The sequence below is a fragment of the Panthera uncia genome, chromosome X, assembly GCF_023721935.1.
Source record: "Panthera uncia isolate 11264 chromosome X, Puncia_PCG_1.0, whole genome shotgun sequence".
NCBI lineage: Eukaryota > Metazoa > Chordata > Mammalia > Carnivora > Felidae > Panthera > Panthera uncia.
The window spans coordinates 85,426,128-85,548,023 of NC_064817.1; the positions used below are offsets into that span (position 1 = coordinate 85,426,128).

At 40.4% G+C, this 121,896-nt stretch overlaps 1 protein-coding gene and 1 pseudogene across 1 annotated transcript; one reads left to right on the forward strand and one right to left on the reverse strand.

Annotated features, from left to right (window-relative positions):
- Positions 1-18,271: 18,271 nt before the first annotated feature.
- On the reverse strand, positions 18,272-111,540 carry GUCY2F (guanylate cyclase 2F, retinal). The gene is made up of 18 exons (XM_049644168.1): positions 110,811-111,540; positions 100,245-100,546; positions 82,670-83,024; positions 81,198-81,282; positions 77,192-77,288; positions 72,141-72,272; positions 65,313-65,402; positions 49,736-49,912; positions 47,357-47,513; positions 41,576-41,725; positions 38,452-38,600; positions 35,778-35,941; positions 34,806-34,998; positions 31,372-31,546; positions 27,123-27,221; positions 24,161-24,255; positions 18,512-18,600; positions 18,272-18,423 (listed from the first exon to the last, which is right to left on the reverse strand). Exons 1-18 carry the CDS (start codon positions 111,538-111,540, stop codon positions 18,336-18,338), a joined length of 3,327 nt encoding a protein of 1,108 aa, XP_049500125.1. The 3' UTR covers positions 18,272-18,335.
- LOC125932492 (uncharacterized) lies at positions 75,631-75,740 on the forward strand (annotated as a pseudogene).
- Positions 111,541-121,896: the final 10,356 nt, after the last annotated feature.

The following is a 121,896-nucleotide window of genomic DNA, read 5'->3' on the forward strand; positions in this document are numbered from 1 at the left end:
AGCTTGCGATCCCTAAAGGCATGCCCAAGTGATGGATGGAAAATGAATAAGAATCTTTGTATATACAGACTATAGCACCTTTCACATAAATTTAATTCAGGGACCTCATCAACAGCTTGTTGTTTAGCTGTATTGGATTTGGGTTTGGGTGGGTAGACACCCACCTGGAGGACACTGAGATGTGACTTCTAGTGACTTCTGATGACTTGTTCAGTGTATGTCCATGGCAAGCCACAGGAGGGTGGAACAAGATGCCAGGAAAGAGGTGAACTGCTTACTTCCTTGAGTCTAGTCATTATAGGCCATCTAAAAGACTGATGACTGACCAAATTCTGAAGGATTAAGGGGCGTCTAGCCTGGTTCATGAGATGGCTGAACTGAATATGTCCTTGCTTTCAGTACCTATTTCAAATATGCAACTCAAAGGGCCAGTGAAAGTTTTGGCAAAGAGAATCAATTTGGATTCTGACTTCAATTAGACTAGTCTTTTGGCCTTTGGGCATGCTCTTCTAAGGATTAAGGCCAACTAGCCCCATTAACTAGTAGCTTATTTGCCCCAGGGGCTTATCTTCGTTTAGAAATATGAGAAGACAACATGATGTTTGCATGAGATTGAACCAGTGAAAATGGCTTCTCCTGCAGAACACCTGACCTTGATAGTCTAGAAAGAAACATGCACATATCTCATAGCTTCTATTTTTCCAAGGACTTCCATATATATTATTTCTTTTGAATCTCATAACATCTCCATTAATGAGATAAAGAAGAAACAAATAATCTCATTTGCCTAGTGAGTAAACTAAAGTCCAGAAAGGTAACATGATTTGTCCCAGACTGCAACAAGCTAATAACAGAGTTTAGACTAAATCTGAAGTTTTCTAAGTCTAGAGTTATATTCTTTGGACTGTGCCATATTATCTTATGTCATGTTTCCTTTTTTCCCAAATATTTATTAAACACCTACCACATGCCAGGCACTATTTTAAGAACTAGGGATAAGGCAGTGAACAAAACAGTCTTTGCTCTCATGGAACTGACATTCCAGTGGGGGAAAACAATCAGTAAACAATTAAACAAAGGTATAACTTGTCAAATGGTGTTGGACGTTATAAAAAATTTAAAAGATGTTTAAAGTGTTATGCGTGATGTTTTTGATAAGATAGTCATAGAAAACATTCTCCATTAAGGTGATATTTGAGCAGACACCTGAAAAAGGGAAGAGCAAATTATGTGAAGTCAAAGTATTCCAGGCAGAGGGAATGGCATGTGTCATAGCTAAAACTGAGGCAAGAATATACATGGTGTGTTTGAGGAACAGTAAGAAGGTCAGTGCATATTTTATAATGACATCCACAGACATTCTATTGTATATGAAAGCAGACAACACTCTTCCACCTTAGTCTATTGCTTATGCTCTCAGAATTTGGGTGGGTTTATGGGTAATATGACCCAGGAAGCAACGCAGGAGTTACTCAGTTAAGACAGAGCTGAGCTCTCCAAACAGAGCAGGGCTCTAACTCTGGAAGCTCAGTGGCTTCATCAATCAAGAACTGAAGTTGACTGGACTACAAATATATCAATTCAATTCAAATTTAATATTAAGATTATTTTGAAGTTCTGTGTTATTTTGGGTTAAATCACTTTAGAAAATGCCCAACATTGGGTCTGGTTTGAATCAATTCATCATATGTTAGGAAAACAACAATAGCACAGTTTGTTTTTTTAAGTTTTAATTTTTACTCCAGTTAGTTAACATACCATGCTATATTAGTTTCAGGTACCATATAGTAATTTAACACTTCTATTCATCACCTTGTACTCATTGCAACAATTGCACTCCTTAATCCCTGTCACCTATTTAACCTGTCCCCCCACCCACTTCCCTTCTGGTAACCATAAGTTTGTTCTCTATAGTTGAGTCTGTTTCTTGGTTTGACTCTTTTTTTTCCATCTATGTTCATTTGTTTAGTTTCTTAAATTCCACATATAAGTGAAATGATATGGTATTTGTCTTTTGCTGACTTATTTCGCTTAGCATAATACTCTCTAGTTCCATCTATGTCATTGCAAATGGCAAGATTTCATTCTTTATGATGGCTGAGTAATATTCCACTGTATACCTCTATATACCACATCTTCCTTATCCATTCATCAGTCAATGGACACTTGGGTTGTTTCCATAGTTGGGCTATTGTAGATAATGTTACTATAAAGATCAGGGTGGATGTATCCTTTTGAATTCGTATTTTTGTATTCTTTGGGTAGATACCTAGCAGTGCAATTGCTGGATCATAGGGTATTTCTATTTTTAACTTTTTGAGGAACCTCCATACTGTTTTCTAGAGTGGCTGCACCACATCCTTGCCAACACCTGTTGTTTCTTGTGCTGTTGATTTTAGCCATTGTGACTGGTGTGAGGTGATATCTCGTTGTAGTTTTGATTTGTATTTCCCTACTGATCAGTGAGGTTGAGAATTTTTTCATGTGTTTATTGGCCACCTGTATGTCTTCTTTGGAAAAACGTCTATTGATGTCTTCTTCTCATTTTTTAATTGGATCATTCATTTTTTGGGTGTTGAGTTTTATAAGTTCTTTATAGATTTTGGATACTAACCCTTTATCAGATATGTCATTTGCAAATATCTTCTCCCGTTCAGTAGGTTGCCTTTTACTTTTGTTGATTGTTTCCTTCTCTGTGCAGAAGGTTTTTATTTTGATGAAGTCTAGTAGTTTATTTTTGCTTTTGTTTCCCTTGTCTAAAGAGACATATATAGATAGAAGTTGCTATAGCCTATGTCAAAGAGATTACTGCCTATGCTCTTCTCTAGGGTTTTGGTGGTTTTAGGTCTCACATTTAGGTCTTTAATCCATTTTGAATTTATTTTTGTGTTTGGTGTAAGAAAGTGGTCCAGTTTCATTCTTTTGGATAAACAACACACCTCAGTTCAGATTACAGTTCAGTGAGAATATTTGGCTTCAATTGGTAAAGTGCAGCTTAGCAAATGGGTAGGGCTAGTCCTAGCATTTCGTTTTTGGTTTGGTTCCATCCAAATTCCAGTATTCAATATCCATCAGAGACCCCTTCTATAAGCAGAGGTAGAGCTTCTTGAAGCTTCTTGAAGCTTCTACACCCAACATGGGGCTCACAACCCCAAGATCAAAGAGTCACATGCTTTACTGTCTGAGCTAGCCAGGCACCTCTATATGACAGGGTTTTTTTTAATGGTTCAGTAAACAGTTTTTCCTAGGTTAAATGTTTTGAAACAATACATCTAAGAGGCTGGAACTTCAGTTAACAACAATGTGATTTAATGGTTTGTATTTGCTTTTTCATTTCACACTTTGGGGAAACTTATTTCCACTTACCTGGCCAGACAAAACCCAGGGAGCACACATTCTGACTCTGGTTTGCCTAATATACTTGCCCCCCCCCACCATGTTCTCCAGTATCTGCCTCATCCATCAAGTGTCTGTTGAATTAAGCCTCAAAGCTAGGAAACTGTTCCCTCAAGTGGGGGAAAAAATTCCCAGAATTTAGAATTCCAAGTAGTTCAGTGCCTTGCAAAGTCTGCAGTGAAAATGTTATTTTGGTCTCCTTGGATAATTTCACATCATGTGAGTACAATAGAATGTGAATGGGCTTTGGAATCAAGATGAACTGGTTTTGATTTTGCTTGCCACTTATCATGTTTGTGGCCTTGGGTAATATGCTTAACACTTCTGAGCTTCAGTTTCTTCATTTGTAAATAATAGTTAATTTGTTAATAATAGTACCTGCCTCCCAGGACCATTGTAAGGACCAGAAAAGATCATGTGTATACAGTTTCTAGCACACAATAGCTACATAGTGATAGTGCTAATGACAATGATAAGATTTTCTGCTAAAAGGAATAGATTAGCAATTTCTGGATTTGAAAATGGTATGTTGTTAACTGGCTCTTCAGTAAACTAATGATGCCTGGAATTAATAGCCACAGTTGATGTTTACTCCAAGGATGATGAGCTTGAAAATTCCATAGTGACTCGATTTCTCATAAATAGACAGCCCAGATCATTTCAGCATCCCTACCACAAACAAAAATCCATTTTGGAGACCATTTATCTGGTTTGGCTGCTTCTGTGGTTCTGATTAAAAGGTTATTTGCCAGATTTATTTGCCATATTTGTCAAGCTTACCTTGATTCTTTGGCTCAGAAATGGATTGGAAGAGAAGCAGAAAAGACACTCCAACTATTACCCATTTGGCACTACCTCTTTGACACTGTAATAAAAAATTACTGGAGGAACTTCCAAGCACATGCCCAGGATTGCCAGGCTGTATGAATACCCAGCTGATGTCACAAGATGGAGATTAACCAATGAGTTACTTTAATGAAGAAGACCTTAGACAGACTCTAGAAGACAGCTTATTCCAAATTGTTCCATGGTAATCAAGTATATGGATAGTATATGAGACTTCTCAGTAATAGTCTGTTTCACTAGTTAACATTCAACATATTAAATTGTCCTTTGGAAACTAAGTTTATCTCTGTCACTGACCAGAGAGAGGGACAGGGAGGACAAGCCAGAATTGCAGTTCCACTGAACTTAATGTTACCACTGCCTACAACTGACTTTGAATAAATTCAATTCTCTTTTTCCCAAGATAGAGAATATCACTCTAGTGAGTGTCATAAATAGGTGAATTAGCATTCACTGGCATACGTACAAGACAGAATTTTAAAATCAGTTAACTTACCATCACGAAAAGCATTAAGAAGTTAGTCTGAAAAACTGTTACCTAGATCTGGCAGATCTTAGCAGATTCTTATTCTAGTTGTATCTTTTCACAGTCAGAAGATTTGGGTGAGAAGATTTGGAAACTAACCAGTTGACATGTGATCCTAAACTGATCCATAGATTGGCAATTTCAAATCTTTCTCCCATGGTGGGGAAAAATGCTGAATAAATATATTATTTAAATAAGCATGATTTACTTCCTTGTAAAGTCTAAAGACTAAGTCCATTTAGAAAGTATAAGTCAGGAAATTCTTATGAGTGTAGACTAAATAATCAAAAGTTGAGGCTTTTCCTTTCTACTGATGTGATATAACTAACCAACTGAGCTCGTCCAAAAAATAGTTTGTGTAGCTTTTTCAGTCAGTGCCAAAGAGGAAGACAGAAAATGCAAGACCATGGAGCATACTAGAAATCATATTGCCACACAAAGACCTAAGTAATTGCTAATGATTCATTGGCTTCATAATGAAAGGGATCAGAATTAATTTATTTTTTAAATATAATTTATTGTCAAATTGGTTTCCATACAACACCCAGGACTCATCCCAACAAGTGCCCTCCTCAATGCCCATCACCCACTTTCCCCTCTCCCCCACCCCCCATCTACCCTTAGTTTACTGTCAGTCCTTAAGAGTCTCTTATGGCTTGCCTCCCTCCCTCTGTGTAACCATTTTTCCCCCTTCCCCTCTCCCATGGTCTTCTGTTAAGTTTCTCAAGATCCACGTGTGAATGAAAACATATGATCTTTGTCTTTCTCTGACTGACTTATTTCACTTAGCATAATACTCTCCAGTTCCATCCACGTTGCTGCAAATGGCATGATTTCATTCTTTCTCGTTGCCAAGTAGTATTCCATTGTATATATAAACCACATCTTCTTTATCCATTCATCAGTTGATGGACATTTAGGCTCTTTCCATAATTTGGCTATTGTTGAAAATGCTGCTATAAACATTGGGGTACATGTGCCCCTATGCATCAGCACTCCTGTATCCCTTGGGTAAATCCCTAGCAGTGCTATTGCTGGGTTGTAGGGTAGTTCTATTTTTAATTTTTTGAGGAATCTCCACTCTGTTTTTCAGAGTGGCTGTACCAGTTTGCATTCCCACCAGCAGTGCAAGAGGGTTCACGTTTCTCCACATCCTCCCCAGCCTCTATAGTCTCCTGATTTGTTCATTTTAGCCACTCTGACCAGCATGAGGTGGTATCTCATTGTGGTTTTGATTTGTATTTCCCTGATGATGAGTGATGCTGAGCATCTTTTCATGTGTCTGTTGGCCATCTGGATGTCTTCTTTGGAAAAGTGTCTATTCATGTCTTCTGCCCATTTCTTCACTGGATTATTTGCTTTTCTGGTGTGGAGTTTGGTGAGTTCTTTATAGATTTTGGATACTAGCCCTTTATCTTATATGTCATTTGCAAATATCTTTTCCCATTCCGTCAGTTGCCTTTCAGTTTTGTTGCTGTTTCCTTTGCAGTGCAGAAGCTCAGAATTTATTGAACTGAAGCACAGAAGTTATTATGGACACTTAGTGCCTTTCAATAGCATATACTCTGCAGATAGCCAATGTTTGAATTTAATAGTAACTATGCACCTGAAGCAGAAAGGAAGTTCTAGTCCCAGCTTTGCCACTAACCAGCTGTGCAAATTTGGAGAAGAAAATTTCTTCTCTGGGATTAGTTTTCCAGTCTGTGAAATAAGAAAGTTGAACTAAATGATATTTGAGGTCCCTTTCCAGCTTTAAAATTCTATAAATCTATTTATTGGGAACACAAAAAGGAATAAGAAGATGCAAAAACTGTCTATTTGGGGTCCTGTAGGTGGTATATTTAGGTAGATGATAAAGAATGTATATCATTGTCATCAACCATCAAGCTCAACCTGCATTTTTATTAATGCATGTGAAAGCCTTTGCTACATTCTTGAGACATTGTGTCAACACTGCTATGAATCATTGAGTTATTCTCATTGCTATGTTTATGCCAACTACTACTCTTCATATGTATAATCAGACTGCAAATCCTATCTGGTATCAAAATCCCATGACTTACATGACATAGTAAGGTTAGAAAGACCACTGAAATGATTTACCTTGTTAATCTGTGAGTAATCTTGGTGAGATCTAGAAATTTAGACACACTAAATTTAGCCTTTACCTTTTCTATAATATATAGAAGCTGGCATTTCTTTTTTTAACTTTATTTATTTATTTTGAGAGAGACAGATAGGGCGAGTGGGGAAGGGGCAGAGAGAGAGGGAGAAAAAGAATTCAATGCAAGCTCCATGCTGCCAGCACAGAGCCTGATGTGGGGCTTGAACTCACAAACTGTGAGATCATGACCTGAGCTGAAACCAAGAGTCAGACACTCAACCAACTGAGCCACCCAAGCACCCCAGAAGCTGACATTTCTTTACTTCTACAGCTAGTGTTAGGGCCATAAATGAGAGGATAAAGATGTTTTCTTCATGCCTTTAAAGTGTTTTCATTTCAATTTTCTATCTCTTAGCCAAAATTTGTGTCAATAGAAAAGAATGGTAAGATTGGTTACTGAAATATTTACATTTGGCTTTAGAATTTGGGGTTGGATTTTGTTTTAAGAGGTATTCCTCATTCTTAGGGACTTCACACCACAAGCCAAATATTGAAGCTGCATTGTAAAGGGCAGATGTAGAAAGCACTGGGAAGTTTAGCCAGCCCCTCTTTGCTCCTATGTATGCTGAAGATGGCATCTCTCAGAATGATGTATAGAACTAATCCAAGAAAGGCTTCAGCCTTTCCGCCAGCCTTACTGTCTTTCCTGACCACATCTACCAGCAGGTTTTGCTATAACTATTGTTTCCAAATGTTTTTTTTTTCCAACTCTTGTGGGAAAGTCTATTCTATAAGTTGGAGTAGAAAGGAGAGAGATTGGCTTAATAACAAAAGGGAGTGAAATTGAGTGATTCTGGTAATCTATTTGTCCATAATGGAGAATTGACTAAACTTCCATATCATGGTGTAATGGGATGAAAATATTAACTTAAAAAATTAAGGAAAATTAATTAATTAATTAATAATTATATATGTTAACAGCTTTCTCCATGTCTCAGTGCATCAAGGAGAGGTTGGTTTTTGTTTTCTGAGATTTTTACCACTCCAAACGCTTCTTCCTGTGCTTGGAAAATTGATTTTTGGCCTTTTTTGATGAAGAATCAAGAAGAGAGAGAGCAGGAATACAAGAGAGCCAGGAGGAAAAGATTTAGGCTGACTTCTAAGTCAATGTACGTAATAAAGTGCTTGGAGGAAGGGGAATATTGAGAAAAGATAATTGTTCTGCCTGAAGGTCCAGAAAAAGTTGGAGGGGGTGATGAATTAAAGAGAAGACCCTAGATACCTGTGGAATATGATGGAAAAAAAACACAGGAGAGAAAGTGGGATTTCAATGAGTTTCTCTGAATCCCCTTTGTGGTTTTTGATTAGTGTGAGAATATGAATTATTCTGAAATTACTGTTGTTTGCTAGACTCTGTCTTTGACCAAGACACTACTCTGACACTGGTCAACAAGGGTCTTTACTCCATAAAAGTTTCATTAATTTCATAAAATCATCTTTCTCTGACGTTGAATGCCTTGTCCCTGTAGATATGCAATGACACTTCATAGCAGATCTGACAAATTGGCTTTTCCCAGTAGCTAACCATCAAGGCCCTCCCTGAGGCCTAGGCCCTCGTGAGATGCAGTCTGATAGCAATAGCATTATCCCTCATCCCTGACATTTGGTTAGAAATTGTAACTTTCCACAGTGCTTTGACATCAATTTTCTCTTCTTCCATCTTCACGGCATCCCTATGAGGTAGGTAGGACCAGGATGCATATCTCTACTGTCCTTTGCCAGCAAGTAACTGGAAGAGACCACAAATCCTTAGGCTCCTAATCTCTATTTTTTTATATCATCCTCAGGGAATTTAACAATAAATTGTCTGCAATCTAAAGGATAGCTTGATACAGGAGATACTGGAGAGCAAATAAGGATCATGTTAACTGTCCATTCTTTTAGGTTCTCTGTGCCAGGTCTCTATATTAAGCCAAATCAACAGAAAGCAATTTATCTTAACTATAACATCTTAGCCTTCTGAGGGAAAAAGACTCCTACTGGCTTAAGAAGTGACATTTTACGGTCTTTTCTTTCCTTTTTTTTTTTTTTTTTTTTTTTTTTTTTTTTTTTTTTTTTTTTTTTTGAAGGGGAAGGAAAGACATTTTCATTAGAAGATTATACCTATATCTTTTGTAAAACCACATTGCCCATTATAATAAACACTACCTATTATACAAGGAATTACATGATAAATTCCTTCTAGAATTCAGTGGCAGGAAAAAATCTGTCTAGGCAGATGAACTCATAGGCGGTTTTCTTTTATACTTAATAGACAACCATGTGACTCAATTTTGTTGTTTTCCTCCCTTTTTACCTTAACTGCCAAGAAACTCAGGAGTAAAATTTCATGGTCAAATACAGTGATTTATCATGGGGCTATCTCAAGCTTCTAATTCTGTTTCTTTTTTAAAGTTTATTTATTTATTTTGAGAGAGAGACAGTGTGCATGCACGAGCGGGTGAGGGGCAGAGAGAGAGAGGAAGGAGAGAATCCCAAGGAGGCTCCACACTGTAGCCCAACGCCGAGCTCAATCCCACAACCATGAAATCATGACCTAAGCTGATATCAAGAGTCAGATATTTAACTGACTGAGTCACCCAGGCACCCCTCTAATTCTGTTTATTATAACTCTTTGCTTATAACTTGAATTAATCTGATCTGTTTTTATGTGTTCTTAACATTTGAAAACTGCTTAAGTCTATCTTAAGGAGGCATGTTAGGAAATCATAGAACCAAAGACTTGAGTGGGAAGGAATCTCAAAAGATCATTTATCCCAATCCTCCATACAATGGTAGAAATATCAGCTACTCTTCCCCAGAACATGACCATTCAGCCTCTGTTTGAATACCCCCAATAACAGAGAACTCACTATCTTTGAGATCCAAACATTCATTTTTGGACATTTCTGATTACTAGAGAGTTGTTCCTTATGTTGACCTTATGCATCCATCTTCCATCACTTGATCCAGATTCTATCTCCAGAGGCCACATAAAACAAAGTGAAACCCTGCTCCCCATGGTATCTTTTCACAGATATCAAGAAAACGATCATGGCCCCTCTTAGTCCCTTAGTCTTAGTATGCAGAGAGGCATAGAAACATTCATTTATTTATTCAACAAATATTTATTGAGTGCCTTCTATATGTGTCAAGCATTGTTCAGAGTACAAAGATGACTCAAACATGATTCCTGCTCTCAAGAGGCTTGTAACATGTATTATTTTCTCTAGACCAAAGTATAACAGAGACAAGTACACAAACGGCTATAAAACAAGTTAATATTATATAAACATTAAAGAAGTATAGGTAAAATTATTATAGAAATTCAGAAATATGGACATATCACTAGAGAGAACAAGGAAATCTTTATGGAAGAAGCAGTATTTGACTAGACTTTCAAGGATGGGTTGAATTTGGGCCTCTGGTGGTGGGAAGCAGGGGAGCAATTTCAGGTAGAGGGAAAAGTACAAAAAAGGCATGGCATTAGGAAAGGTCAGGGGAAAGAACAAATAATAGGCTTGGGCTAGAGCATAAACTGTAAGAAGGATAGAGAAAGTTAGATTGGAACCTAACTAAGGAATTTATAAAAGTGTAGAAACATTGAAACTTTTAGAACAGGAAAATTATAAGTCCTGAACTTTAATCACAGAAAAGTGCGCTACAATACAGAGATACAAACAGGGGAAAAAATTACTTCCCAGAAGTAACAAAACCATCTTATAACACTCTTTTGGAATACTATCACTATAAACCAATACTATCACTATAAACCATTCAAATAATATTGTATGTTCAAATTATAGGCATAAATGAGGATATTCCATATTAATGTTTGTCCTGTGAGGTCAGTACCTAAGCCAACCTAAATCTGACCAATGGGGCAGGTTCTACAGACTCACAATCATCTCAAGAAATTGACTCTAGATTGCTCCTGGACAAAGGAATACCCAAAAGAACAAGTATGTCTTGCTTAACCACACTAACAATGTCCCAATGAAGTTAATATACCACCATTTATAAAAAACTTAACTCCATCAGCTAGCCCCCTAAACGGCTCCCAGCAATTGCTTGGAGCAACTGCTTTTCCTTTGATTTCTCATTTCCGGAAGGCCTGGTCATGGGAAGTTTACCTTGGACTATTCCACATGATGGGCTCAGTCACCCCTGAAACAGCTGAAGTCAGTGAACACATGAGCAAAGTCCCTCTTTAGCTATCCTATACTCACTGGGTATACAACTGTCCCCACAACTCATATTTCATGGCTCTGGAGGATAAAGGTGGTGTCAACAATAGTAATCTGAATTAGTTTTAAATTCTAATCTTGCTTTGAAGTTTGTGAGCTTAGTTCTCCTCTGACTTCTCTCACTATATACTGGAGCTCTTATTTGGATGATGGGCAACAGTGAGAATATTCTTAAGATATCCTCTGAAGTTAGGCCTCTTCTCAGGTATTTCTGAGACTAAATTGATAAATGGAACTAAGACCATGTGTTATAAACTATAAGTGAATCCATAAGCCTGGGAATAATTGGAGGTTTGTTTTCCATACATTTGGGCTAAATCAACTTGGGAATATTTATAGCTATGGATAAGATCCTGTTTGGTAGAGGTGATCTAGTGACCAAGGAATCTGCAATCTTTTCTCTCTCTCTCTGGACTGTGATGTCACAGAGTCACCTAGCTCAAAACACTGTAAACCAAAATATGCCTGCCAAGCTTGTGCCCACATGCATGGTTAGAGGTCTTATCCCAGGATCTCTAAGAAGTGTTCCTAAGTGTCAAGGGTTGTCCTTGATAACTCAGATCTCTTTTTGACTTTGGTAAGAACAGTTCTTCTTCTACTAACTAGATGGTAATCATAAGAAGATGACTTCTCTTCTCTGGACCCCAATACCCTTCTTCACCTTTCAACAGGGTTGATGATCTCCAAGCCCTTCCAGCTCTATGATTCTATGTGCATATTTATTTGCTTGGAATTTGATCACCTTTGAAAAATTTTTAATGGCATCTGGAGCCACTGTAATTTGCAGTGAGGCAAAGTGAGAATATAAATTAACGGTCACCTCTATTCTCAGTGCCTCTTTGAAAAAGGTCCACTACTGCTTGCTTGAAGTAAATCTGAACTGGAAAAGAGGTGACATAGCAGGGTTTTTTACAAACCACTCCAGAGAAACCCAAGCAATACACAAACAACAGATATATGATGTATTATTTAAGGTAACTTATGTCTGTGTCTGTGGTCTACTTATCAATTATCTTGACCTGAAAAGATGGCACAGACCAGAGAAGGGGTAAGAGAGAATTCTATTACAGAGTTTCCACTATTTTAATGGGCCAGAAGCAACCAACCAGATGGGAAATGTGCTTGATTAGGTCAACCAGCTTTAACTGGAAAATAAAATGGTCAATCCATTGTGGCCTTTCGTCTAATTAATGCTTACTTGATTCAACTAGGTTTTTAAGTTACATCCAATTGTTTGATGTCACATAGATGTGACCTCCCAGTGCATGAAGTATTACCATTTGGCTGTTTGCCACATCCCACTCCTTGCAAGTTGATTCCACTTGGATTAGAGACAGGAATGTGGTGAGATGAGTAGCTTGGTAATAAAGTTGTTTATACTAAGACTAAGACAAGGTAGACAGAATGGGAGTCCTTGGAACAACACTTTTTGGTAGAGTAGCTTTATGTAGTAAACCCAGTTATGGCTCTCTGATGAGGTATAACCATCTGCTATCTCCTCCTACTTACCTATGCCAAGTGAAATAAGGAACAAGTGGATCACTGAAAGCTGCCCAAATTTGAAACTGATTAAGCCTCTACACCAAAAGTATGGATTAACAAGGCCAGCAATAAAAGTATAATGGACTAATTTGAGAATCAGCTGACTTAAGGTATCATTTGGCTGAGTGGATGTTATAACATGCAGTAATGTATGAAGTTGAGCCCAAACAAGGAAAAATTAGAATAAAAGATCTAAAGAGAATTTGAGCAATTTAAATTTCCTATAAACCTTTCTGTCTTTTCTAAATTTTCTGCAATGAACCTGTATTGCCATTGAGATCAGTAAGAAAAAAATCTAAGGGGACTTAAACAATGCCTCATGGGATGATCAAATTGTTAAATTACATGGTAAAGTACAGAAAAACCTCAAATAAGCACAACCCAATTTGCAATTCATTAGAATTTGTCTTTCTTTTTCCAATAATCTATTTTGAAAAGCGGAAAATCACAAGAAAACAAGGAGATATAAGAGAGGTAATGAAACAAATTCAAATCTGTTTGAAAAAATACATTGTTTAAATTGTTTTCTAAATATTTTGTTTTGTACAAGGAATATAAGCTAGAAAAGAGCTGTGAGGGAAAAAATCATTTAGGTCCCTCTTAACCACCAACTCAAGCCATTGTGCTAGTAGCAACAGGTGAAGAGAGAAATAATCAGTAGTATATAAGAAGTAGGCTTGACTCCACTATGTAAGTCAAATGGATCATGGGAGTAAAGAGTGTTTATCTTCTCCACAGATAATTAAAATGCTAAGGCAGATTAAAGGAAGCTTAGTTTTGGTCAATGCAGAAGGCTCTAATGAAACAGAATCTGGGAAAGGATGGAGTGGGTTTAGATAAGGGTTCATGACAGAATCAAACAAAGGAAGACGTGATTGTGCATGAGACAGGATTAGTAGGCTATAAAAGGTAGGTTTGGTTGACACACCAGACTTGAGAAATACCAAAGAGGGAAATAGGGGACAGGATCAGAGAGCTAATGGATCACCCTCAGTGGGTCTTGTTGCTCAATATTTTGCAGGCCTAGGCCTGGGACTATAGTTCCTGGGCTAAAGGATTGGACTGTGTTTGGGAGAATCCTGATCCTTGGAGCCTATAGGTGCAGCCCCATTCCCCTCCCTCATCTTCAATGATCCTTCTATTCATACTAGAGGGCAGTGCCACCTCCTCTAAGAGAAGTGAAGTCCTGTTTTTAGTTGGTATCTTTCTTGGAAACTTCCCTTAGGCCTTGTCTCTCTAAAATCCTTAAACGCTCAGCTTTTGACTGAGACCTTTGCCACAGGTAGAGGATGATATTTCATGTCTCCCTCTGCCATGTCTAGAAAAAGGAATTAGAAACTCTGATCAAGGAAGCTGAAAGTCACCTTCAGCCTTTTCTGCATCCTTTTGAACAGCTTTAGCATAGTAAATAGACTACCTTAGGGTGAGAGAGGTTAAGCTCCTGTGAACAGTCCAAGGGTGCTTTGACTGAAAGTGGAGGGGAAACTGCTGGGAAGAACTTTTGACTTTAAGCCTAGATTCAGGGTGAGTTGATAATGGAAAAAATTAAATATGAGTGAGAAAGGTATCAAATTATACCTCAGGCATTTCTTTAAAAAAGGCTTGTTCTAAAAGAATTAACTGTTTTACTGGCTGATATGTTTGAGTTCAGCTGTTTTAATAGATTATTTTTTACAATAAAAGGGAGGAAAAGTTTGCTTAACTATTTTAAACATGCCTGTGACTTAAGTCTTATTGCTTTGGTCCATGTGATTGTGGCAAGCCATTGCCAATAACCCCTTGAAAGTAGAATTTGGAAAACTAAAAGCACAAAGTAAAAACAAATGTTCAAAGGGATTTATTTTAGGGGCCAGGGTAGGGGCTTGAAAGGCAGGGTGGACAGGAGAAGGGAGAAAAAGAACAAAACAAAGGGAATTGCTCAATTCAATCCACTACTTCTATATCTTTCATCCTGACGATATCTCCTACATCTCTTCCATTCACGTTCAGAATATAACCCTGAGGCCCAGTAAGATGGTCACCTATCTAGCAAGGACAATTCAATTATGTTCCTTAAACTCCTCTTACTTAGACAGGAAAAGAGACCATGACAATTGCGGAAAGAGTTTGAATAATAAGCAATAAGAAAACAAAAGAACTTCTTCTTAGCCCTGAATTATTCAAACAACACAATTAACCAGACTCTTCTCCTCCCCCCTATTCCCTAAGCATTCCAGTCAACTGAGGTCACAGTAGACTGTGGATTCAGATGTATGTTTGCTGGAAGAGTTTTTTTCCTGGCACTAATCTCATAGTATCTGAGTTATAAATTGTGCTCATTAAATACCTTCTAGAGATTCAAATGAAATGAAAAAGAAAACAAAGTACCTCCTACTTTTTTTCTGTGAAAATAGAGACCTTCTTATCTTAGTCCAAGTTGGGCCTGCTATTTTGGAATGACTAAACTTGGAGGTGGTTCTCTCCCCTTCCTTAAGGTTCACATCCATTGCAGTGTACATTCAAGTGGCCTTTTTGGTGATAGCTGTGTAATGAACAAAACTTATTAAATTTACTTCCCAGGAGCCTCCCTCACACTGGAATTAGGCTTAAATAACCCTGTAGACTGGTCATCCTCAGAGATATAGTCATTCACTAATTTCTTGCCCAGGCAGAACAATTTGTTGAACTGGAGTGAGCTTTTCCATTGCCTCACCAAGAGAAGATTCCAATCTTGCAGCCCTTCACTTCTGGGTGGGAGAAAGAGAAAACAGTAAGTATACCTTCTCCATCCTAGGCCTTTCACAGAATTTCAATATGAATGATTCTAAGTCACACAATGCCACTCTACAAGAAGAGCTTACAAATTGCTAAACTTTCCTGGATCACTGAAAAATAAACATTGTTATATTTGTCAGGGTTGCCTAACTAGATGTTGCTATTTATAAGGGTTTTTTTTTTTTACAAATTTAACAAAAAAGGGGGCATGTTAATATATAAGTAATCTTCAACTTACTAATGAGATGTGTCCTGAACATTTATAAGTCAATGATTTGGAACTTGGAATGCCTTGCTCCATAGAAATTGTGTTATATATATGGTGGTCAAGTTTCTAGGTCAGTCCACAAAGGCTGATTTAACCCACATGGAGCAGTTATATTAGAGCTCTGGCAGAGGTCCTAGGTCCTGAGAGCAGAAGGAAAAGCATGCTTTCTTCCCGTTATTTGGGTCCAAAGAAAACCCATAGCAAAGGTTTAAAAGTGGGGTAATCTAAACTGACTTTTCCACTCTCATACTTGTCTTCACTCTTCTCCCATCTCCCAGGGATCCATCACTCTTGTGTTGTCCCAAAGCCTCCACTATGACCTTCCTTCTTTTCTTCATAACTGCCAAACTTCCTCATTTCTCCTGGTCCCAACTAAAATGAAAGTTCCAAGTTCTCCTGAACATCCAGCTCAGTTCACTTCCACTCTGAGTGATTAGTCCTCCCTTGCCTTCCAAAAGGTACATCTATGATTGAAAGGCACATTAACCCCAAATGAAGCCCAGTTGGTGAAATTTTAGGGAAAGTAACCAGATGAAGTGATAACCTTTAGGAAGGTTTGGAAAGTGGTGGATATTTGGGGACATGAGGAAGGAAATACTGGGTAGACATCAGGGCCCTGCCTGAGAGGCAGCCACTGCAGTCAGTTCACCAAAGCTGTGTCCCTGTCACAGCATCTCTTTTTCCTTCCTGTATGACCCCAGAGGGCTCTCTAAAGGTTTCATATTTTCCCCTAACAGCTCCCATGACAGCAACAGCATGTGAGAGATAGTCATTGGTGTTGTGGGTCTTTTGCAAGTTGGATCTGTCTCATTAGGAGTCAGCCTAAAAATTCATAGAACATTAGCAATATTGTGGAATAGGTGATGTTACTGGATGACATCAACATAGGACATTTAATGAGAGATGTGAGATGTCTGAGAGCTCTTGGAATTAGGGCAAGCCTTCTGATATTTGTCAAGGGTACTCTTCTTGAGGATTTTTGTGATTTGCAAAGCCTGCCAAGGTCACTGTGGTCAATTAACATGTTGATTAAAGTATAAGTGCTAATGAGGCTAAGACCAGAGGTCAAATCCACTTTGGGGCCAATTGGCTTCAATCTGTTCCATATACTCACAGTCCACAGAAACTTGCCCTCTGTCAAGGGGGTCCAGATGAGTGTGTATAAATGGCCTAAGTCACATCCATCTGCAGTGCTGGGGAAGCATTAGAAAGCACACAGCCAATGATGGTGAGTCAGCTGCAGTGTCTTCTGCAAACTCCAACACATTCTTAGGAATGGATAGGTTCTTGCACAGTACTTGTAATGCCTATGCCACCCTACCAAAGGGGAAACCCTTCAAGAGCTTCCAAAAACTTGCCTGCTGTGAGAGAAAGATAGAGAGACAAAGAGACTGTGTGTCTATGTGCATTTGTGTGTTTCCTTCCCTACAGAAAAGAATGTTCCTGGAAATTAGGTGAATGTGTGTCCCAGCTGCCTATCTACTTGTATTTACCAATAGGAAAAAACAGAGCCAAGCTCCAGGATTGCAGGATTGCAAGGGGTGATACAGGGGGCTTCAGGGGAGCCACATGCTCAAGACAGAAGACTTTCTGGAGCATTATGACTTATAGAGGGTACCTGTGGTAGTTGCAGAAATGAAGATGCACTGGGTTTCCTTGGGAGAGAAAGAGTTATAGAGATCTGACAAAGTCAATAGAGCTGACAAAGTCAATAGAGGCTAATGGGAAAATAGGAGGTATGTGGATGCATTTGGTAGTTGCTGCTACAATTGTAATTATTCTGAAACATGCTAAGAAACAAGGGAGCAGGAATGTGTGGAGATGCCCTAATGTTTACTTTAGAAGCTTGTGATTTCCAAAAACATGTGGAGGGAGAAATGAGTATTAGGGTCAAAGTCTTCATAAAAGAGAAAATAAGAAAGAATGATAGAGAAGAGATGCTGACAGGAGCCCCAGAAGGCAACAGATTCCTCAAAGATAAATATATGGGGAGAATTCTTGACAATTAGTCTGTTGTTGCTACTTTGGAATCATACCGTTCTAGTAGGGGAGGAGGGATGGGGGAAATGGTTCTGAATTCAAGCCAGGCAGTCAAGGAGTAACCAGTCTTATTTTGGTTGGCAATTCCAACCTCAGAAGCGCTCAAGCATGCCACCAGAGGAAATGACATAACCTCCCCTCAAAGATGGTCTCGCCAATGGATCCTGGGGAAATAAGATCATCATAATATTGTTGTGTTGCTTAGATGTGAATCCACAAAGACCTGAAGTGGCCCATCATGTGGTCCAGGTACTCAACAATGAAACAGACAGGTGCACCTGCCTGATTAATTGGATAACGAGGCCAGCCTTGTTTAACATTCAAATGTGTTATCAGTATGGGAGGCAAAGGTCTCTCTCAGGAACAAGGCAGCTGACCTCCCTCAGATGCAGCTTGCTCTGCAACAGGCCTCCTGACTAGGTTTTTGCTCAACTCAGTGGAGCTTGGAAATTCACCAACTCCATCACACTCTGCCAACCGAGTGTAGGCTGAGACTGGCACCCATGCCAAAGGGAGCCCCAGCGTTGAAAATCTGGCAAGCTCCCGTGCTCTGTTTTCCTGCTGGCCATTACCTTATGGCTTGTTTCTCACCAGCTGCCTTTCTGCTTTTCTTCTTTGGAAGGCTGCAATCTCCACTGGTTGCAGGCCATGGCCTACTTGCCTGTGGGGCAGGAGAGACACAAAAATAGTGAAGAGAGTGAAGCAGAGACAGCTTGGGAAGACTCTAATTAAGCCAAAACTCTACTTACCCATCTTTGCCCACTGGTGGGGGCACAGGAAGAGGTTTTGTGAAGCCTTTTTTTCCAACCAGCCAGAAGGTCTCTTCTGTGCCTTTGCCCTTATTATAGAAAATACACAAAATCTTAAACACACTATAACTGATTTTCCTAAAGATGTCCTTATGGTCATTGGGGTAGAAGCACTTAGTTTGGCTCAGAAATTGCCTCTGCTTTCCCCTGTCACCACTCCCTGGAATCTTCCTTCCTACACAGCTTCCTTGCTATTTATACCTGAGGCTCAGGCATGCTCCATAAGCTGACAGAGCATGCAGGTGAAAAGTGAACACCACTACAAGCTGTCATCCAGATGTTTTGTCTACCTACTGCCACATAGCTCCATCTTTGGGATGTGTGGCTCTTTGGCTTCATAGTAACCAAACTTCTGAATGCTGAATTCACGATTTTGTTTCTCACTTCTGCCATTATGTTTTGGCATTAGGCATCCTGTTGTCTTTCATATCTAGAGTACGTATATTCAGAGTCTACCTCCCCAAAGTACTCGCCATCCAAAGGCTCTCACAAAACCCCAAAAATGGAATAGAAATGGAAAGCAGGATGTGCAACTTTAAGGGCCAGGGCATCCTGGCTGCTTTGAGAAGTCTACATTTCTGTAGTGTTCTTTTCTTCTTGCCAAGGCATTCTTACAGGTAGAGAGAGACCCCAGGGAGGCTTCCATCTACAGCCCAATTCCTTGGTTGTCAAGAACCATGGGTCTGAGAAGAGAAAGGGAGTGTAAACTCCAGCTGATCACCCGAGAGCCTATGTGACGACCTCAGAGGAGCCAAATTTTCTGCCTCTGCTTTGCCCTCTCCTCTTTCCAATAAACCCTCCTCTCTGTGTTTCACTCTCTTCCTTTCAATTCTCTTTTGTCTGTTTTCTCATTGCCTCCAATCCATAAGAAAAAAAATGTGTTTACTAAGACTGAGAAAAGTAATGGGATGTGTTTCCAACTCATTAATCTGAAATATGGTCTCACTCTTGGCTGATCTCATTTGGCACAGTTCTAAATTGTTTAACTTAGAAATTCCAATTAAGTTTCTCCCCCCCTTTAAATATCAAATCCATTGTTCTCTATTTTACATCACATATATTCATTCCTTAACAATAATGACAACAACCATACTAATAATAAGCATATTTAATGGGAGAATCTCAAAGCATTTTGAAGATATTTGGTTCAAGGCTCTGAACAAGATCAGTATAGGAAAGTAGGAAGAGAATACCACAACAGTCCAATCTTCACTAGTTGGCAACCAACTCACCCTAAACCTCAAACAATTGGACTGTTTGGAGCCACTCTGTTTTCAGAAGAAGTGAACAACTTTAAAATATACTCATATCACTCATTCTTACATTTATTCCACCCTTACTGTACCAGGTCTGGAAATACAGAGATGGGTCTGTCCTTCAGGAGCTCACAGTGTAGTTAAAAACACTGTCGGGTCATGCTGTGGGCTCTAAATACAAGCCCAACTCTTCTGCCTCCTAAGCTGTCTTCCTCACAGTACCTAGTACAGTGTCTCATACAGAATAGTTGCTCAGTAAATAGACTGTTCAATTAACTAAAAAACTCAACCCTTGAGCACTTGGAATACTCAAGGTGTCATTTGACCTCTTTGAGCTAAAGCATGCTCTTAAAGCTCAAACTTGAAGATACCAACCCCCAGGCATATTTGGCTGTTTTTCTTGAGATCTAGAGGCTATCAGGACAGCATGCCAATCCCCAAGGGAGCTTTGTAGATGCCAGAATTTTCCAGATATTTGGGTGAGTCCTACGACACACTGGGATGCCAAAACTAATGCTTGCAAAAGAGAATGGACTCAGGCAAGCTTCCAAATGAAAGAGTATGCAGTGGAGCCCCAGGGGCTCTCTGAGGTTTTGGAGCCCATCCAGGAAAATTCTTAGAATCCTAGCTCTGTTTACCCACCCTACTTCCAAAATTCTGCTGAAGAGAGAGAAAGGTGGGGGACGGGGGACAAGTATGCAACAACCAAAACCTAAAGAAAACCCTTTGACTTGGTATCAATCCCTAGGCAGTCACAGAGACCCTCTCTCCTAAATAATAGCATCTTATTTTTGGCCTGACACCTTTAAGACACTGTGGCATCTCCTGTGTTTTTTTAATTCTCACAAAAACTCTGGAAGGTGGGTTTATTATTAACCTCATTCTGCAAATAAGGACACTAAGTTTTGTGGAAATTGAATGACTTGTCAATAAGTAAACATAGGTAGAACTTGAAACCAATTTTACTAGACTCCAAGTTTTATTTATTTTCTTTTTACTGTTACTTAGCTATTTTTTATTGAGGTATAAATGACACATAACATTATATTAGTTTCAGGTGCACAATATGATTCAATATTATAAAATGATCATCACAGTAAGTCTAGTTAACGTCTTAGACTCCAAATTCTAAATGCTCTTCCTTCTATACCATAGAGCTTTTCCAACACACTGGAGTCAAGGGACAGGTCTAGAGGCCAAAAAGCATCTATTAGGAATTTTAAACCTTGTGATTAATGAGCTTCCTCATAATCACACGCAAAAAAAAGGCCTCTATGTGAAGAAATGAAAGCACAGAGAAGATAAAGTCCAATGTCACACATTGAGTCATTGATGGGACAAGAATTACAGCCCAGACCTTCTGACCTTTGTGACTATGTCAATACAATCTCATTACTTCTTAGCTCGATGGCTGGTGTGTGTGTGTGTGTACGTATATGTGTGCATGTGCTTACACATGTGTATACTTGTGTATGTGTGTGTAAGGGGTTGAGGGTAAGGGTGAAAGAGGTTGGGGGAAAAAAAAGAAATCACAAATAAAACAAGACTACCGCTTAGGGGTCTGTGAATCAAATACTATTTAGCCCCAGAATTCAGAGACAAGGTCATAGGTGTCCACCTCCAGCAAGGACAAACTTGCTGAGAACAACCATTTGGGAAAGTCTTTTTAGAATGTAAATCTACTTAAGAAGCCATAGTAAACACATCTGATAAGTCTAGATATATACAAAGTCTCAGCAAGAAGCTTCCAACTTGTCAGAAAAATGGTAACTGAAACAGGACTCATGTAAGAAAAGAGGTAATAAGATGACATATCACCAGGCCATTAGGAGAGAAATATTGCAGAATTGGCTAGTTAAGCACTCATGATTTATTGCCAGTACAGGACAAGAGGGAGTTGGAGTGGGCAGTGGGACAACTCCCCAGAGAGGCTGAGCTTGTCACCTCTAAATGAGTCCTCCCCCAATCTACCTCAGTTTCCTCATTCTGACGGCTTTCTTTGTAACCCCCACCCACCAAATTGCTCAACTATACTATGTTTTCTTCTCTCACCCAATCCAATCTACACCTTTGATTCTACTAAGGGAAACAACTTAAAGTGTCATCACTCCAATGAAGGAGATGGAATGGGAAAAGAGTGTTGTTGATCCAATCCTTGAGCCCAAGAGAAAAGGCTCTGATGTAAGAATTTCAAACTTCAACCAGCTGGAAGGAGAGGATGCTTTCAGCCATCATCTTTGCCATCACACCCGGTGGTCTATCAAATGTGGTCCTTCTGACCCATGTACTAAAGCAATCCTTGCTTTCCAGCAACACAGACTGAATGAGGGATGGAAATATTGGCTCAGAATTTGTGAAGTGTGCTGGTGATATGGTCTTATTGGGGATATATTGCATGCCCCCAAGGGACAAGGAATCTCCTGTCCCCCAGTCCCTACTATGTAATGTCCAATACCTGCCTCTGGTGGGGGACTGGGGTACAGAAGCAGAAAGGAGCTCCCATTTTCTCCCTTCCTTCTTTGGGTCTTACTTCCTATTCTCTTCTTTCTTCTCATTGTTCCTTCCTTTCCCCTGGGGCCCTCTCTCTTCTCTCTTAGTATCTCCCTGTCAATCAGGAAGCCTCTACTACCTTAATAAGCAAGACCTGACACGGCCTTAGGGGAAGTCTCTCCCTGCCTCTTCTTCCAACTTGCTGTGGTACATTCCCAAATTCCCTGGGCTAAGGGAAAATGTGAAGCTAGAAAGGGCCTTTTTGATGTAGTCTTGCTTTTGTACTCAAAACACCCAGTGGTGCAATTACTTCTGATTGGAATTTGGGGTACAATAAAAACCATAAAGGTGGGGGCATATTTTTTCTTTTCCATTTCACAAGTGTTACCTCTTCAGCTCTTCAGCTTTTAAATGAGGGAATCTGTGCCCAGCAATACAGAGAGGAAAGTGCCACAGGAAATAAAGCTGCCTTTGTCCTCCTCTACTGAGAAATGACAATATATAGAGGGATCACAAAAGCCTTGGGTGATTTGATTCACTGTTCAAGTAATGTTGCCACTCCTATCCTCTCACTGAGTTCTCTGCAGAAGTGGGAAAGGAACCTCTGTCCCCTCATAAATGACCCATCCCACCTGCTAGAAGATATTAGGATCTATTGGAGGAGACAAACTAGAACTAGCCAGAAAAGGAATTGATCAACTAGAATCAAGTCTTCCAACCTTTAACTTCTGAAATCCTTTCACATGTAAATCACTGCCATTTGAGGAAGGCATGCCAATGACAGAAACAAATTGTGCATCACTCAATACCCGGGTGTGGCTTTGCCCAAATATAATCATTGAGAAAATAATTTTCCTGTGCAATGGTATCATAGAAAGGGTACTGAGTGGGAATTCAGGCTTCCTGGGTTTTGGCCTGATTCTGCCATCAAATGACTGTGTGACCCTGATCAAATTACTTCACCTCTCTGGGCCTTGGTTCTTTGGCTCAAAATGAAGAAGTTAGATGATCAGATATATAGAGTCTCTGATAAATGGGGCAGCCAGGGGCTCTGGGGTTATCCAGAGGAAGATGAAAACAATCCAGTGGAGATGGGATGGAAAAGAAAGAAGGAAAGAAAGAAAGAAAGAAAGAAAGAAAGAAAGAGGAAGGAAGGAAGGAAAATGGAGGGAGGGAGGGAAGGAAAATGGGAGGGAGGGAGGGAAGGAAAATGGGAGGGAAGGTGGATGGAAGAAAGGGAGGAAGGAGGGGGGAAATTATTCTAATCCTGAATCCCAGATCAATTGATAGTGCTAACTGAGAGAAAATGTGCTACAAAATGTTTGTCTTTCATAGGAACTGACTTTATTCCTCCTGGTCCTTGGGGAAAGACATAAAGCCTCTCTGTAAATGGAAGGTTAATGGTGTGAATGAAAAATTAGAAAGGGTGGCCACTGAGAAGGCAAATAGAAAGCCCAAACTCACTAATAACTTTAGCTTATTGAACAATGTCTAGAACTGCCAAAGAATAAACAAAATGGAAGTTAGAAAATGTAAATAATAGTGCAGATCATTGAAAAACCAAATTCAGGGCAATTCTTTAAGAGAGAAAGATACAGCTCATAGTCTGAAAAATTCAGGAGTCTTAATCCCCATTATTGTAGCCATACTTAAAGAGAAGAAAACCGAGGAAAAAAGGGACAATCTCTTGGGAACTGCAAATAGGGCTGGATATTCTACCCAAATTATAGCTCTAAGTCTCAGACATCCAGGTAAACTCTTTCAGCAGACCATGACCTCTCCAGAAGCAGGTGTGTCCAAGTGGTTTGATTTAAAAAAAAAAAACAACAAAAGGACATTATACCCTGAGCTCTGTCCTTCCTCGAAGCTCCACTTCATAGCCCTCACTTAGAGCTTGAAGAATTGTCACGGTGCTGTGACTGACATGAATGCGATAAGCTGTAAAAAGAAAGACAGAAATGACTCTGGATCCTTTCAGGTAAAATCAATGAGAAAAATATTAATGTAATAAATACCCCTGCTTCTAAATGAATGAGACCCTAAGAAAAGTGCCTGAGAGAGAGCTTCAGTTAGGGTTTCACGGGAGGAGGAACAAGGAATGATGGCCTTCCTCACCAGACCCAAATAAGGTGTTAGCTGTAGCACCTATCAGCCTCCTGGACACTATCTGAGATGAAAGGTCATGCAATAGAAAGGTGTTAATTTAACTCGAGGGTTATGATTGAGAAACCAGCTGCCACTACTGTGCTCCCAGATGAAACGTGACCTCCTCAGAGGGAAGTTCGGCTTCCGCAGCTTCTATCACAGGCTGCTGCTAAAGCAGAGCTCCCAAGGACTACATATCCTACTTAAGAGACAAAAAGGTGTCTTTCTTCATACACACCTATACAACTATCTTTCAGTATTGCTGCACTTAAAATAAAACATCACTTAAAAATGTCCCAAGACCTCTGTCAACATTCTGTGGCAATTGTGCATTTATAGCTTTCCTTTGGATGGATACATCTAGCTGTGTATACACACGAATGTATTATTTTCCAATTAATGAGTCCAACCTGGGATAAGAGTGTTCTACATGGAGAATTACAACTAAAAATTTTATGTAGAAACCAAGTATAATTATTTGGTGACGAACAATCATTTATAAACTGAGGTAGAATCCTTGACTTTCCTGAAAACTATTATCCTATGAAGTAAAACCTTGTTCAAGTTGGGTCTTAAATAAAAGTTCAAGACATTCACACACACACTTGAGAAAATAATTCATTCAGAAGCTGAGAGCAATCAAAGCCGGAAGGCATGGCTAGAAAGAACTGCAAGAAATTTCTGCTTTGTGTACTCAAAATAACTTTCCTTCTTTTGACAGTTCAGTACTGTTTGTGTCTTCCTCACTAACTCATGGTCACCCAAAACCTCTGCTCAAAAAGGGTCCCTAAAAGCCACATGTTCATCTGGGTGTCCCTAGCCAGCACTATGTGTGCCATTCAACTAGCATCTGGTCGTCAGTCATAATCCTACTAGTGGGGAATACCCAGGTCAAAAGAGAGAGATAGCTCATTCCAACAAGCATCCAGTTGTGTGGCAAGGAGAATCATGCCACGACTGGGTCACTAGTTACTTCCATTCCAGAACCAGTTAATTCAACTGGGCATAAAGGAGACATTGACGAAATTAATTTTTCAATAGACCTATGACATGTCCTGATCTCATATCCAACATGAGGCTACCTCTTTATAAATCTTCAATCAGGTGTGGAGCTTACTGCCATATTTCACAACTCCTTTAATGCTGTGACTACATGTGTATGTTTCTTTGTATCCCTCACAATGTCTTCCTTGCATAGTCAGTGCTTAATAAACACCTGCTGTGCATGATTCACTCCATTTTCTTCTTTCTAGCTGATCACTGGACAAGGGGCTGCTTAAATCTGAAAATTCAATTTCTTCTCTCAGCTCTGTATTTCCAATGTGTAATGAGTGGAGTTTCCCTGGTGCAGACCAGAATATGACTTCAGTCTTCTACAAGCTTACATCAGTCCAGAATACCATGCCAAATCTGCATTGCGGTTCCATGATCAATTTCACTTCATCTTGGGTTGCACTTCAGGAACAAAGTCATATGCATGCAGTGTTTCCTGGATGACTACTTCCGTGGCTTCTGCCATGTCTGTGGAGTTCGAAGACTTTCCCAGATGCCAGAAAATTTATTCTGACAACAGCTTCTAAGTTCCGTGCTGCCTCCTTAATCATGGCCGCACAGGCTAGATTGACTAAGACTGGACCCATTGTGCAAGCCTGTTTCTGAACATGAGTGATGAGGAGTGGGGTCAGACAGGGCACCACCCACTGTGATATAGGCCACCATATCATCGGGGACTAGTTTGTGTATACTGCTGGAGTTTGAGAAGAGCTTGTCTTGCCCAGTAGCAGCCAGAGCCAGGGTTGCTAAGAGCTTAAGTGTTTTTAAAACATAAAATCTATGTAAACTGTATATAGAACCTATTATTGTTTTCTACACTTTTCCTATATTAGCATAAACAAATTGCTTTGCTCAACCATGATAAAGTTAAAAGCACATTGTGATTCTGACATTGCCTTAGTAGTGGCAGTAAATAACCAATAAAGAGGCACCAGCAACAGACAGATGGCATAATGGTTTGTACAGTTTTATTCCCAAAGAAGGGGGGAAGAAATGGTATCTTTGATACCATGCCTGTTTTAATAGAAACTAAAGGTTTCATATATAGGCAAATTGGAATTAATTATTTCAGATTTCCAAGCTCCTTAGGTTGAGGGATTATTGCTAGCTCAATTCAAGGGGGGGTGCTATTTGATAAAATCAGAACTCCTGGGATCCTGACTAGTTCAGAAAGAGGACTAAAGCAGCAAATAACGGCAGTGTAGGAGACAGCTTACTCTGGGTATGTCTCCACAAACCAGTTGAAAAACTAAAAATCCCAGTCCCTTCCTTATTTCTCTTTTCAACATGACTTCCCCAAACCCACCCGGCTGGCCAATTTTTTTTCTTTACCCAAAGGACACTTTTAGTTGCTTTGAGCAAATTGACTATTTCAGTGTCACTTAGCTACAGCTTCATTTCTAGAACAAGAAAGGTACATGTTTAATCCAACATCACCCCCTACTGGCTTGCAATTAGAGACCAGGAAATATGTGTATAGAATCTCCTTAATCTTCTCAAATTATGTTTTATTTAAAAAAAAATTAAAATCCCAAGTACCCTGTTTTCCTTCCCCCTCTCAAAGAATAATCACTTTTCCAATCTGATCCCATCACTTAGGTACTCACGTAACCCTGTTGATTCCATCCGAGAAGCTGTGTTCACAGTGTCTCCAAACAGGCAGTATCTGGGCATGGTGAGACCCACCACTCCTGCAACAACGGGCCCTGTAGAGTAGCAGTTGGTTGGGGTTACAGTCAACAGGTATACATCCAGTGTTAACAGAGGAACACCGCCAAGGGAAGGAATGTTGCTGCATAAAAGAACAAAGTTGCTGCCAAATAGCTCTGGGAATCTGAAGGAAGTGCTATAATGAGTACTAAACCCTTTGCCTTACAAGAAAGAACATTTATAATGATGCAAACATGACTACCTTTCTGATTTACACTCTTGTTCCAAATAACAGTTACACCCAAGGTGCTTGTATCTGTCAACAGGGACAAAAAAAGCATAAAACCCAAGCCAGAAAGGCCTGGGCAGGGACTCAGGATCCAAGCATGTTTGTTACAATGAAAAAATGTAACCCTTTCATATGTCTTAGGATTAGAAGGAGGGATCTCATGGGGCTTATTTCCCAAGAGAATTATTGTTAAGACAATTGGAAAATCTAAAAAGAAGTAGAATTGACTTTCAATCATTTGTATTAGGGGCATAGACAAGCAGTATATATAGATAATCCAAGAATATTTTCTATTTGTCCTTAGAATGTTTTTATTTTTACTTCTCAATATGCCCATGATAGGTGTTCAGATAGTGAACATTACGTGAAAAAAAGCCCAGCCACCATACTGAAAACCTAATTCAGGAGTATCTAAAAAGTTCTCCACACTTACTTTTCTGGCCTATGCTCTGTTTCTATTTAAAATTGTTCAGTATAGGGGTGTCTGGGTGCCTGAGTTGTTGGGTGAACAACTCTTGGTTTTGGCTCATGTCATGATCTCATGGTTTGTGAGATCAAGCCCTGTGTTGGGCTCAGTGCTGACAGCACAGAGTCTGCTTGGGATTCTCTCTCTCTCTCTCTCTCTCCTTCAAAATAAATAAATAAATAAACCTTAAAAATAAAATAAAATTATTCAGTATTACCTTTTTGCTATTTCCTTAATTAAATAAAGTAATTGTTTTTGCTTCAAAGAGTTCTTTCTTTAATTTATAAGGATAAAAATCAATAAGAACTACAAAACTTACATCTTTCATTTTAATTCATTTCTCACCCATTCATATGCATTCACTGAGCACTGAGCTAGGCACCAAGGGGAATAAAAAAATAAATGCAACACATGGTCTCTGTTCTTTAGGAGTTTATATCTAATTGAAGAGACGAAGCTACTGAACAGGAAGGAATTAAGCAACAACCCAAAACAATGTATGGTTGAGGTAAGATAAATGGTACAGGCAAAAATACTATAATAGTTTAGAAAATGGGAGGGGGTTTCGGGATGAGCACTGGGTGTTGTATGGAAACCAATTCGACAATAAATTTCATATATTGAAAAAAAAGAAAATGGGAGGGGGGATGCTTTGGGGGACATGGTTCAGTCAAGAAGGGTCTAATGGAGAAGGTAGGATTTTATTTAGCTCTTGATGGGTAGTAGGATTTGAATAGGAAAAAAGGGACATGAATCACTGGTCTGTGGTTTGGATTGAGCATGGAATTTTGGGAAGTTCTTTGAGAAAGCAATCTGCCTAGTTCAGGGAGTAGGGAAAAACTGGAGACAAGATTGAATATTGGGTTGTTCAAGATGGAGGAACTTGAACCACTAGAAAATTTTGAGCAGAGTATTACATGATGAAAATGATTTTTCTTTTTTCTTCTCAGATCAGTGTACAGAATGCACTGAAAGGGGAAAAATCATGAAAACCTGTTAGGTGGCTATTGCTGTAATGCAAGCAAAAGGTTGTGAGTACTGGAAAGGAGGAGATGATGGGAAGGCAGAAAGGGGAGATAAAAGAGAGACGTTATGAAAGGAGAATCAACAGACTTGCTGGCTGTCTGACAACCATGAGGAAATTGGCATGGGCTTATGGTTTGTGGAAAAAGACAACTTCAGGGGCACCTGGGTGGCTCAGTCGGTTAAGCGTCAACTTTGACTCAGGTCATGATCTCGTGGTTCATGAGTTTGAGCTCCATGTCAGGCTCTGTGCTGTCAGCTCGGAGCCTGGAGCCTGCTTCGGATTCTATGTCTCCCTCTCCCTCTGCCCTTCCCCCACTTGCACTCTCTCTCTCAAAAATAAATAAAACAGTAAAAAAATTTTTTTTTAAATAAAAAAAGATGACTTAAAGCTTTAGATATGTTGAATTCAAAATAATGGTGAATCATCTAAGAAGAGATGTGCTAAGGAGGGTTGGAGATATGAAACTGAAGCACAGATGAGAGATGAGGGCTTTTCTTCAAAAGAAAAATACTGAACACTTGCTGTATGCTAAGCATTCAGGATGCAAACATGAGTAAGATATGGTTCCTGCGATCAAAAAGCTTATAGCATAGGGGCACCTGGTTGGCTACATCAGTAGAGCATGTGATCTCAGGGTCATGAGTTCAGGCCCCATATTGGGTGTAGAGATTAATGTAAAAAAATTTTTTAAAGAAACGAATAGTCTAATGGAAGGTGAGACAAGTCAACACAGATTATGCTGATGACTACGAGAAGGATGGATAGAAAGAAGCAAGAGTACAAGCAAGGAAATGTTACTGCAGTGACCCAGATAAGAGATGCTTGTGGCCTAGACTTGAGCAGTGAGAGTTGAGTAGAGACAAGACAGATTCAAGAAATATTTAAAAGGTAAATTGCACTACTAGGTATTTATCCAAGGGATACAGGTATGCTGTTTTGAAGGGGCACATGCACCCCAATGTTTATAGCAGCACTAATTACAATAACCAAATTATGGAAACAGCCCTAATGTCCATCAGTGGATGAATGGATAAAGAAGATGTGGCATATATTTACAATGGAGTATTACTCGGCAATCAAAAAGGATGAAACCTTGCCATTTGCAACTACATGGATGGAACTAGAGGGTATCATGCTAACCTTAATCAGTCAGAGAAAGACAAATATCATATGACTTCACTCATATGAGGACTTTAAGAGACAAAACAGATGAACATAAGGGAAGGGAAACAAAAATAATATAAAAACAGGGAGGGGGACAAAACATAAGAGACTCTTAAATATGGAGAACAAACAGAGGGTTACTGGAGGGGTTGTGGGAGGGGGGATGGGTAAGAGGCATTGAGGAATCTACTCCTGAAACCATTGTTGCACTATATGCTAACTAACTTGGATGTAAATTTAAAAATAAATTAAATAAAATTTTTTTAATACACACACACACACACACACACATAAAAATAAAAGGTAAACTGCCCAAGACTTGGTAAATGGTTGAATGGTGAAAGTCAGGGTGAGGGAGGAGTCAAGGAGGATCACTCCCAAGGCTAACTGGAATAACTAGGTGAATGATAGTACCACCAACTGAAATAGAGAATAAATACCAGAAGAGGAGGAAGCTTATGTGGGAAGAAAACAATTCTGTTTTGGATTTGAGTCTAATGTCTGTGTGGGACATTCAGGTGGAGATTTCAGCAGCAAGCTTGAAAGACAAGACTGAAGCTTAAGAGGGAACACTTGTGCTGAAGGTGTGGAGCCGGAAGCCATCAGTGTACAAGTGGAAGTTAAGTCATAGATGTGAATGAGAGAAGAGTACATGAGGAGAGAAAAACAGTGGATGAAAGACTGAACCTTAAGGAATATCAACATTTAAGGAACAGAAAGAGATGGAAGAGATTATCAGACAATGGTAGGAATTGAAAGCCAGGTTGGAGTGGGTTGCAAAACCGAAATCAAGATGTTCAGAAAGCAAGGAGACCACAACTCAGAACACTGCAGAAAATGCGGGAGCAGCCACAATTAGAAAGCAGGAATTCCTAAAAGAACCAGTAAATCACAAGGAGAAAAGGCATTCAGAGAGTGAGGAGTATGTCATAAAAGTGAGTTGAGGGCAGTGTTAGGCATAAAGTAATCAGGGTGTACTACCCTTTTTCTAATCTTCCCTTGTGGCACATAGGAAATGTTGGCTCTAACAAGAAAGGTAGACTGAAAGGGTTTGGGACCTAGGACAAGGACTGCTGCCCACTGGGGTAGTGCAGATGCTGGCAAGAGAGTAAAACTTGGGTAGGCATAAAGAAACTATGCAGTGCTAGATACCTGGGTAAACCAGCTGCCAGTAATCAAGGAAGCAATACCCTCCCCCACCTTTCTACCCTTCTCTTGAAGCACATGGGAATGTCTTTTCTTACTTTAGCTGGCCATTACCTGAATGCAGGCCTATTCGAATCCGGACTGGGACCTCTGGCATGTGTCTCATCTTGAAAGTACCGACGGAGCTCAGGATATCTAGGGACATGTTTGCAATCTCAGCTGCATGCCTACTGCCATTCCTCTTTGGGAGGCCTGAGGCCACCATGTAAGCATCTCCAATGGTCTCTACCTGGGAATTATGGGAAATAGAATTAGCAGGCAAATAACGTGTGTGTTGTATGCATGTGTGTGTGCACACATGTGCATATGTCTATGTTTCACAGAGCTTAAGGAATATGATGGAGGCCTACTTCTTGTAAAGGGAGGAAGACAGAGCAAGACTCTCAGTGGTTCAAGGTCTGGCTGCACATTAGAATCATTTAAGGAGCTTTATGGAAAAAAAGTACTGATGTATAGGTCCCACACCCAGAGATTCTAAAATAGGTGCAGCTACTTTGCAGATTCCTGCCATTCCTAGAGAACTATCAGTCTCCAAGTAATTCCTGGAGAAAGGGGAAGGGAAGATTTCTGGGACCTCCCATGGGTTTCCATGGAAGAGCCCCCTAGCTGAAAGTGCATATGCCACTCTTCTAACAAAGCATTTCTCTAGATGATTTCAGGTAAATGAGCTGGGGTAGCCTTTAGGCAAATATAGAGAAAGTGAGAGGAAGGAGGTAGAAGAGATTGTCCCTTCTGCTTTGCCTTGGGTCTGAGAACTGGGTCTTTTTCCACCAGCTACCTCCTCCTCTCCTGGTGCTACCTATCTAAGGAGGAGCAGTATGTGCCCTCAACTGCTTTGCAGGGGGCAGTTAGAGCTGGATACTTGTAAAGAAAGGCAATCTATATTCCTCATCTTCCCAACAGAACTGTCCTCACTCTTAGTGACTGGTAAATTGAATCTTTTCAAGTAAATCCAAAAGATAAGTAAGCTGAAAGGATTTCCATGAAATGTGCCAGTCAGGCTCTGCTAGGATAAGTTTGGATCAAGTTAAAATCCATGTTCTTCTAGACAACTGCATTCACAGAGTGCAATAGTTAAGACCATGAAATTCTGATGTCATACCACCTTGGTTAGAATCCCAGATACACCATTTACAGACTGCATGGCTTTGGGAAGCCACTTAACTTCTCTGTGTTTTAGTATCCTTATTTGTAAAATAGGACAATGGCAGTACCTACCTTATAGAGTTTTCTAAGGACTAAATAACTTAATATATGCCAAAGCACTTAAAACCTGTCTGGTAGATGATAAGGGCAAGCTATCAGCAGCAGCAGCCATCATCATCATCATCATCATCAACATCACCAAACTGATATGTCTTGACACAAACCATGGGATGGTGGCTATGACTCAGCTCCAGAGAAAGTTTAGTAATCAGCAATAGGCCCCTCATCATGCCTTTCTATATAGCCAATAACAATAATGCTTTGAATCCATGGGACTTTGTACCTCATCATGCTTCCATCCAGGGCCTCCCTTACCTGGTGCAATTTGAGAAGAGGATCCCTGCCCTCAAATATGTATGCCTGCCTACACAGAGGAAGGCAATGGTTATGATGCAAATGTTACATGGGAGGGAGAGACTCACTGGCTGGCCATTATCAAAGAATAGTGGTTGACTCTTCCCCCAAATGATTCAGTCACCCAGGAGTCCCCACCAGTATGGATGAAGATATTAGAAGGCAGGGAGCATGGGCACTGCCTAGTCTTGGTGTGAGACTGCTGTGGGGAACTGTGGGTGGTGTAAGCCAGCATAAGGACACAAAAAAAGCAGAGGATGTATAGAAGGAGGTCTGGTTGAGATTGGGTGGTGGCAGGACAATTGAAACTGTAAACAAAGCACCAACTTCATAATTCTGAAGTAACCTTCTTACTTTCATTTCAGATTATCAAGTGCCAGGGGAGGTGATTCCAATTTTATAGGTAAAGAAAATGAAAACACAAACAGGTTTGGTGAGTCACTTCTGGTTTAATTTTTATTTCCTTCACACTGTTGCTTTTAATAAACAGCAGTGAAAAGTTAGATTTCATTTTTGGATTTGTATAGCCCTGCTTTTTCCTGGAAACAGCCTACTAACTCCCTTCTGCAGCCATAAAGTACCAAAAGATCTTATGGCCTCAGCCCTAAGACTTCCAACAATTGTCTGAACAGTATCAGCTGCATTGATTAAACCAGTGGCTATGTTACTGCCCATGCTGAATTATCTTTGATTTTAGTTTCAACTGAATTAGCTTTTGGTGATTTGTTTTTCTCTTCAAGCTGCTTGAGCTGAACAAGTTAAGACAGGTAGTCTGATTCCATGGATTTTTCCTGCACTGTGGTTTCCATGTGTGCTTCTTGATTAGTTTGTACTCCTGCTGATTGACAGGTATGATGTCTATTTCTGAGCCCTATTTAGGTAGCTTGGCCTACCCCTGAGGCTCTCTACCTGACCTGAAAGGGCCCTGCCTAATCTGAGATAAACACACTGCCCTGTGTGTGATTTGAGAGTTGGAACATTTCAGACTAATGTGAAGGATCCAATGAACGGAGGTACTCATTCCACAGCTCTAACCTTGGTTCCTGGGACAGAGGAGCTGTCTGAAGTTTGGGATGCCTGGGCATATTTCTCCATCAATAAGACAAGTATCCATGTTGCAGACAACATGGAAATGGCATTTGCACAGCTGTAAGATTTTTAGTCATTTTCTGCCTCAATAAAGACAACACATAAAATCAAGGGTAAGGAAGCATGGCACCTGAAATGAGTGAATGTAGTCATCTGTTCTCTGCTCATATTCTGCAACTTTGATAGGAAGAGTGGAAATTGACAGCTGGAGGGGTGGAGGGAAGGTAGGGGCAGGGGTTTGCAACCTCACAATTAATGACTTCCCTAGACCTCAGACTACTAAATAGGCTCTTGGTTACCCAGTAGCAATCCCAAAGAGCCTCAGGTGTAATAGTTCTTTGACATATGTAATGCCAGAGTTCCCTCCTGTATAAAAACAGTACCTAAGGGAGGAAACCAAATTTTAACAGCATGTATTAGATCTACACAAGCTTTACCAAAAGGAACTCTGTAGCAGTCATCAACTAGGGGCAAAACATCAATGCTTCTTCCCCTTCCCCTTCAGTACCTAGCATGATAGTGCCTACAGTGTGGTTACTTAGCCACTGAAGCACAATAAGCCTTTTTTGCTCTTATTAGTCTCAGTTCTAGAAAACAAAGGAAATCTAACTAGCAATCTCTTGCTGGGTTCATACTGTTACTTTGTAAAGTGTGAAATTGTATGCATTCTATCCGGCCTTCATTTCTAATAACGTACCAATGGAAGTGGTATACTATCTAAATTTTACTTCCTAACTAACCACATTCAGTAAAATCCTTTTAGTTTCGGAATGCATACCAATAAGCCTCATACAAAAATTTTCTCTCTAGAATATATATGTCTCTGCTAAGTAACTTACCTTGTAGACATCATGACTGCCAATGATGGCATCAAAGAGTGTGTACAGGTCATTGAGAAGATCCACCACCTCAATGGGCTCACTCATGGCGGAAATGGTGGTGAAGCCCACAATGTCACTGAAGTACAAGGTGACCAAGTCAAAGCCCTCAGGTTCAACCGTGCAGCCCTTTTTGAGGGATTCAGCAACTGACCTAAAAAGCAGACACAACTATTCCTCAGAGAATATAGGCCTCCCTACATGCCACACACACATATCTGCTAGAGCACAGTTTCTCCAAAAATCACTGCCAAGTAAATGATGAGTAAGTAGATGTCATCTGGATGAAAACATTAATTCTTTAATTTATTCTATAAATATATATTGAGTGTTTATGATGTGCCAGGCACTGTGCCAGATGCTGGAATACAGCACTGAACAGACAGCCTTTGTGTTTTTGTGGAGTTTTTTCAGCAAGCTATCCTTCTTCCTCAGCTGTCCCTTCACTCAGGGAATGTTCCTAGGTAGCTGCTTTGCATGAGACTAGTTTCCCCTATTATCTCCTAGAAGATTACTTTATGACATGATAAGGTGCCTTGGAAATTTTGGAAACTGTATCAACAGGTAAGGCTTTGAACTAAGGAAGGAAAAACCTAGAAAAACAACTCTGCTACTTTCTTCTAGGAGCTCAAAGAACTGCCTCCTTTTAATTGGTCAACTTCCAGGCAAAGTCATGAAGTGACACATAGAAAAACTGAAGCACCAAAAACTTAAATGACCAGCATGATCCACAGGTAGTGGGAAATTAGGAAGTGTGCTCTTCTCCCTTGGTTTCCAATTCATCTTTGATTTGAAGGTGTGACTCAAACCTACTGGGAGTAAAGAGGGTACGGGACAGGGGGAAGGAGCAGTTAGTTGATGGGTAATTTTTTTTCTATTTTTAATAGAACACACTGTTACAAAGATTCTCACTCCTCAGGTGTTCACACATACGGTGGTAGCATCTGTGTTAGAAGCTGTTCCGTTTTCTGTTTTTCAATTTCCAGCTCTTCAGTGCGTTCCCGGATCAAATCTTCCAAGTTGCTAGAATATTGTTCCAACATCCGAAGCATGGAATCAATGATATTGGTCTTCTTCCCTTTATTGAAAGTTTTAAACTGGAGGTAAAACAGAAAAAGGACCCAGGGAATTCTTAACCCACAAACTCAGAGATGATGGCTAGGACACCTTATCAAAAATCCCTTCCTCCAAAATGCCAGGGCATGAGAAGTAAACCTAGGTATAAGTAGGAAAAGTCACCACTCAACTTCAATGTTACCTGGCCCATTCACAAGACTCTTTTCCCCTGAGCACTTCTTCCCCCACCCTTCTGGTTCTTTGAAATCTGAGCAAAGGTGTTCTGGGAAGGATTCTTCAGTTCCCAGATGCTGTCACATGAATAGTAGCTACTTCAAAGACAATAGGATCTGGTCTTGAGCCCTGGCCATTTGTGAGTGGGATAAGAGGAAAGAGGGAAGGAAGCACTGTTTTACCCTTCTAGATAATCAGCCTATGAAATCATCCTGACTTCTAATGCCACTGTGTTATCAGTTCTTGGACAGAGGGAGGTTCCTTGACCTCTTAAATATGACCCAAGAGCTACATGGTAAAATCTACCCTTATTTCTTACCATAGGGTCCAGGAATAATAGGTGCCCTACCACCTGCCCTTCATGTCAGTCAGGGTCATGTAGAAATTCAACTGGTCTTGGGGCGCCTGGGTGGCGCAGTCGGTTAAGCGTCCGACTTCAGCCAGGTCACGATCTCGCGGTCCGTGAGTTCGAGCCCCGCGTCGGGCTCTGGGCTGATGGCTCGGAGCCTGGAGCCTGTTTCCGATTCTGTGTCTCCCTTTCTCTCTGCCCCTCCCCCGTTCATGCTCTGTCTCTCTCTGTCCCAAAAATAAATAAAAAACATTGAAAAAAAAAAATTAAAAAAAAAAAAAAAAAAAAGAAATTCAACTGGTCTTGAGCCATTCTATGCCCTGATCCTTTAGAGGTGGGTGCATGCCGCAGATTTTTCATGTGCCCTCCTGAGACTCTGTCCATCTACAGAGACAGGGAGAGCAGCATAGCATTGGAATCACAAGAGGGTAACCCCCCCCTTGCTGATGTGGTCAGCATGCACAAGGCTGTGTTTACAATAAAAGACTGGTGGTAGTTTTGCTGAGCAGACATCTAGGAACCTATCCCAATGAATCCTTTTTATGCAGCTGGGCCACAAATGCTCCCCTTAGCACTCAGTGCCCCAAGGCTGATACTAGGAGTCCCTTTCTGAGCCTGGTCCACATCTACATGTCTACCAAAGTCCTACAGGTAATCTCAGTAGCCAGTTCAATTGTTTAAGGCTCCCCCTATTGCCTAACCCAGGGAGCCTTCCTCTCTTTCTCTTCCCATTTAAGTTTTATTAGCTGCAGGAAGTTGGCAGGCTATCCTTGTCTTTCAGTACCGAAGCATTTCAGTAAAGGCAGTCCTACCAATGTCTTGTTTGAAGGCCGTATGATGTGCACTCCTTCTGTCTATCACCAGCTTCTCTGCTGCCTTCTGAAATAACATCTGTAGCATCAACACAAGAGCAAATGCTTTTTCTCCTGCCTCATGGTAAGTTTTCAGAAATGTGACCTTCATGGTCCTTTGCCTTTTCCATACTATTAAACACCTGTTTGAGTGTCCTCAAGAAACCCAGCCAGGCTAATGGAGGCATTGTTAGCTGGGGACATGGATGACTTCATATGCAGGGCCCCCTCAGGCTTTCCATCCAACTGTTTCTTTTTTCCGCCTCAGATACCTGCCACTCACAAAGCATCTCAGTGCTGTACTCCAGCCAGGCTCAAAAGCCTCTCCACCAGAGCTGACACAGCACTCACAGAAAGCACCCTCAGTTTCGGTATCCTGTAGTTTCAACAAAGCCCTAAGCAGCATGTTCCTACATAGGAACTGCACTTTAGCTCCCTTAGCAGGGCTTTCTCTGTCCTTACCTCATTTCCCCTTTTTCATCCCCAACTATAGGGAAAGAATCAAACTCTTTAGAAATTCAATATCTTAAGGAGAGAAGTTATCATTTTCCGTGCACTCTATTGCCTCAAGGAGTTCCCTAGGAACCTAAAAAGTCTCCTCCTTTTCTACTCCCCATTTGCACTTTCTTCCATCATGAGCACACTTTCAAACACCATTTATCTTTCCTGACCCTCCAAAACCACCTGGCATCACTTAAATGGAATACTCAGCAGAGTTCTCTGGGATCTCCAAAGCAAACATGGCTCTATGAGGGTCCACATACATCTCTTCCATGATACCCATCTTTTAACAGTCTCAATGCCATTGCCTTGCAAATGCCCAGTGGTTCAATTTTATTTCTGAAAGGTTGGTTAGGTCAGATTGTGGGTGGTCTGGAACAGAGGTTCATATACCAAAGAACATTAAAACCAACCATTGCTCTCTTGGAGGATGTGCTAGGAATGCTCCAGGATCAAAAGCCTCCAACTAGCCACCCCATGCTACTTCCCCAAGAGGAGTGATGTTCTCTTTTGCAAGAGATTCCTTTCACAATATGATGAGAACCCAAATACTTAGTTTTGGTAGGCTGGCTTTGGGATGACTTCTGGGCAATGCTAAGATTCAGAGAGTACTTACCTGATTAAATATTTCATCAAAAGTTGGTCGCTGTTCTGCAGCTTCAGCCCAGCACTGCTTCATTAGCTGGAGACATTCTGCAGGGGCATATTCAGGAGGAACCACTGGTCTGTACACAGGAGGAGGCTTCTTAAGTCTGTCTATGATTTCTGTCCAGAAACAAGAAGAAAAAGTCTTATAAATTGTAGAAAAAGCACTAGGATTTGGCAAAGATCATAGAGTTTTAGCCAAGAAAGGGGTTAATCAGGAAAAATCACAGAAAGCCATCTCCTTTGCTTTCTCCTTAGGTGGCTTGAATATAAATTGTATCTGAGCAAAGGATGTGTCATTCAATTGATGAGGGGACAAGAAAATAATCAGTTGGGCTATTAGTATCATTTAGGTACAGCTTTATCCTGCTCCTACTAGGTTTTAGATGTGGCCTATCTGACGTTGATTCTAACACTACACACCTCCAATGATCTGGCTCCCTTCAATGACCCCCAAATCATCTAAACTTTTCAGTCCCCACAGTAGACCCACTTAGCCCTCCCTGAAGGCCCAGGCCCAGCCCAGATCCATGCTGTGAGCCCTGCCTGGCCCCTAGGGAAAGAGGATTAAGAACTCCAGTCAATAGTTTAAGACCTCATCTGGATCTTCCTGACTGCTTGTCCTTAAACTTCACTTTCAGTGGAAAATTTACTATGTATCAGACTATGGGCTAACCACACTGAATGCATTCTTTCATTAGATTCTCACTACAAACAGATGAGGTAGGAACCCTTATTTTTATTTTACAGAAGGAGAAAATGAGGGACAGAAAGAAAGTAAATTGCTCAAAGTCACAAGGCTAGTAACAGAATTTGAATTTTACCCCAGGCAGTCTCACTTCCAAATGCCTCAGACTTCAAGTAGGAGTTCCAAAACTCCCTGTTCAAGACCCAAAAACCATTAGTGAGCAAAGATCTAGATCAGGAAGACTGAGAGAACTCCCTGGAAGTAGGAGAAAATAGCCTCCAATGTCCTCAGCAACCCACACTCAAACTGGACCAGCCTAGCCTTCTGCCAAACATTCTTAAAACACGAATCTGGCCATGTCACTTTCTTGCTTAAAACCCTTTCACGACTTCTCATAACACAGAGGGTAAAATCCAAGCCCTATCTCTTGAGCTCATTTCTTATCCTTAAACACCTCCCAACACCCCCAACTCCAATATTCTTATCATGAACCAAACCTTGCTTGCCCCACCAGTGCGCCCTCCCCACCCTTACATTGGCTACAACACTCCAACAGTGTTGCTTCATACCATAGTAAGTGTCCCCTTGTTTCTATGAAAGAATTTCAGCTGTTGCCTCTGACTTCTCAGCGCCTTGTCACATCACACTTCTGCTTCTTTAGCCCCGGTTGGCCTATACCAGGAATAGTTTCTCTACTGCAGCACCCTGCCCTCAGTGTAATAGATTCCATGTGAACCAATCCCTTGGGGTTTGACTGCCCTCATCTGCTCTCTGGTAAAGGGAGTCCTTATCCTTTTACCAGAATACCACTGAGTTGAATGGGTTACCTCTCTGCTGAGGCTCAGCATAATTCATACCCCTCAGGACCTAATAGTCCAATTGAGGAAATAAATAATGACCAACAATATAAGCCTTCTAGCAGACATACACACAGGGATGCACAGAGGGGGCACCTGGCCCACACAAAAGAAGTTATAAAAGGTTTTCCAGGGCAGATGGTAAAAATTGGATGATGCAAAGTGGGGAGAAGGTGAGGGCATTCCAGGTACTGTGAACAGCACTCCTGAAGGCACAAAGAGACCAAGGTGCTTCCAGTCATGTGGTTTAGCTGGCGTGCAGGGGGTGACAGAAGATAAGCTTAGATACGTGGCTAGGGGCCAGATTATGAAGAGCCTTGTATGTCATGTGAGGAATCTGGGCTTCATTTGACAAATGATGGTAAACACTCAGAGAGTTTTGAGTAGAGGAATGATATGGGACTCTGAGTAGGGCAAAGGATAGTTAAGTATTTGGGGTTTCTTTGCTTTGTTTTGTTTGCATTTTTTATTTTTTATCTTGAAATGAATTTAGACTTCCAGGAAAGTTGTAAAAGTAGTGTAATAATTCCCTGTATACCCTTCACTCAGCTTCCCTAATGTTAATAGCTTATATAACCATAGTACAAAGGAAATGAACATTTGGTACAATACTAATACTACTGTTCTAGTCTTTATTTGAATTTCATCGATTTTATTCCTAATATCCCTCCTCTATCCCACAATCTTGAATCCAATTCAAGATCCCAATCTACAGTTAATTATTGTGTCACAGTCTCCTTCAATCCATGATGGTTCCTTATTCTGTCACTGTGTTTCATGACTTTTGATGAGTATTGGACAGTTATTTTGCAGAATGTCTCTCACTTAGGGGTGTGCCTGATGTTTTCTCATCGTTAGATTCAGGTTATGCATTTTTTGCAAAAATTCCACAAGGGTGATATTGTGCCCTTCTTGGTGTATCACTTCAAGGGGTACATGAGGTCAACATGCCTCGATCACTTGGTTAAGGTAGTGTCTGCAGGATCCTCTGTTAGTAAACGTATTATTTTTCCACCTGTAATTACTAAGTATCTAGTGGGTTTACACTCTTAGAATATGCAAATATCCTGTTTCCCCTCAAACTTTTGCCCACTGATTTTACCATTCATTGATGTATTGTGCCTGGTAGTCAAACATTTTCATGAAAGATGAGGATGAAAGCCTATGGTATGAAAATATGGAAGGACCTTGCCATTCACCAGCATCATGAGGGGTACCGAAATACCTGGCATGGAGTGTCTCAAAGTAGACGAGGCTCCTTAAAAAAAAAAAAAAAAAAAAAAAAGGACCAACATAGGTCCTGTAGGTCCTTGGCTTGCATCACAGTTTGGGAAAAGCCAGCTTCTTGGGTTACGGAATTTCTTCCAAATGCCTAAATCTGTTTGGCTCCAAGTCCCACCTGTGCACAACTCGAGTTATTTGCAGACTAGCAGGCAGTTAGCACAGACAGATGACAGTGTTCACTCTTGTGGCAAATTACAACAGCCTGGGTTAGGCTGATGATCTGGGTCATGGTGGCCCCCAGTGCTCTTTTCTCACCTCCTGCTTACCTTTGGCAGGCAGATCCACCATGCAGAATGGGGTGCCCCGGACCATCACTTCTTGCATGATGATGGCAAAGCTATAGACATCTCCTGCAAAAGAACCTAACCTGCTGCCGTTTGGAGCTCTCAACAGTTCAGGGGCCGTCCATAGCAACTCTGAAAAGAAAGCATTGTGTAATAAATGCAGGAAGGATTAACTGACAGCATCTGCAATGCCCTCAAGGGTTCCAAGGGTGCTGTTTCATTGACTGCTTTATATTTTTATTAGACAGGATGGCATGCTAGTGCCCCCCAGGGTCCAAATCTATGAATCTAAGAAATTATGCACAGAGGAAAGCATACTACTCTCCCCACTCCAGGACCATGCAGGCAGACACAGCAGAGGTGTGGGGAAGGGCAGAGAAGCTCAAAGTAGCAAAACTATCTGGCACTTCCTTTCTTGCTCTCTTGAACCTGCAAGTAGCAATTGGCAGGCTGCCAGGGAAAGGCAAGTGCACAACCACTCTGGTTGCCATAGATTTGCTGTTTGCTGAGATCTATATGTGCCTGGTAATTTGATTGTGTTGGAGCTCAGGGATTCACAAGTTGCTTTCTCCAGGTCTTCTCTAAGAGGATTAGAGGATCTCCAGGCTCCCTCTATTCCTCACAGAGCAAAAAGTGCAACAGTCCCTTCAAGTCAGTTCTACAAATATTTATTGAGGGTCTACTATGTACGAGGCACTATGCTAGGTACAGGGATGGTGCCAGAGATGAATTTGACCTTGCCTCTGCCCTCGTAGAGTTCACAGACCAGTGGGCAAGACAGAACTGTGAACCCCTGACTGCAATACACGGCAGGGCCACTTAAGTAATGTAGAAAGAAATACACATTAATAATATAAATGGACTAGTCAAAAGTTGGAGGCAGCCTTTTACATTGAATCATATGAAATTGCCATTTCTGTGGGTCAAAAATGGTTGAATATTGGCAATTCCATGAAGTTCAAACTAGAAAAAGAGAAAACAGCTGATCAAATTAATCCAGGAAGGCTTCCCGGAAAAACTTAAATCTTAAAGGAGTTTGTTCAAAAGGTCAAGGATGCAGTTTCCTAGAGCTGAGAGGGTAAGGGCTTTGCAGGGAGAAAGAACAGTACATGCAAAAGAACGAGAAGTAGAAAGGAGCAAATTGCAGATGGGGGTGGTGGTAAGCAGATTAGCTTGGCTGAAGAGAAGGGCTCTGTTAAGGAATAATGAGAAATGAGAAATGGGCTTGATGAAGTGGGGGAGGGAGAGTGGCTGGAAGAATGAGGGCAGAAGGTGAGAGGCCCTGAGAGTCAAATGAAGGCATTTGGAGTGAATACAAAAGGCAGTAGGGGTGCGGGAGCTGGAGAGGGATTTGATGAAAGCTGTGTTTGGAAGATTAATCTGGCAACCTGCACAAACTGGATTGAAGAAGGAGAGAGGCTGGAGTCAGGGAGACCAGCTAGGAAGTTATTACAGTAAGAGCCAGGGGAGAGGGGAAGGGGGCCTGAATGGGGGATGGGGGAAGCAGCAACAGGACAGGGAACCAGATACACAGGAAGGCTATAATGAAGGTAGTGACAGGGCTGGGGATGGGATTCATGTGCTCCTTGGAGGGGAGATGTTTGGAGTAAATAAGGGGTTGGAGTCCAGGAAGGAAGGCTGGAGAACAGTGTCTGCTGAGGGTGAGGGTGAGTGCAGGGGGAAAGTGCTGGCTAACTTTTCATCTCTATAAATTTTGGGGTATTGGGAAGAGGGCCCACGGGACTAGCCCATGGGAAGCAGGCCGGAGGATGGAAAGGTCAGAGGTTATTTTGATTTGTTAGTGAAACCCGGGAAAGAGAAACTCGCCCTGGAAATTCCTATTTTGAGCCAATCCTGATCAAAATGGCGGAACAGGGAATTCTAGCCTCACCCCCAATCATGTACTCACTTTCTCCCTTTGTCTCCCAGGTGTCCCCAGCCTTTGTCCCACACCCCTATATTCTCCCACCCTCATGACATTCTCTGATATTTTTACTATAATGATTTTGCCATTATATCTTCTTGTCTAGGAGGATTTGTATTTGCAAATAACCAAAAGATTGAACGCTACTTTGGTGAAAAGAATACATTTCTGACTGTGGGATGTCAGGAATACATTTCTGATATGGTTTGGAGGGGCGGGGGGGGGTGTATCTTGGAGCAAGAAAAACGCAGCTGCTTCTTCTGTTACCCTCTCTCCTGCACATTTAAAAGCACAAGAAGGGAAAAGAGGGCGAAACTCTCTGGTAAAAAGCGGGGTGATTAAATACAATCATTACCAAATAGTATTTTCAAAGAGCACTTACATGTATGTTGTTAATGGCTAAAATGAGGCTTTATCTGCACTATACTTACATAATTGAAAGTGGACAGTAATGAATACACTTACAACCTACCCCCATTTCCCCATCCCCACTCCAGAGCCAAGTAAGAGCCACTACCTGCCATTAGACTTGAACTCTCAGGAAAACTAGAAAAATTACTTTGGCTTGTTTTGTATCTGCTGATGCCAGTACTAACTCTGAGCCTTGCTATGGTGATAAAAATCAACTGTGGAGAGCCAGTGTGGTGAAGTACAAAAGAACATAGAGTTGAAAGTCAAGAGACAGGGGTTCACAATCTTAGCTTGGTCACCTTACCAAACCTCAGCTTCCCCATCTGTAAAATGGAAGTTGAGCCAGATGATTTGCAAGGGCCTCCTAATTATAAGATTCTATTAGCCCTGTCATCTAAGAGGGAAGCAGTAAGGTTCATTATTTCATTTTATTCCATCCATTCACTGATTCAACCAACATTTGATTTGCCAGATGCTGTGAAAGGCACTGAGGGAGGCAAGCCTGTTTCTTGCCTTTGCAGAGCTTATAGGTTGGGAAGGGAGAGAAGACAGAATGCCATATCAACAAAGTATGGTATTATAACTGGGGCACCTGGGTGGCTCAGTCGGTTGAGCGTTCGACTTTGGCTCAGGTCAGGATCTCACAGTTTGTGAGTTCGAGCCCCGTGTCAGGCTCTGTGCTGACAGCTCAGAACCTGGAGCCTGTTTCAGATTCTGTGTCTCCCTCTCTCTGCCCCTTCCCTGCTCATGCTGTGTCTCTCAAAAATGAATAAACATTAGAAAATTGTTCTTAAAGTATGGTATTACAACAAAGTTCAGGGGCACCTGCTTGGCTCAGGGTTAAGCATCCGACTTCGGCTCAGGTCACCATCTCACGGTTCACAAGTTGGAGCCCCACGATGGACTCTGTACTGACAGCTCAGAGCCTGGAGCCTGCTTCAGATTCAGTGTCTCCCTCTCTCTTTGCCCCTCCCCTGCTCGTGTTCTGTCTCTCTCCCTCTCAAAAAATAAATAAACATTTTTAAATGTTTAATATAAAAAAACAACAAAGTTCAAAGCCCTAAGGATCATAAAGAGAGGAGCTTAGCTGAGCAAAGGGGGTTATGGAAAGTCTCTTAAATCAGTGGTATTAAAGTTAAGCCCTGAAGAAAGAGTAGAATTTAGCCAGACTCAGAGGAGTGTATAACAGACTGGGAAGGAAAAGTGTCCCAAGGAATGGGCACAGCATGTGTGAAGACCTGCAAGTAAGAGAGAGCCTGGGGTAAACAACTGGAAGGAGCTCAGTACTGCTAGAGCACAGAGGTGGAGAGGGAGTGATTAAGCACGAGAGGTCCACAAGGCCCAAACCACACAGGGCTCATAAGCCATGTAAAGGAATTTGAACTTTATCCTACGAGCAATGGGAAGCCATTCAGTGAATTTTGGCACAGCTGTAACATGATCAGATTTGCAGTTGAGAAAACAACCCTCTGGCTGCAGTGCGTGAAGAATGGATTTGAGCATCCAGACTGCCATTGAAATTTGGAGAGTGAAATGAAACAGTAAGAGGGAGAGACAGCAAGAGACAGACCGGATCCATACACACACACACACACACACACACACACACACACACACTATTCTTTCCCCACTCTAATACCAGAGTTTCTTAAGTTTGCAAGTTTCCAACCTGTGAATTAAGTGGAACTCTGGGAGGCTGGTCATTGTGTTTTATCTTTTATAGATGACTCATAGTGACAGGAAGCTAAGTACTTGCCAATCTGCAGCTGTTGTCCTCAACATCCTCAGCATTAACACCAGGCAACTACTCAAGATTTCAAATTGGAATTAGCCAAACAATAACCATAAGACTAACTTGGCAACAAGAACAGGTCCACAGAAAAGGCGGGGGGGCGGAGAGAGAAAGAGAGAATATCACATGGTTTTTACTGTGATTACCAGGAGCTTCAAGTCCTCCCAAGCATGGATGGGCAGAGAAAGGAAAATGTTATTACAAGCCATAATTTAGCTAGGTGTAGGGGCCAGTCTTCCAAAAACCTGAACTGAATTTCTGGCACTGCTGCTAAGTAGCTGCAGGACTTGGACAAACCTTGAGTCTCAGTGATCTCATCTGTAAAATGAGAAAGTTGGACTAGATGCCTCCCTAAAGTTCAGTATTCCGTAAGTTTTTGTTGTTGTTGTTGTTGTTGTTGTTGTTTTTTAACGTTTATTTATTTTTGAGACAGAGAGAGACAGAGCATGAACGGGGGAGGGTCAGAGAGAGGGAGACACAGAATCTGAAACAGGCTCCGGGCTCTGAGCTGTCAGCACAGAGCCGACGCGGGGCTCGAACTCACGGACCGCGAGATCATGACCTGAGCCGAAGTCGGCCGCTTAACCGACTGAGCCACCCAGGCGCCCCTATTCCATAAGTTTTATACAGCACGAAGATGATGCCACTCATGGCTGAGCTGTCTGTCTGTCTGTATGCATGTGTCCTCCCTGTGTCTTTCAGTTTTCGTTTCTCTTATGTAGTAAAGTCTGCAGTGTGAAAAATTCCAATGCCACAGACTCTTAAGAATATGAGTATATGTTGTAATCTTGATATGTCCCTCTGTCTGCCTTTTTGGGGTTGTCGGTTTCTCTGTGTTTTTATGTCACTCTCTTCTTCACCCTTGCAGTGCTCGTTAAAACCTTTAATGCCCAAGTTTCCTATATGTATTTAACTCAGTTCATTCTCTCCTCTTACTCTTTCTCTTTCTTCCTTCATCTCTTCCATCAGTACATTCCCTCCTATTTTTCACTCACCCACTCCCAATTCCCCATCTCAGATTTCTCCTTTTTCTTTGATCTGTTATGACCCCTACAGGCATTGTTTGGTGCTGCCACTGGGGCCCTAAACAGAAGACAAAAACACAAAACGGGAGTTTACAGGCATACCTACTTATTTACTAGAAGGCCATAGTTCTGTCTGAAGCCATCCCACACAACCCACAGAGTATTTACTTGTTGGGAGCCCCCTCCTTGCTTCTTTCTCTCAGACTGAGACAGTGAGGGTAGGCTCTAGTGACATCCCATTCCAGCATGTGCTTCGTGGGGGTCCAGCTACCAAATTACCTTCCATTCAACCTGAAAAGTATTTATTGAGCACCTACTGTGTGCCTATAGCTCAGCAAGTTCCTCCAGAGACTCCTGGGGTCTCCAAACAATACCGCCTAATCCTGCCACAGCAGGAACTCAACATTATTGCACTGGCTTTGTTCTGAAGGGTAGGCTGTGCTGAGATTACAGCCTGCAGACTTCATTCAACTCCTTTGGCTTGGAAATGAGGCTGAATTTTCAACAAAAGTGGGTAGTTGAATTGGCCTGAGGCTTTAATTCAGTTTGTATTCTCATTTGAATTTTGGAGTTACCTTGTATGCATCAGAAGGGCATAATACATTGCTTACCTTCTGCAGAAGGTTCTTCTTGGGAGAGTCTTAGTGTTTCCAAGATATCATTAAAGCCGTAATCTGTCACTTTTAGTACAAAACGCCCATCAACCACACAGTTCCTAGACTTCAGCCTCCCATGAGCAAACTCTCTGTGGTGTAAGTACTTCATGCCCTGCAGATGATACAAACAGGATTTATTTAGTAACTTATTTAACTATTTTGTGCTTTTAGAAGCCAGTGTCTGAGCTTGTTAATGGTATGAGCTACTATAGTCAAGAATTCAGCCCTTTTTTCTTATATGCAAGCAAAGCAAAACTTTGACAACAAGAATTATTTCCAGGTCCCTTCCAACTCTAAAATTTTATGCTTTGATGAATAAATGTATCTTGTATGTATAGAGAAGTGTCTGTTATTGGGAAATTTATTGGCATTTCAAACATAGGATAGATCCATGCATACATAATTTCCAAGAATTGAAATATTCTGATTTCCCCCCAAAAAGTCTAGCCCAACTTTCATCCACCATTGGCAGGAATGAAAATTGGTTCACTTTTTTGGTGGGCAATTTGGCAACAGGTATCAAAATTGAAAGCATGCATACCCTGTGACCTAAGGATTCTGCTTCCCCTCTAAAGAAACGCTTGTACATCTGCACAAGGAGACATACACCAGAATGCTCAAGGCAGCTCTGCTTTATAATATTATATCATTAAAACTATAGTAAATACGTATCAAGAAGGAACCGTCCAAATTGTGGTGCATCCCAACTGTGGTATATTCTCCAGCAGTTAACAGCAATAAAATAGATCCGTATGTACGAACAGGGAATCATCTCTAAGCCATAAAGTAAGTGAAAAATACTAAGATGCAAAACTATGTGACATCATGTATTTTTAAAAACAACCAAATCTATAATGTACGTAAATACACATGAAATGAATTGCAAGGTTAATCACCGAATTGTCATCAGTGGTTAACTTTGGGGGAAGATGTGAAAGAGGGTAGAGTAAATGTCAATGTATTCCCATATATATTTATATCATGTGATTTTAAATTTCATTTAATACGGTATTTTTGTAATTAAAAATATACCACGAAAGCTGAATACTGCTGATCTTTGCAGCTTGCTGGGCAACTTTATATGACATTCAAATGTAATCCACCAGGACTCTATCAGATGGGTTTATTTGTTCACATATAAATGCAATTCATATTCTAGTGCAATCATCTCAGAACTGTTTATGCTGAGCCCTTTTAAGTATCTTGCTCTATTTTGTGGCCTGACACCCCTTTGTGTTTGTATGCTTTACATCCTGTGCCCTCAGAAAATATGCAGTCCCCAGTACTTCCAAGCCAAGTCTGCAGTGGGTGAGATTTCCCCCGGGGTTGTCTAATGCTTGGCTTTCATTCATCATGGGCCTGAGAGGACTGTCATTTAGAAGATTCTCCCTTAACTCACGGGACCTTGCTTATAGGATGAGTGGAAAGAGTACTAGAATTGAAATCAGGAGATTTGGATTCTATTATCAGCTCTGCCACTTAATAGTTGGCTGATAAATATTTATTGAGCACTTACTATGTATGGCAGACACTATATAACAAAGTATACCTCATTTAGCTTCTCTGAACCTCCGTAAAAGGAGGCTAATCACATTTTATGGACAATTGGAATGCGATAATGTCTATAAAGCTACCTTGAAAAGGGTTAGGCCACAATAGAAAGGTCAAGACTGGTCAATATGCAAGAAGCTCAACAAATCATTGATTAAGCAGTTCAGCTCCATAAAAATGCATGTAGATAAAATTTGCATATTATTCCAAGGAGTTCAAGGACTGCACTAAAGCCAATACATAGACCCATCCATGAACCCCCTTAGCTGTCAATAGTCCTTGCCTCAGAGAATGGAGTTGCTGCCCAATAGACCCTATGGTCTTTTGGCTTTCTGGTCATGCTGAGTTTTATATTTACACCAATGGTATGTAAAGACCTGTCACCTGTTCTAGACTGAAACACCTTTTAGAAGGCGAACCAGGAGATGAAGCTAAGCAGCACCAAAGGATCTGAGAATGAGTACTTTTCCACATCCAGAACGCAGAGAAACAGGATGGAAGAAAGTATTGCTTAAGGCAAAGAGTGCTCAATGGCAACAGGAAGTAAAGACAAATCTGGCCCTCAAATTGAGGAACAGGGGTGGGAGGAGTAAATCTTTTCTATATCAGTACCTTATAATAGATATGGACAAAGGGACTACGAGAAGGGATGGGGGCAGACCATGGGTAGGAAGGTGGAAAAGTGAGATCATCACAATGACCCAAGGAAAATAAAACATCTGAAAAACATTTAAATTCTAATCTCTAGGGAAAATCTAAAATTTCCTCAGTCTTTCCATTAACCTTGATGAGATCCAGCAGGAGTGATGATTTAAACATCCAGTCAAGTTTCACATCCTGATTTGTCAATATGTCTTCTAGGCTCCTTCTGGAACAGAATTCTGTCACAATGGCAAACATTCCTGAATCATAGAAGAAGCCCAATAAAGGGTTAATATTTTCATGACGTAGGTCCTTCATCTGGAAACAGAGGGAGAGAGAAAAGTCACAACTGTCCTGTCACAACTGGGGACTAGAGTTTAGAGCACATACCCTTCTCTTCATTCTTCCTATGACTGGTTGCTGTGATAAGCTGAATTTTGGCCCCCATTATCTCCAATCTCTGATTTTAGTCTTGTGATTGTTAAGTTATATGGCAAAAAGTAGGCCTAATCTGATTATATGAGCCCTTCAAACCAGAAGAAGAGGGAGGAGCAAGAGTCAGAGAGATTCAAAGTGTGAGGACTCAACACTCCATTGTCGACCTTGAAAATAGAGGAAGGAGGCTACAAATCAGGGAATATGGGCAGCCTCTGGAAGCTGCAGACAGCTCTCAGCTGACACCCAGCAAGGGAATAGGGACTTCAGTCTTACAACTGTACAGAACTAAATTCTGCTGACAATCTGACTGAGCCTAGAAGTGATTTACCCCCAGAGACTCCAAATAAGGGTCCAGCGTGACTGACACCTTAACTTCAGCCTTGTGTGATACTAAGTGGAGCACCCAGCTGAGTACACATAGACTTCTGATCTACAGAACACTGAGATAATAAATGGGTGTTGTATTAAGCCACTAAGTCTGTGCTATTTTGGTATGGCCATAAAGGTTCTGTTCACCAATTCCACTGTGTCTGTTGGGGAAAGGGGCTTCCCACATAACCAAGCAATTATTCAACACCAGCTGGGTGTCCTATAATTCAATTCTGACAATACCTGCCTGGAGATAGCATCAGATACCACAAGCTAAGGATTCAGTTCTACAAGATTGCTCCCATACACACACACTTCAGACACCAGTGACAAATCCAGGTCACCTGGGTTTCTGACAAACCAGGAATAGATTGGAGGTTCCAATAATTTGCTAGAGTGACTCGCAAAATTCACAGAAACATTTTACTTACTAGGTTACCAGTTTATTATAAAAGGATATAATTCAGGAACAGCTAGATGGAAGAGATGCATAGGGCAAGGTATAGGGGAAATGTGTGGAACTTTCATGCCCTCTCCAAGCATGTGCCACTCTCCCCAAATCTCCACATGTTCACCAACCTAGAAGCTCTCCAAACCCTGTCCCTTGAAGTTTTTATGAAGGCTTCATTATATAGACGTGATTGATTAAATCATGGGCCATTCCTGATTCATTCAACCTTCAGCCCCTCTCCCTTCCCCAATTGTCAAGGGGGTGGGACTGAAAGCCTCAATCTTCTAATCACGTGGTTGGTTCCCCTGGCAACCAGCTACCATCCTTAGATGTACTCCAAACATCTCGTTAACATAACAAAATACAACTTTACCATTCTCCTCACTTAGGGAATTCCAAAAGTTTTAGGAGCTGTGTGCTAGAAATAAGGATGAAGACAATATGTATATTATAAATATATTATATATATATATATGTAGTATATATATACAGTATCATAGGCAGTGATAGAAAATTAACGCAATGGTCAGAGGGAGATTTTAGAGAGAGATCTATCTTAGCATATTTTAAGTGAATATTAGGTCTGTGGCTTTCTTCCTGATTCATTGAAGACTCTGGAATGGAGCTCAGTGAGCCAGGAGAACTAAAGAAGTTTAATACAATAACAGATTGTCTATTTGTGGATATTCATCTATCCAGTGTGTATTAAAATAAATAGCCTACATAAACATCAGGCCAAACTCTATAAAACTTGTTTCAGAAGAAACATGTAGAATTTTTACCACATTTTCCCTTTGCATCATTAATTTTTTCACTAATGCGAAAAGCATTCAGTGTGTGCCCACATGTCCAAGGCACTGTACTACATACATGCTAGAGATGCAGAGATACACAAAATGAAAAGAGCTCACATTCAAAGAGGGGTGATAGACAAGCTGACAGCTGTATTTTACTGTGAAATGTATTCTTACGGAAGGTTGCATGGCATGCTGGGGGAGCTCAGATGTTAATTCAGCCTGAAGGATCAGAGAAGGCTTCCTTGAGGAGGTAATGACTTGACTGCCAGGAAGGACAAATACGGGTTGACCAGATGAAGGTGACAGGGTGGGAGGGGCTGAGAGTAGGAGCATGTTATGTTGAGGAAATTGAAACAGGTTTAGGGTGGCCAGAACAGAGTGTAAGGGAAAGAATATGAGACAAAAGACTGGAGAGAGAGAGACAGGAACCACATTCCATGGGTCTTTGACAACCTTGATACGGTATTTGAAATTTATATTATGGGCACTCAATAATTACTATTATTCTTACTATTTAAAGGGGATGAGAGGGAAAAGGGCTCCATGATCACTTCCAGCTTTCTACCTGGATTCCTGGGCAGATAGCAGTTCTATATATCGATATAGGGGACTCAGGGATGGTGTAGTAATGGATATGTTGGTGTCCCACCCATTTCCCCTTTGCTGTGCATCACTCAGCTGCTGTGAATGTTGGCTGATAACTCACAGCTGTTCCATTCTCAGGAAAATTGTCCTAGGGTCCAAGCCAAATGGAAGCCAACTTACCTTAAAGGTTTTGTCCCACCCACAGACCTTAGCCAATGATTGACTCCCTGGGAATGGTACAAAAGTCCAACTCCCTGGCCTCAAGGTGGGACTCCTGATATAACTTGCACTCCAGCATTTTCCCCATGAGATCACACTGAAGCTAGTCTCCAGCTGAGATCACATACTTGCTGAACTATTACTTCTGCCCTATGCTGCTTCCCTCACTCCCTTTCTCTTGAAGCAATGAGTAATTTGAACAAGAATCTCCATCTCAGGCTCAACTTTTAGAGGATCTGACCTAAAATAGATGGAAAAACAACATTTTGGTGATGAGGAAGGCCAATTAATTCAGCTTGGGAATTGTTAAGAATGAGGTGCCTGTGGGACATCAAGGTGGAACTGTTCCAAAGACAGTTGGATATTCAGGGTTTGGAGCTCAGGAAAGAAGTCTGATCTAGATGGATAAATAAACTCGGGAACTATAAACATGCAAAGCATGGTATATGAAATTAATGGGAGTGGCTAAGATAGCCCAAGGAAAGCCTACAGAACAAAAAGAGAACAGGAAAATATCAACATTTAAAAAAAGGAAAAAGGAAGAACATCCTACATAGACTGAGAAATAAGGCCAGGGAAGTGGAGAAAAGACTTAGAACAATATTATGAACACCACAGAAAGAGTTTCAGGAAACTGAGGTAAATGACAGAAAGAATTTCAGGAAAATGTTATCAATACCAGAGAAGTCAGATGAAGATGAAGACAGAAAAGTAGCTGATGAATTTGACCATCAATAAATTATTAATAATAGAAACTTACCCTATAAATATGTTTACACAGATATACAAAGATATATATTCTACATATATTTCACAAATTGTACCTACATTTCACGTGGGAAATAAGGAAAAGGATTAAATCACAAATTATTCTATGTTGAGCATTGAGACTACAGTGGGACATTTATTGAGATGGAGTACACTAGCTTAGAATATGAGTCTACTTCTCCAACAGGGTGATATAAGCTGAGGTTAAATTATCCCTAGTGGAAATGGCAACTATTAACCATTAAAGGTGCCTTTTAAGCATAAAAGCCTGGCACCCATGACAAGTCACTTAGTAAAAATGCAGCTTAAACCAGCTAAGACAGACATGGAAATTCAGCCCACACTAGTAAAGTGGACACTTTTTATTAAGGTTTTATTGTACAATCTCTTATGGAGCAAGCAGCCAATACTACAGGTTCTAAATCTCTTTTAGAAGACAGAATACAAAGTGTCTATGTCTGCCAGCTATTCAACACAAATCTATTTCCTTTTCTTATTAGAAAAACATCTAGTCCACATTTTATAGCCTCCCCTGGAGCTAACTGTAGCCATATGACTGAATTCTAAGGAGTGAAATGTTAGAGGAAGTGACATGTGCCATTTCTAGGCTAAGGCTTTTAAGAAGTAAATATATGCCTTTCATGTTATTTTTCACTTGTATAGATGAATACAGTTGATGGCAGTGTCCTAGGAGAAGACAGAGGCATAAGATGGTCATATCTTATGATATGGGTCCCCAAATCCCTATATTGGAAAGAAGTCACCTGCCAACAAAGAACATCTGCATTGTACTGTTATTTGGATGAGAATAAAACTTCTTCTATGTTTGAGACATTAAATATTTGGGGGTCTATTTGTCACAGCATCTAGCTTTACACTAGGAGCCTTAGCATGGAAAAAGTTCAGGCCTGGGTTTTCCCTAGATCTTTACCGTCATATGTTCTCAGCTACAACCAATATAGAAGAGCCCACATAGGAACCAGGTAGCTACCTACATGCAGTCATGTCCTACTGATATTCTGGACAACCCAAGGAAGCAGAGAATCTTTGGAACACCTTTTTTTTTTTTTAGCAAGATGGTCATCTCAACATTTCCTGGATAGTCATGTACCTCACCCCTTCAATAATATGTCCCTAAGTGGTTGCCATCAAATGTTCAAGACTTCAATTGTCCTGTTTCCCAAGATGTTTGTTAGTACTGCACCTATATAAAAACTTTAAGCATTCAATCACCAGAAAAAAACTGGTCCCGAGTCAAGCATTAGCTTAAGTGGCCTTAAAGATACCTTTAACTGCTTGAAAATGTTTCTGGGACATAGTAACATCAGCATAATTCCTACTTGCACTGCAGCTGCAATACCACATCAGTACCTGCCATTGCTATATCAGCCATTGCTACATATTTTGGCAATAAGGTTTTCTACCTCCATGGACTAAATGGCTGCTTATGTCTGTTTCCTCTATTTCATTTTGTTTTGTTTTGATGTAGAGAGCTATTGTTCAAGACCTCCTACCCTTGTACCAAACTATTCACTCTTTACCACCCAGAGGTCAATGGTCATCTAGAACATATTAACCAGGTATTAGTAGATTTCTGATGCTATGTTTCCTGCTGGTAACACTTTATTAATTTAAAAAGCATGTATTGAGTACCTTATTATATGTTAGGCACTGAGCTAACCAGCTTAGGGATGGTGACAAATGGGGAACAAAATGTTATGTGGTCCCTGACCTCTTAATTAAATAGTTACGTGAATAAATGTAAATGTGCAACTCTGACAAGACCTATAAAGGGGAGATACATAATGTAAGTGTGCATAATTGGGGCTTTGACTAATCAGAGAGGTTGAGGGAGGGTTCCTGGAAAGTAACAATTGAGTTGGGAGTTAAAAGATCAGTGGAATTAACCAGAGAAAGAAAAGAGAGAAAAGTGTTCCAGAGACTGAAATAGCATGTTAAAAGGCTCTGTGCTAGGAGCATATCAATCCAGGGACTGAAAAAAAGTCAATGTGGCTGACACAGAGAGGACAAGGGAAATATTGTGGTATGAGATAAGGATGAAGAGGCAAGGCAGAGCCAGACCATGGAGGATCTAATAGACCATTTTAAATAGCTTTTCTTTTATATTAATAGCAATTAGAGGGACTTCTATACCATGTAGGATGTAGTAAGTCATGGAAGACTACCATTCCTGATACCATAACATTAAAAAGCCAGATAAATTGCAAAAATATAATATTTTAAAAGACCGTGAGGATACGTAGAAGCAAAAAAAAAAATAGGACCTAAAATTAAGGGGGGCAGGAGCCCTTCTGAGATAAGGAGACTGCTGCCAGCCATTTTCTTCCTCGGGGACATTTGCTAATCCTTAGCACAGGCTGAAGATCAGGTTTAGCCTACCAGAAGGGTTTTTCTGACAAAAAGAAAATCAGCAAAGTTTCAGCAATTGTGGAGTACTGGCATGACAATTAATAAACTTCAGGAGACCTAAATGTTAGCTGGCTCCCCCGCACACACAGTATATATTCTGAGATTGGAGGCTATATAGAAGACTAGGAAGCTTCTTGGGGGCGCCTGGGTGGCGCAGTCGGTTGAGCGTCCGACTTCAGCCAGGTCACGATCTCGCGGTCCGTGAGTTCGAGCCCCGCGTCAGGCTCTGGGCTGATGGCTCGGAGCCTGGAGCCTGTTTCCGATTCTGTGTCTCCCTCTCTCTCTGCCCCTCCCCCGTTCATGCTCTGTCTCTCTCTTTCCCAAAAAAAAAAAAAAAACGTTAAAAAAAAAATTAAAAAAAAAAAAAAAAAAAGAAGACTAGGAAGCTTCTATAAGGTGGGCTGAAACCTCCTTTAGTCTCCTAATATTTAAGACACAAAGTTGCCACAAACACATGGCTGGTGTTTTCCTCAAGATATTTGCCAAACATAGAAGCATCATGGGGTAAGGGTAGAGGCCAAAGAGTAAAGACCAAAGGATATGAAGCATAGTCTGAACATACTAATCTTTCAAAGTGAAGAATACAGAGCTCTGCAGGCTTTTCAAGGGACACGCTTGGGAAACATAACAGGACTAGAGGTGTATTGAGTCTAATTAAAACTACAACACACCTTCCATTCAGCTCAGTCTCTGATTAGATTAATGTGATTACTCCCTCACCCTACCCACCTAACAGATGAAAAGAAAAAACCCTCATTGGTAGAACATATTACCTGGAGCCTCTACAGTGTCTTTATATAAAATACCCACATAATAAAAAAAAAATTACTAGATATTTGAAGAGACAGCAACAATGGAAGACAGAAGACAATGGAACATGTCTTTAAATAATTCATAGACAAAAAAACCCATAAAATATGGAACAGTATTTTTTAAACCATGAAAGCAGTAGAGTGAACAAAAGCATAAATGGAGGTAAAATTAAACCTGAAAAACACACTAAAATAGGTAAAAGTGTGTTTGCATTTGTGTTTGTTTTGTTTTGTTTTGTTTTGTTTTTATGATTTTACATGCACCTCAAACTGCACATGAGTTATGGGCAGAAACTGCATCCTGGCAGGTTTGAGGTGTCAGAAGGCAAAGTTTTGAGCCAACAGGACACCTAGAAAGTCAGGGAAGAATACCTGGAAGGTGATGTGCTGTAGAGCAAGTTCAATCCCAAAATATACATATAAAATTTATTCAAAACTACATTTATCATTGTGAGCATTTAATAAAGTATATAATTATGAATCTTTATGTTGTACACCTGAAATTAATATAATATTGTATGTCAACTCTACTTCAATGCAAGTTTTTTTTTAATCTTCCCAAATCTTTGGCTGAATGTTAATCTTTTCATGCTTAGGGAAAGTCCCAGGGACCCTATAAAAAGGCAACAACTAAACCTGCAAGTATGGACCAGAGATTTTAGTTACTGCATACCACATGGGAGAAGAAGTTGAAAACTGAGTCTAGCTAAGACAACTGCCTGCAAAAAAAAAAAATCATTCTTCAGAGCAATATAACAGAATCCAGAGTTTCTAAAATGTATCATTCATAATATTCAGCAATCAACCAACAAGTCTTAGATATGCAAAGAAGCAGGGAAATGTGACCTATACTCAAAAAAATAAAAGCAATCAGTAGAAATCAACCCTGAGATGATAGAGATGTTGCAACTAGCATAAAAAAACTTTAAAGCAGATATTACAAAAATAGTTGAGGACTTAAAAGACAACATATGCAAAATAAATATACAGATAGGGAACATCACAGAGAAACAGAAACTATAAATATGAATCAAATGGAAATTCTATAGCTGGAAAATATAATAACTGAGGTAAAAACAATTCACTAGATTGGCTTAGGAGATGACAGAAAAGTCAATAAACTTGAAGAGAGATCAATCAAAAATACACTAATCTGAAAAACAGAGAAAAAAGGATTGGGGATAAAATGAATAGAGTCGCAGGGATCTGTGTGATAATATCAAGCAGCCTAGCACATACATAACTTCAGTTTCAGATGGATACAAGAGAGAATGGAAAAGAAAAAAAAAAAGAAATAGTAGCCCCAAATTTCTTGAATTTGTTGAAAGATTTCCATTTAAATATCCAAGAATATCTTCATTGAACACCGAACAGAAGAAATACAACCTAGGAACATCATACTCAAACTCCTGCCATTTGAAAATCAACTTAAACATCTAAGAAGCTCAGTGAACCTTAAACAGATTAAACACAAAGAAAACTACATGTATACCCATCATAGTCAAACTCTTGAAATCTAAAGATAAACTTTTAAAGACAGAGAATATATTTTTAAAAACTCAATGATTAAAAAAATTTTTCACAGAAAATCAGAAATAGGGACATGTGTGAAAAAACCTCCAGGTAACATCAAACCCAAGAGTAAAACATTAAATCGTTTTCCTCTCGGGCAAAGACCAAAGCAAGGATGTCTTTCTTCATCATTTCTACTCAATACAGTGTGAAAGCATCAAAACACTGATGAGAAAAATTAAAGAAAATGTAAATAAATGAAGATCTATACCACGTTAATGGACTGGAAAATTCAATATTGTTAAGATGTCCATCATCCCTAAGTTGATTTACAGATTCATACACTTCCTATCAAAAGTTCCAGAAGGTTTTGCTTAAGTAATAGAAGCTGATTCTAGGATTTATTGAAAATTAAAATGAACTACACTATCCAAACAATCTTGAAAAGAACAAGTTGGAAGAGTTTACACCACTTGACTTTAAGACTTACTCCAGAGCTCTGGTAATTAAGTAGTGTGATATTGGCAGTAGAGTACATTAATGAGTTAATGTAACAGAGTAGAGAGTCCAAAAATATACCTACACACATATAGTCAGTTAATTTTTACCAAATTGAAAAGTTAACTCAATGGAGAAAGGAAAGCTTTTTTAAAGCAGTTGTTAAGGAACATTGGATATCTCTATGGAAAAACAATGAACCTTGATAATTTTCTCAGTCCATACACAAAAAAATAATTCAAGATGGGTCATAGTCCTAAATCTAGACTCTTGGAATAGGCAAGGATTTCTAGACAATAAAATAAAATAATAAACTGAACTTCTTCAAAATTGAAAATTTTGCTCATCAAGAAATGCCACTAAGAAAACAAATAAACCACAGACTTAGAAAAAATAGTGTAAAACATATATCTGACCAAAGGTTTATATCCAGGATACATAAAGAATGTCTCTGAATCAAAAATTAAAAGGCCAAAAAAAAAAAACCCAGCAATTTTGTATTAAATGGCAAAAATTTGAATGGGCAATTCACAAAAGAAGATACACAAATAAATTATAAACATATGAAAAGGTGTTTCACAACTTTAGCCACCAACAAAATGCAAATTAAAACCACAATAAGATACCACTTCACACATACCAGAAAGGCAAATATCAAAAAGACAGGTGCTGCTGAGAATTTAGAGCAAATGGAACATCCACATGCTTCTGCAAGGAGTGTAAAATATTATAACCAATTAATTAGAAGAACTGTTTGGATGTTTCATATAAAGTTACATTTGTCTTTGCTCTACAACTCATCTAGTCTATTTTTTTAAGATTTTATTTTCATAAGTGATCTCTACCCCCAACATAGGGCTCACACTCACAACCCTGAGATCAAGAGTCACATGCTCTACAGACTCAGCCAGGTGCCCCTCAGTTAGTCCATTCTTAAGTATTTACCCAAGAGGAATGAAAACATATGTTAACAAAAATACTTATAAAATATTTATAGTTGCCTATTAAAACATGTTCAATATTACTAATCATCAGAGAAGCAGAAATCAAAACAACAATGATATTTCATGTCAGGCCCACTAGGGTGGCTACTATTTAAAAAAAGCAAAAAAAGCAAAAAAAACAAAAAAACAAAAAAACAAAAAAAAAAAAACAGAAAATAACAAGCATTGGCAAGGCAATGGAGAAATTGGAAGCCTTGTGTACTATTGATAGGATTGTAACTAAATGGTGCAATCACTATGGAAAATTGTATGAAGATTCCTAAAAAAATTAAAAATAGAGCTGCTATATGAATCAGTAATCCCACTTCTGGGTATATATCCAAAGAATTGAAAGCAGGGTGTCAGAGAGATATTTGCACACCCATATTCATAGCAGCACTATTCACAGTAGCCAAGAAGGGGAGCCAACCAAAGTGTCCACCAAGAAATGAGTGAATAACATACAATGGTGTATTATTCAGCCCTAAGAAGGAAGGAAATCCAGTCACATATTATCACAAGGATGAACCTCAAAGACATTATGCTGCATGGAATAAACCAGTCACAAAAAGACAAATGCTATGTGATTCCTCTTATATAAGGTTTCTAGAGTAGTCAGATTCACAGAAACAGAAAAAAGAATGGTGGTCAGCAGGATTTGGGGGGAGGGGAAAAAGAGAGTTGTTGCTTAATGGGTACAGAGTTTCAGATTTGCAAGATTAAAAAGTTCTGGAGATCTATTTCACAACAATGTGAAAATATACTTAACAGGCCTGAACTGTGTATTTAAAAATAGTTAAGGAGGCACTTGTAATGAGCACTGGGCGTTTTATGTAAGTGATGAATCACTAAATTCTATACCTGAAACTGAAACTAAGGTGGATTCATCATAAAAAAAGTTAAAATGGTAATTTTGTGTTTTTTAACAATTAAAAAGAGTATAGTTGCCTTATACATTACACCAAAAAAACTAGAAAGTAGCCAAATGTTCATCAACAGGAGAATGATAAACTGTGATACATTTATAAAATGAAATACTACTCAGCAATTTTAGAAAATGAACTATTATTACCTTCAAAAACATGAATTAATCTTAAAAGCCACTATGTTGAGAGAGAAAAACCAGGCACATAATAGTACATGCTGTATTATCCTATTTATATGAAATCAAAGAACAGAAAAAAATACTAATTTATGATGATAGAAATCACAAAAGTGGTTGTCTCTGGGGTAGGAGCAATGACTGACAAGGGAAACAAGGAAACTTTCTAGGATGATGGACACACTCTATATTTTGTTTTGGGGAGTGGTTGCACAGATATATGCAACTGTCAAAATTCATTGAATAGAACATCTAATTAAACCTGAATAAAAATCTATTTTAAAAACACAATGATACTATGTGAAATAAACTGGCCACAAAAAGACAAAGGCTGTATGATTCCACTTACATGAGATAGCTAAATTCACAGAGACAGAAAATAGAATAGTGGTTACAAGGAGTTACAAGGAGGGAGTGGGTAAGGGGAGTTGTTTAATGGATACAGAGTTTCAGATTTGTGAGATGAAAAAGTTGTGATAATCTGTTGCAAAGTAACGTAAACATACTTAACACTACTGAAGTATATACTTAGAAATGGTACACTGTGTTATGTTTTTATCATAATTAAAAATAAATATTAAAAAACAAAACAATGAGGGGGCACCTGGCTGGCTCAGTTGGTAGAACATGTTGACTCTTGATCTCGGGGTCATGAGCTTGTAGCCCTACCTTCCGCATAGAGATTACTTAATAAAATAAAATTTAAAAAACAACAATGAGATACCCCTATAAATCCAGTAGAATGGCTAAAACTATGAAGACTGACATTAACAAATATTGCTGATGATGTAGAGCAACGGGAACTCTTACAACTTGCATGCAGGAAATCAAAATGGGAAAAGGTTTGATAGTATCTTATAAACTTAACTGTACACTATACGTTAACATAGAAATTCCACTGCTAGGTGTTTAGCCAAGAGAAATTAAAATGTGTCCATAAAAAGATTTGTAAAATAAAAGAGAGACGTGTGTAAAGCATATTTATAGCAGCTACATTCATAACAGTCAAAATTGGAATCTGCCAAAATGCCCACCAATAGGAAAATACACAATTAAATTGTGCTATAATCATACAATTGAATACTCATCAATGAGATGAACAAGCTATACACACACAATAATGTTGATTAATATCAGCTGGTATGTTGTATGATACTACTTCTATGAGGTTACAGAATAAGCAAAATTAATGTAAGATAGGAAAAATACCTGGAACACTGGGTCCCTCTTTGGGGGGGGGGTGGCGCAAATTTACTGAAGAACACAAAGGAACTTTCTAGAGAAAAAAGAAATGTTTTAAAACTTTTTTTTAAGTTTTATTTATTTATTTTTGAAAGAGAGAGAGAGAGATTACTAAGTAGCCAGGGTATTAGATGGTACACAGAATATGCCAATGGGGAAGAACATGAGCCTGGGAGATATGGCCTGATTTTTCTACATATACTTCTGCAGAAATTGGGGCCCTAAAAGGTGTTGAAGGTCATCAGTGCTTTGGCCTTCTGACTCCAGCTGTTTGCCTTTCAAGAGCATTTGTCTCATTGTACACGGCTCTTTTCTATACCTGGCTCCCCAAGATCTGCTTTCAAGTCTGGTTCCTGGTATCCAGTCCCAAAATTTTAAGATCATGAAGGCATATAAGTAGTCAAGGCAGTGTTGGATGCATAGTGATAGCACAGTCAGATCTGCCTCCTGCCCCATAGAAGCACTAGAAAGGAATTAGGGCCTCTCACATGGTAAATTCTGGAAAACTCTGGCTTTCTCCCTAGAATTGAGTTGCTATCTGTACCTGACATGGCCACACAAGTCAGTAAGGGCACACATAAAAAGACGTCATGAGAATAATAGGAACCAGTTTTCTCATTATTAAAGAACAGAGTTACAATATGGAAAGGAGAAAGGACAAAATGAACTCTGTGGCATTCAATAATAATTAGAAGTATTAATATGAACTCATGGTTTTAGATAAATGATACATAGATAGGAATACAATTAAAACCCATACATGCACACTGATATAAATATATGAATAAATAAATAAATGGTAGAGAAGGTAAGGCTCTTTCTTACAATACAATACCAACCAATAAACATAAAAAGAACACTGGAATTAGGAAACTAGTGGGCAAAAGCTTGAAGAAAAACAAGATATTTACACAAACTTAAAGTATCTGTTTACAGATTATGTATGAATTACACTGGGGAAAAAACCCAGTAAGTCTATAGTGGAGAAATCTAGTAGATTTTGAAACCACCTAAACTAAGTAATCAAAATTAACATCACCAATAATGGGACAACTGATATTGTGTGCCTCCTAATAAAAAGCACTTTGAAAAGGACAATGCATCACTTCTGTAATCTTCTGGTTGAAGATGCATAACCTAAATCAAACCATGAGGAACATGGGATAAACCCAAATTGAGGGACCATCTATCAAATAACTGACCTGAAGTCTTCAAAAATATCAAAGTGAAGGGGCACCTGAGTGGCTCAGTCAGTTAAGCATCCAACTTTGGCTCAGGTCATCATCTCACAGTTTGGGAGATTGAGCCCTGCGATGGGTGAGCTTGAGCCCCATTATGGGCTCTGTACTCTCTCTCTCTCCCTCTGTCTCTGAACCTCGTGGGATTCTCTCTGTCTCCCTCTCTCCCCTTCAGTCACTCGTGTGCTCTCTCTCAAAAATAAATAAAATTAAATAAATAAATAAATAAATAATTTCTTTTTTAATAAAAAAAATATCAGGAGCCTGGGTGGCTCAGTCGGTTGAGCATCTGACTTTGGCCCAGGTCATGATCTCATGATCTGTGAGTTCAAGCCCCACGTTGGGCTCTGTGCTGACAGCTCAGAGCCTGGAGCCTGGTTTGGATTCTGTGTCTCCCTCTCTCTTGGCCCCTCCCCCACTAATGCTCTGTCTCTCTCTCTCCCTGTCAAAAATAAATAAACATTAAATTTTTTTTTAAATAAAAATAGAATAAAAAATATCAAGGTGTAGACAAAAACAGAGAAAGGCTGAGAAACTGTTCCAGATAAAAGGCAACTAAAGAGGCATGACAACTAACCACAATATGTGAACCTGGATTAGAAACTGGTCTGGGAAAAATTAGCTGTAATGTATTTATGACCATTGATAAAATTAAAATATGGATACTAGTTACATAACATTATTGTATCAATATTCAATTTTCTAATTTTGATAATTATACCATAGTTATGTACAAGAATACCTTTTTTAAGGAAATACGCACTGATGTATTTACAAGTAAAAGGGCAGATGTCTATACCTTACTCTCAAATCATTCAGAAAAAATAATACATAAATTTATAAGTAGAGAATGAAAAAAAATTAGGCAAAATGTAAGCACTTGACTAATCTGGATATGGTAAACAGGAATTCCTTTAATTATTCTTGCACCTTTTCTGTAGATTTGAAATCATATCAAAAGTAAAAATTACCCAAAAATCATAGATACTCTGTACCTTGGGCCAATACCTATTGTTTTCTTTCCATACTTCTAGTTAATCAGCTCCCCCAAGTTTGGCCCTGTTTGGTTCCAGACTTAGAATGTAGCTCTCTATTTAGCATCCTGGATCATCAAATGAGTGTGGAATTTCCTATTCTAGCCTGACTTTGGTCCCCCTTATAGATTTATCTCTCATTATTTTACCTTCAGCTCCAGGCATCAAAACCACATGTAAGAGAAATACCAAACCATAACATCTCATCTGACCCCTGGGGTTCATTCCATCTACCATGGGCCACATATCTTCTATTTCCCCATTTTCTTTGTTTTCTCACTTGTACAGTATTCTGGATGTGTATCATTCATACCTCTTGGATTGATTTGAACTCGCCTGCTTCGTAAATGTGAAGAAATCTATCATTACTTTCTAAAACTCCCACTCTCATGAGTCTGAAGGAACCAGAAACAGTCTCTGTAAATCTTTATGGACTCACAGTTCAAGGAGGTGCCAAGATTTTAAATGGTTTGGGAGGAGCTGGGGTGCCTGGGTGGCTCAGTTGGTTGAGCATTGGACTCTTGATTTTGGCTCAGAGCATGGGCCCAAGTTGGGCTCCATACTGAGTACGGAGCCTGCTTCAGATTCTCTCTCTCTGTGTCTCTCTCTCTCCCTCCTCCTCTCTCTCTCTCTCAAATAAATTTTTAAAAAATGTTTGGGAGGAGTCATCATCACCCCTGACATATCTACACACTGCTTCCTTAAACAAACCATCTAAGGACTCTTTAAACATAATTAGTGGGACTGGGGCAACCATTTTTCTTATGCAAGTAATAATCACACAATGACATTTCCAGGCCTGGCAACTGAAGATTTTGAATAATTGTGGGTTGTCTACTTAATCATAATAGCTACTATCTTACAAAGAAGCTATATGTCAGGAAATGTGCAAGATTCTTTATGTGTATTCTCCCTTTTAATCCTCACACCAACCCTTGGGAAGTAAACATTAATATACTTTTTTTTTTTTTACAAACAAGGAAAGTAAGGCCCAGGGAATGTAGGTGACTTGCCCAAGTTAAAACAGCTCTTAACTGGTAGAGCTGAGAATTGAATCCTTCATGTCCCTTTGACTTCAGAGTCCATACATTCTTCCTTCACAGCATCACCCAGTCATATCAAGCCAATAGCAATCCTGCAGTTTCCCTGCACTGATTTGTTAAGGGGACTTCCTAACAGCTGGTGTTCGTTGCTCTGGAAAAAGGATTGGTTTGAGTAGGTAAATGAGGGTTTCTCATACCATTTCAAACATATTACTTGCACATGCTTTAATGGACTTAATGTCTCCAAAACCTCCAGAGGGGAACTTCTTCAGCCACACCCAATCACCCTAGAAAGAAAAGGAAGAGAGGGGTGATAAGACTTAGTTGCCAACACCTTCAGAGCAAAGGCCCTTCCATACGCAGGGTTTTTAATCTGACCATCAACTCAAACACGCTTTGTTCCTTCCCCATTACCCTCCACCACACGGACACTCTGTGTTTGAGGTAAAAATGAGGCCATGCAGAGAAGTTAAATGTAAAAGCTCCAACTAACTAAAGACAGGGAAACCACTGCAGGTATGCAGACCCCAGAAAAGCAATGATACCTCTCTCCACAATGCCTCCCTTCAATAACTGCAGGAAGCACTAGGTCATTTCCTTTATTCATAGCTAAGTGATGTAGCATCAGGTTCTCTGCAATTAATGGTGATGGTTGTCATTCTTACTGCCTCGAGGCATCTGTGTTGGGAGATGTAGGGCAGGAGACAGAATGCAGCAAATGTTGTCTGCATTTACCTTGATCCATTTTTCTCTCATGGGACAGGCCATTTTGGGGGAACACTTATGCTTCAATCATAAACCAGTTGGCTTAAATGTACATTAAACATTTCTTATTTGGATGCACACATGTACCACCGTGGTAATAGGAGTAATCTAGACTCTTCCAGAAGTCCTTTTGACTTTTGAACCACAAAGCACCTATTGCTAAGGCTGCGGTCAAGTCAAAAACCAACAATTATCTTATTGTCTTCACTTTAACACCAGGGCCTGATAGATAACTTTCCTCTATGTGCATAGCCTCAAGGATTCATCAGTCATCAAGCCCTATTTAGTTTCTGTCCGACCCAAATTTTTTGAAAAAGCAATACAAATATAGATCCCTTTTTCTCCATAATAATAATAATGCCTTACATTTGCACAGCGCTCTTTACTCTTCGAAGGGCTTTCACATCTATTACCTATAGCCTGGAGATTCCATTTCAGGCTGCACCAATTTGTCATCGAGTGGAGATAATAAAGCAGAGAGCTCTGTGCAGTCAAATTCCAAGAATAAGAGAGTGTAACCACTCTCTTATTAAGGAATATATCCAGCTGTGGCACTGCATCTGGAGACCTGCCAGAGGCAAAGGCTAATAATGGGAGCTGCAGGCATCTGAGTTACTCGCCTGCACTTTGTGTTACAGGGCATCTTTTAGCCAAGGAGCTTGAAACCCTTTAACTAGAGGCCTTCAGCCACTGGACAAAACTGTGCCAGCCAGGCTCAGCACCCACAGAGCCTAGCAAGGCAGTCCAGGATCAGTGTCTGTCTGCAGCAGAATGGTCGAGCACGAAAGACAGCCTTCCTAGACTCTTGCTCAGAAATTCCGTGAGTGTGGCCCCAGACCAGCTGCCTCGTGATCACCTGGAAACCGGTTAGAAAGGCCAATTCTCAAGCTCCACCCCACACTTACTTAAAGTTTATTTATTTTGAGAGAGAAAGAGAGTGCACAAGCAGGGGAAAGGGAGAGAGAGAGAATCCCAAGCAGGCTCTGCACCACCAGTGCAGAGCCCAACACAGGGCTCAAACTCACAAACCCTGAGATCAGGACCTGAGCCGAAGTCGGATGCCTAACTTACTGAGCCACTCAGCACCAACATACTTACTTATTTAATCATAGAAGTCATGAGGGCCAGACATGAGCTCTAAGTTTTAGCCTTCAGAGGACTTTGCCCTTTAGAAGGATCAAAGCCAAAGTTTAAGCTCAAAGAAAAACATTCTAATTGGGAATTCACAAAATCAGCAAATGTGTGGGATATACCAATGGACAATAAAGCTTCCCACCATCTTTGCAACTATATTACTCAGGCCATGGTCACTATTTGTTATTGCACCTTTGTGCTAATTAGAAAGGGTGCTTTCGGGGCGCCTGGGTGACTCAGTCAGGTAAGTGTCTGACTTTGGCTCAGGTCATGATCTCACAGTTCATTGGTTCGAGCCCCACATCAGGCTCTGTACTGACAGCTCTGAACCTGGAGCCTGCTTAGCTCAGAGTCTGCTTCAGATTCTGTCTCCCTCTCTCTCTGCCCCTCTCCCACTTACACTCTGTCTCTCTTTCTCTCTCAAAAATAAACAGTAAAAAAAAAAGGGGTGCTTTCCCTCAAGTAAAAAAATAGATATGTGAGAATATTCTTTTACAGCCTGTGGCAGCCCTGTGATGTTGGGCAGGAGCCCTGGCTGTATACATACATGCACGTGCCACACTCCTGTTTACTCATACATCCTCCAGATACCAGGGAACACATTCCACTAGCAGCATGGATACTCTGCATACCACCAAGCCCCAGAGCTTCTTTGTCAAGTTTGGAGTCAAGCTATAAGGGTGGAGGTGAGAAGCTGAAATTGGACTTCCAAAGCTATTAGGCAGGAGACAGGAATGACCTCAAGAAACTCCTGGGGGAATAGTCAAGATAGCATATAATCAGGTGCACATATGTTTACCAGTGATTATGTTCATAGTCAAGTGTGCTAGTATAAATGTAGGTATAAGAAGTTCCCACCCCCCACCCACCTCGTTCCAGAGCTAGGCTGGGAGGCCAGGACCTCTTTGCCCATTCCTTCACCACTCTCATATAACTTAGTATACATCTATAATGTGAATAGCACCCTCTTAGACATGGTGCCCTTGTGCAGTGCACAACCTGAACATCAGTACTGAGACTCTGCCAAAACCCAGTACCTGATACCTTCTTCCTGGAGTCAGCCATATTATAGACATGGGTTAGCCTTCTCTCTGACTTATTAGCTTTTAGAGAGAGTTAAGCAGAGCTTTTTTTCCCAGCCAAATCACCAAATTTGAGAGTTTGAAAGGGTCTTGGATATCCCTATTCTACTCCATCCATATTTTGATAAAGAAACTAAAGTCCAAAGAGATTAAATGACTTGCCCAAGGTCAGAAGGCTAGGTAGTAACAGGACCAAGGTCTTCCACTTTCCACTTGATTGCTCTTTTCTCTCATGGGCTTTCTTTGGTTTGGGGGATTTGTGTGTGTTTAAGATTTAAATAATTCTCACAAACTTTATAAGCAAATTTTTATTGAGTCTGTGTGTGTCCTACTTCATGAATAATGAGGAAACGGAAGGAAATGGGCAGGTTTTATCTTCACCACACATACACTATTTGTTTTGTTTTTTTCTTTTAAGAGAAAGAATGATAAAATAGTTCATTCATCATTCACTTTTTAATTAAGAAGAAGAAACATCAAACTCTACCCACTAAACTTTTTAGAAGTAATTTAAAGTCCATCAGTTTTGCACTAAGGCCATGGAGCATTAACTAAGAGTCAAGAGAACAAGGTCCTGGGACACCTGTGTGGCTCAGTCGGTTAAGCATCTGACTTCAGCTCAGGTCATGATCTCATAGTTCATGGGTTTGAGCCCCGCATCGGGCTTTATGCTGACAGCTGGAGCCTGGAACCTGTATCAGATTCTGTGTCTCCCTCTCTCTCTGCCCCTCCCCAGCTCGTGCTCTCTCTCTGTCTCTCAAAAATTAATAAATTTTAATAAAAAAATTAAAAAAGAGAATGAGGTCCTAGACCTGGCTCTGCCTCAAATTCAGGGGTGACCTTAGGGCAGCCACTTAATCAGCCTGAGCCCCAGTTTTCTTATTGAAAGAGCTGGACAATTCTGTGATGAGAGAGATGGTTGGTGGAAAGGAGAGGGGGGTGGGAGAGGGAGGTATAAGCGATATAGAAGAAGGTGGGAAGGCCTCCTGGGTGGCTCAGTTGGTTAAGCGTCCAGCTCTTGATTTAGGCTCAAGTCATGATCTCACGGTTTGTGGATTCAACCCTGAGTTGGGCTCTGTGCTAATAGTGTGGAGCCTGCTTGGGATTCTCTCTCTCTCCCCTTCTCTGTCTCTGCTTTCCTCCGATCTCTCTCTCTCTCTCAAAATGAATAAACTTTTAAAAGAAAAGAAGGTGGGAAAATAGAAGAAAAGAGGCTCTGGGAAAGGAAGATGCATGGGGAGGGTGTGCAGTGGAGAGACAGAAATGAGACAAGGAGGAAAACACAGGGAGAGGCTGAGAGGCAGAACGAGTCAGAGATGAAGGGGGAGGATAAGTTCAATAGGTTCTCGCCTAGTGTATCAGGGTTGCATTAATGCCTGCCTCACCCCTCTCCCCTACACCGTGGGGGCTATTAGAGCGGATCATGACATGTTCCCACTGTATCTGCGATTCACATTCTCTCTCCCCAGCGGGCTGCTCATCTGGCTTTCTTCTCCTATCTCAAAGAGGATCTATGAAATAAGGGCTGATTTTCTGGTGCAGTTCCTTATGCAACTCTGCACGTAATCCAAGTGCGAATTTGTGTCAGTGTTGCACAATGTTATGGCACATCCTAGAGAAGGCTGTCCTTTGCTAGTATTAGCTGTCTGCTACTCCAGGCACGTTATCTGGAACATGCAGGTCTTCCAATAACAATTCTTTTGAAAACCTGATTTATTTTAAATAGAAACTAGATAATGAATCTTCTTTAAAACACTCTTAATAGAGGACCATTTCAGAAGGCACACTGAACCGCTTTGTTTGATCTGTTGATTCAATTAACTTACACTCCCTCCCAGAGTCCTCTTCAGCCTTTGCCAGGCAGTTTTCCAGCTTCCGCTGTCTTCCTTCGCACCCTGCCATCAGCCTAATCTTGACTGCATGGTGTGGTATTATTCTCACTAACACCCTCCTTTTGTGCAGATAAAGGCCCCCTTTGGCCTATACAGTTCAGAAATACTCATGATCTGACCGACCAACAGTCATTTATGGGAACTAACTCAACTTTCTGCCTCTTTCCGAAATGGGGAAATATCTGACAGATTCTTAAAGGCCAGTTACCTCCAGAGGTTTATTTTTTCCCTTCTCAATTCTACACTATAACCTTCCATCTCCACCAAATAAAACATACCACAATTCAACACATAAATTCTTCTACAGAATCAGGGAATCATAGCATATCTGAGCCAGAAGAGGCCTTAGAGATCTCTTAGTCCAGCAATTCCCAGCCCTGGCTGCACACAGGGAAACTTTAAAAATATACCAATGCCAGAGGTGCCTGGGTGGCTCAGTTGGTTAAGCTTCCAGCTTCCGCTCAGGTCATGATCTCACGGCTCGTGAGTTCAAGCCCCGCATAAGACTTTATGTTGACAGCTCAGAGCCTGGAGCCTGCTTTGGATTCTGTGTTGCCCTCTCTCTCTCCGCCCCTCCCCTGCTTGCACTCTGTCTCTGTCTCTGTCTCTCTCTCTCTTAAAAATAAACATTAAAGATTTTTAAAAAGAAAGAAAGAAAAATATACCAATGCCTGAGCTTACCCCATAGAATCAGAGTCACTGAAGATGAAGCCTAGGCACAGTTCCATCCCTCATTTTACAGATGAAAAACCTAGATACCACTTTGGATTATTGAGCATATTTCAGAATGTTAGAGGTGTCAATATCTTCATAAAGCCATCAGCTCACTGAATTTGACACTCAAAAGCTATGTAGGGGTGCCTGGATGGCTCAGTCAGTTAGACATCTGACTCTTGATTTTGGCTCAGGTCATGGTCTCACAGTTTATGAGATTGAGCCCGGCATCAGGCTCTGCACTGACAGCACGGAGCCTACTTGGGAATCTCCCTCTCCCTCTCTCTGCCTCTTTTTCTCTCTCTCAAAATAAATAAACATTTTTTTAAATCTATGTAATTATCTTGCTTTTGGTCTTTCAGAGAGTAGAGCTGTCAATTCCATAATACCGCAAGCTTAATCTGAAGCAAATCTCCTCATTGATTAAATTGGCTTCAAGGCCAGATCCAGAGGTTTCCTGCTACAAATTTAAGTCAAAGTACTCAGGTACACTGAGCAAATATACATCATGCCGATCTTGATGTTTTAGGCCTCTGTCAATTATTTAGCCAATGGAGGGGAACACTCACTTGGAAATTTCAATATGTTGGACTATCTAAAAACTAATTCTGTCCTGTTTTGGACTTTCTTTGTAATTACTATTGAAGTTGAAAGTGTTTGCTTCTATTGGGAGTATCTTCAAACAAAACAAGGAAACCACACTGGGAAGGCATCACTTAGGAGGGACTAGTTTCCCTTTTACCCCCTGCTTAACTCTTTCCTGCTGATAAGAAACAGTTCATCTCTCCAACTGATGCAAGATATGTTCTGGTTGCCAAATTCCAGTTTCTTAGAACAAGGGGTCAGGGGTGGCCTCTTAAACCTTGAAAGACAGAAACTTAAGTGAAAATTTTCAAAAAGATTTCCATTTCACACAGCAGAAGGTAACCCATTACTCCAGAAGGCAGCACAGGCTGAGAAAAAGAAATAAATAAATGATTTTTAAAAGATTTCAGTAATATCCAAAGATGACAGGCATCAGAAGAACAACTAGAATTTGAAGGGTAGGGTTTGCCCAAAACTCTACTCTACACAAACATGTTTCTAGACACTCCATTGCAAACCATTGACTGAGGAAGTCATTTCTTCTATTATTACACCCATATCTCCTAGAATGAGTGACATGGTTAAGTATTTGAATCCACCAACATTTTTTCACATGCACAGTAAATAGATGGAGTTGAAAGATTGATGAAGTTATATAAGTAACTAGATTAGTTGCTGAGGAAAATCGTTGTCCAAAATGTAAGCCAAACAAGTCCAAAAGTGGATAACAAACCAAACACTGGAAAGACTTACCAAAAGCCTCAATATATTCACCCAAAGACTAAGTTGTAAATCACTGTCTCATTTTAAAACCCAAGAAGGAAGCAGATTAGATAGCTCTTGGATATCCTACCTCATAAATTGCTATGTTGGAGTTTTCATAGGTAGCTGGAGTTAGACTCCCTGAAGAAAAGGAGAGCCTTGGGGACCACCCAGTTTGGATTTCTGAGGTGACCTGGAAGCTTACACTGGCACAACTTCCTCTCTGTGAAAAGAGTAGGAAAAAAAGGTTATATGATTTAGGACAAAACATTAAGCTATGGTATAGATACTGTGCTTATCTGGCATTTCCTTTTCTTTTTTATTCCTCAGAAAGTAACTATATGAGTTGAACTCTGTAAACATAAGATTAATTTTGACTATCCCCCACACAAATTTTTTTCGGCTAGGATTGCTACCATGTTCACCTCCATATACCACAAAAGAAAGGTAAATGTTTACAGGCACTTCCATCTCCTAGAGAGGATTAGAATCATAGATTTAGGGGGCAAGAAAGAGTGGCAGACACAATTTAATCTGGGACCCTCATTTTATAGACAAAAATAAGAAGAAGATAAACATCTCACATTGTGAAAAAAAATCAATAGCAGAACTAGGACACAATCCCATCCTTCTGGCTCTCAGGCCTGGCTCTTTTCGCTATACCGTCTTGAATGGCATCCTTCTTTGTGCAGGCAAGATTAATGGCAGAAGGTATCCCAGAAGGCAATAAGATGGTAGAGAGTGAGTAGATCATCTGCCCATGATTTATAAGTCTGATGCTTAAAGAGGCCAGATTCCTTATTCCTTGATTTGTTAACTTGTCCACATAAGTCTGGTAAGAGAGGACTAGGAAGTACACAGTCGAATGACATGAGGAAGAGTTATCTGCAATCTGTGTTAACCTTTAAAATTGAACATCTTTGTCCTCACCTAAACCAGCAGACTTATTTCACATGAAGAAATAATAAATCAACAGGTTCCTCCTCTTCTCCATGTGTCCAAATATGCCTTCCTTAGAATGACAGCAATTCAGAGATAGCAGTTACATTCGGTATTGTCTAGGCTAGTGACCGCCTCCAACTCTAACACCCTCATTCTACGAGGAAACAGAGACCTAGTGAGGGATATAGGGACTGGAAGAAGAATGTGATGTTATAATTCCTGATCTCGTGTTTTTCCTAACACATCGTGCTTCACATCTAACACTCTTGCTTGCCAATACAAATTAATCTTAAGTACTTTCACATACTCTGCTCCTAATGGTCTTTGATTAACTGAAGATCGCCGGTTGATTTAGCCCTGGTTTAAGTTAGTTCTATCAATATGGGACTATCACAAAGGTCCAAGGTAATAGCAAACTATACCCAGCCCCTAATGTGTTGAAATCCCAACAGCTTGCGATTTAGACAAGATGTAAAACTTGACTCTTCACATAACCCTTGCATAAACCTGAACTCTCCTCAACAGAGCAAGGCCAGGAAGGAATCTACTTCTCTTTCATTCTTTATTTTCACATCTCAGCAGGAGCACCTGGATCTGTATATTGAGACGTAGACCTCTCCATGAAGGGGCAAAGGAGAAAGCAAGAGTATCTGCCAAAATCCACATACATTTGGGCTTCAGCTTTACTTTCTTCTAAAAACTTCCTTTCCTGACCTGACTTCTACTGACCTGCCAATTTTTCTAGACTGAATTAATTTTATATTCACCAAGAGTTTACACTTTCAGACATTCCATTTGGATGGAATTCTTGGCTTGGCTTCGTGACTGATTAGGCACAGCCAGCTGCAAGTTTGTGACTACACAGCAATTAAGGAAAATGTATGCTTCCCCTACCTTTTCCCACCAGAAACTCTGATACAAGCCAAATGCCAAAAGGGATCTGGAGGCCAAGAGCTGTGTTCTAGGATAATGCCATCCTTTTCCACTTGGACCAAAATAGTGTAAAATAAAAGAAGCATTCCCAGAGTGCCTGGGTGGCTCAGTCAGTCAAGCATCCGACTTCAGTTCAGGTCATAATCTCTTGGTTCCTGGGTTCAAACCCCTCCTCAGGCTCTGTGCTGACAGTGCAGAACCTTGTTGAGATTCTTTCTTTCTCCCTCTCTCTCTCTGCCCTCCCCCACTTATGCTTTTTCTCTCTCAAAGTAAATAAATAAAACTTTTTACAAAAGAGTCTCTTAAAAAAAAAAGAAGCATTCCCCATGAGGCTATCAACCCCTGTTGCTATTCATTTTTCAAACTCATATGGTGAAAAGTGGTGATGATTGGGTGTGGGGTTTTTTTACTCTCATTATATCAAAATTTATGCACCAGTAGAAAGAAAAGATCTATCATAATGAACAAAATTTTTAAAACTTAAGCATTTTGTTCATCTGAAGGTAGCACTATTCTGTTAATTATGGTGATTTTGTGAGAACCAGCATGAAACCCAAATATGTTTTGTGTCTCAGTAGGAAAGAGAGAAGGCACAAGTGGAGGTTTTATAGACTTTGCTGGACTACTGAAAGGCCTATACAAAGAGGAGGCTAATTCAGCCCAAAATTGATTTGTGTTTGTTGTTCTAACACTTGAAAGCCAAAACATCTAGGCAATTAACATGAACTGTCATTCTGACATGGATACTGCCAAAGAAGGAGGAATTTTAAAAATAGGTTTATTGCTTTTGACCATAACTTTGGTACATTGGCTACATTTGAACAATGACTTCTCATCATCTGCTTTTACTACTGATTCCCCACTTCTGGATAAAATATTTTGTCTTAGAATTGAATACTTGTTTCCTTAGTATGGGGCTATCTTTTGGGATTGCTTCAGAACTGGCACTTTTGGCATCTACCATTTCTAATTAAGGTGGGAAATTTCGTACAAGGCATATTGAGAATGGCACATCCAGACAAATTTGAGTGTCATGAGTCCCAGGGTCCTCTGGTGGCTTCAAAAATAGAGACTAACATCAATGTATTTTTATGACATGAGGATGGAATGTAGCTTTCAGCCACAGTGATAATGTTGGCTTTCAGTGATACATTTCCAGGAACATGATATCAACCTTACAAAAAAATTGGATGATTTAAACAAGTAAGAGTTAGGGTTGTAATTGAGAATTAAACTAAACAGCTGAATGTTTCATCTGATCCCAACTACACAGCCAACTAGTTAGAGCACACCCTTCAGTGTCACATTTAGGCAAATGATCAGTTTGGTCACAGAAATAATTATTCTCTTATCTGGTACACTGGTTTAGCTAAAGTTAATAAATAGCACTTGGGGACAATATGATGTGTTCACATTCTCTCCTCACATCCTGCTACCACAATACTAGAATTTGAGAAAACCAATGTCTTCATTTTAGCCACATAGACTGGGCACAAAGAGGCATACTTTACCATCACTAGATATAGTTGACAAAATTCTTCCCTACACGTTCTCTTTTTCCAAGCTTTGGTTGATGCCGTTTTCTCTGCTTAGGATGCCTACAGGGGCCAGGAAGGTAATTACAAATTGATGAAATATGCTGAGTAGAAGCTCATAGACGGTGATGGGAACTGTGACAAGCTGCAGAGAGCATGTTTCTTCCAAAAAGGGCACTGGGCCTTTTGGCTAAGATCAAGTGTAGTATCTGTTCTTATCAATTTAATGTCTGATACGTCCTCTATTGAAAAAGGGCAACTACTACTGAGTTCCAGCTAATTGTCACAACGATACCCAAGGTTGACAGATCTTCAAACCTTTAAAACCACCCAGGGGCGCCTCGGAGGCTCAGTCAGTTGAGTGACTTCGGCTCAGATCATGATCTCACGGTTTGTGAGTTCAAGTCCTGCATCCAGCTCTGTGCTGACAGCTTGGAGCCTGGAGTCTGCTTCAGATCTGTCTCCCTCTCTCTCTCTCTGCTCCTACCACCCCCCTCTCAAAAATAAATAAACATTTAAAAAACACCCAGAAATCCAGATTTTTATTCCTAATCCCACAATATCAAAATACTGGCTACTATTGTTTATGACTATAAGGGTCAAAGAAAACTGGTTACCCATTTGTGACCTGTGACTTAGACAAGTCTTATCCATCCTTGTTGGAGATCCAGCACCAAAGCTGGGTCTCTAAAACAACCTTCATCCATTGATATGTCTCCTCTGAAGTTTGCCATATTTCCAGTGTCTTTTTGTGCAATATGGCAGCTATCAACTCTCTTGTGAGGTATAATTTGTCTCTCTGACTTAACAGTAATTTCTTTGAAGGCAGGGACCACATGCCATCTCTCACAAAGCATAGCCCAGGGCCAGAACATAGTAATGGACATTCAGTGAAGAGGGCTAGTTAGAACACAATCCTGAACATAACAGAAACCTCCACGATTCTCCATTGTCTTTCGCTAGTTGATTCATTCACCAGACTTTTACGAGTACCTGTTATACTATCAGCATATATGTCGGGTGCTATGGATGAACATTAAGAAAACATGTACCTCTGCCCTTGAGGAACTAGCAACCAAATGTTGAGCTCAGATATACAAAGAAGGGCTATACGAAATCAAAACTACACTATTGCTCAAAGTGCACTGCATCACTTCCACAAAACTGTTCTAAGACAGCACTATCCAGTAGAAATGTAACCTGAGCCACATATATAATTTTAAGCTTTCCAGTAGTCACATTTAAAAACATGGCAACGTGGGGCACCTGGGTGGCTCAATTGGTTAGGCATCCAACTTCAGCTCAGGTCATGATCTCATGGTTCGTAGGTTCGAGCCCTGTATAGGGCTCAGTGCTGACGGTGCAGAGCCCACTTAATATTCTCACTCTCTCCTCTCTCTCTACCCCTCCCCCACTCGCATTTTCTCTGTTTTTCATAATAAATAAAATAAACTTTAAAAAAAGTAAAACAGAACAGGTGAGATTAATTTTAATGATATGCTTTATTTAACCCAATATATCCCAAAGTATTATCATTCTGACGTGTAATTAATATATGCTTTTCATTTAATGAGATATTTCACAGGTTTTTGTACTAATTCTTCTAAATACAGTGTGTAGTTTCCTCTTATAGCACATCTCAATTCAGACTAGCCACACGTTCAGTGCTCCATAGTCATTTGTGGCTGGTGGATACCACATTAGTGCATCAGGAGAAAGGGATGCTCCTTACCTTACTGCCAAAGTGGGGATTGATAAATGTCACATCCTCCAAAGTCAGTAGAATTCTGTTGGGTCCTTTAATCAACTGGATTTTATTTATACGACGCCTGAAATAAGCATAAAATCAGAGGGTCAGAGGGGGCTGAATATTTTTTTGAAAACCCAGGATAAATTTGCCCCACGATAGAAGTTTTAGAAATATACAAGATCATGGAGAGAATAACCACATGTAGATCTTTCCCTTAGTACCCACAGGAAAGAGAAACTACAACCCTGGTTCTCACAAACTTTTGCAGAGTTACAAAGAGCAAAAGAGAGAAACGAAATGGTATTGAAAGGGGAGTTAGGGTTAGGGTTAGGCATCGAAAGGGGAGGGTGAGGATGCTGCATGGGGATGGTAGGTCAGACTAATAAAATGGTGATCCCTCATCAAGAGCACATTCAAAACAACACTTCGTGATACTTGTATAGAGCCCAATACCCTTTGTCATATGCCATAGTATATATCCTAATAATACCCAATCCAAGAATCATTCATCTCCATTTTATAGACGCAAAAACACATTAAAGAAACAAAACAAAATTAGGCAAATTGTGAGATCCCCTAGCCTGAGGCAGCACTGGGACTCACTCAAGTCCTTGGTCCTTGGCTGTGGGCCCAGATTTCTGCCCACAAGACCCCTTGTCTTGCAAAGTTGCATCTATGCGTTGCCAAAGCAACAGGTTGAAAAGTGGAAAAATTCAATCAGTTGGTTGCTTTGTCTACATGATTCCAAACAAGTTGGCTGACTGGGTTTTTTTTTTTTCTCTTTTACTGAATTGGTCTCTTGTCTGAGTATCACACAGACACAGTTTAAACCTGATTCTCTTCAAACATGCCCATTAATTTGCAGCAAATGTAATTATTTCCTACAAATCAATTACTAGACACATAAGAGTTTATGATGCCTTACCCACGCATCCAGGTAGGTCATCTCAGTTGAGCTGACCCGGCAACCCAAGGACCCAGAGGGTACCTTGGATTTAGTCTGTGTGGTTGTTTTCTTCTGTTTTGTCTTGGGGGCTCTGACAGCAACAGTTTGGCTTTGCTTTTTCCACAACCCCTTAATGGTCACCCTGTGGAATGTTTTAAAGCCAGCGCCAGAGTGAGGAAAACAACCACTGAATCAAAATGCTTTGTCAAGTTGCTCTAAGGAACTCTGCAATGTCACTGTAGCTGTAAGCATCAGCAACACGGTTTTTCTCAGCAATTCCACTGGTTTGTAAACAAACAATTAATGTGTTTCTAATTGCCTGCCAACAAATATGTCCCTTATCACTCTGGGAGCTTCTACCCTGCAGAGAAAATTAAAAGAGCCCTGTAGTGAATTCTTGGGTAGAGCACATGAATCTTTTGGCAAAGTAAAGCATCGCTCCCTAACTTATCTATTTCATATGTGTAGTGAATTGTCTTAAGGCAGGCACACCTGTAAAAATAACCATGCTCCAGAGCACACTCCAGTAGAAAGAGAACTGGACTCCCCAGTCCACAGACCTGGGGTGTAGTGCAGATTCTGTCATTAATTAGCCAGATGACCTTAGATAAATAATTTAACCTCTTCATGCCCCTGTGTCTTCATCTGTCTAGCAGGATAATAGTTCTGCATTACCCGCTTTACAGAGTTGTTTTGAAAATCAAATGAGATAATGTATGTGAAAGTGCTCTGAAAAGAATGAAGCACCATGAAAGTAGAAGAGCTCATTATTATCATTATCATCATTAGTATTACAAAGCACTGGAGAGCTTTATAGAAAGGCGAGGCAATCCGGTTCAGAGCAGGGAGAAAGGAGAAGTTCAAAGAATGCTTTGTTTTGGGGTGGTTGGGTTCTTTGCATGTCTTTCCTTCTGAAAAAGAAAAAAAACTTAAACAATCAAAACACACAGAAAGGGAAGGAACAGAGAGTCACTCTCCTGCAAGCAATCACCATCTATTACAGAAACTCATCAGACGCTCAGCTTTTCTGATTGCAGCCGTGGTGGGCAGAGAGAGGGAGGAAGGCAGCAAAGAGAGGGCATCTTTTGTCCTTTGTTAGCTGAAGAACCACCGACCAAGTGGCTCTGGCAAATGATGTGTCTCTCTCCCATCTCTGAGTTTTCTGTGACCACTTGAGGTACCAATTGTCTCAAACTCATTTTCCTCTCCAATCATTTTCCTCTCAAATCATGTCCCTCTCCAATCATTTTCCTCTCTAGTCTTCTTGGCCCTTCAGCCCACAAGCTCCAAACAACACTCCTCATGGTTTTTAAGACTTGTTTTTCTTGCTTTCCAAAGAATTGCAGATTGAGCTCATTATGCTAAGCCCAAAGAACCAGTTCATTCCATGGGAAAGACCAGGGAGGCCAGTCATGGAGGGTAAGGTGGGGGGTTGACTGACAAGTAACATAAGCAACTGAGTGACTCCATTTTCCACCTTGCCATGGGATGTTTTGGCATTAGGTAACCAGAGCCCATTACTCTTCAAATCTCCCTAGAGAGAGGAGCTTTTAGATTGGATGGCATTTATTTTCACTAAGCATCTAAGGATGTTAATTCAATCCTTTAGTCTTTGGCAGCAGCTAAATTCAGTACATTAAATTTCTGTTCTGAGCAGGGATATTTCACAGTCACAGAAATTAAAAGAAAAACTTCCTTTGAACTCATGTCTTTGTCAAATATGTTTTAACAATTCATAAGCTACATACCACTCTGTATGGTTTTATCAAGTTTCTAATATGAGGAGATTGAATAATGGTTTTTCACAGTGATGCCAACATACTAAACACTAAGAGTTAACACCTGTTAGAGTTTCAGTCCAGGATTTCACAGACTCATTAGAACATCAGAGCTGGAAGGGCTCTTAAAGATCACTTAATCCAATCCCTTCATTTTACAAATGAGAAAATTCTGGCCAAGAAAGGTTTAGTGTCTTGTTCAAATTTCCACAGCTGCTTAGTATACTCTAGACATTTTTTTTCTTGGAACCTGCTAAAATAGCTCCACTCCGTTCCCTACCAAATTGATGTCATATTTTTGTCAGGACCACTCTTGCAAAGACATAACAAAGGTGTGGTTAGTAGGATGGAAAGGGTAAAATGGGAGGGTCATGGTTGATTTCATTTTTTACTTTCCCCAAATCATCTTAATATGGGGAGGGTTCATCTGTTAAAATGTGAAGGTTATAAGAAAGGAGTGATGTATGAAGCCATCTTCAACCATTTACCCTTGATCCCGAATTAGTTCATCAGAGTAGTTGCTCACCTATCACGGGATCTCAGGGAGGAAGACAAAGACTTGATAATGATGATGTTGATGATCCGCTAGGATAGCTTTTGTCCAAGGAAGAAGGACAGTACAAACCTGGACTGTGACACCCTGGGCAAAAGGCATGAGTGGCAAAGTGAGGATTCTGGGCTCCCAACAATCAGCAGGAGAATCCATGTGCTTGGGAAGGAGGGGAGACTTGACCACTTACTGAGCATCTACTATGAGTCAGGTATTATTCCAGGTGTTTTACTTAGGTTTATTGAATCTCTGCTACGATCCTGGGAGTTAGGACCATTATTCTGAACTCCTGGATTCTAGCCAAAGTCTGAGTAATTCTTAGAGCTGGTTAAAACATCCCAATTCTGTTTTCTATTTGTCAATACATTTGGGGGAAGGAGGTGGGTATAGGAGACTCTGCCAGTGGAAAAGGAAACATAGCTAGGTAGTAAACCAGCTCTAAAATACTAATTCTCTTATTTCATAATAGTGTTGAGAGTTAGATCTCCTCACAGGCAACAACACTGACAACACAGCTGAGGAAGTTATTCTTGGCACCATGAAAACACTTCACTCTAAATGGGGCCAGTAGGGATGGTAAATCACCATGGAAAAAAGGAAAATCAGTGGGTCATGTAATGAGGAAATTGTACTGAAACATGACTTCCAGGAAATAAATATTAACAAAGCCATTATGATCTTGTACTTTCATATACAAAAAGAACAAAAATGTACCTTATAAAGTAAGCAAATCCATTAATAGACAACAGGGCTATAAGCAAAGCGAGACAGACCATCACGGCAAAGGCAGGGTCGATGCCTGTAGAGAACAAGAGGAAGAATGGCATTATCTCAGAAAGGCTGTAAATAAAGGGCACCATGGAGCAACTCCTCATGCTTTCTGGTGAGTCTAAAATCAAACCACATCTACCTAACTTAATTCCATTTTTCTACAGCACAGTATGTCTTGTTGACTTTATGGACACAGAAAGCAATTTCACCGTTCTGAAGCAAAACCACTCACCACTCTGACAATAACAAATCACATGAATTAAGCCTGACCCGGGTGTTTCTTTGGAGGAAAAAGTCCACGAATGGAAAACTTTGAGTACCTTAATTTAAGTTGGATGGCAATAGAGTTCTTGAGAATAAATATGTTATCTCACCTGTGAAGGGTAAGTATTATGTTGTCTTCATAAAATAAAAGAACTTTTAAATTCACGGGAGCCCATAGACCTCGTGAGTTATAGATGAAAAACATAATAGCACTTGTCCTTCAAGGGTGAGTCTGTTTTTGATAATTAGTGTTTCATCAAGATGTAAATTGGCCTCTAGAAAACCTAAACGTTTGGGAGGATTACTAAGATTTCAGAAGGAACTAGATGATGATGCTAATGAAAAGGTATTTGGGTGTGTCATGCTCAAGCAAAAGACAAATTGAAGCCCATATCAAATAGATGCATTTGGTTTTAGAAGAGTGTGGTGTACACTCACATGGGAATAATATGGGTCCTTCTAAAGTTCCCCCCTGGCTCTCAGAGATTTGATGGACTTTCCACTCTTCCTCAAGCTAGAAGAGTTCCATCAGTCAATCAAAGCGCAAGTATTTATTGGATGCCGACTGTGTTGGGTGGTGGGAGAGGCTAAGAATTATTAGCTATGCCCTCCAGGAGCAGTATATTTGGGAGGGGGAGACACAATCAATACACAAGAAACAATTGAAAAGCAATTTTGTGCTAAGCTGTGAGGCACAGACTTTTAGTCCAATGAGAGTTCAGAGAGGAGAGGGTATAGAAATAGGATTTCTGTGGAGGGACCTGACTGACAGGATTTGGATGCATCAGGGGAAGGGTAGGTAATCTTTCTGGCAGTGGAAACAATCACAGGTCATAGTCAACAACAGACCAAGGAGAAGACTCATGCCTTCCTCCTATTAGAGTAACCTCTTTGGGAGGGCCGATCCTTTGAAAAGGAGTTGGGGGGGGGTATGATTTTAAATCGTGCATGATTATTTGAGGCTGCAAAGTACCTCTCATTGTTCTCATTATTTTAAATTAACTACCTGGAACGCCAAGATGTTTATCTGACCTGAATACAAATGACTGATTCTATGAGTGTTCCAATATTAAAATGTGCCTTCACTTAAAGAGGTTCCCTGGTAACCCAAGCTGAGCCAAGTTGACTACCAGTGATTTTCCATTCCTTACCTCCTCGACAGATCTTCCCTTCTGCAAACCAGCATTTTGCATCTGCTTGAGGGGGCCTGCCACCAGGGAAGTGGATGGGGGTCCCTCTGAACCGTAGCAGCTCCGTTTCCATGTCCACAGTGTAAGTGCTATAGAGTTCCCATTCTTTCCAGTTGGTGTCCAGGATTACATATTCTGCAATTCCATTTCCGTTTGAATCTGTCCTTATAAACTGGTTGAATCCATAGAACTGCATGTTTCTGGAATGCTGAACCAGGCTGGCAGCACTAGCCTGTCCATTTTCTTTCATAGCATTATTCATGGCTTGTGCGATAAAGTAAATTGAATTGTAGATGGTTCCAAACAACGGTGAAACCTATTTTTAAAAATTACAATTATCTTGAGCTCTGGTCGCCCTAGAGCAATCTCAGAGTGTATTCCAAGCCTGTGTTCATTATTATGGGCTGCACGTCTGAATGGAGAACTATGAAGACCCAGAGGAAAAAAAATAATTGTTTCAGAGGACTTGCTTGGTTTCTCCCCTGAATTTTTCTGTTATTCTCCCCCAGGCCTTTACATCTTTAAATATATCAAATATGACAATTTTATGAGCAAACCAAGTAATACACAATATATTTTTATGCTCCTAAACTAAGAAAGTGATATAGAGTTATAAAGGGCACTTAAAAAAAAAAAAGAATGGAATCAGCAAGAGGCATGCAGAGGAAATTTACCACGTTAATTACCAGTGCATTATGCATGGTAAAATCATTTTACTGACACTACTAGAGTGGTAGGTGTGTGTGGGAAGACTGTAAATAATGTGTCTCCACAGGACACAGTCTGTGTCCTGTCTTACTCCAAAGTGGCTATTCTCCTAGACACATGCTCCTCAGAGGAAGTGAACACTAGAATACAGTTTTAAGCACATACTCCCACACATACACATGCAAACATGCATACTGACACATATGCACCCACAAACACAGAGTCAAATGTTGCAACATATGGAGAATGCGAGTTTTAATCAAGCAACCTTTTCTTCATGTTGGTGTCCAAAGTGGCAAAGCTTTGGTGAGAAGCCACTGTAAAGCATTAAGGCTTCCAAGGTGGACAACATGACTTTGCCTGCTATATAAACATAGTAAAAGCAACAATACTCGTGTACTATGTTCGATGCACTGATAATTAACCTAGTAAAATTTTTTTGGAACAAACTTGTATTTTTATTCCAAAAAGGTAGGGAGAAAGAGAGAACAATCCCTCCCTCCTTCCTCCCCCCACCCCACCAGGACATGGCTTCATGGTTTTCCATAACATTTCACTTCTAGGATGGAGTTCAAGAAAGCTGTGGTCATGCCATTTTACCGAGCTTCAGAGAAAGCTGATACTTGCTACTTAGGTTTCACAAGGTCTAGAAAGCTATCCTCCTATAACAACCTTCATCTGAATAAAAGGGTTTAAAATTGAGTGAATCGTTTTCATGTTGGAAATACAAGTCAAGATGCAGAGAGGTACAGCAACTAGCGAGACACTGCCGTGCCTCATTAGTGTAAAGCAGAGGGTTTTCAGTTACCCAAGTAGTATCAAAAACACCAATGCCAGACCCAACCCAGATCAACAAAATGAGACACGTTAGGTTTGGGACCCAGTAATCACGATAATTAAAAGCTCCCCAGGTATTCTAATATACACACAGGGCTTAAAACAACATAGAAGAAGACACACTGGCCTGTGGTCTCTTCCTACTGCCAGGATGTTGGGCAAGTCACTTATCCACTCTCTCTGGGCTTCAGTTTCTTCCTCCCTGAAATGTCTAGAAGCATGAATGTCTAAACCTTGGACATCATGTGGTCTAGCTGTCTTTCTTTTTAGACAGGAAAGGGAGACCCAAGGTGTTTAGTGATTTGTCCAAGTCACTCACCTGGACATGAAATCAGGACTAGAACCCACGTTTTCTGTTTCTTAGTTTAGCATTTTTGATTGAAATAGGTGTTACCTGTGTTCTTTTATCGGCATGAACTTCTGTGAAATTTCCTAACACCTGATCTAGTACAGGGACCAAATTTAGCTTGCAGACATTTTTGTTTGGACCTTACATGTTTTTTTTCTTCATCTTCTGATGTTTTAACATTAGAATGTTAAACAGTTCCATCCTTAGTCCTCTTCCCTATCAACACTCATTCCTTTGGTGATCTCTTCTGGTCTCCTTGCTTTAAGTGCCACATCTATACCATATATTTCAGATTTATACTTCCATCTCAGACCTGTTTCCTAAATTTCACACTCAAAAGCCAACTGCCCACTCCAGTATTTCTACCTGGATGTCAAATTTCAATGTACCCACAATTGAGCTCCTGATTTTCACCTCAAATCTTCCTGCTTCCTCTAGGAGTCTTCCCCAATCTTTGTTAAAAGCTACTCCATTCTGGGGCACCTGGGTGGCTCAGTTGGTTAAGAGTCTGACTTCATCTCAGGTCATGATCTCATGGCTCATGGGTTTGAGCCCCGCATCGGGCTCTGTGCTGACAGCTCAGAGCTTGGAGCCTGCTTCAGATTCTGTCTCCCTCTCTCTCTGCCACTCCCCCACTCGTGTTCTCTCTCTCTCTCTCTCTCTCTCTTTCAAAAAACATTACAAAAATTTTTTTTAAATAAATAGGCATGGGGAATGGATGGCATGTGCTGCCACCAAGGCATCCACATTTAGTTGCCTAGCACACACTGAGGTCTCTTGAGGGGTTTCCACTAACTCCCCCTTTGACATTCTCAGATGCTCCATTTAATTGTCTTTAGGATTTCTGCAAGACTTACCTGTTTTCTGGGGCTTTGGTGGGTTATGACAGTAAGTTCAAGCTGGAAGGTGGGGTATAAAATCAATACTAGTAAAACAAAATGAGCAAAATACCACAGGGCAACAAGCCCCTGAAAGCAGAGAAAATGCTAGTATTCTGTTTCGAAAGACACAGAACCTTCTGGGAAGGAGAGTGCATCTACCTACAGCCAAAAGCAAAGATTAAAACTATTAAAAATAACACCCTCACCTCTGAGTTGACCCATCTCACAGGGTTTTGAGCTGGCCAGGCTATGCTGCTCTTTGTGTTCTTGGATTGACCCCTGTTAGAGCTGACTGACAGCAACTCTCCAAGATGACTGAAACCTGAAGCCTGTTTTTCAGGAGACTCTAGCCTCCACCATCTCTCTCTCTCTCTCTCTCTCTCTCTCTCTCTCTCTCACACACACACACACACACACACACACACACGCATGCCCACACACCCACAGCCACAAAAGTATGGTAGAGGGAGCTGAAGCTAAAGGAAAGGGCATAGGTTAATAATAGCATAACAACAGCATTCAGTTGCAAAAGAACTGTCATGGGCGCTCGGGTGGCTCAGTGGGTTGAGCATCTGTCAGACTTGATTTCAGCTCAGGTCATGATCTCACGGTTCATGAGATCAAGCCCCACTTCAGGTTCTGCACTGACAGTGTGGAGCTTGCTTGGGATTCCCTCTCTCCTTCTCTCTCTGGCCCTCTCTTGCTTTCTTGGCTCCTCTCTCCCTGCTTGTGTGTGCTCTCTCTCTCTCTCTTTCTCTCTCAAAATAAATAAATAAAAACTTAAAAAAAAAGAACAGTCACAATGGCCCACTCTCACTGTGAGGGCTTAGATTTGTGTTCCAGCTGGTCTGTGTTGCTGTTTCACCCACTGAGCCTTTCAGCAGTAGAAATGGCCCCTTCCCATAAGTCAGATGCACAGTCTGTTATCATTGGTCACAAAAGGTCTCCAGCTGCAGCTGCTACAAATAATGAGAAAAAGAAGAGGTAGAAGGTGGGACAGGGGAAGAAAGGACACTACCCACAACCTCTGTCCTGGCTTCTGACTACAGCTCCAAAGAAGCAAGACAGGATTGGCCGGAGCTTCTGTCAGGTACATGGCCTTGTTGACATCACGGGCCAGAATGGTGAAACAATTCATGACTCAGTCTATTGGTTTTGCCTGTTGTATAGACCTGAACCTGATTGAATTATGAATAAATGAAAGACAATAGAAACTTACCCTTGACTGCTTTTCAGTGACATTAGCTAGCTCTACCCTAGGCTTTTTGGAGTGTAGTATCCCAGAGAACAAGGCCTGGGTCAGGAGCAGTGATTTTCAAATTTGTTCAATTTAATGGCTCATGCTGTTGTTAAGTTGACTATCATCAGTTCAGATTTACTGTGCTTGAAACACACAAAACTGGCTTCCAAGGCATTTTGTCCTTAGAAGCATACATTGAAACATACCTGGGTTGGAAAATATCATTTGAAGGACAAAATGGCAACATCACTTTTTTTTTCTACATCACTTTTGAACAAAAATCCAGGCACATTCAGAGAGCAAGAAACCAAATGGTAATTGAGCTCTTGTTATTAAAGGTAGTACCTCCAACAATGAATGATTTCAATCCTTGGACTTTGCCAAGAGATGGCAAATAACCCAATCTGTTTGCTATGATACTCATGAACACATTACCTTTATTTTTTATTGAATGATGCACAAAGACGATTGTAGCCAATGTAAGCTGCTGGCAACAGTTTCTGACAGCTGTCTCATGGGCCCTATCCTGGAATGCTTCATTCAGTCCTAACCACATCCCCTTCAGCCAACCATCCCCATGCCAGGCACCTTTATTTAAGGTAATAGAAAACAATAGGTGCAGGAGTGTAAGGTCCCCCCGGGCTTGCTGAGAAATCCAGAGGATTTCCTTTGCTTAGTCAAATAAGGCCACATTTGGAAAAATTATCCCAAATGTGTGTTCCAGCAATATGTATTTATAGCCAACAGAAGTTTACTGAACACAAGCATGCAGCAAAAGTAAAGGATGCAGGCACTAAAACTATACTTCAGAAGTCTATTTTGTGCCGAAACTTAAAGGTACAAAGTGACCATCCTTGCCCAATCATCCTGAGACTAATTTAGGAAATTTGTCACTGGCTTCCAACCCTCAATCTCTCCATTCCAATTTATTGTTCTGTTTCCATGAGTCCTGGTAGAGCCCTATCACCTCCTATGTTAGAGGAAAAGAATCTGAAAACCCCATTCAAATCAAAGCATTAGTCACTTAGTAATATTACTGTGAGTAAATCATTAGACATGGGACACGGTGAAAGGCTAACATGTGGTTAAATGGTCAGGTTCCAGTAGCAGATTATTGTTGAAATCCCAGCTCTGCCACTTGCCAGTTGTATGACCTTGAGCAGGTTACCCTGAGCCTCAGTTTCATCATCCATAAAATAGAGATAATAATACATAATTTGAAGGCTTGATCTGAGGATTTGATAAGACCATTTTTGTTAACTAGAGGGTACAGAGCAAGCATTGAATGCATGATCGCTGCTATTGTTTGCATTTCAGAAGAGGAGCACAGAACTCTGGTAATATCATCCCGGAAATGTAGTGTTCAAATACGTCATCCCACTCTTGAATTGTGACCAATAAGTAAATGTCCCAATTTTTTTTTAAGATTTTTTATTTGTAAGTAATCTCAATACCCAACGCAGGGCTCAAATGACCCCAAGATCAAGAGTCACATGCTCCTCTCACAGAGCCAGCGAGGTGCACCTAAAAGTACCAATTTTATTTATTTTTTAAGTTAATTTATTTATTTTGAAAGACAGAGAGAGAGTGATTAATCAGGGGAGGGAGGAGAGAGAGAGAGAGAGAGAGAGAGAGAGAATCCCAAGCAGGCTCTGCACTGTCAGTGTGGAGCCCAATGTGGGGCTTGAACTCATGAACCATGAGATCATGATGGGAGCTGAAATCAAGAGTCTGACACTTAACCAACTGAGCCACCCAGGCACCCCTAAAAATCCCAAATTTAGACCCAGTGTTCTTAGCAACCTGAAATGATAAAACTGTTCCCCTTTATTGGGGGAAGACCTTATTTCTGTTTTGTTCTCTATGATATCACCTGCAGAGTGCCTAGCCCACAATAATAATAAAAAGAACAACATTCATACCGGTAATAATAAACACATTTATTGAGAGATTACTAGGTGCCAGGCAAGCTCTTTATGTGTATTAACTCATTTAATCCTCACAACAACTCTATGAGGTAATTACTATTATTATTTCCAATCTGAAATAATGAAAAGGTGGGGTGCCTGGGTAGCTCAGTCAGTTGGGTGTCCAATTTCAGCTCAGGTCATGATGTCACGGTCCATGGGTTCAAGCCCTGCATCAGGCTCTGTGCTAATAGCTTAGAGCCTGGAGCCTGCTTCGGATTCTGTGTCTCCCTCTCTCTTTGCCCTTCCTCTGCTCTCACTCTGTCTCTCAAAAATAAATAAATGTTAAAAAAAGAAATAAAATAAAATAATGAAAAAAAGATACAGAGAACTTATGTAAATGTACAGCACTCTGCCTTCAAAGCCCATGCTCCTAACTACCATGGTATACCTGAACTTAATAAATACTTGCTAAATTAATGAATTGACTGTGGTAGATCCACCAATAACGTTTTTGGGACTTCTTTTATCTTTCATGACTTCGTGATTACAGATACTGAAATCAAGATTTTTTTCTTCACTCTCTTCCTTCTCCCAAATATCACTCCCAAACAAGGAGGACAAGGAACAGAAACAGTAACCCTCCATATTTGTTAGCAATAGGAGTCATCAGTAACTCCAAACCACAGAATATGAAGACAGAAAGTGGTAACTGATTTAGCAGAGTAGAGGGCAATTAAACCTGAGTACCTGAAGAGGGGAATATTGGTAAGCAACAAGCAGATTTTCCCCCTGAGAGTCCCAGAAAGGCTTAGGAATTAGAGGCACCAAGTACTATAGAATTTGGAGTGAGGCAGAGCTCTAAAGGAGGGATAGCTGTGTGAATAGCTGTATAAGGAGTAGTTCGACATCCACCATCCCCACTTCTATTGAGGAAAGCCAGATTCCTGCAGGAAACAGGTTAAATTGATTCAGAGCATCTCCAGAACTGGGACACTTACTCCAAAGGAAGGTAGACATTACATGGGCCACCAAAAGGAATGATAAAGTTAATGTCTTTATACTTAATAATGAGAGTCCCAGTCTCCTTCCCCTAACATGATTCCTAGAATAGAGACAGCCAGGATTATGACTCCCAAGGCGACTAGAGTATTCTTCTGTGAAAAAAAGTGTACCCCAAGAGGCAAGATCTACATATATTGACAAACAACCCCAGCTGGGTAGCCAATTTCCCTATGCTGAAGCCCATTGGCCAACAAACAGGTGATGTACATACAACTTCAAATCTGTTGTTTAGAGCTTCAATATTTTTTTAATCTTTTTCAATGTTTATTAATTTTTGAGAGGGAGAGAGAGAGAAACAGAGCTTGAGCAGGGGAGGGTCAGAGAGAGAGGGAGACAAAGAATCTGAAGCAGGCTCCAGGCTCTAAGCTGTCAGCACAGAGCCGGACGTGGGGCTCAAACACATGAAGCAAGATCATGACCTGAGATGAGGTCAGACACTCGACCGACTGAGCCACCCAGGCGCCCCAAGCATGTTTGTAAAATATAAAAATTTAAGTATCACTGCTTTTAAAAATAATTATAAAAGTCATTGCTTATTAAGAGTTTTGAAGACACAGTCAATAAAGAAACAAGGGCCCTGAATGATACATTGGATCAGATGGACTTGACAGATATATTTAGAACTCTGCATCCCAAAGCAACAGAATATACTTTCTTCTCGAGTGCACATGGAACATTCTCCAAGATAGATCATATACTGGGTCACAAAACAGCCCTTCATAAGTATACAAGAATTGAAATTATACCATGCATACTTTCAGACCACAATGCTATGAAGCTTGAAATCAACCACAGGAAAAAGTCTGGAAAACCTCCAAAAGCATGGAGGTTAAAGAACACCCTACTAAAGAGTGAATGGGTCAACCAGGCAATTAGAGAAGAAATTAAAAAATATATGGAAACAAACGAAAATGAAAATACAACAATCCAGACGCTTTGGGATGCAGCAAAGGCAGTCCTGAGAGGAAAATACACTGCAATCCAGGCCTATCTCAAGAAACAAGAAAAATCCCAAATACAAAATCTAACAGCACACCTAAAGGAAATAGAAGCAGAACAGCAAAGACAGCCTAAACCCAGAAGAAGAAGAGAAATAATAAAGATCAGAGCAGAAATAAACAATATAGAATCTAAAAAAACTGTAGAGCAGATCAACGAAACCAAGAGTTGGTTTTTTGAAAAAATAAACAAAATTAACAAACCTCTAGCCAGGCTTCTCAAAAAGAAAAGGGAGATGACCCAAATAGATAAAATCATGAATGAAAATGGAATTATTACAACCAATCCCTCAGAGATACAAACAATTATCAGGGAATACTATGAAAAATTATATGCCAACAAATTGGACAACCTGGAAGAAATGGACAAATTCCTAAACACCCACACTCTTCCAAAACTCAATCAGGAGGAAATAGAAAGCTTGAACAGACCCATAACCAGTGAAGAAATTGAATCAGTCATCAAAAATCTCCCAAAATATAATAGTCCAGGACCAGATGGCTTCCCAGGGGAGTTCTACCAGACGTTTAAAGCAGAAATAATACCTATCCTTCTCAAGCTATTCCAAGAAATAGAAAGGGAAGGAAAACTTCCAGACTCATTCTATGAAGCCAGTATTACTTTGATTCCTAAACCAGACAGAGACCCAGTAAAAAAAGAGAACTACAGGCCAATATCCATGATGAATATGGATGCAAAAATTCTCAATAAGATACTAGCAAATCGAATTCAACAGCATATAAAAAGAATTATTCACCATGATCAAGTGGGATTCATTCCTGGGATGCAGGGCTGGTTCAACATTCGCAAATCAATCAATGTGATACATCACATTAATAAAAAAAAAGAGAAGAACCATATGATCCTGTCAATCAATGCAGAAAAGGCCTTTGACAAAATTCAGCACTCTTTCTTAATAAAAACCCTTGAGAAAGTCGGGATAGAAGGAACATACTTACACATCATAAAAGCCATTTATGAAAAGCCCACAGCTAACATCATCCTCAATGGGGAAAAACTGAGAGCTTTTTCCCTGAGATCAGGAACACAACAGGGATGCCCACTCTCACCGCTGTTGTTTAACATAGTGTTGGAAGTCCTATCATCAGCAATCAGACAACAAAAGGAAATCAAAGGCATCAAAATTGGCAAAGATGAAGTCAAGCTTTCCTTTTTGCAGATGACATGATACTATACATGGAAAATCCGATAGACTCCACCAAAAGTCTGCTAGAACTGATACATGAATTCAGCAAAGTTGCAGGATACAAAATCAATGTACAGAAATCAGTTGCATTCTTATACACCAACAATGAAGCAACAGAAAGACAAATAAAGAAACTGATCCCATTCACAACTGCACCAAGAAGCATAAAATACCTAGGAATAAATCTAACCAAAGATGTAAAAGATCTGTATGCCGAAAACTATAGAAAGCTTATGAAGGTAATTGAAGAAGATATAAAGAAATGGAAAGACATTCCATGCTCATGGATTGGAAGAATAAATATTGTCAAAATGTCAATACTACTCAAAGCTATCTACACATTCAATGCAATCCCAATCAAAATTGCACCAGCATTCTTCTCGAAACTAGAACAAGCAATCCTGAAATTCATATGGAACCACAAAAGGCCCCGAATAGCCAAAGTAATTTTGAAGAAGAAGACCAAAGCAGGAGGCATCACAATCCCAGACTTTAGCCTCTACTACAAAGCTGTCATCATCAAGACAGCATGGTATTGGCACAAAAACAGACACATAGACCAATGGAATAGAATAGAAACCCCAGAACTAGACCCACAAACGTATGGCCAACTCATCTTTGACAAAGCAGGAAAGAACATCCAATGGAAAAAAGACAGTCTCTTTAACAAATGGTGCTGGGAGAACTGGACAGCAACATGCAGAAGGTTGAAACTAGACCACTTTCTCACACCATTCACAAAAATAAACTCAAAATGGATAAAGGACCTGAATGTGAGACAGGAAACCATCAAAACCTTAGAGGAGAAAGCAGGAAAAGACCTCTCTGACCTCAGCCATAGCAATCTCTTACTCGACACATCCCCAAACGCAAGGGAATTAAAAGCAAAAATGAATTACTGGGACCTTATGAAGATAAAAAGCTTCTGCACAGCAAAGGAAACAACCAACAAAACTAAAAGGCAACCAACGGAATGGGAAAAGATATTTGCAAATGACATATCAGACAAAGGGCTAGTATCCAAAATCTATAAAGAGCTCATCAAACTCCACACCCGAAAAACAAATAACCCAGTGAAGAAATGGGCAGAAAACATGAATAGACACTTCTCTAAAGAAGACATCCGGATGGCCAACAGGCACATGAAAAGATGTTCAACGTCGCTCCTCATCAGGGAAATACAAATCAAAACCACACTCAGATATCACCTCATGCCAGTCAGAGTGGCCAAAATGAACAAATCAGGAGACTACAGATGCCGGAGAGGATGTGGAGAAATGGGAACCCTCTTGCACTGTTGGTGGGAATGCAAATTGGTGCAGCCGCTCTGGAAAGCAGTGTGGAGGTTCCTCAGAAAATTAAAAATAGACCTACCCTATGACCCAGCAATAGCACTGCTAGGAATTTATCCAAGGGATACAGGAGTACTGATGCATAGGGGCACTTGTACCCCAATGTTTATAGCAGCACTCTCAACAATAGCCAAATTATGGAAAGAGCCTAAATGTCCATCAACTGATGAATGGATAAAGAAAGTGTGGTTTATATATATAATGGAGTACTACATGGCAATGAGAAAGAACGAAATATGGCCGTTTGTAGCAACGTGGATGGAACTGGAGAGTGTGATGCTAAGTGAAACAAGCCATACAGAGAAAGACAGATACCATATGTTTTCACTCTTACGTGGATCCTGAGAAACTTAACAGAAACCCATGGGGGAGGGGAAGAAAAAAAAAAAAAGAGGTTAGAGTGGGAGAGAGCCAAAGCATAAGAGACTCTTAAAAACTGAGAACAAACTGAGGGTTGATGGGGGTGGGAGGGAGGGGAGGGTGGGTGATGGGTATTGAGGAGGGCACCTTTTGGGATGAGCACTGGGTGTTGTATGGAAACCAATTTGACAATAAATTTCATATATTGAAAAAAAAGAGTTTTGAAGATCTGAAGTGCTTCTGGAATTCTAAAGGATAATGTGACATTCAGGAGAAGTAGAGATCTCTTTCCAAGAACTGCCACCATGTGGCAAATAAGGATCAAGAGGCTAGAAGTAGACACCATATCTTTGCTTAGAATTTGTTAAGAAGGCACCTAGCTTCATAACCAGATAAAGAGACTACCATACTCCTGTCAGAGTTTTCACCCAGTCTTCTTCCACTTGTTGGTTTTTAGGTGGCAAAAAGCAAGCATTCAAGTAGAAATGTGTTGTCTTTCCCCTGCAGTGTTTTGAACACAATGTTACCCATCATATGGCCCAAAGGAAGCCCTTTCTGGTGCTAAAGCCTACTTGGGTAGGAAGGCTGAGTTTGACACTGGCAGCTTGCCTGCTTTCTGAGAGCAAAACCCAGGCGCCCCTAGAGCTTCATTCTTAAATATGGACAGCCAAGATCACCAGAGAATTAAGGAAAGCTTCCAACATGAAATAGAAAGACCAAAACAAAGAAGCATGAAAAATTAGAAGTGAAGAAAAACACAGAGAACAGGAAAAAAAAAACTTCAAAGAAAGTACAATGAATACCTGCCAAGAAATAAGACAAAATACTATATTTACAAAACAAAAGCAGGATGCCATGAAAATAGAATAATCAATCAACAAGGATCAACGCTTGGAAATTAATAGGTTGATAGCAAAAGTTTTTTTTTTTTTTAATCAGCAAAAGAGAACGCAAAGTTGAGGCACTCTTTTAAGAAGAATAACTAATAACAAAACAATGGATGATACAAGAGAAATAATCAGACAATTAAAAAATCAACCCAGACAATCTTATAAATAACTAATAGTGTTTCCAGAGAGAACAAAGACAATGTTGTTAAGGAAATTATCAAATAAAGAATATACAAAAATTTCTCATGTGGAATGAGATTTAAAGGCCCCACAATAGATATTGCATAATATATGTCAAAGATCCAAATATCATCATGAAATTTTATAACATCAGGAATAAAGAGATAATTTTTAAAGCTTCTGGGTGAGATGGGGAGGAGCGAAAACAGGTTGCATCAAAGATTCAGTAATAACAATGGCATTGGAGTTGTCAATGCCAACAACGGAAATTAGAAGACAAAGTGCCATGTCTTTAAAGTGCTAAGGGATAATGATTTATTTTATTTTATTTATTTATTTAAAGTAATCTCTACATCCAATGAGAGGCTCAAACTCATGACCCCAAGATCAAGAGTCACATGCTCCTCCAACTGAGCCAGCCAGGCACCCCAGGGAAAATGATTTTTTTAACCTAGATTTATATACTCAAACTATCAATTAATAATGAGGTTGGAATAATGACTTTCAGGCATGCAAAATTTCAAAAATTTACCTTCTGTGTACCTTCCTCACTAGAGAATGTGCTCCACCAAAACAAGAGAGTAAACAAAAAAAAAAAAAGGGAGTCCCGAGATTCATGAAATAGTGGTGCAGTACAGAAAAAAAGGAGAAAGGGACCTTCCAGGGTGATGAAAAGGGAGATCTTAGCATAATAGTTGTGCAGAAGTTTTAGGGAGCAGTAAGTTTAGATCAGAACAGGAAGACAGAGAGCCTCAGAAAAAACAAATGAAATTGATAAGGGGTTTTACGATGTATAAAATTTGTTCTGCAAGAATTCTACAGCTTTATCAGCCAGTGTGGAAAGACTTTGAAATTCAAATTAAGGTAAACAAATTTAAGAATAAAGCAATTATTAACCCCAGTAAAAATCAAAAGTTACATGTGAAATGAATGATTACCTAGTATACTACACGGATCAGCAATGAATGATACTTTGATAGGTATAATATTAGAAATACCAAATATGAATTTAACTAAAAATTGTGACAGAATTATATTGAAAGTTCGAAGGAGGGTAAGGAAGTATATAAGAGCTAAAAATCCTCAACTGTAACAGAAAGTCAACAACCCAGAGGTAAATACCAGAATAAAGAGCTAAAAGACAAGAAAGTGGTTGTTCCTGATGAAAGGTGGGAGGGAGGCCTAGGGACTGCTTCGTTGTTGACACAAACTTTTTAGGATTTCTTGACCTTTAAAACTATGTGCACATACCACTTTGACAGTCTTTGTTTTTACTTTTTAAAGAAGTAAGGGCATAAATTAAAGAGATTGCAAACCTGCTATAGGCAATATAGCCCATCCATAGAAATTTCAATTCCACTGTAAGTTATTGGCAAGAGAGAAATAAAGCCATGTTTTTCATATACTTGTTTATTCATTTCCTGTCTCTTTCACAAGAATTTAAGCCCCCTAAGATCAGGAACAAGTGATGGGCTAGTAAATGTTTAACTCTATGAGAAGGAAAAAAATACTCTTGTATCATTTACTGATTTCTGTGGTGTAAATATTCCCAGTGCCTGATTTCTAGCTATCAACATGATGTCACTAAACAGAGAATTGGGAAAAGATGCACAAAGTCAGCTTTTGTAAAAGGGCTCCAACACACCACGAACAAAAATCTTGCTTACTATTCTATCTGGAGTTCAACATAGTGCATGACATGGCAGGTGCCCAGTAAATAATTGTTGATCTGTTGAGTGAACACAGGAAAAATAACAGGAGCCAGGGACAAGCAAGCAATGAACTACATAATTTGATCTAAGAAAATTGAAAGCAAAAATCATCTCGAAAGCTGAGAATATTGAGAAGGAGCTCAAGTCAGATTATAACTTGGATAATAAATCACCATGAATTAATAAGGTCATTCTGGCCCCAGGGAAGAAAAAGTGGAAAGGAAGGTAGTTGTGAGCCAGACATTTAGATAGTTACTTTACAAGTGTGACTTTGTTTAATCTTTGCAATAATCTTAGAAGATGTAGATCACTAACCCATTTTACAGATGGGAAAACTGAGACTCAAAAAAGTGTAAGTAATTTGCCCAAGGACACACAGCTAGCAGGAATGAGAGCTGGGATTCAAACCCATGTTTGTCTAACTTCTTATCATATGCTCTTTCTGCTATACCAGCTGCCTTCAAAAATTTAGGAAAATAATTTAAGGAAGAGGAGGTTTTGTTTATCAGAAATGTGAAGATATTGGCTCATCCTTCTATCAATCTTTGGTTATGAAGGTATAGCATAGGCACCTGCAAAGTGGGGGTGGAAACGCATCCAAAACAATCTGTTTGATAAGATCTAGATTCAAAACAAGCTGTTTTATAAGACCTAGATTCGTTGTTTTAGCTCTCTTCATTTTCTTGTGTAAAGCAGAGTAGAGGCTGCCTAGCAACCAAGATAATGGTGTCTCTTTTTTTGCCTTAATTACCTTATGCTTTCCACAAGCTCAAAGATATTGGATCAAATATTAAGAGAAGAAGATCTGAGTTTTTGTAACAAAATATCTGTTCATATACATGTACAATGCACACACACACACATACACACACACACCTTTTGCCTTCCCTCAATTTTGTGATTAAATTAAAAAGACAGTCTGTATCTATGTGGTGCTATACCATTGGCTAAAAAGTGTAAAAATTCACCATTTCAGGGCACCTGGGTGGCTCAGTCGGTTAAGCATCTGACTTTGGCTTAGGTCATGATCTCATAGTTCTTGAGTTCAAGCCCCACGTTGGGGTCTGTGCTGACAGCTCGGAGCCTGGAGCCTGCTTCAGATTCTGTGTCTCCCTCTCTCTGCCCCTTGCTTGCTCTCTCTTTCTCTCTCTCTTCTCTCTCAAAAATATCAGTCAGAGAAAGAAAAATATCATATGGCTTCACTCATATGAGGATTTTAAGAAACAAAACAGATGAACATAAGGGAAGGGATACAAAAATAATATAAAAACGGGGAGGGGGACAAAATATAAGAGACTCTTAAATATGGAGAACAAACACAGGGTTACTGGAGGGGTTGTGGGTGGGGGGATGGGCTAAATAGGTAAGGGGCATTAAGGAATCTACTCCTGAAATCATTGTTGCACTATATGCTAACTAACTTGTATGTAAATTTTTAAAAAATAAAATTTTTTAAAAATGGGAATAAATAAATAAATAAATAAATAAAACATTTTTAAAAATTAAGAAAAAAATTCACCATCTCTTTGCTTGTTGATAAATATACCAAACAAATGGTTTAGACAACCATTCTTAGCAATTTGAGGGATTCTTGCAATTCTTGACCAAACTGACCATTTGTTTTTAAATACATGTGTCTCCTAAAAGAAATATTTATTATAAACTTATCAGTAGCAATAAAGTTGAAAATCAGTACTGTTAATATCTCCACTACTTTTTTTTATTAGAACAAAAATTGGCAACATCTTTGTTATCAATACTTAAACTAAACCTAAATTTTATCTAAATCATTTGTTCAGAGAGACAAGCAGCCCACAGGATAAAGAAAAGGGGTGGATAAAAAGGAGAATATCATGGAGAATGTGAGTGTTAGACACAATCAAATGCCTACCTGACAGCCTTCTTCCCTGCTAACAGAATCTCCATTCTGTTCACATTTTTCTCGCAGCCATAGGGTCAATCATGATGGTCTTGTTCCTCTTTCTAAATAATTGACTTAGGTATGCATATGAGGCACGAATATGATCAGGAAGGTATGGAGAGAAGTCTGCATGAGGAGCTTCTGGGAAAGATTTCCTCACTCTTAGAAAGAGGCACAAGAAAGGAACATTCCCCATTTTTATCTGTAGACAGTTCCACCTATAATAAGTGATGTCTGGAACTGTGGCAGCCATCATGGGACCATGAGACCAACCAAATCATGATGTCAAGATAGCACTCTATGGCTCATAAAGAGGAAGGATGAGTAGAGACTGGTTCATTGATAACATCATTGAGCTGATGAATTAACTGACTCTTGATCTCCCATAGCTTCAAATTTTGAAACAATATATTACTGGCCATTTTGTGTTGAACAGTCTATTTCTTGCAGCCAGAGGCTTTGTAACTGATACAGTATGCTAGCTGATGCTAGAACTTTTAATCCTACTTATGTTTTCTTCTAAATACTTCTGAAAATAACTACCTTCTCTTACATCTGGCCTCCAACCTATAACAACCCCCTCTGTATTTTTTCAAATCTCAGTGATAGCTTTGGCCTCCCCATCTTCTCATATTCCTTGTCTTCTTTGTATGTTTCTTCTTTGTTTTTGTCTTTGCTCCCCATTCCTTTATCTTTCTTCCCCTGTCCACTTCCTTTTTTTTTTTTTTTTTGAGATTTTAAGTTTATTTATTTATTTTGAGAGAGAGATCACACACAAGCAGTGGAGGGGCCAAGAGAGAGGGGGAGAGACAGAGAGAGAGAGAGAGAGAGAGAGAGAGAGAGAGAGAATCTCAAGCAGACTCTGTGCTGTCAGAACCCAACGAGGGGCTTGAATTCACGAACCATGAGATCATGACCTGAGCCAAAACCAAGAGTCGGATGCTTAACTGACTGAGCCACCCAGGCACCCCAGTCCCCTCTCCACTTCTTTACCTTCTTCTAGCTCTTAAGTGTTTGTGATTTGAACATGAAATATGTTTATACATATATTCATTTATACATGTGTAAATATTATGTCTTGCATATTAGAAAGGAGGAATTATTCCCCACTCCAAATAATTCCTTTCATACAGAGATAGCTCTGCTAGAAAAAAAAACAAGACAAAACAAAAAACAAAAAAAATACCTGACCTCTCTTTAACCCTTACTCATTCCTTCCCACAAAGGAGGAGTGACTTAATCTGACTGGCTAATTTGAAAGGAGAACTAAGCATGTGTAGCCCAGCCTGTCCTAATTTCTTTCTCTTGGGAGCCAGCTACCTATAGGAAACACTCCACCATGCTCCTCCAGGCTGTACATTTTACAGAAAGCATGCCCTCGTGGTGCAGGAATATGTGGTGGTCCTGCAATGCTGGTGACTAGATGGAAAAGTCTGAGTAATCCTCAGATTCTGTATTGGGAAGCTCAAATTCTTCCAAGGAGACAGAAGCCATATTCTCAAATACCAGTTCTATCAGTAATAAACTTAATACAGTCTCATTATACCAGCTGTCTTGTCTTACTTTGAATAGATTCAAAACTATTCAAAATAGTTGAACTTGGGTCAGAAATAAGACTTCTTCTCTCTAGCCCCCTTGAACAGCACTAGTATATATGAAAGCTTTGTTTCCCTGTTTTGAAGTATATTTTCTTTATTCTTCATAGTTGCATGCTGTCATTGTGGGCGGTGTGACAATAAAAAATATTCTCCAGCATTGTGTCTTTGTTTTATAAATGTTTTCTGCAAACAAAAGATGTTTTTAATTTGTGTGTGGCTGCTTGTTCTTGATGGAGCTTCCTATGGAATAGAGGCTCTTGATAGAAACAATATTTACCTTCCCGATTTTTGAGGGCCTCTGCTTATGACAACTTGTGAATCTGCACTTACTTGATCTGAGTCCAGCTTCTCAGGAACTTCACGTGTAGCTGCTGCCTCAGTATAGGCTTGGTAGAAGGTCTTTTCTTGGGACTCCACTGTAATGGTCAACACAGCATCATAGGCTTCCCGGAGTTTTGGGTTGTTCCTCAGGACCTGGTAGGGTGTATGCTTATAAGGTAAACTGTAGAGCAGGGCATCATAAGGAACAAAGACATAGGTTCCATCAGTCATTTTCAGATCATGAGCCCATTCCAAGAGATGCATCTGAGTCTCTCCCCCAATCAAGGCCGAATGCATACACATGATGATTACTGAAACCAACAAAGCAGGGAGGTTATGGCAGTAATAGGTTAGTAAAATACACTTCCAAAAACCACAGACCAGGGGAAATAAATAAATGTGTTACAACCAATTGCTAAATTATTTTTATCGTATGCCGCTAAGATGATCAAGATGTTGAAGCCCTGAGCTAAGGTTTTGTTCAGGGACTCTGGATTAGGCATAGGGACAATACAGATATGTCTACAGCCTGCAGAGCCCAATACTAGACAGGAACAAGAACAACTATAGCAAATGAGAGGTAGCATAATGAAGAGGCTATGGGATTGGAAGACTCAGGCTTATGCCTTAACATCACTAGTTATTGTTAGCTGTCTACCCTTAGCTAAATCGCTTTACCTCTCTCCCTGCCTCATTTATAAAATGGAGATCAAAAATATGAACTTTATGGGGTGGTAGTGATGATTGAAGGAGCAATTCGTATAATGGGCTTGGCACATGACACTCAAAAAATCGCAGCTATTATTATACCTAAGAATAAGAAGGCTAGAGGGAGAGGATAGGAGAGACTCTCATAGCCACTGTTGCTGTTTATTGCCCAGCTCTGGCAAACATACATTCCAATAGATTTTGCACAACTGTTTCCACCCTTACCATGGCCAGTGTAGGCAGTGAATGGCACTAACTCACACTCTCCTGTAAATGATAATAATATTGTGGGTGATAGGCTCAAGTTTTAAAAATCTAACTTCCCTATAATTGGAATTACTTTGCACTCTTCTTTAATTCTCCCCTGACTTATGAAGCTATGTTGTTTGGCAGAGCTATGCTAGAATAGAGTGGATTAGAGGCGGCCACGGTTGAAGAATGGCAAGCAAGATCATGAGACTGAAAGCCTTCTATCCAATTTCGCCCTTGGCATGCTAAATGAGTTTAGTTTAAGCCCACTTGTGCTTCAGTGCGCACATCTTTAAAATGCAGAGTCCAAAGCATTTCACAGGTGCATTGAGTAGTTTAATTAGATAATGCCTGGCAAGTATTCAGAGCTCTTTGCAGAAAGGCCAAGGTCCTATTGCTATTGGTAAATATTAATTATACGTGCTTACACGGAACCTTTAATCTCAGGAACTGAGTATGCTTAACTACATTCAGTGACTGGTTTTTTGGCATTTATATATTTCATCATCTATTTTCAGAAATCTTTTTTACACTGGTTAAATACCCCCAGAAATTTTCCCGTTTGACCTACAGCTGATACCTTTCAGTGTTTTAAGGTGTAACTAGCAAGTTATGAAGATGATTTAAATCACACACACGCCCACACAAACACACAGAGTAACCTGAGTTTTCAAGTGACCATTAGTTCCCTCAATATAATGGCCCTAAGAGGTTTTACGTGTATTATGATGCTCACATCTTCCTTCCAATACTCTGGGATATCTTTGGAGCGAGTTCATGAGCCACGCTAGGAATTCAGCCTCCTTCGTTCATAACCACACGTTGCATAATGGGGAAATGGAGTGCGAGAGAGGCTTGACAAGGCAAGAGCTGGATTTAGAAGGACAAACTAGAACCAAAGACATCTAACTCCCTAAATTTGGCTACACCATTGAATGTGAATCCGTTTGGTCAGATTAGTCCACTAACAAGCCCATTGAGGGGGGAAGATGAGTTAAGTGAGGCCCTTTAAGTAGTTGGCCAGTTCATCCACCAGTATCCTTAGCAAGTTACTCAGTATTGGCATCTTTCTTCTACAAAAACAGAGATTAGGTGACTTGGCCAAGATTACCCAAAAGAGATAAAATTTCATTTGCTGTATTTCAAAGAATATTAACATTACTTCACTAGATGAAATGTGTTAAATGGAATTAAGTGACTTGTTTTGGTTGAAATACAGCAAATACTATAACCAACACTACGTGCACTGGGTGTTGTGGTGTACCACCCAGATGCACCCTTCATGACTCAAGCACTGGTTCTCCTAGCTGCTGGGGGTGGGGGTTAGAAGATGATAGCTAACATCTCTCTGAGAATTGCCCTCAGCTGATGAGAGACACCTCTCACAAGGTCACACCTTCTCAGAAGTGTGCTAGAGCTGGCTTGTGCTAGTTCCCAAGAGCCTGTGGTTAAATTTTGGGGGGTTTTGTGCACCAGTTAGTTTCAGACTGGTAGCTTGAAATTGAGAGATTATGGAAATCAGTCCATGGAAATCAGCAAATGTTACCAATCAGGACTATTTTCCCCCTGACAAGCTGGCTGTCAAACTATTATTATCACATTGTACCCCTCTCTCTGCACCAGCCTGTATCCAATGACTGGTCAACATGGGGGCATAGAGGCTAAGACTCCCTCCTCATCTCAATTCTGGACAACTCTGAAGGGCCATCCCAGCTCCAGAGTTCCCACTGGGACTGGCTGAGGCCTTTGTTGTGATGACATGACCATTTGGTTCCACTCTCTGCCTCATTCTACTGCTTTCTCTTCCTCACAAATGTTGTTCTTGAAAGCATTCCCACAATAAGCTTCCTGCACACAAATCTCCATCTGACAGAATTTTTTTCCAGGACACTGACTTGTCACACTGGTGGAGAGCCCCATCGTACTCTGAACTGACTTCTATCATGGCACTTACAAGATTTATTGCCCTTATTTATTTATGTCAACCTCTACTATGAAACTGTGAGCTCCTTGAGGTCAAGGACTGTGTCTTATTTATCTCTGTATCCCAGTACATATGATGAACCCAGAGAACATTGTTTAAATAAACGCCTGAAAAATTCAGAAAGGTTGTACCCTTGGATATCATTTGTGGGTTCCTTGAGGTGTGAGGCATGGACATATTTGGATTGTTAGTATGGAGGAAGGATTTGAAGTGATATTTGCTGGGCAGATAAATTCTACCATACTTGTCCTTAATGCTTAGAGTCATTAACTATGCTCAAGACCTTACCCTCTACCTTAATCTCTTGTTGTGATTTTTTTTCCATAGGCACACTAAGGACACTTCAGACAAAGAGTCAGAATTTTTATAGCTGTAAAGACTCTTTGAGACCTACTACTTCCTCTTATTCCCCCATTATTTTCCAGAGGAGAAAATGGAAGCCTTGAGAAGGTATGATCACAGGCTCCTCCATTTGTTGCATGGCAAGACCTTGCCATTGAACATGACTAAAGTAGAAAGCATCAATACTGAATTCAAACAACAGCAATTTAATTTAATGGATTGAGTGCTTTGTGAAAGGGATTTGTGGATGCATCTGTTCTACATGATGGTTTTACTAAATAGTTTTATTATCTCAAAATTACATTCATTAAAATGGGGTTTTACCTGTAAGTTGTCAGGAAATGATTAGTAGACAGAAACCTTAAATCCCAGACAAGGCCTGGGTCAATGAGTGATCACTGAATAATGCTAATTTGTAAGTTTCCATCCTGATTGTTAACAGTCAGCCACTCGATAGCCAACACAAGGACCAGGAGATACATCCACCTGAGATACCATCTCACTAGGATATGATCTTAGCACTTTCTCTGAGCTTCCTGAGCCCCACTCAAGCCATCTAGCAGCTATGGGACCCCTGTGTGGCTCAACTGGTTAAGCGTCCAACTCTTGATTTTGGGTCAGGTCCTGATCTCACGATTTGTGAGATCAAGCCCTGCATCGGGCTGTGCACTGACAGCGTGGAGCCTGCATGAGATTTTCTCTCTCCCTCTCTCTCTGCCCCTCCTTCCCCCGGTGTGCACATGCGCTTGCTCTCTCTCTCTCTCTCTCCCTCTCTGTCTTTCTCCCTGTCAAAATAAATAAACATTTTTTAGAAAGACATCCAGCAGCTATGTCTTCATATGGTAGTATCCATTATGGCAGGCTGTCCAGGATCAATCATCTCTTTCACCTTCAACACTAGCAGAAAGAAACGTTATGAAACTCCAGGAAAAGCCAATTACTAAGTTGCTCAACTCCTCCTTTTGAGGAAGGAAATTGAAATTCTCATATTGAAATATTCTGTATGATATTTCCTTGGGATAGAGGATCTGTGTTTCTGAAAAGGCAACTTTCACTTTTTTTGTTTCTCACAGATTACTGGCTATAGAGTCCTTAGTGGAGGAAACTGGACGCACTCTCATACCTTGTGAAATGGAAATGGTTCTACTAGCTAGTGCTGAAGAAGTCCTTAGGAATCATATTCACATTGTGACCCTGCAGTATTGCTCCCAATCCACAGAAACACCCCACCAGTTCAACGGTTCTTTATCTTCATTTTAGTCCTTTTGTGACATTTCCCATTACTGACATTTTAACCTATTTCGTTTTAACAAATGTTGAGAGAGGGGGAAGCATGCTCTGCGATTTATCCCAAGTCTCACATTCCCCCAGGAGTCAGCCATCTGGCCATACAGTGAAAGAAGTACATTCAGACCCTCTTCCTCCCCGCTTTCTTCCAAGGCCAGTCTATAAAATGGATCCATAAGAAGAGCGTAGGAGGCTCTGGAATCTGCAGTTTTCCCAGTTCTGCCCCCCCACCCAATGTGATTCAGTGCAGGAGGCCTTGAAAGCACAACTTAAGAACACTGCACTAGGCAATGTGTGACCGTTTGTATCAGCTGAGGACACCCACCCACATGCATTTTTGTCTCTAAGTCCACAGACCACCACTTAAGTACCTGCCACCAGTGTTGAACCGGTGCAAGAAGCTCTGCATGATGGGAGACACATATTACCTTTAATGGCCATTCCACCCACATCAGATCATGTTTTCTCATACCCAATAAAACCCTGCACATTGTCGCACAGCTTGAGATAAGTTGTTAATATTTTTCCACACCTTGCAACATATGTTTTCTGCAACGTTTTCAAACTGCTGTCCAGATAAGGCCTCTTAAATGTTGGAAACCTCTTTACAGATTTCTTCTTGTGCTGGGTCTTCAATCATTTTATCTGATATTGGGCCCATTCATGAAAGCAAGTTGTCCTTTTACCATTTACATTTACTTACATTTATCTATACCAAATCCTATACCAAATTCCCTAACAACAGTAAGGTTCTTGGCCATAGTATTATCAGCATCACTGTTGTTATTAGTGTAGGAAAATCAGGCCAACACCTGCTACCTTGAGGCACTTTAAGGAATTTCATCAGTGAGCCCAAAAATTAAGAAAGAAAAATGGAAGAGCTGAATTATACACCCTCCATGGCACCCAGGATCTCAAGTGAGTATGCTTTGGGGACATACCTCAAGGAGACAGGACGCAATATAGTGTAAGTCTTTCATGAGACCTGTGTTTCTCAAAGAATGATCCCTGGACCAACAGCACTAGTACCACTGTGAACTGGCTAAAAATGCAAATTCTGGGGACCTTCCCGAGCTCTCCTTCCTGAATCAGCAACTCTGGAGAAGGAATCCTGCAATCCATGTTTTAATAAGCCCTCCAGGGGATTCTGGTAAACACCAAGGTTTGAGAGGCCTGCTTTAGACCAACCTGCTTGTATATGGCCTGGCTTTCCCATTCACTAGCTGTGTGACATTAGGCAAGTTACTTAACCTCTTTTGTCCTCTGAAGACTCATCCATAAAGTGTGTTCAATAATAGCCTTACTATATAGGGATGTTGCAAGAATTGAACGAGATGGTCTACACAAAGCTCTTACAAAATGACTAGCACACAAGAAACTCTCAGTAAATATTAACTATTACCCATGTTGCTATTCTTTTTTTGTCTTTTTTATGTACAATAATCTTCAATAGATGGGAAGAGGCTAGCCAGATCCCTGGCAGTAACACAGTAACAAGGTATTTAATTTTGGACAAAAAAAGGAAGACCACTCGGTGTCCTATTTACTAAATATCATATTGTAATGAAGCATTCCCAGTTTGAAAGGATTTAAAGGAATCCCCAAGGGCTTGACAACCTGGTAAGCCTAAATTGAAAGGATTTCACAATCAGCCAGGCATTGATAGGCAAAAAGGTGAGGAGAGGAGAGGAGGGCTTGAAATAGCCATTTGAAAAGTTCTGTAAAGAGCTTTTTAGCGGGGCCTCCTGCTAGCCTTTGTGAGAATTAGCAAAAGCACCTCTTCTGGGAAATTGCCATCCAACAGGTGCTGTGCCCAGTGAGTGGACGCTCTTTTATGCCATTGGATCAAAACTTCCACCAGGGCTCGTGGTTTCAGTAGAGAAGGAACTGGATTTGGGCCCTCATGCCCACTCAGCTAGATCTTCTTGTGCAGGGCACAACCTACCTAACCGCATACAGAAGCCCTGACTGTAAATCGAGGCCTTAGTCTTTGATTACGATCGATCTCTCCTATTTGACTTCATCAGAAACAAAGGTCATTGGTAATTGCTTTTGAAGCTTAAAGGAAATGAGCTGAGAATCTGGGAGAGGCTGAATCCCCCCTTCCCTGGGCCTTCATTTACCCCATTCTTTGTTGTTAATAATGCCTACACCTACCTACTTGTTATGTGAGACCCACAGGTGTTGTAAAACTTGAAAGGAAATACCTATCTTCTGGGTAATCCTGAGGATGGAATGAGATCATCTATATGCAAATACCTTGTAAACTGTAGAGAGCTGTTCACATGTAAAGTGATATCATGGTTGCTTTCATTGTCTCTATGGCAGCATCTAATACCCCTGCTGTTTCCCCTCCAAAGGCCCCGCAGCTTTCATTATTGTTATCATCTTTACTAGTAAATTTTATCATTGTCTCAGTCTTGTGTAAGCACAATTTAGACCTGTTTCTGAGAAAGACATTTCTTCTGACTCCAGTAAGGTGCCAGCAATACTTCTTAATTGGAAACATAAATTTACAAAAAACGAGAAGTGACACACCAGCCAGTAGTAGACTAGCTTTCTCTCCCCCCCCCCCCCCCCCCCCCCCCGCAGCACAATTCCTCACTACCACCCCCACATGGGGTTGTGGTCATTGTTACTGTGAGCAGATCGGAGAAAACCCACCTCTCAACTATTTTTTTTTTTTATCCCTGCCACCGTATTTTGTACATCACAAAAGGTCCTCTTCTGAAGGTTCACTTGAGGGTCCACAGTGTAAGAAGTAGCCTCGTGTCCAACAGAATAGGGAAGAGGCTCAGCTGAGGTCACACAAGAAAGCTCACTGCCTTTCCAATCAAGACGGATCACAGCTACAAATACTTTAGCAGTCTCAGTCCGACCAGATGAGAGGGGCTAGAGAATCAGCCCTGATTTGATCTGGTGTATTCTGTGCTTGGTGTGCTGTAAACTTCCTCACTGCCCTGCTGTCCCAGTCCATACTCACTGGCCTCTGGCTTGGTTTCTCACCAGATCTCCCACTTTTTTTGAGAGAGAGAGAGAGAGAAAGAGAGAGGGCATAAGTGAGAGAGGGCAGAGAGAGAGAGACAATCCCACGCAGGGCAGAGAAAGAGAGAAGTGTGGCTCACCCGGACCCCGTGCTCACCCAATGTGGGACTCAAACTCACAAATTGTGAGATCATGACCTGAGCCGAAGTCAGATGCTTAACGACTGAGCCACCCAGGTGCCCCAGCTCTCCCACTTTCTGATGGGACGGGAGAGGTGCCCTGTACCCCAGGCAGCTTGCTTCAAGTCCTGATAGTCCATTTATGTTCATACCCTGGATCCTGCTTCCAATGTTTCTGCTGGCTGAAACACTTCTCTCACCAGGCAACAAGCCTACCTTACTTTGAGTCACTGCCCTTCTGCAACTCCTGCTGTCATACCCAACCCACTGCTGTGGCATGCCTCAGATGCCAACAGCTGGCTATACCCAACGTGAGTGCCACACACATCTTTGAATACTCCACACTGTCAGAGGTCATATGCAGCAGGCTCAGTTGCCGTGCCCTCCTCCCCCACTCGCATTCGGTCTCTTGTCACTGAGGTCCCAGCATGCCCCCTCTGAGTCTGACCATGCTTTGCCAGAAACCAGAAACAAAATCCTGCAGTGCAGAGCTTTGTCTTTGCTCCCTTTTATCTCCCTTTCTGAGTCCCTACTTCACTTCCTGTTGCTGTCCTGTCAGCCCAGGGCGGGCCTCTGCTCCACAACCACAAACCTTCCTCTCTAGGTTTCCCTGCCCACCACCCCCCCAACCCAGCAATCTTAAAATTTCCATTCCTTCAGTAGGCTGATCCATACTGTTACAAAGAAAACAATCCGATTAAACAAAGTTATATTAGGACAAAAATGACTGGCAATCTAAAGTAAGGAACATTTATTTGCATTTTCATTAACTTAAAGCAGGTGGTTCTTAACCCTGGCTGCATTTTCCATGCATCTGGGAAGCTACTGAAAATGCCTTTACTGGTGCCCCACTGCAGACCACCAGAACCTCTGGAGGTGGCTTTCTGGCACCAGTCATTTTGAAAAGACATCCAGGTAATTCTGGTGTGCAGTCAGAGTAAGAACCATCGACCTAAAGGAACACATCTCGAATAGCAGGGCAAGATGATGTACATTTGCTACCTCTCCACCTCAAAGGACTTGTGGGTGGTGAGCACTCAGTCCTAACTTCTCTCAGTCTGACAGCCTGAAGAGCTTTAGCGCCTGGATTTATTTAACATTTAATGGTAGAGGCCAAAATGTCATTTCAAAGAGCATACTATTTAGAAATGGGTGGGATGTGAAACATTCATGGAATGTAAACTTGCAGGAGACACTGGGCTTCGTGAAGATTTGTAGCATATTATGAAGTTATGATACTAAATATGTCAGCCTGTTACTGGCATGACTCCTCCCTGGAAATGGTTTTAGATCTTTAAAAAATAACTCTGTGCTCTGCTTTGAAAGTATCAAGCTCTATTATGAAGTAATCGGAGCCACGCTGATTGCTTAACATTATAGGATCCTGTACAAGGGAGCTGGAGACAAACTACTGTAGTTCCTGGAACGAAAACTTGCCCCTATGTTCCCATAATGATCATAATTACGGTCCAATCCGGGGGGGACACTTGGAACTTAAAATGGGCTTCTGTTTACAGGCCGGGCTAAGCTGGACCATTGTCTAACAAACCCATTGTTATGGTAAGGAAATGCCTGGGACTAGGACTAATCCTAGCAGTAATCAATTTAACAAGTAGTTGCTGAACTGTCCAGTCTAAAGTGGCGGAGTGGCCGCAATAGAGAAATGAGCAGTGTTCCCACAAATTGCTGCCACTTTCCAGAGAAAGGTAAAGTGGAGATTGGCAAGTTGGAATAGAAGAGCGCCTGGCTGGCTCTGTCAGTGGAGCATGCGACTCTTGATCTGGGGGTTGTGTGCTTGAGCCACACACAGGTCGGGTGTAGAGATTACTTAAAAATAAAATCTTCAAGGGGCGCCTGGGTGGCTTAGTCGGTTAAGCGTCCGACTTTGGCTCAGGTCATGATCTCAGGGCTCCTTAGTTCAAGCCCTGCATTGGGGCTCCGTGCTGACAGCTCACAGCTGGGAACCTGGAGCCTGTTTCAGATTCTGTCTCTGTCTCTCTGCCCCTCCAGTGCTCTCTCTCTCTCTCAAATATAAATAAGCATTAAAAAAATAAAATAATCTGCAAAAAAAGTTGGAATAGAAAATATCAAAATCAAGTGTCACAAGGGCTTGCCATCAGTATCAGTAAGAGACATCTGATTCAAGAGGACTAGGAAGGACTCCTCTTCCCCCAAATCTACCCAACTCGCTCTGCTGATGGCAGCTTCACTGGGTCATTCCTTTGCTTGACACTTTGTCCATTACCTCTGCAAGAATCACCTTTGAACATAAACCTTCTCTTGGAAGAGGAAAGGTGAAAATGTAGGCAGTCTCCTCATTTTAATATGTTTCTATTTATCAGCTAGGTCCCTCCAAATCAGCTAGTTGTGTGCTGCAAAGAGATAAGCCCTGGGTTTTTTTGGGGGGGGGCGGGGGGAAGCAGAGGATAGAAGGAAGATGCATATGTGAAATGTGATGAAATAGGTAACAAGATCAGACAAAAATGGAGCCATAAGAGCAACCCTCTGGCTGATCTAAAACTACTGGGGTTCTAAGGGCATAGAGGGTGTGCAGCTACAGTCACTCTTACAGTCTTCCCCCTACCCAGGTGCTGAGAGTAGGCACTGGAACCCAAGGGCATCTTAACCACCAAGTTCTCTGCACCTTTATTTACTTCATAAGATGGACTCTGTTGAAGCGGGACGGCCTTTGAGCCTGAGTGTGAGTAAAAGAGGGCAAATGCATGAAAAACTGGGGAGTGATGTGCTATCCCGGTGTGCGAGGGTAGGAAACCTTTTGGAGATTGTCGTATTTTTTTTCCTGGAGCCACGTTTAAACGTCAGCCGGGAGAAAGCACTCACTGCGAATTCTGTCAGCCTGGTGAATCTGCTGGAGAGCTTCCCGAATGCTTTGGCTGTCTCGTCCTGTGCTCAGGACGACCCCTACAGGTAGGCCCCGGCTCTGAAGAGCACTTGCGACTCGATTGGCTGTGTGCACCCAAACGTCTTCATCTGAGGAAATGACTCCAGCGTGAGCCAACTGGAAATATTTCATGACGGTTACCAGCACACGGATGGGAGAAGGGAGTGTCCGAGAAAAGGTCGGATAGCTATTTTTATTGTCTAATTCATAATTCACACAGGCCCAAGAGAAAATCCCTTTGTCCCAGCTGTTTCCCAAGAGTGAGGCTGCCTCGCAGTAGCCGGGATTGGCAGGTCCAATAAATCCTGAGGCCATCTGGCGGTGAGAAATGAAACTGGCAAGGGCTCCGGAAGTCTGGCAGTCTTCATTGAGAATCACGTATTCAAAAGAGTAACCCAGGTTAAATGATGGGTCCCTGTTGATCCGCTCAGTGGCTAATCGAGCAGCAACCTCAGGCAGAGCTTTTGAGAACAACGGATCACAAGCCCAAGGGCCCACCACCCCTATCTTGTAAGGGGGTGCACACACCTGTTGCGGGATGGACGTGAGGGCCAGGAGGCACACACACCGCAGGAGCTTGAAAGCTACAAGGCCATGGTGTCTTCGCTGTCTTCTGGGAGCTGCAAACCAGAGCATAAGGTGAAAGAAAGGCCAAGGTCCCAAGAACATAGCCGTCCCGCTTCTAGCAAGCTAGTGAAGAGATGTTGGGAGGTTAGTCTGCTTTCCTGAGATGCACAGTGGTGTTCCCAAATGCCTGTCAATCAGAAAAAAAATTATTGCATTATTCCTAAAGCTTCTGGAAATATTTGTTATAAAAGAATGGCAAAGGAATGGCCGTCCCCAAACTGAAAGCTTCTTTCCCCTACCCTGACCCAAACTCTTCTTCCAATACATCCTATATTCCTTATCTCAGTAGATGGCACCTCCATCCACTGTTTGCCCACTTGCTCCAATCAGAAACCTGGTAATCAGCTGTTATTCTTTCTTCTTCTCTGTCCTCATATTCAATCTATCACCGAGTCCCATTGATTGAATTTCAGCAATAGCTGCCCACCTCACAGTGTTGCAAGGATTGATTACATGGATTAACATCCAGCAAGTGCCTATAACAGGGTCTGGCATGTGGTTAGCATTATATTAGTGATATTATTACCATTATTATAGGTTTAAATATGCCCATTTTTCTCCATCGTACTGCCTCTTGGAGAGAGACACAGAGGTAAACAAATAATGGCAACACAGAGTAAAAAAAAAAAAAGTATGATTGGAGTAGTTCAGCAGGGGAAGATAGAGAGGATCATCCTCCAAACTCAGATTTCATGGGAGGTGAGGAGGGAGGAGAAGGGACTGTGTCTCTAACTCAAGTATTAAAAGAAAAGTTAGCCAGGTAAATAGGGTTATGAGGGAGTTGGTGCTAAGTGCCTTCCAGGCAGGAGGAACAACGTACAGTAAGACCCAGAGGTTTTTTCTTTTTTAATGTTGTTCAAGAAAAGGATATGTTAGATTCTCAGAATTCTAAGGCATTTGTTCTGCTTAGATCTATGATATCAGCCAAGGCAAGAGCCAGATCACCAACAGTCCTATATGCCATTCATAGGTTTTTAGATTTAATCCTGTAGACAATAGTTTTAATCAGAGAAATTGTATAATCAGATTTCCATTTTTATTTTTTTATTTTATTTTTTTTTAATTTTTTTAACGTTTATTTTACTTTTGAGACAGAGACAGAGCATGAACGGGGGAGGGTCAGAGAGAGAGGGAGATACAGAATCGGAAGCAGGCTACAGGCTCTGAGCCATCAGCCCAGAGCCCGACGCGAGGCTTGAACTCACAGACTGCGAGATCGTGACCTGGGCTGAAGTCGGATGCTCAACCGACTGAGCCACCCAGGCGCCCCCAGATTTCCATTTTTAAAAGATTGCTCAAGTAGCCGTGTGGTGAGCAGGTTGGAAGGGGGTAAGACTGGAAGCAGGGAAACCAGGTTGGAAGCTGTTGTAGTAATTCCACCTGAGAAATGATGATAGACCAAGAGAGTGGTTGTGAAGTTGTAGAAGAATGGAGATGAAATCCACCAAGCTTTAAAAAAAAATATCAAAGAGATTAAGAAAGTAGAGCCAACAACAACTTGGTGACTGACAAGATGGAGAAGGTAAGGAAAAAAAGGACTCCAAGATGATTTTGAGGCTTTCAGACCTAGGCAACTGGTTGGAAAATGATGTAAGTCTCTTGAGATAGGGAACACGGAAGGAAGGGGTGGGCAATATAATGCATTTTATTAGACATGTTGAACTGGCAACGCCTGTAGAATATACAAGTGGCAATAACCAGTGGACAATTTGATACACTGGATCTCATAACAGAAAGCTGAGCTAAAGATATAAATTTGAGTGTAATCAATTGATACAGGATAATTGAAGATACGTGGAAGACTGACAAAAGAGAATTGTGAAGTAACGAAAGAAGACAGAGGACAAAACCCTGAAAATCCACTTCACTTAAAGGTCAGGCAGAGGGAAAGGAGGTCATAATGAAAACTTACATGAGAGGTCCAGAGAAACAGCAAAATCCAAGAGATGGCATGATATCTTACAATCCAAGGAAGATGAAGCTTTGAGGATGAAATGTGTTTATCACATCTCACACTCCACTGAGAAGTCAAGTAAGCTAAACAGAGAAAAGAATCTGCCCATTGGGTTTGGACCCAGAGTAAAGCTGCAAGTTAAGGGACTACAGTGAGTCAAACATGAATGGGAACTATTGAAATGGAGTCAGTAAATGTAGAGAACTCTCAAGATGATGCATGCAAAGCCTTTCTCCATCTAGCCCTTGCCTTTATACCCCCATGTCCCACTATTTTCACCTGATGCTATAGTAAATTTCTTGCAGTTCTACAGACTTATATCACATAGCCTATCAAGCATGGGATTTGGAAAATGCCATTCCTTCTGCCTGGAATTCCTTCCTCCCACACTCTACTTCTGGCTTCTGATGAACTTTACCTTCAAGACCCAATTGAAGTGTTCCCTACTCTGTGCAGTCTTGATTAACACCCTCAGACCGAGTTTATTGGTTTTTCCATCTGTGTCTCATATTCATACTTCTACCCATTAGAGAAGGTGTCACTCTGATTTATAAACTGTCCCTATTTGGGGTCTATATTGTGACACAGATATTGTTCGATATCTCTTATATTTATAGGACCCCATACTTTCAACCACAAGGGATGAGCAACAATGAAAGCAACTCCATATGGAAAACAGAGCCCACTGGATTGGGAGTTCCTAGAGGTCTTCTTCATAGTTCTAATGCCTAAGCAAGTTCCCAGCATAGTAGCTATGAGGTAAATGTTTGTGAAATGAATTAATAAAACATTAAGGTTGATCCAAGGTCAGAAATAACCTCAGCAGCCATAAGAAGAATGATTTGCTTGGGGGAGATATTAATGAGGAAATTTCTTAGCAAATTTTAATTCCATCCAAAGATCAAAACAATGGCATGGCTTTCTTCAGGGCTGATAATCAGTGCTGGTGTGTACCAGTCAAGCTCAACTGGTTGCCTGTTACCAGCAACAATTCTGCCTGTGCCAGTCCTGTTGGTTATGATTCTTGAGTCTCATTCCTAATTTTATGAGAAAGCCTGACTCCATAAGAGACTGTCAGGGACACACTTGCAGGATCTTAAAGACCTACTGCAATAGTATACCCAAAAATTTGTAAACAGGTGAAAGTGCGTTAAAATGAGAGTCAAGAAAGACTTAGGAAGGAAATGTCTCCCCAAACACCATGAGCCAGAGATGAAAGGCATATATGATGGAGAGGCAAAACTTCCAACTTTGCTTCCAGGGTAGTGGAAAGGTTCTGGGCTGATTATATCCATAAGGACCTCAAATCTATTCCTAGACCTTCAAAATAATCTAGCCCAATCTCCATCCCCCCAAACAGATTTATTCTGTGTGCTGACTATGTGGAAGGCATGAGGGTGAGATTCACAATGGATAGGGTATGAAATGTAGACTTGGCCTTCAAAGAGCTCCCAGCCTGGCATGTCAAGCTGGGCTCTACTGTTCCCACCTTCCCTCAACTCCAATCTTTTATCTATCATGGCAAACCTTGGGAGCCAGGGCACTCTCTGGATAGCATGGGAGATGTTGCTATTTCTTGTCTGTATTGTGACAAGGATATTGAACTAGATGGTATCTTTGTCCTTAGAGGACCTCACTCTTTCAACCACTAGAAGTGGACAACAGAGAATGTAACTCTATATGGGGAAGAGAGTCCTGTTCACAGCAACAGAGCAACGAGGCCCAACCAACTGCCTCTTCTTCCCCAGACACACCCAGTTTGGTGAGTTCTCTCCCAGAAGTAGTACCTTTGAGCCAGAAATTAGCAATTGGATAGCAAAGTCTAAGATTTACTGAGTTCTTGCTATGTATCCAGCACTGGGCTAAACTCATATATTATCTTATTGTAAAAACTCAATCAAAAAAAAAAAATTCAGCCCTTTGAGGCAGGTATGATGATTGCATTTACAGATGATGAGAAAGAGGCTCAGAAATGGTAACTTTCCTGAGGGCACACCGCTGTAGAATGGGGATTTGCAACCCAGTTGATTAAGCACTACAGTAGAGAGACTGTTGACAGCCCCTCATCTGTGAAATCACTGAGACCACTATTATTATACCTTCTATGCTACCCATACTGAGTTTGAATAATTCCTTTGTGGTGTTAAAAAATTCCCTTAGTCCCCCATTACATAATGAGGGGCAGAGGCAGAGTAAACTGGAAAGAGAAAACACATTCATTATCCAGCCAGAAGGAATTTACCTATACTGTTCAAGCCCAGTCTTGGGACAGCTCTCTTACCCCTCAGTCAGGGTTCAGTGTTGCACCATTGGGGGTGGAGGGCACCGGCCACACTGTATTGTATATATAGCTAATCTTAGTGTTTGAGAATGGAGGTCTTGGGAGTACAACCTTTGGAATGTTAGTTCTGATTCTCAATTTCCTCATCTGGAAAATGGAGGTAAATTTAATTTAATGCTTTTGAAGTAAAGGATTAAATAAGGTAGAATGCTGAGCACACAATTGTCTTTCTTTTTTAAAATTATTTTTGAGAGAGAGAGTGCAAGCAGGGGAGGGGCAGAGAGAGGGGGACAGAGGATCTGAAGTAGGCTCCAGGCTATGAGCTGACAGCAGCGAGCCTGATGCGGGTTGAGACCCGCATCAGGCTCTTGAACTCACTAACTGTGAGATCATGACCTGAGCCAAACTCGGACACTCAACTGACCAAGCCACCCAGGCGCCCCCACAATTGTCTTTCAATACATACTAGTTCTTCCTTGCTGTTTAAAGACAGGACTGCACTGGGAATCAGAAGGCCTGGGTCCTGACCCCAGTTCTGCTACTGACTTGCCATGTGATATTGAACATATCATTCCTCCTTTCTAGATCTCTCTTTTTTCCCCTCAGCTGGACTAGAGGATCTGCAAGTCCCTTTCTTCTTAGATATACACTGATCCTGGGACTCTGTACTTCCAGGCAGTGACTTTATTAAACCTCTGCACTGTTAACCTGCTTTCTGAATTCACTCAACATTCTCTAGCCTTTGCTGTACTAGTTTTTTACTAGTGTCATATTCCCACAAGTGGTTTGTACTTACTTCTATCTGGCAGATCCAGTTCCTGATTGTTTTATAACTCTGGTCTAGAATCCTCTATCAAAATACCTACAATATGAAGTGTGACTGCCCCCCCCCAATGTTGGAGTTATGCTACACTGAAAATCTGGGTTCCTAAAGCCATTCATTATCTTATTGTCATTATTAACAAGTATACATCACGAACCTGGTTTGTGCCAAGCCTGAAACCACAAAATTGGGAAAATATATGGCCTGAAATTTCACCAAGAAATGCAACTGGGTGGGGGGCGCCTGGGTGGCTCAGTCGGTTGAGTGTCCAACTTCAGCTCAGGTCATGATCTCACGGTTTGTGAGTTTGAGCCCTGCGTCAGGCTCTGTGCTGACAGCTCAAAGCCTAAAGCCTGCTTCAGATTCTGTGTCTCCCTCTCTCTCTGCACCTCCCTTGCTCATGCTCTTTCTCTGTGTCTCAAAAATGAATAAATGTTAAAAAAATTTTTAAGAAATACAGCTAGGTAGGTACATCAGAAGTAAGGGGGCAATAATGTTCACCACTGTGGCTCTCTCTCAAAAATAATTAAATCTTAAAAAAAGAAAGACAACTGTGTGCTCAGAATTCTACCTTATTTAATCCCTTACTTCAAAAGCATTAAATTAAATTTACCCCCATTTTCCTGGTGAGGAAGAGAAATAGATTACAAATGAAATGTTTTATGTTCTTGAATAGGTTCTAATTTAGGCCTTGGTCAGGAACCACCTTTGTGAAAATTATCTAGTAGGTAAAGTTTGTCTTCAGACTCCTAGTCCAGCTCTCCAACCTGTCTATTAATGGAAAGAAAAATAACTCTGGAAAAAGAAGCTCTTTACATAATTTCTGCTAATATGTAAAAGATTAATAATATGTGAAAATTTCCCATATTCCTCCCCAACCAATGGTGTTTCTTTTTTTTTAAGTTTATTTATTTATTTTGAGACAGAGAAAGAGAGTGCGAGTAAGGGAGTGGCAGAGAGAAAGGGAGAAAGAATCCCAAGCAGTCTCTACGCTGTTGGCACAGAGCCTCATATGGGGCCTGAACCCATGAACTGTGAGCTCATTACCTGAGCTAACATCAAGAGTCAGACACTTAACTGACTGAGCCACCCTGGTGCCCTGGTGTTTCTTTTTTAGTGGGGGAGTCAAGAAAAGTTTATGCCAAAGGAATTAATCTCTAATGTTATAATTTCAATTTCAAGCATCAGTTGCAGTTAGGCAAAGGGGAGAGACCACTCTGAGTAGAAAAATGAAGGGACTTTGGTGCTCCTCAGATCAAAGCGACTAGCCATCTATTCCAGGTGTAAGACTGGCATTTTTATGTTATAATCCAGGTCATTCCTCCTAAGCACAATGCCTACCCATCTCCAGTTCTAAAAAGTTTGATTTTCAACACCACATTAAAAGGATCATACACCATGATCAAGGGACATTTATCCCTGGGATGCAGGGATGGTTCAAAATATATAAATCAATAAATGTGACACACTACATTAATGATAAAAATGAATGAATGATAAAAATCACATGATCATCTCAATAGATTCAGAAAAGTCATTTGACAAAATTCAAAATATTTTAATGATTAAAAACTCTCAACAAACTAGGTGTAGAAGGAATGTACTCAATATGATAAAGGCCATATATGACAAGCACACAGCTAACAACAGACACAATTGTAAAAAACTGAAAGCTTTCCCTCTAAGATCAGGAACAAGACAGTGATGCCTGTCTTCACCCCTCCTATCCAACATAGTACTGGAACTCCTAGCCAGAGAGGTCAGGCAAGAAAAAGAAATAAAAGGCATCCAAATTAGAAAAGAAGAATTAAAATTATGTTGGCTTCGAGACTGTCTGACCTTATACGTAGAAAACTTATAAAGACTTATAAAGACTACACACATACACACACACACACTAGAACTGATTAGCAAACTTAATAAAGTTGCAGGAAAAAAATCAACATACAAAAATCAGTTGTATTTCTATATACTAATGATGAAATCCAAAATGAAATTAAGAAAATCCCATTTACAAAGCATCAAAAATAAAATACTTAGGAACAAATTTAACCAAGGAGGCAAAAGACTCATACACTGAAAGCCACAAAATGCCAATGAAAGAAAATAAGAAGACACAAATAAATGGAAAGACATCCCCAGCTCATGGATTTAAAGACTTAATATTGTCAAAATGTCCATCATGCTACCCAAAGAAATCTGTAGATTTGGTATTATCCTCATCAAAATCCCAATGGCATTTTTTTACAGAAATAGAAAAAAATACCTGAAATTCATATGGAACCACAGAAGACCCTGAATAGACAAACGTCCCTGAGGAAGAAGGACAAGCTGGAGGTATCATACTTTCTGATATCAAAGTATATCACAAAGCTACAGTAATCAAAAACACTCTGGTACTGGCATTAGAGCAGACATATAAACCAATGGAACAGAATAAAGGACATAGAAATAAACACACACACCTACAGTCAACTGATCTTCAACAAGGGAGCCAAGAATACACAGTGGGGAAAAGACAGTCTCATCAAAAAATGGTGTTGGGAAAACTGGACATCCACAAGAAAAAGGATGAAATTGGACCTTTATCTTACACTATAGACAAAAATTAACTCAAAATGGATCAAAGATCTAAATGGGTAAGAGCTAAGACTAAAATTCCTAGAAGACAATAGGGAAAAATCTTCTTGGCATTAGTCTTGGCAATGATTTCTTGGATACAACACCAAAAATGTAATCAACAAGGCAAAAATAAACAAATGGGACTACATCAAACTAAAAAGCTCTGCAAGGCAAAAGAAACAATCAACAGAGTGAAAAGACACCCTGCAGAATGGGAGAAAATATTTCCAAGCCCTATATGAGGTAAGGGGTTAATATTCAAAATATATATGAAACTTCTACAACTCGGGCACCTGGGTGTCTCAGTCAGTTGAACATCTGACTTTGGCTCAGGACATGATCTCGTGGTTTGTGGGTTTGAGCCCCACGTTGAGCTCTTTGCTGACAGCTCAGAGCCTGGAGCCTGCTACAGATTCTTTGTCTCCCTCTCTATCTCTGTTCCTCCCCTGCTCATGCTCTGTCTCCTCTCAAAAATAAACATTAAAAAAATAAACATTAAGAAAAAGAAATTTCTACAACTCCATAGCAATAAAAAAAATAACCCAATTAAAAAATTGGCAAAGGACTTGAATAGATGTTTCTCTGGGGAAGACATACAAATGGCCAGTAAGTATAAGAAAAAGTGCTCAACATCAGTAATTGTCAGGGAAACGCAACTCAAAACCACAGTGGGATAGCACCTCACACCTCTTAGGATGGCTATTATCAAAAAACAAAAAGAAATCAAGTGTTGGCAAGGATGTAGAGAAACCGGAAACTTTTGCACACTGTTGGTGGGAATGTAAAATGATACAGTAGTTGTGGAAAATAGTGTGGATATTCCTCAAAGTATTCAAAGTAGAATTACCATATAATCCAGTAATCCAACTTCTGGGTATATATCCAAAAGAACTGGAATCAGCATCTCAAAGAGATGTGTGCACATTTATGTGTTTTTGTTGAAGTTTTTATTTTAATTCCAGTTAGTTAACATACAGCTTTTGTGTTAGTTTCAGGTGTACAATTTAGTGATTCAACACTTCCATACACCACCCTGTGCTCATCATGACAAGTGCCCTCCTTAATCCCCATCACCTACTTCACCCTCCACCCCCTCCCCTGGTAACCATCAGTTTGTTCTCTCTCTCTCTCTCTCTCTCTGTCTCTCTGTCTCTCATTTTTCCTTTTGCTTGTGTGCATGTTTATGTTTATTGCAGCACTATTCACAATAGCCAAGATAAGAAAACAACCCAAACATACACCGATGGATGAATGGATAAAGAAAATATGGTACATACATCAAATAGAATAGTATTAAGCCTCAAAAAGAAGGAAACCCTGCCATAGACAACAACATGGATGAACCTGGAGGACATTATGCAAAGTGAAATAAGCCAGTCACAGAAGGACAAATACTGCACCATTCCACTTAAACGAGATATCTAAAATAGCCAAACTCATAGAAGCAGAGAGAATAGTGGTTGCCAAGGGCTATGGGGAGGAAATGGGAAGTTTTTCAATGGGTTTCAGTCAAGCAAGTTTCAGTCAAGCAAGATGACTAGATTCTAGAGATCTGCTGTACAGCATAGAGCAGATAGTTAACAATGCTGTATTGTGCACTCAAACATTTGTTGAGGGTAGACATCATGTTGAGTCTTCCTACCACAATAAAAAATAAATAAATAAAAATTGTGCTGTTTAAAATAACATTTTCCAAGTTAACACATTTATAACATGGGTTTTTCCTCAAGTCACATACTTTCTAACACATGACTTTTTGTTCTCGGTTTGCTGACAGTTTGTCCCTCCATTTTTTTCTGGGCTCTATTTCATGCATTGGGTGGTATTTCCAATTCTGGTAGGACTCCCTGTAGAACCAGAAAGTTCTAAATCGCTCTAGGATTTAGTCATGTTCCTGATCCCAAGATTTTGCAGAAGGAAACTTATTGTTTAAAAAAAAAAAAAGGAAACAGAGAAGAAAGGAAGACAGAGAAAGAAGACAGATAAAAAAGGAAGAATGGAAGGAAGGGAGGGTACGAGGAAGGAAGGGAGGAAGGAAGGGAGGAGGGAGAGAGATGCCCTGTGCATTCACCTGCTGATTTGAACTTAAAGACAAAATTATAAAGCTCTTTGTAAAAGACACTGTTTTCAAAACCAGCAGGCTGAAGCCTCCCCTGGGGCTAATGGGAAATGTGGACTTAAGTAAAAGCTTGGAGGTACGAAAATTTGGAGATAGCATACTACTGACCCGCAGCTCTTCTGGGGCTGTTGCCTAGGCAACGCAGATTCAACACCTGCATGGAATCAGGCTTCCATGGAAAGTAGCTAGAGCATAGGGATACATCATTTCATTTCAGGTGGCTTTCAAAATCTGGTGGGAAAGCTGATTTCACAAAGCTGTTCTTTAAACATATACAAAGAAAGACTATGAAAAATAGCTCTGAGGAAAATGGTTCCTCAGCCTAGCTTGTCAAGCCGAGGACTTCTATGGATGATTGATCTTTACCGTGACAGCCTGAATCAGGTTAACAGCTCGTGTAAGATAACATCAGGAAGAAATAAAAAAGAATCATGAGTGAATCTAAATGAAACCTTGAGTGAGAAACTTTGAGCCCAAATCTTGATTTAAAGTGGTGAAAGTTCTTCCCCCCTTTCTTTCCTTCTTTCTTTTTCTCTTTTATTCTTTCTTTTGCTTCATTTATTTTTATAACATATTGCAGTAAAACTGATATATCTCAG

Excerpts from the sequence above, each read along its gene's own strand:
- GUCY2F (XM_049644168.1), bottom strand. The coding sequence starts at position 111,540 with ATGTTCTTGGGACCTTGGCCTTTCTTTCACCTTATGCTCTGGTTTGCA. Across the intron at positions 65,403-72,140 it reads CCAACATAGCAATTTATGAG|GGTGATTGGGTGTGGCTGAA; the intron begins GTAGGATATCCA and ends TTTTCTTTCTAG. Across the intron at positions 18,424-18,511 it reads CCACCAGTGGGCAAAGATGG|GCAAGTAGGCCATGGCCTGC; the intron begins GTAAGTAGAGTT and ends CCTGCCCCACAG.